This window comes from Arachis stenosperma, chromosome 9 (genome assembly GCF_014773155.1).
Source record: "Arachis stenosperma cultivar V10309 chromosome 9, arast.V10309.gnm1.PFL2, whole genome shotgun sequence".
Classification (NCBI taxonomy): Eukaryota; Viridiplantae; Streptophyta; class Magnoliopsida; order Fabales; family Fabaceae; genus Arachis; species Arachis stenosperma.
This window is the reverse complement of record NC_080385.1, coordinates 163,858,588-164,002,766: the sequence shown is the minus strand read 5'-3', so window position 1 is coordinate 164,002,766 and position 144,179 is coordinate 163,858,588. Positions and strand designations below refer to the sequence as shown.

Here is a 144,179-nt window from a genome sequence, read left to right as displayed (position 1 = left end):
TATATATATATATATATATATAATATATATAAAATATAAATAAGATTGCAATCACAGTATTAGAAAAAAAAAATATTAACCTTTAAAGTGATATATATCCTATACTGTGAAAGGTTATATATACAGTGCCGTTTTGCGTTGCCTTTTTTTTTTATTATTATTAAATATATATACGTATATTGATGCACATACAAAAGGGGAACAATTAGCGTGCAACAATTCGGATGCAACGTAAACAACGCATATATATTGATCTAATAAATAAAATCGAATATTTTCGATGATTAAATTATGGATGGCTCTGATACCACTTGTTGGAATAAATTAATTTCAATAATCCAGATCATCCATATTGAATCACCAAAAATATTATAGTGCGGAAGCGTATCTAAATTCATAAATATGAATCATACGATCGGAAGAGTTTGGATCTTGTGGTTCTTTCGATCTTCCTCAACCAAAGCCTTCTGTATTTCTAGGAGGCTGTACTGCAACTCTTTTGATGGGGGATGATCTGGATTATTGAAATTAATTTATTCCAACACGTCCTACTAGCTCATTTTATTCTAAAGTCGTTCAAAATGAACTCAAATCACTCGAAAGGGTTACTCTGTTCTTACCTTGTTTTTATTTTAAATTTTGAACACCATAAAAAAATAATTAAACATCCCATTATCAAACTACTTCTTTTAAAAGTTTAAGTTAATAGGAAACCATAACATAAATCATTATACCTTTAAATTTTCGTTCCCTCAAATAAGAATTCAAAAAGATCAAATTCTGAATTTTTTTTATTATAGATGTTCTAATATCATATTATAAAATCATTTCTCTTAAAAATTTAAATTAATATATAAAAAAGACAATATAAATAGTTATATCTCTCCTATACACATAATTCAATTCAACTCATATGGTTATCAACTATTTATTATTGGTTATTCCAATGAAAATTCCTAATAAATCTTTTTCAATAATAATATATATCTTGTAAAAGAAAATTAAAAAGACATAAAGTTAACAACTATTGTCAATTCATATATATGACATGTGATACAACAGATTATTGCAATTCGATAACACAATATTTGTTTTTTTAGGGTATATATCTTTCTTTCAAATTAACTAATACTTTTTTAAAGCGTTTAATATTTTCAAATATTTTTTGTGTATTTAAATATTTTTTTTCGATAATATTTTTTTTTTTGTGTATTTAAATATTTTTTTCATACTTCCAATAGTAAAAATTTATTTTTGTAATGAAATTCGAACCCTTCACCCGTGGGCTTAACCTATGTGTGGAATGTGGATTGAGTTGGGTCGAATTAAAAAAGAAAACTAATTTTGTTCTTTCTAAGTCTCATAATTCAATTTATATCCGATTTAACGAGCTTTCAGTACACAAGTCCTAAGTTTAGTGGTAATAATCTTCGAGATTTGGCTTACGACAGTAGTAAATAATAACTTTTAGTGTTATGTGTGTGTGAGTGTATAGTATAAACCAATATTATAATGTTATAATGTTTAAGATTAGGGATGATCTAACTCATCTTCTAAAATTGAAAAAAAAAAAAAAAGAAAACAGCTTCCATAATTTACGTCTTACCTACCTATGAGAGAGGAGTCTCAACCATTGAGGTTGCTGTGATAAATTTATGCTTTGGAACTAAGGGTACCAATAAAACTTCTCGTCTTTTTTATCGTTTCGAGTTTTCTGTGTATTATAAATTTTATCTTTTTGTTTCACATAAATTCACTGTAGAAATATTATTTACACATCAAAATAAGTCACAAAAATTAGTTATTATATATTTATATAATATATATAATTTAATTTATTTTGAATATATATTTTATTTTAATAATTAATTTTAATAACTAATTTTAGTATACACTAAACATAATTAAAATCATTGAACCTTTTGTCAAATTCTATCATTTTTTTTTTCAAAATTCAAAAACTAAATAAATTAATTATCCCTTCATAATTTAATATATATTTAACTAAATTATTTAATATAATAAACACTTACATTTTATAACTAATTATTATTTTTATATAAAAACGTGTGTTGAATTAACACACATGGAAATTGAACGAAGGGTAATACTATTGATGAGGGACAGGAAATTGGAAGAAAGTGCACATTGTAGGTAGCAAACAAAACCAGGAACCCTAGCTATAGTTTTTTTTTTTTTTTTGTCCACAGTATCTTTCAACCTAACAAGTTAAAGATTAATCCGTATAAATCTGAACTCTATTTAAGGGTCTGTCGTTAGTCAATAGACTGCTGCATGTACAAGGCGTGATTTGAATTCCAACACTTACTTAAACAGACGAGTGAGTTAACTACTCGACCAAGTCAAGTTGCTTAGCAACCCTAGGTATAGTTAATAGCCTTATAGAGCATATAGTAGAGAAGTTTAAGGCGAAACTTATATATGGTATGGTCCCATGACCCAATTATAATAATTACCCACGAACGTTAGTGGAGAAAACTCACGTTGCATATTTTATTGTCTCCCCTATAATTCACATAACCTAGCTCTACAAACTTATTATACGTCACTCCTTATGAACCATTCCCCTCCATAAATTCCCACTCCCACAAACCCCAACACAAAGAAAAAGAAAGAAACTCATACACACAATAACCCTAGCTAGCTACCTATCTATCTATGGCTGAAGGATGTGGTGGAAACTCAGTTGCAACCACTTCTCCTGCTTCCTTCAATTGGTGGTACCTCCATGCAAATCATGCTACTAATACTAACGCATATAATAATAATAATAATAATTCTTCATCATGTTCTTGTGACGAGGATATATCTGTTTCAACATCTTTCACTAATGCCTCCAACCATTCAACCCTCACTGTTGATTCTTCCCGAAGGCTTCTTCATCCTTCCTCCAACAACAACCACTTCTTGCCCGAACATGCTGACGATAATCATCTTTGGAATCATGTTCTATCGTGAGTACTACTATACCTACCTTCAAATTTCTATGATTTTTATACAGATATAGTTTCTAAACCACTTTGTTTATTGTTATTCAAGTGTTTATATATGTATATATAGAGAGAGAATTAGAGAAAAGGGGATAATAACTTTTATTTAGGTGGAATAATATAGGGTGCTATAAGGTTTTATTTATATATACAGGAGCCTATTAAATAGGGTTAAGGTACTATTTTTTTTTCTGTCTTCTATAGATTTTGCTAATCCAATCCACAAATTAGTCAATGCTTTCATACTATATGAAACTAAGATTTTTTCTAATTTCATTCAAACCAACAAAACCCTTAATATTTATTTTGTTTTATTGTATATTTGAATCCAAAAAAATCAAAATTGGATTTTGATATGCACCCACATAGATTAAATATATTAAGGTTAATTTGGTGTTTTTTTTTTAAACAATTTATAGAGCTGTTGGATCAAACGGGGAGTTACACAACAATGAAGAAATGGGAGAAATGAAGTTTCTGGATGCACTATCATCTAAGAACATGACAAGCTCTATGTTTGAAGAACCGGCATGTGACTACTTGAAGAAACTTGACACCACTACTAGTTGGGAATATAGTGGTGGATCAACTTCTTCATCATTCAACAACAGTTTTGAGAAGCACTTGAATAATAATAATAATAATAATAATAATAATAATAATAATGGGTTCAGTGATGATGCATTGATTGAGAATAATGAAAGGTTGACTAAGTTATCTAATCTTGTTAGCACTTGGTCTATTGCCCCACCTGACCCTGAAGTTAGTAGTAGCCACTTTGATCATCCACCAACAAATAATAATAATCATCATCATCATCATGACCTTAATTGTAATTTCAAGCAACAAGTTTTTATTGGAGATTCCACATCATACCCTCCAATCAGTAGCTATGATCATCCCACAAAGGTGAAGGAAGAATTTCATCATCATCATCAAACAAATAGTGGATTTCAAAATGGACTAATTAATGGTCTTTCTTCAGTGATGGGAGGAGGAGATAGTAGTGGTAATAAATTTTACCATGGTTTGCCAAACCTTTCTTCATGCACAAGAAACATCTCAGATGTTATTTCCTTTAATAGTAGGCTTGGGAGGCCAGTTCTTGGAATCCATGCACAAAAGCCTAATATCAAATACATCAATAATTTATCTGAATCAAAGAAGCACCAAGGTCTTCAAACAACTTCCCCGGTGAGATTATACTCTTTCCTTCCAATAATAATAATGCATGGTTGAATTAACAAAATTGGTATATTAATTGCTAGGTTAGTTAATTTTTTACAGTTAAACTCAAAATTTAGTAGTTAATTAAGAATCTTACATCTTATTTAAATCTGAAGACAAGTGTTCATATCAATTCTCATACTCCTTTAATTTCCTTACATTATCTTTATTAAAAAAATAAAAAAAAAAAGAAAAAGTTTACTAATTAAGTGTGTTTTCTAAAATATGCAGATAAATAGAAGTAATAATGGAAGAGTAGAGGGGACAACAGCTCGTGAAGTAAAGAAGAAAAGATCTGAAGAATCTTCAGAAGCAATCTTGAAGAAGCCTAAGCAAGATACATCCACAGCTTCTTCTACAAAGGTATACATAACAATATATATAATGAAAAACTACCATAGGTATATGTTAAAATCACCTCTTAAAATTAACGAATAAATTACCATTTGTATCTATAAAGGATACAAGACAAATATATCTATATAAGAATAAAACGACAATTGTACTTACAGAAAATAGTTTTTGTGTGCTAAGAATACCTTAACGGACCAATCGTGTAACCAACGTCCGAGTACTCTTAACACACGAAAATTTTATTTTTATATGGGTACATCTATCATCTGTATCTTTTACAAATATAAATAATAATTTATTCTAAAATTAACTATTAATAGATAATACACATCAAAATATATATATTAAAAATAAATTGAACTGCATATATATTTGTACAAAAATACATAATAGTTGATTTTAGTTTTTAATAATGTGAATTATATTAATTAAATTAAAGAAAATGAAGAAAAAGAAACTTGTTTATTTAAAATTAATAAGAAGCTTCTATTCATTTTTATTTTGTTTAAAAGGTGCAAGCACCCAAAGTCAAGCTGGGGGACAAGATCACAGCCCTTCAACAAATTGTGTCTCCATTTGGAAAGGTTGTTGTTACTACGGATTGCACTAATTTCTTCCTTTTTATTTCTTTATTTGTTCACTTTTTTTTTCCTTCTCAACTTTGTATATATTTAAATAAATAATTAACAGTGCTTTCTACTTTTCTCACTACCTACTACTTCATAGTGATCCAATTTTCTTTCTTGAATTTCAGACAGACACAGCTTCGGTGCTGTTTGAAGCAATTGGGTACATAAAGTTTCTTCAAGAACAAGTCCAGGTACGTATCACTTTCAAAAAAGTTTCCTTCATTATTGAATCATTATGCTAATGCAACTAAATATAATTATATAATAATACACCAATTATTGTTGCTTTCTTTTAATTTCCTTTTTCTTCTTCTTCTTTTTTCTCCCCATTCTTTTAATGTTACACTGAAGAAGAACACATTTTCCCTCTATCCCATGAACAACATGCACAATTATAGCAACGTACACTTTTATTTGTACCATAAACACCAAAAATTAATTTTTTTTTGAAACAAAAGGCTCAATATAGGAAGATGGAACATTTCAAAAGTTCTGAATTATAATACAAACACTAAAAAAAATCGTAATTATCTCCGACATTGTCGTCAACAATTAGACGGAACAAAGTCAATCCACTCTTTTAGCTCCTAATCGACTTGGTAATAGCCACTCGTTACGTTCGTCTTTTCTTATAGGAACTCATGTCCAACTCTCAAATTGTTGCTTAATAATTTCTGGAATAGGCTAAAGTTTATTATAGGCATATAACTAAGCACACCACACCTGTCACGTGAACTGACAACCAATAAATTATTCCAAAAATAAGAATTATTACAAACTTTTTTTTCTTTTGGGGGGTAAGAAATTACAAAGTTATTTATGAAAACACATTATGTAAAGAATAAGAGTGAAAGATATACTTAATTAATCTTCTTGTGAACCAATATATATATGACGCAAACAATTATCTTGTACTATGAAAAATAATCATAATTAAGAGCTATGTTGCTTTAATTTATTCCCTTAACATATATTGGGATAGTTTACATTCACAATAATAATTATTCTTGCATGTGCTTGCTGCAGCTACTAAGCAACCCTTACTTGAAGTCTAATTCCCACAAGGTAATTAAGAAACTTCTCTTATGTATTCTCTCTTTTCTCAAATAATAATGTCCACTTTTAAATTTTTATTTGAATTAAGAAAGTGATTAAAATGTATTAGAGTTATAAAAATAAAAAATATGTTTTAAAATTGTCTTTAATAAAAATAATTATTCTCTTTAATTATTATACTTTTTTTACTAATTTATTCTCTCTATTATTATTTCTAGAGCATGACTGAACAAAAAAAAGTAATTTGACATTGATTTATTAAGTGAATACTTATTTTTTTGAAAAATAAAAATTTTAAAATTAAACAACTTATTTGAAAATGGGAGGAACAATATTTTTTCACATCTATCAAATTTTCACTCTTCATTGTTAAATTAATGGCATTATTGTTGATTTTTCTCTTGGTGTTACTTAATAATATAGGATCCATGGGGAAGCTTGGATAGAAAAGATCACCATAAAGAGGATGCAAAATTAGACCTTAGGACTAGAGGACTTTGTTTAGTTCCAACTTCATGTACTCCTCTTATTTACAGAGAGAACAGTGGACCAGATTATTGGACACCAGCATACAGAGGATGTTTGTATAGGTGAAAATTGAAATGTCATTATGCATGGCTAATATAAATGTTAATATAGTACTTTTGTTTGGTTTGCTCTTGGGAAACATTTTACAAAGGTCTGTTAAATAAAACATATGTACCCATGGTGATATTCTAATATAAATAACTTTTTGTTTTAATGTAATTCATATATATATATATATAGGTTTTGTGCTACAATACTTTTGATATATCTTTTATTAAGTATATAAATACTGCAAATAGTTTCATTATTTTTTTTTAATAATAAAAACATGAAAATAATGAAAATAGTAGTTAAATATGATTCTAGACAAAATCAAATTTGGTACTTTAAAGAATTAAAATTTATGACTATTGTTCATACTCTAACCCAATAAATAAAGTCAGATCCAATAAATATAAAAGGTTCAATCTAAAAATGTGATCTCCATCGTATATCCGACTTCTTTGAAGAGGTCGGACGCTACAAAACGAGCTCAACTCAACTTGCTCAAGCAAGTAACTGCCTCCGCGAATCTATCCAATTATTTTTATTTTTTCTGAAAGATATAGATTTCAACAATTCCCAAGATAAAGGAACAGTTATCCACCAACAAATGTGGAACTACTCCAACAAAAGTGGTTAACGACTCAACCATAAATATACTGACATTCCTAAGGTATATTCACGTTCTAATCTACTAAAAACCTGTCTAAAGTCCTTGCTAACTTAAGTATTGCAATCTCTTGCAGGTACCACCCCCCACCTTCTCACGAAGAACTCGGACGACGGTAATTCAGCACAAGAGTAAGTCGGACGTTGCTTTATAAGGAGTCGGGACTTCACGTCCAGGCCCACATCAACTTTCAGGTAACCCTCTGGCAAGGCAAGTACCTTATATATAGTAGGGATTGACTACTTTATTAAATGGATCAAGGCGGAACCGCTGGCAACTATCACTACCCAAAAAAGTCGAAAGTTCCTTTACAAAAAAATTATCATAAGGTTTGGAGTTTCCCACTTCATCACCATAGATAATGGAACTCGGTTTACTGACTCAACCTTTAGTGGAACACTCTCAGGCCAATGGACAAGTTGAGGCGGCCAACAAAGTCATATTAGTCGGGTTGAAGCGCTGATTGCAAGAAGCAAAGGAAAAATGGGCAGACGACCTTCCCCAAGTCTTATGGGCATATCGGACAACTCCTCATTCCACAACAGGGGAGTTTCCTTTCCGACTTGTCTACGAAACGGAAGACATGATCCCTATAGAAATTGCTGAATAATCACCTCGAGTCATATTCTACAATGAAGAGACCAATACTCGAGCATAAAAGGAGGAGTTCGACTTCCTCCCAAAAATCCGAGAACGAGCTCAGATTAGAAAGGAAGCACTAAAACAAATGATGGCCCTAAGATATAATCAAAAGAAGTTTCACCACAAACAACTTCATATTGATCCGAAATAACATCGAAGTTCAGAAGGCAGGCGAAGGGAAGCTAGCAGCAAATTAAAAAGAACCCTACAAGATTGTTGAAGTCTTAGAAAAATGTTACTACAAGGTGTCCGACCTGCAAGGACGGGAGCTCTTGAGGTCTTGGCACATGTCTAACCTAAAGAAGTACTACAGTTAGGAAGTAAGCCTTGTTTCCTGGTGTACTATTTTTTCCAACCTTAAAAGTTTTTTCCTAAAAAAATAATTTCTCCTGAAGAGAATTTTAACGAGGCACCAAGGCAAATGCTAAGGGTACTCAAGCCCTAATTAAAGTAGGTTTATGTAAAGAAATTGCTAATTTATCAATAAAATTCCTGTTTTCATTCAAATGTTCCCTATTAAAACGCATTAATTGAAACTCGACAAACTGCAAAAATCATTGTCCAACCTAAAATGGTTAGCAAGATGAAACAACGAGGTACAAATTAATGTAAGAAGTTATATAAACAATTAGTGAAAACCAACCTCAATTATAAGGTGGAATAAAAAATGAAGTGTAGTAGCAAAGTTTGATTACACAAAGTCAGAACTTGAAAAGGAAATCCATACAAATGAACTCACTACTTAATATCAATAAAGAAACAGCATCGAAAAAGTTGCTAAAGTACACTACCAAACCAAGAAACTGCCCAAAAACTAATCCTAGCTTCCAAAAAAGGCCTCGCTTCATTATTCAAGGAGCACAAAGGCTCTTTAAAGTTCCAAAGTGATTTGAATACAACTTCAAAAAAATCGTTAAAACTATAACTATTATAAAATAAAGTGTTCAAAAAAGCTACTAGCTATTACAAAAATAAATGGTTTAAAGACCTACAAGTCGAGCCATCAAGGAATAGCCAAAAGGAAGCCCTAAAAAACTACTAAGTAGTGCCAAGCAATGGGTTAAGGTCTTCTCCAATATCAGCGTCTTTACCCTATACATGAGGTGTTGGAGGATGGACCAAGATCGGCACAGCAGGAATAGCCCTAGGAGACGAAGGAGGAAGATCCACATTAACGACCTCAGGCTGGACCTCGGGAAATTGAAAAGCTTGACCACCTTGTGGTCCCGAAGACTTCGGGTCGGAAAACGGCTCCTCTTCCTCGTCTTTAGGGGCCGGTACGATCTTCCTATCAATAACAATATTGTCCTGACTAAATAGGGAGAGATCGACCCTAAGGACAAGGACTTGAACTTGAGAATTGAGGTTGTTGAACATCTCATCCATCCCCTAGACCATGTACTCTTCAAGGGTGGCATACCTCTCCTTAGCTTTTTCCAACTCTTCCTGAAAGTCAAGCTTTTTTCCATAAACCCATCTGCCCTCATTTTCACCCCCTTTGCCATAGTTGCGACAGCCTCCGCCGTATTTACCTGGGCCCAAGCTTTTTTTAGGTCGGACCTCAATCCAGTCTTCTCCTCCTCCAACTCGTTTTTCAATTCCTTTAGCCTCTCCATCTCGGCTCGAACAGTATCAAGAGAGCTTTGAGTGACACTAAGGAGAGTCTTTCTCAACTCCTTCGTCAAGAATGTGCATATTCGCGCAACCCGAATACCATTTTGTGCCATAAGCTGAAGATGATTCTGGATAGCCACATCATCCATACTGATGCGACTGTAAAGAAGAATATTTATCTCACTCCATGCAAGCCCGTCAAAACCCTTGTAATAAATACTCCCTTTTTCAACAGTATTTTTGTCTCTTTGGGGGAGGCTCGGAAGATAAGGGAGAAAGAGAAACAACAGAACTCTTTGGAGGAAGGTCGAGAGAGATTAGCCGACTTGTTGAAGTGGAAATGATTTTCTTTTGAGATGAAGAGTCTGAATCCGACTTTTTCGGAGAAGGACGGGAAGAAGCACTCTCGGCCTCTTCATCCTAAAGTCCACGAGCCATGACAGTCTTTTGAGTTTGGCGTAGTTGTTTAGTCGGGTAGTCTTGGGAGCCATGATCTTTGCAAAACAAGAATAAAAGGAACATTAGTCAAACAAATTACAACTAAGGAGTCATAAAAGCTAAGGGTCGAAAAATTACCTAGCTCGGACCGAAGCTGACTGGGGTCCCCTAAGAATTTTTTAGTGTCTAAGTGAGGAGTCCGGACCCAGCACTCTTCTAACACGTCCACAAAATATTTTTCAATCTCATCTAATGCATCTACGTTGTATTTAGCTATCACGGGTTTTTTCTCCTAGTACAACGGAAAAGAAGGTTCATCATTTTCATCTAAATAGAAAGGCCGAGCACTCTCTACAGCTCGGATTTTAAAGAAATAGTTCTTAAAGTCGTGGAATGATTCATCAAAAATGAAAAAAAATCTTCCTGCCTTGAACAATACGAAAGAAAAACCAAAAAGATTTTCTTTTCGATAATCCGAATTTGGTCAACAAAAAAAAAATGAAAAAAGACCTTAGTAAAAGGTCGGACATCAAACTCTCTACATAGAAGCAAATATATATATATATATATATATATATATATATATATATATATATATAATTACAATTACAATAAATATTGGAAGCAATGCAAGTTGAGCATAAATCGGCAAAAGCCATGGTTGGTGATGCACTCAGTCTAAGAGGTACCACTATTCGGTCATGCTTTATATAAGGGATAAGTATTGTTTTGGTCCCTCATGTTGAGGGTCAGAATCGAACCCGTCCCTGATCTAATTTTCGATTTAGAATCGTCCTTAATGTTTTTTTTTCCGTATTAAAATCGTCCTTTTTATTTTTTTTGGACAAAAATACCCTCCCCTTTCCCCTTTTTCCTCCCCCACCCCTTCCCCTCCCCCCACCACCAACCCCACCCCCCCGGTCTCCCCTCCCCCCTCCCCATCCCCTGCCCACCACCCACCCCCCCCCCCCCCCGGTCTCCTTCCCACCACTAACCCACCCCTGCCCCGTCTCCCCTTCCCCCCCCCCCTCCCCCTCCACCACCACCAACCCACCCCCGGTCCCCTCCCCCTCCCACCACCACCAACCCCACCTCCTCCCGTCTTCCCTTTCCATGCATGTTCTATTTTTTTTAATTTTATAATTTTTATTAAAGTAAGGGTAGTTTAGGAATAAAATTAAAAATTTTATTAAAAAAGACGATTTTAATACGAAAAAAAACGTTAAGAACGATTCTAAATCGAAAATTAGATCAGGGATATGTTCGATTCTGACCCTCAACATGAGGGATCAAAACAATACTTAGCCCTTTATATAATGAGAACTTGGAAGTTAATTGGAACACATCCCCCACCTCTTAATGTTAATATTAATGGCGTTGACCAAAAGTAATTTTACACAAATCTTTAATTTCCTTCCCAGAAATTATGTTCAACTTGTTTCAATTGGGAGGTGGAGAGAGGTATATGGGACGTAATGAGGATTCGACAAATTAAATTCGAATTATTTTTTAAAAAAATTGCTAAGATTAATTAAAATCGGATCAAATTATTTTAAAGTAAACAAGTTAATAAAGTAGAAAAATGAGAATCTAATCACTCTTAAATTAAAATTATGAGCCGCACACATAATAAAAATTATTAATCTAATAGTAATAAATTAAAAATTTTCATTTTAAAAAATCTTTTCCGATTTAAAAAAAAGTAGCGGATCAGAATTCAGAAAAGATGTCGCAGTCATGCTTATAGACTTATAGTTATACATACCATAATTAATATTAATATTGTCTAATAATACCAAATATTTAAATCAATATAAATAACATAATATTATGCATTAGTCTAAAATCTTATGCATTTTAAACATAAAACATTAACTTATAGTCTTATAATAACTAATAACACAAAATATTAAAGTTTACAATACTTAAATTCCACATAATAAGAATAGCCATCATCTGTCACTAATAACACAAAATATTAATTGTGTATGATAATCAGGCCACCGGACCGATTTCGGGTGACCCGAGACATGGCCCGAACCCGACCCGAAATAATGACCGGGTCTATTTTTGAGACCCTTATCCGACCCTATACCTGATCACACCAAATTAGCTCCTAAAGTGTTTGGGGCCGGGTCGGGCCATGCACACCCCTATGGGTAAGGGTCTCAAAAATAGATCCAGTCATTATTTCGGGTCGGGTTTGGACCATGGCTCGGGTCACCCGAACTCGGCCTGGTGGCCCGGTCATCATATACAATTAATATTTTGTATTATTAGTGATGGATGATGGCTATTCTTATGTGGAATTTAATTATTGTAAACCTTAATATTTTGTTATTAGTTATTATAAGACTATAAGTTAATGTTTTATGTTTAAAATGCATAAGATTTTAGACTAATTAATGCATAATATTGTGTTATTTGTATTGATTTAAATATTTGGTGTTATTAGACAATATTAGTATTGATTTATAGTTATGCTTTAATTGTAGAGAAGAGTTGGTTCTTGTTATATTTTTCTAAGTGAATTTTACCATGTCAAATAATGGTTGGAGTCTTGGAAATTTGGATATTTTCACATGCTACCTTATAAGAAGGTATCAAGGTAATGTAATGTTAACGGTTCGGTTTTCACCCGATTTTTACTCGGTATAATCGTGACCCGAAAGTGTATATGTTTCATTGGGTCCAGGGTCAGATTCGGGCCTAATAAATAGGCCCGCTATATATTTCGGGACGGATCTGGGTCACATCAAATTCGATTTCACCCGGTCCATGCACACCCATACTTATCCGGCCATAAATTCGATAAAAACACACCAAAATAGCCCCTAAAGTGTTTAGGACTGAATTGGGTCTTTAGGTTGGGTCGAACCATGCACACCCCTACTAATAAAAATTCGTGCATCAAAAAAAGGATATGTGTATATATATAGATATTAATATGAATGTATATAGAAAAAATAAATTATAAAATATGAATAAATTAATATTTTAAAAACGTCCCAAGAACACTTGGACCATTTTAATATTTTTTCAAAAAAATAAATAGTAACTTTAAAAGGAAGAGAGCTTATTAACTTTTTCTTTCATTCTTTTGGGAAAAGCTTTTTTTTTTGGTCAGGTATCCAGGCCAAAAACTGGCCCAGACCCAAAAAAGAAAACCAAACCCCAACCCAACCCTCAATTCAAACAATCAATTCCCTCTTCATGCTAAGCTGAGACCAAATGTCCAACAACAACGCTCTTCAATGCGGCAGAAAAAAAGCTTTTTTGTTTATTCTATTATTTTTGGTTAACATATGGGCTAGAGGCCCAAACGACAGAAAAACTAAGCTAACAAAGGAACATTCTAGGGATTAAGGGACGAGAGTATTGGTTATTACTGAAGCCCAACCCAACTCATAATACCCATGTGAGTATCGTCCATATTCCGATATTGGTATTGGAGTCATAATAGTGGGCTTTACAAACCAGTTTAGTTCTTTTGTCAATGACCAAACAACCCCTTACTCATACAAAGTATTTATTTGTGAAAAATAATATTCATTCAACTTTTTTTTTTTTTTGGATAAGATGAGTTGGACAATTTCTGATTTTAAACATTACAATATCATACTACACACTCCCCACATTACAACACTTTTATTGCCAATGAAAAAATGAGAATTAGGCTTTGGGTGCACTACTTGAAGGGACCAACAAAATTTCCCTCCAAACCAATATTGGAGTTATTGGGGGAAGTCACAAATATTGGAGTTAGCAAAGGCAACATACATTTTCTTGTTGTATGCTCTACCATATCCGGTACTTATATTCAATTTGAAGTAACATAACTGAAACAAGTTCTTCTTCAGATTGAGTAATTATTCCTAATTTCTCCATGAAAACTTATTAATAATGTCCCACTTTTTTGTATGCCCCGGCCCACCTGTCCGTATAAAATCTGATTTCCAACATAATGTAAAAGAATACCTTAGAATTAAAGCAATGGAAAAACACATATATACCCGCCATTTGAATATCAGAAATTGAGACAATGCCAAATTCCCTGAAGGCTTTAATTATTATTGTTTTTGTTGTTGTTTATATATATGTAATTTCTCTTCCTCTGGGGTACTTATCCTCCCAAAATGTGTCTCAATTTTAAGCTTCTATCCAAAAGGAGGCCACACATGTCTAGGGGTCCACTTGTATATGGTGATGACCCCCCAACTTCATGTGTCCTTCCAATGTCAATTCACATGTTTGCATCATGTGTATGTTCCTTCTTTTCGTTGCAATCCCTATTGGACATACATATGCCATGTACTTAAATTATTTCTCTTCATTTTCTTCAATTATATATATACACCTTCAAATCAAAATGTATTTTCATTGTTTAATCAATATTATTATGATTTAGAAAAAATCTACAGAGCCAATTATAATATAAGCCAACTAAGCAAATTTTTTTTTTGTTTCTGATTTTGAAATTTGAAAAATTAAGGTAGTGGATTTTTCTTTTTTAACATACTTATTATTTTTTAATTAGTTGGCTGGAGTTGATTTTACTCTTAGTTAGTTCTCTAGAACTGTATTTATTTATTGAGATATGAACACTAATTATTAGACTCGATAATATTCGTTTATTATTTATTTGTTGAGACACAAATTTAAATAGATATGGTAGTATACAGATACATACAAAATACATGTATTTAGAATTTCTCTTTAAAACTGAGACACAGAGACATAATGCATATGACTCAAAATTTAATATTTTTATCTTTAGTTCTTTTTAAAATTACCAATGCATAAGACACAGAGAGTAAAATTAACATTTAATTTATATATATGTGTCTTGTACATTATTACTAAATACATTACAAAATTTATGTATTTTTATGTATTTGTGTATGTGTATGAAAGACACTGACCAAACCAAATGTAACGGACTTATTATTATTATTATTATTATTATTATTATTATTATAAGAATTTTTTGTTGGTTTATTGTCCTGTTTCTAATCTCCTGTATATATGATTCTTATATATGTTTTGAATTCATCAATAGTAGTGTAATATAATATTCACTTATTAATAATTATATGAATTCATTTATAAACTCATAGTCTCCATTTGTATGTTTCATCTTCTTCGTTCTATCTAGTGTTGTGATCAGAGCACGCTTTTATAAAATTATGTGCTCATATAAATATATAGGTTCTTTCCTTGCGTTGTAAACACGTCATCATGGCATCTTCAACATTATTTTTCACCTTGAAAGTTAGTTCTTCTAACGGTCTAATTCCATAAGCTTGATGAGGAGAGTCTTGCAATGTTTGGGACGGGCAAGCCTCTTGTGCTACCCTTTAACATGGTATTTCGGCATTATGCTTGTAATCGCTAAATAAGTAATAATGTATTTGTAGATATTTATTTTTAAAAATTGAATCGGTTATTGAATAATCAACATAGTTATAAATTTGAAAATTTAAAGGTTCATTTGAAGTTTAACTGGAATGGAATTGAATTAGATACAATAAAATAATATATTTATGTATAATATATATTAAAAAAGGGATAATCTTTTTGGTTTTATTATTTTAACATAGTTAATTGGTAAAAAACTACACAGATTCAATTCTTGGACCGGTTTGTTATTAACTGATTTTTTACTTGATCCAAATAAGTGTTGTGACAGATTTTTAGTTAATTTGGTTAAATTAATTGATTTGATTCGATTCTAAGAATACTAAAATTTAGTACATTATTTTACAAATTTTGAAGATATATTTTATATTCTAATATATATCTTCAAAATTTGTAGGGTCATAACTAGTGTGAAAACTCAAGGTGATGTGATAGAAAAATTTTTTATTGGTATAGAATTATACAAGGGATTATCTTTAAGTCCATACCTTTTCACATTAGTCTTGAAAGTACTCATAGAGCACATCCAAAAGCCTGTGCCATGATGCATGCTTTTTGCCGATGATATCGTCTTTATGAGAGAGTCAAAGAAAGACCTAAATAAGAAGTTGGACTTATAGTTTGTGCATAAACCGTAGCAAGACGGAATATATGAAATGTAAGTTCAGTCTGAAAAGGAAAAACCCTAATATAGAGGTGAAGATTGGAGAAAACATCCTACAAGAAGTTAAAAGTTTTAAGTATCTTGGGTGCATCATATAGGATAATGGAGAGATTGAACATGATGTAAATCATAGGATCCAAGCAGGTTGGTCAAAATGGCGGAGTGCATCTGGTTTTATATGCGACAAAAAAATGTCTTTAAAACTTAAAGGTAAATTATATCGCACCACTATAAGACCGGCTGTGCTTTATGGTACGGAGTGTTGGACGGCCAAAGGAGAACACGAACATAAGTTGAGTGTGACAGAGATAAAGATGTTGAGATGGGTGAGTGGTCATACGCGATTGGATAAAATAAGGAACGAAGATATAAGGGAGAGAATTGGAGTAGCACCCATTGTGGAAAAGATGGTTGAATCACGTCTCAAGTGGTTTGAACATGTGAGAAGAAGACCAATAAAATACCCAGTCAGGAGGGTAGATGAGATGGAAGATGGATAAAGGGCGAAAAGCAGAGGAAGACCTAAAAAGACCATCCATAAAGTGGTCAAACGAGATCTACATGTAAACGATCTCTCTGTAGACATGATATATGATAGAGAACAATAACATCGTTTGATTCAGGTAACCAACCCTATCTAATGGGACAAAGCTTTGTTGTTATTGTATTTTATATTTTAATATATGTTATAAATGGGTGACTATTTTTTTTGGTGTATTGTTAAAAAATACACTCATTTAATATTATCAATTTTAAAAAAACCTCACTTCCTTCACGAGTTTCCGTTTCTGCTTCTAGCTAGCTCTATATATACTCTTATAGTCGATTTCCCAGCTCGGAATGTCATCCACTAATGGAAGCAAGTTTATGTTGTGACACTTTTCCCTTCACACATGGTTATTAGTAAATAAGATCTGAATTTTCAAAAAGATTGAGACTCGAGAATTTTTGGACATTCGAATAACGAGTAAAAGAAGAATCTACAAATTTTGATGAGGATTTCTTGAAAGGGTAAAAACAATAATTTATAAAGTGCTATATACATAAATTGGACTAACAAATAGGGTTAACCACCAAAAATATTCTTGAATTATTTAAATGTTAATAAAAATACACTTAAATTTTACTGTCAATAAAAATACTTTTAAATAATTTAAAAACACAATAAAAATATCTAATAATAAATGTATTTTTTTTAAAATATTTTAAAGATTGAATTTTGATGTAATTTTTTGTGAGCATAATTATAAAAATAAGATATTTTTATACTTAAAATTTGGTGATTTTTCGTTAAATATATATATATTTTTATGATTTTTTTGTTAACAACCAATAATATTTTTAAAAAATCACAAAATAATATATATTTAACAAAAAATCACCAAATTTTAAAAAATAATAATATCTCATTTTTCTAATCATGTTTGCAAAAAATCGCATCAAAATTCAATCTTTAATGTATTTTTTCAGAAATACATATTTAATTTTATTTTTTTACAAGATTATCTAACATTAAATATGTATTTCTCAAAAAATATATTAGAGATTGAATTTTGATACATTTTTTTGCAAGCATGATTAAAAAATAAAATATTATTATCCTTAAAATTTGTGATTTTTCGTTAAATATATTTTTTTGTAATTTTTTTCTTAACAACTAATAATACTTTTAAAAAATCACAAAAAATATATACTTAGAAAAAAAGTACTAAAATTTAAGAATAATAATATCTCATTTTTTTAAAATATATATTTAGTTATTTATTGTTGAACATTTTTGTCGCATTTTTAAATTATTTAAAGGTATTTTTGTCAATAATAAAATTCAAATGCATTTTTATCCGTGGTTGAATAATTTGGAGACGGTTCTAATAGTTAACCCAACAAAATATATACAAATAAGATCTTAATAAAATAATTTTTTTTTCAGGTATGTTATTCCTATCCAATAATAGTTGTATAAACTAATAACATCGCGCTGCCCTATAATATAATCTTAAAGAATTGTCACATCATGGTGGATAACTACCTACTACTCTAGTAGGCCATAATATGACCAATTAATTCCCTAAAATTGATAATAATGTAAGACTTAGGGCCATGACTACATTGAGATGGATCAATATTATTCCTTTTTATTTGAATGTGAATATTTATATATATATATATGTATGCATACATATGGCATGGTTTTGGGTGTTGTTTACTTGTGATTTGTTTGTGTATGTCAGCGTGGTTGCAGAGATTGATGGTTTTTGCAGAACGTGGTTGTGGCTGTGCATATTGGTGGGCTAGTTATGGCAAATTAAAGGGCCGGGGTTCCCTTTGAAATTTTATGGCGTCTTGTTTTGCTCCTAGATGTTAGCAACCTTGTATGCGTGGTTGTGAAACTATTTAAGATTGTAACTATAGTTTGTTTTGTTTGCTATATATGTATCTAGCTAGGGCTACTAGAGACAGGGGCAGAATAGAAACTGAATAAAAATTAATTAATAAGTAAGGCAATTAAGGAGGTGAAATTGGAGTAGTAAGAAGAAATGAAATGAAAAGAAAAGGGGGGTGTGGGGGAGGGAAATGACGAAAGAGGGGTTGTCTTGTTGTGAGGAATAAGATACGAAATAAGAGAAGGAGAGATAAGGAGAGTGTGAGTGTGAGGGGGCTAAGGGGGTCGGTGTGGCCCCAAACAAACCCATCATATTCTGCTAAGAACGACACACACATACACTAACACACTAGTCCCCCCTCTGCAACTATGCTCCCACATATAACACTGACATTAGTTACCCCTACCCTCCATTTTTATTTAATTAACCAACAAATTAAAGCTTATCATCAAACATATACGTAATAATAAATTTTATGCCATTTTTTATTGTTTTATGAAAAAAAAATTATTTTAGGATAATATGTTATCATAAAACCTATTTACCAAAAAATTTAAGTTACAAAAGGAAAGATATATAAATAGTTAGTTGAATCCCGTTAGGAAGTCAACGAAATAAGTATACAATGTGTACAATAAGTTGATTCTTTGGTTCAATAAGAAAAATAACCATCTGCTATCATACAAGTTCAAACATCCAGGATAAAATACTAATAATTTATTAAACATAATACATCTATACTATCCAGAATAATTATCCGAATACCACGGATAATAAACATATGATATTTAAAACTGTTTACACAAATACACCTTTACTATTCTAAAATAAGTATATGTGAATAGCTTTAAATAAACATCTGATACTTTAATTTTAGTTTAAAATTAACCCCATTATATACATTGTACAGAACATATATTAACTCCCTATACTTCCTCTAATTATATATCTAATATATGTTTTTACATAAAAATATTTTTATATTTATTTATGTATTTTTTTTATCAACTTAATATTTTTAAAAATAATAATTTTATAATATGACATAAGAAATTTTACGATTAAAAAATTTAGAATTCAATCCTTATTAATCTAATTAAAAGAAAAATTAGCATGAAAATAATCAATACAAAGCTCTTGTATGAAAAAAATATATTAGAAATATAGTGATTTATATCTCTTCTCTTACTAAATTAAGTTTTTTAATGTATAAAAAACATATTATTGATAATAATAATTAATTAGGTAGCTAATACGTAGATATAGCTATGGGTGGACAGTAGGCATGTCAAGTGGTATTATAATTTATCTTGGTGACGCCAAATGATTGTGGAATAAAAAAGAGGGAAAAGTATCCAAAATAATAATAAAAAAAAAAATTGTATGGCATAAGAAAACAATAGGGAGAAGATAAAGTAGGTATACTGAGCTGAATTGTTTTCTTCTCTTCGTCTCCTCTTTGCTGCTGTCTCTTGAGATACTCCTTCTCTTACTCTTTCATCTCTCAATCCTTTTTTCCATCAGACACCACCAAAATCAAATCATCAGGTCCTTCTTCTCTTTCACCTTTTCTTATCTGCTGCTTCTCTTTTCTTTCTTTTTTAATAAAAATAATCATGTTTTCCATCAAGAGACATACAGCTGAAGGAAACAGCATACATGCAATTGAATTTTCCTCTCTCTTTCATCAGCTGATGATGAATTGAATTAATTAATTAATTGCTGCAGATTTATTTGCATTAAAGCAGTTATTACTATGGCTGCTGCTTCATCAACACCATTCTTGGGAGTCAGAGAAGAAAGTCAAAGCCAGATTACACATCAATCCTCCATAGCTGCCTCCTCAGCTTCTACTCCTCCCACTGTTCCTCAGAAGAAAAGAAGGAATCAGCCTGGAACACCAAGCAAGTCCCTTATATATTAATTCCAATTCCTATTATATAAATTATTATATTATTATATATTTTATATATACACACACTTAAAGTCAACATAATATATATACACACATATATGAATACTCTCACACACTATAAAGAATGAAGTTTCTTCTTTTTTGGTTTATTTCTTCTCATAAACCAGCACCACCAAACCCTAAATCTCGATTTATAATAACTTATTTAGGGCAATCTCTCTCTCTCTCTCTCTCTGATTGATGGTAGTTCTTAATAAGCTAAGACCTTGTGGTTAATTAATTTATATATAATATTCTTTGACGACGATAATTTCTATTTTATTAATAATATTAAAATACGTGTGCGTAGTTGTCTAAAACAAGAATAATAATAATAAAAAAGAAAGTGATTAGTAATTAACGAGAAGCATAGAAATTTCTAATAATTGTTAATACAGATCCAGATGCAGAAGTGATAGCACTATCACCAAAGACACTAATGGCAACAAACAGGTTCATATGCGAGGTATGCAACAAAGGGTTCCAAAGGGAGCAAAACCTACAGCTACACAGAAGAGGACACAACCTACCATGGAAGCTGAAGCAGAAGACGAACAAAGAGCCAAAGAGAAAGGTTTATCTGTGCCCCGAACCCACGTGTGTCCACCACGACCCTTCCAGGGCCTTGGGAGACCTCACTGGGATCAAGAAGCATTACTCTCGCAAGCATGGCGAGAAGAAGTGGAAGTGTGACAAGTGTTCTAAGAAATATGCTGTTCAATCCGATTGGAAGGCTCATTCTAAAACTTGTGGAACCAGAGAGTATAGATGCGATTGTGGCACTCTCTTCTCTAGGTATTCTGCATATCTATATCATTCCATCCTATCTAAACCTAAATGATTCTTATATAATTAACTACAAATCAATTTTTTCAATAATTTAAACTGATATAAATAAGTTCATAAATAGTTATTGTTAGAAATAAGAGACTAAATCGAAGAAAAGATTTGTGTATTATTGAGTGTGTTCAAGTTGTCTAAAATTATATAATATAAAAGAGTATTTATAGGTGCTAAGAGAATCGAAATAATAAAAACATAATCTCCTATAATAAATATTTAGATATATTAAATAATATTAATTGATTCTTTATTACCTTTTATTAAGTCAGAATTTCTTTATTTTTAATTGTAAATTTTTTAATACTGTATCATGAGATTGTTTTTTCAATTTAAACTGATAAAAAAATACAATGAATGATTATTTCTCTAACAAATTCTATTTATTCTTTTTTAGTTACAGTCAACTACCACTATTCATCATCGTGCATGATATAATTACAACTCCTACATCATTTATTACCATTTTGCACTACTAATAAATTCCTAGAATAAAAGATTAAGTTAATTTAAAGATGTAAGAAAAGTTGGATGTGAAGAAAGAGATTTTGCTCTCTTTCTGGGTCAGTTAGTTTTGTGTGAGTGTGGGTGTTAGTGGAGGTGGTATGGCAGGCAGAGAGACTGCTGACACGTGAGTAGATACACTGTTAAAAATTGGGTACAAGAAATAGAGATGTGTTTTTTTTGGAAGAAAAAACAAAGAATGCTAATAGGTAATTACTTCAACTATGGTCCTAGTCTTAACTAGGGAACAGTGCCACCACCTCTCATATCCTTATTCCCCCCATTCACGTGTAGTTAAGTAAAAACATTGTAAGGGACACAGTGATACTCATTTTGTTCTCACATGAGTTGGAGATGCTGGGTTTTGTTCTCTTTCGTCTTGGCTACTTGCATGTACTATGCTTCAAATATCAAATATATTGTGTAGTTCAATGTAATAATTAATAATATCCAGGTACTTTCTTGCAATGGGTCCAATGTGCTTATATTAATTGTCATCACTGCCCAACTCTTTATCAAAAAAAAAAAAAAAATGTTTCTGTACTTCTAAGATGTACAAACCTATTTTATTAATGTCTACTTTAAAATTCTTAATTAAATTTATAGAAAAATAAGTATTTTTTAAACACAGTTAAATATGTTTAAGAAATATGCAAGAATTAATTATTATTGCCTTTAGAAAAAAGAATAATAGAGAGTGATTTAGTAAAACAAAGATTCTCTATAAGCATTAATTGTTGGATCTATAATAGATATATTCTCAAAGGATTTTCCCGAGAATTTAGCAATTCTCTCATGGTACGTTTGTGTTGTAATGAATTCTTGTAGTAGAAAATAGACAAGTCTTGAGGTAGTTTGCATTTATTGAGGCTGGCCCCATATTGGATGCATGATTAATTGACTTTCATCAAAGTTGCAAATAATTCTCTCTTTCATTGATCAAAGAGAGAACTCAAAGTGGTAGTTCGATTTGGAGTTCTTGGTTTGTATCACGTTTTGGCATAATCCCGGGGCCCTCTCCTTCTGTTTCAGTTTTCTACTAATTTCAATTTTGTAGATCATTTCACCCAAATACTGTATATTCCAATTTTATCATCATTACTACCTCTTTTTCTTTCTTTCCTTTTTTACTTCATTTTTTTAACATAGAATTTTCCTTTGGAATTCATCGTTTATATATATTTGGTTGCATGATTAGCATGTTATCGTGTTCATCAGAAAAATAAAGCAATGTCCTTCTTTAATTTGAGAATATTTGGTGTTGATATGGTTGCAAAGTGGTTGACTTTTAGAAATGATTAATAAATAACCATTAATACGATTTTGATTATTATGATCACTTGAGATCTGTTATCTGTGTGTTACAAAAATAAATTATTTATTTATATTTTCTATCAAAATTTTTATATTAAAAATCTAAAATTTAAAATTCTTATTATAAAAAAATTTATGCACAATCATGTAAACCTCAGAAAAAAAAAGAAAAATTCCTATTGTGAATGGGATGTTAAAGATGTAATTATTTTTATCGATTTGAATTTTGGTACAGTAGGTGTCTTTCATAACAATTTTTGAAGACATTGATAAATGGTAATCTTGTAAAACTCCCATAAGTTTTTCCTTACTTTTTATCTCGAGTCTAAATTCAATATAATCTTATTTATTTAACCATTCCATCATTGACAGTTACAACAACCTAGCTAGGTCTTGATTGATAGTCGGATAAATTCAGTGTAGCATGTATAATGAGTCTAATTCATTCCATTAGTAAAATGAACCTTAGTCATGAGTGAAAATAATATAAATATAATGAAATTGTGAATTAAATTCCTGCTTCTTTTTGAATCTTTCTTTATTTCCTCTTGAGTAATTCTTCTTCTATCCGAAGCTTCTCTTGCAAAATCGCCAGTGTTAAGTTCTATGACTTAGTAGTTAGTAGTGACCTAATAATAATTTGTTGTATCATGTTGATTAAGGTGTATGTTATCGTTGCTAATAATATTATTTGATTATTATTTCAGACGTGACAGTTTCATCACTCATAGGGCCTTCTGTGATGCCCTAGCTCAAGAAAGTGCAAGGCACCCTAATGGCACCATGAACCCTTTGGGAGGGACACATTTGTATGCCACAAACACAAACCACATGACCTTAGGCCTCTCCCAATTAGGCACCCAAATCTCCCAATTCCAGAATCACCAAAGTGGCGCCACTCACGGCAGCGGCGGCGGCGGCGGCATCCTCCGTCTCGGAAGCGCCGGGGCAGCCAAATTCGAGCACTTAATCCCGCCTTTAAGCCATCAGTCTTCATCATTTGGACACTCACCCCAATCATCACTCACTAATCCCTCACATTTCTTCATTAATGACCCAAATCAAGCATTTGAAGACAACAACCAAACTCATCAACAAGGTTCATTATTCTCAAGCAAGCAATTACATGGTCTAATGCAACTTCCTGATCTTCAAGGAAACACCACCAACACCAACTCTAATAATTCTTCCAATCTTTTCAACCTTAGCTTCTTCCCAAACAACAACAATAGCAGTGGAACCATCATCCCTGACCAATTCAATAGTAACCAACAAGGAACAACAACATCAACACTCTACGGTGACCAAGTTGGTTCAGGTTTGTCTTCACTCTTTGGAAATTCATCTTCATTGCAACATGAGAACGTGTCCCCTCATATGTCAGCCACTGCATTGCTTCAGAAAGCTGCACAAATGGGTCCAACTACCACCACCAACAATAATAATGGTTCTTCTATCCTTAGGGGAATGTGTAGTAGTTCCTCAAACAAATCCGAAAGGGAACTTGTTGTCTCTGATCATGTTGCATTTGGAAGTGATCAAAGAAGATCAAGCATGGAAAATGATCATCACCACCAGCAACACCTTCATGGGTTGATGAACTCCATTGCCAGTAATGTAGGAAACACTACTACTAGTTCCATATTTGACAATGTGCATCAAGGGAATGATGATAACAACAACAACCTCAGTCATCATCATCATCATCATCATCAGTTTCATCAGAGCTTAGAGGATTCTAGTAACACCAATAAGCTTCCTCAGAATCATCTTGGGGTCAGTTTTGGAGGGTCTGATAAGTTGACATTGGATTTTCTTGGAGTTGGAGGAATGGTAAGAAACATCAACACTGGTGCAACAACACACGCATTTTCACAAACACATAGAGAGCAACAACAAGGAATGATGAGTACCTTGAGTTCTTTGGATTCGGACCTGAAATCAGCACAATCAGCCACACCAAGCCACCGTTTTTGAAGTTAGTTCTTCATCTCTGCAATGATCAAGGAAAATAATTAAATTAAATTAAAAACAGACAATGTTAGTTGTTTTACGTATGAACTTGTTCAAAAACAATTGTTCTTTATTATTATTTTTTTCTCTTTCTCTAATTGGCACATTATGACATTAGGGTTTCAATTCCAAAAACCGCAATCCTTGTAGTAGTATCTTTCTTGAACAAACCTCGTTCACATATTATTATTATTATTATTATTATTATTATTATTATTATTATCTACTCTCTTTGGTTTCTCACGGTATCGCCTATCTCGACAGAACAAGAACTAATTTATCACGGTACTGAACTTCTTTTAAGGGTTTGCTGCTGGCCAATGGATTGCTGCATGCACAAGACAGAATTCGAATCCTCGATCCTCTTCGACAGTGACAGAAAACTAATACCAATAAATTTTACTATTTCATTGGATTTCATAAACCCTGATAAGTAAATAAAACAAATTTTTAAAAAGACAGTAAAAAAAAAAAAAGCATTGCATGTGGTAATTGGTAAAGCCAGGTTGTGTTGGATGCTCTTTCTTTCTCTCTCTCACACACACATACACAGAGAATGAACGTGATATGTTATTGTTATCGATGGAGCTGGCTGCTTAATTAGTTTTTTTTTTTTGAATTTGTTTTTTGAGAATATCTTCACATGTTTGCTACATTCCAATGGATAAGACGAAACCAAATTTCCGTTCAGTTTCATCATTAATAATTTCTAATTGTAAATCATCACAATTAAATATATTATACTATTACTGACCAAACCTTAGCTTACAACTCCTCACAAATTAATAATGCTAAGAATTTTTGTACTCGCTACCTACTACCTTGCTTTTAGGAAAAGCATTATTCAAACAGTAGTATTAAAGTGACACGACGAAGTTTTTTTTTTCATAATTATTGTATGTATAAAATAATTTATTATAATTAAACAAAAAATGTAATATATTATATCATCAACGTACCACGAGATGCATGCAATTATGCATATAGTATTTGAGAAAATTTTGAGAGTTAATATTTCACCGTTAATATTATATAGTTAACATTTACTATTAAAAAAAGAAGTAGGTCAGTTGCAGTTAATTTCATATGAAGTTGATAGTCAAGAGTCGTTAAATAATTTGACGAGTCTGATTAAATTATCATCTAATAATTTTTAACTATCAACTTCATTTCATTAACTATACCTGAGTTTTCACCTAAAAAAGAATATTCAAAATTTTTAAAAACTGAACGTTTGAAACTAAATTAAAAAAAATTAAAATTTAAAGTTAACAAAAAGCTCAATTTTAATAGGTTTCGTATGGAGTTTGCTTAATTATCTATTGTGATGTTAATTAAAATTGATTGTCATAGTATTAATTCTCTAACATTACTCATACCATTTTATGATATAATAGCTATATAGATGTATTATTTGTATTCATTATTATTTTGTAGATTAATAAGATATATAATACGAATATATATCTAATTTAGGATAAAAATGAAAGTCCTATATATCATGTGATAAATTTTACTGTTCTTTATAATTCCAAAATTAAATAAAAAAAGAGTATTGGTCAATTCAAAATATACAAGCTAATAAAATGTGTATATAAAACCTCAATCCTCATCACACAAATCTTATATTATTAAATTCCAAAACCTCTGACAATTTTGGTCACTAACTCCACGTCTCCACGACCAATAATAATAATAATAATAATAATAATAATAATATGCAGAATTTCAGGTGGTTTTTCACTTTTCAAATATTCTTCAAGCGTGGTGTATATATATGTATATGTGCACGTTGAGTTGACTATATAGACATAGATAGGATTGCATGATAACAAAATAATAACATGCAAGACTAATAGATATAGTGGGTGGTTAGGGTTTAGGGTGTCACGTAGTTATGATTTGATTTAATTTGGGTGTAATTGAATTTGGATATGGAGTTAATAATTATATTAATGAGTGATGACCACACATAGAGTGGTCAGAGAACTCACTCTCTCTGCACTCTGCAATGTTCGTTATTGCAATTATTAGCAAACTTTCTGTGACACTTTTGTCGCAATTCATGTCACTTACCTTCCTATTCATATGGGAATCAAAAGTCCGTGACCTAAGAGAAAAAGAAAAATTCAAATCCACCACCAAAATATCATTTTCGCCTTTAGCTACTTCAATTTCCATTATTCCTTTTTCCATTTTAATTTCTCCCTTCTTAATTAGGAAAACAAGCTAGGTTCTTTGGTTTATTCGTTGTTGTTAGAGATATAATTATTTATATTATCTCTTTTTATTTATTTAAATTTTTTAAATGTGTGATTTTTTGACAACAATAACACATATTTATTGTTTATTTATTAGTAATATACAAATTTTAAAAAAATACACTAATACACAACTATACACAATTTAATATCTTGCTAGAAAATTATATATATATATATATATATATATTAGGCAGGAGATAGATTTTTATTATAACTTTGTTTGTTTAAAATTTTTAAAATTTTACTTTTTACTCTTATCACTTTAATCACTAGCAACTTTTTTTTTCTATTAGAGATAAAATTAGTTTTTAATGACAAATGTGTTTATGTCTTTTTATTATATATATATTCATTTGTGTGCATGTATGTTTTTGTGTCTGAGCTTTCATTGTTCTAAAACAGTAAAGAGAAACACAGCCTGAAATCATTAATAAAATCATATATTCACGTAATTTTTTTATGTTAAATAATGAGTCAGTATGTTAATACTAGTCACATGAATTGTGAAATAATATCAATTTTTTTCTTTTTTTTTTTAATTTCTCTTTTAAAATTTGACTCTATTAAAATCTAAGACTAGCTAGGTCATAAAACTAATACTAAATCTGAGAATAAAACCGGACTAAAAAATTAGGGTTAGCTATATCATTCTCCAAATTCGTTTCTAAAAAATATTATTAATTAAATTATATTAGTCCCTAAAAAATTAATTCATAATTTTTAAAAGTTCAATTTGATTAATAAAAATTTTTAAAGATAAATTTAAAAAATAAATCATCTTTTAAAATTAATTTGATTATTAACCCAAAAAACTAATTAAAAGCTTTTAGTCTATTATTTGTTTCAATCTTTTGGAGTTACCCAATGGATTGTTTCATGCATAAGACGAAATTTGAACCCTCAATACTTGCTTAAACACACTACAAAAAAGGCTATATTATAGGAATTTGTTAGCGGAGGTTTTAAAAAAATCCTGTAAATTTGAATTTGAAAACAAAACATTTTTTTATTTTATTAATAAATTTATTAACGAGAGTTTTAATTTTAAATATTAGGGTTTTTAAAAACCCCCTTAAATTAAAAACAATTTGGCCACACAATTTTTGCAAGCGCAAAAATCTCTTCTTCCCGCGAAACCCAATTTTTCCTTCTCCCACCCTTTTTTGCTCCCACTCTCCTAACATTGTAACTGCTTTGTTCTTTGAATTTCTTCATTGATTGCTGTTGTCCGTCATTCTGCCTCGCGTTAGTGTTGCTGCTGCTGTTAGCGGGCGCGTGTTGAAGCTGCTGTTCCTGTGAAGCATTCGGGTTCAGGTTTGGGTTCCTCTTGCTGCTGCTGTTCACGTCATTGCTGCTGCTGTTCGCGTTCAGAGTGGCAGCTGTGCTTTTATACAAAAAGGTAACAATTTGGTAGCATATACAGATAGGAATTGTTAGGGTTCATATACTCATTTTTGAATTGCATGTATGATAAATAAAAGAGGGATTTGTTGCCATGGTTATACAGAACTTTGTTTATTTAGGTTAATGTGTCCTCCATTTAAATGAGTTGCTGCTTGAGTCCCTCTTCAATGTTGATTCTTGATTCTATACTGCTTCTGTGTTCTGTTTTTACTTTTTTTTAAACTTCATATTAAATTGATAGAAGGAAAACAGAAATAAAAAATTTGAATACAGAAGGAACAAAAAAATCATCAGTAAACAAGAAAAGTGAATTCACCAAAAAAAAAAAGAATTTGTAATGTGCGTCAACTACAATATCTTCGATGTACAGTATATGTCTGTTCTTAGAGCTTATAGTGCTTTCAATGTTCTTTAAATGTATTTGTTGCCAATACGGGGTGCTTTTTTATTAGATCGGAGTACACATGTCCAGCACTTGTTGTATATGATACAAGTGATTTTCAGTAATAACTCATCACTTTTAGATGGAGATCACAAATAATCATGTGGGGATAAGGTTATGTTTGAAAAATTGAGAGATTTCATATCATATTTATATTCTCATACAACTTAGTCACTTGCAAATGTTTATCAAATGTTATTTTACGCAGGAATTTTATATTACCAATTGCTTAAACTTTTCCCATGATTTAGTGGTTGCTAATATATCAGTACTTGTTTTGGATGAATCCTATATGGGACACAGCCTTTAAATACTTTTTTTCTGTTCTTCACTTTCACAATGATCCCTCTCTCCATTTCTGCATTTTTTTTCAATCTCTTTCTCAATACAAACAAAGATATTGAGAAGATAAAAGCATAAAATAGTTTAGTTAATTTAATTTGGTTATCTAGCTATAGCTGTTGTCATTTCTTGCTGAATGACTTATTGTGGCTTAACAATTTGGATCAGAGTTGGTTATTCCTTCTCATATAAAACATAAAATATATTCACTACTTTTCTTATCCAACTCACTGTCTTCTCATCATTTCTCAATAATGGTAAAATTTTACTAAATATATATCTAGAATAATAACTTAATTGTGAAAAAGAGGAAGAATGACTCCCATAAAACGTGTTTGGTGAATGCTTCATCTCTTTCTCTCAATTTTTGTTGATACGTATGCTTGCTCATATAACTTCTAGAAGCTTTCTTTCCAATTCAAATCTGTTGCACTATTCCTTTCTTTCCTGTCTGCAGCTGCCGTTTTGACAGTTGTTAAACCACACATTTTATTTCATTTTATTGGTGTCACCATGTTATGTTCTTTTGTGAGAAATCTTAGATTACATTTATTATTTTTTAGTTTGTATTTTAGTTATTAATTTAATTTTTTTAATTTAATAATTTAACAATATACTCATACTTTTAAATATTAATCACTAATTAATAACAAAGAACAATAAATTTTGATGAATTTGTAATATTCTTTTCTTTTTATTTCTCATATATCAAGATTATATACTCAATTTGACTCCGAAGTCCATGTTACCATGATAAAACGTTATCTATATCTATCTATTATTATACTACTAGCTAGGTTTCAAAAAGAAGACAATGTCTTAGGATTCTTAATTAAATTCTTGGCTGAGTACTATATATGGTATATTAATAGTTTTGTGGCTGAGTACTATATATGATATATTAATAGTTTTGATTCCTACTAGAGTACTTTTACTACATAGGCTTATTTAATAGAAAATTGGAGGACTATGAACTAGTAATACATCAAAAGAAAAGACAAAAAAATGTAGCGTAAGCCTTCAATTGATATTTGGCTATAGGCCTTGATGAGATCAATAATTTTTTAGAACTCTGTGAGTGGAGATTGAAAATAATAACTTAGTAATTTGTTAGATGTTATAGATTTTTTTGAATTTGATATTTAGCTTGTTGAAAGGTGAAATGGTATTTAGATACACCAAGCTCATTTGAAACAAAAAAAATACTTCATGCTTCATTAACTTGGACTTTTCTCATTTTTCAATTAAAATCTGCTGAGAAAATTTGAAGCATATCTAATGTGAAAAATTTAAAGTTTTCAATTTTTTATAAATAACTTTTTTTTCTATTTTTCTCTCCTATACCTAGCATGATGTTCTAGGAGAGCTGGATTTTTTCATAACCTATTAGGTACAATTCAATATTGCAAATTTCATATGTGGGAATTGATTAAGGAAAATTATGTGCTAAATTTATAGATAAAATGAGAAAATCTAGATGATTAAATTGTGAATATAAAAGACAGAAATACTCAGTTTTAACTTATTTTGATAACTTCATGTAATGAAACTCTTCTTGAAAGCTCCATAGAATACCCTGCCATCTATATATACGAGTCAGTGTCATAATCACTCACAGTTATTATTATTAGTGGTATGAATCATATTATCATGTACTACTAATTAATAACAAATCATTAGTTACATGCTTAAGATGCATTCTTTTTTATTTGATTAATACGCATATTGTAACATAATAATAACGACCCTTGAGTTTTTATTTATCATGGAATGCATAAGTTGTAATGTTTGTTTCGCTGTGTCAGTTTTGTATTCAAATTGAGTTCATCCTGTCTTAATTGAAGTTAAAATAAAGGGAAACATTTTTGTTTTTGATAATTGAGTTTTTTTTGTTGCATGTTGTTATTCAAAATAAAAGTTTTCATTTGCTGATGCTTATACTAAACTATTTTAATCTTTTTTTTATTTGAAAATTGTTCTTGTAGTATCTGAATAGTTTATTTTTAAAATTTTAATTTAGTTCAAAAATTAATTTAGTTTAAATTTTTAAAACTTACATAGGAAATATCTGTCACTAATTTAGTTTATTAATCTTCTATTATTTCTCATAAATTATTTTTTATATGCAAATAAAGGCACAGATGGAACTATTAAGACTAGAAGGCTAAAAGTTAAAGAAATGGATAATTTAACTAGAGATGAGCAAGTTGTAGTAAACTTTGAAGATCAACAAGCTATTGGGGAAAGCCAAGGTTTACTTGCTGGATATTTAGGGACATTAGCAGTTGATTGTAAGTTATTTCCAATCAACTTCTCAAAGTGGTCAGGACCTCTAGGTATACCTCGATCTAGGTTTGAAGAGTGTTTTAGTAACTTGCTGAAGGTATGTATTATGAATATTTATTTTTATCAAATGCCTATTAAAGTTATACATTAATAATGACATCTTGTTATTTATGTATAATTCTTTTTGATAGCCAAAATTTCATTTCAAAATTTCTGAGGGCATTGCAAAGCGATATTGCAAATTGAGCCTTGCAAAAAAGTGGTCACAACATAGAATTAAGTTGTGGAATGAGTTCTATGATCCATGTATGAGTAGACAAGCAATCATTGATAATGTCCCAGTTGGCATCGACAGAGATCAATGGACATCCTTCATTCAATATCGGTTTCTACCTTCTACAATGGTAACATGCTTTCTTTTTTAAAATTAATATTAATATGTGATCAATTCTTTAATTTTTATTTTTCTTTTTTAATAGGAGATGTGTAAGAGAAACAAAGAAGTTCGCAAGAAGCAAACAATTCCCCATACTGGTGGCTCAAAACCCATCTCAAGGAAAAGACATGAAATAGTATGAACTATAATTCATTTTTTTTTTTTGCTTTTACTAAATTATGTTATGTTTCTTAACTTTTTTTTTATATTTTTTTACATAGTTTTTACAAACTGGGCGAAAAATTAGCCGTGGAGAAATGTATATAGCAACTCATAAGAAGAAAGATGGGTCCTTTGTGACTGATGAAGCAAGGAATATAGCGGTTAATTGAATTTATTAGTCTAATTTAGTAAAAAATGTAACTTCAGAGTCCGACAAGTTTTAATGGTATTTTATTATATTTTTGTTGTTTAAATTTCAATTGTAGGAACAAATTGAACTACTTATGACTCAAAATGAGAAAGATGAATCTGGACCATCCACAAATGATGCTATTGGCAAAGTCTTTGGGGAGGAACATTCTGGTAGGGTGCGATGCTTGGGAATGGGAGCTACACCTACTAATACTTTCAGAGGTGCCAATCATCCTGGCCAGTTTGCTAATTCTTCAATTTCAATGTCTTCTACCAATTACTCCCAAGCTGATTTTAAACGTTTAGAGTCTAAATTTGATGGGACATTGACTACACTAAAGGCTTATTTCCTTTCTAAAGAAGGAAGAATTCCTGCTGAACTTATTAGTATATTTGACCACGGAGCTCAGGTAAATCATACTTCTCTTGTGGCATTTATATTGCACTAATCATGTTGAAAATTATGATGAATCATAACTGTTACATTAATCTAATGTTCTAGCATTGTTAGTCTCGTATATTCTAACCTCACACCTCTACTCTTTTTAATTTTTTTTTCAAATTTTTGACATTTGAAAAGGTTAATTCTTTTTTTACACTTTGATTTTTTTTTTCTTTTAAGTTGTTGTTATAGTGCTATAAATGTTGGTAATTTTTAGGTTGACAATTTTGTTTTAATTTATTTTAGGCTAATGATGTTGAGAATGAAATTATTACACCAGCAACAGGAAGAGCATCATCATCAGGTGGAAGCAATGAAAATTGTGAAGACATTGTTTAGTGTTATTTGAAAGACTAAGTAGTTGTGAATTCTTTTTTTTTTTTTAGGATATTATGTTAGATTTTATTTACTAAACAAACTTATTCAAATAGTGAACTTATTAGTGGTAGTTGTGAATTTATTGAATTTTAACATTTTTAATTTTTAGGAATTGATATATGAAGACAATGTTAATTAAGATATTATGCATTTTATTATAATATAAAAATGTTATTATTCATTACAATGAGTTATGAATTACATTTATATTTTATATGAATTTATTAGTATTAAAATTTTCCATATTTATTAATATCTTATAAAATAAAAAACTATATATATGCATAATAAAAATATTATGGTAGTTTTATTTGTGTAGTGAAAACCAACGTAATATACTGAAAACCCCCACAATTTACGGAGGGCAAAAAACTCCCGCAATTTGAATTTGACATAGCGTCGGTTTTTTAAAAACCCTGTAATTAAACCGCAGGACACCTAACTCCGTCAGTTTTTGAAACCGCCGTTACACAACTTGTGGGGGTTAAAAACCCCCGCAAAACCCAAAAAAAAACCCCGCAAATTAGCACCTTTTTTGTAGTGACAAACGAGTGAGCTGACAACTCGATTATCCCAAATTGGTTTACGTATTCATTCATTTAGTTAAGAAAATGGTGAAGATTTGGATAAGTCCTCTTTCCACACGTGAACTAACAAGATCAAACACACTACGTTTACATGGGTTTGCGATTTTGTCCATTTTGGAAATTAAATTAAAAATAAAAAACAATCCGACAAAGGTTGGAAAGAAAATATTTTTCACATGCATGAGAGAGTATTCATTTTCCCCCTTGCAAATCTAAAAATTGCCACTAGGAAAGTCGATAAACTAGTTAGTTCGCAAAATGTGGAGTTCAATTAGAAAGTAAATTTTTTTATTTAATATCAGTTAATTTTTTGTTTATTATTTTAAATTGTAAATCTAACTCTTAAATTGTTTATAAAATAAGAATTTAAAAATTAATTTTTATATGCTTATACTTAAATATGTTTGACAAGACATTATAAATATCGAGTTAACGTTAAATTTAACACATCTCTATAATTTGTTTTAGACTCAGAATCATATTGTTTGTTACAAAAATTAGATATGAGTAGTTTTTACTTTTTTGGTTTAATTAATCTGTCTGTATTTATAGTTTTATCGAATTTTTAGTTAAGTCTTTATATTTTTGTTTTTTTTAATGAAATCTCTGTAACATGTCGGATTTTATAATTAAATTTTTACCGTAATAAAATTATTGAAATTAACAGAATATTTTATTAAACAAAATGAATATACCTAATATTTGATTGATTATTCTGTATAATTTAATAGAATATTCGATTAATTTCAATATTTTTATTACGGTAAAAATTTAGTTAATTACAAAATTTAATATGATATAAAAATTTAATTTAAAAAAAATATAAAGACTTAATTAAAAATTGAATAAAATTATAAAAATTAACAAAGTAGTTTAATTACTACGCGTTTTGGTGAACTTAATAACCATTTCTGAATGATAGAATCTAACTTGAACAACAAAGTTTTCTGTACTTGTTTGGTAATGCCACATGACATGAGCCAGAGGCATGCAGAGTGCATCTTATCTTTTTTTTTTTTTAAGTAAATGCTTTCATTCAAATATTATTGTGCGGTGTTAATTAGTTGTCAAATTTAATTTAAAACAGATCATCAAACTCTTCAATTTGATTTTCTATTTTGGATGTTGTCACTGTTTTTCCAAAGGAATAAAAACTTTAAATTTCCACACATAATAGTTATGTAAATAACGAAGTTAAAAGCACATAGTAAAATCATATAGTATTAAAAAGGATCGACAAAAGTTACCGTCACCTTTATTATAATTATTGAAAAGAAAAAAAAATATAATAATGTTAACCTTTTTTTTTTATAAGAGGCTATTTATTCAGTTAGTAAAACAAATGAAAAAAAAAAGTATATTCATTGTTATTTTATTTTAATGACCGTGAATGAAATGAGAGGAGCAAAAGAAACAAACTTTTTTACTAAATCTATGATGTGCAAGCTTCCAAAATAAGACTTTGGGTGGACTAATGTTAAGTGTAAACATCCAAGGAAAGTGAACCATGTATGACAAGTTGGGCCAAAGTAATTATTAAGAAGCCATTTTTATTTTTATTTTTTTTCTTTTTCTTTTCTGAATGTGCCGTGCTTTTTCGTTCTCATGCGAGAAAAATAGCACAATTATTAAAATAATGCAAAATTTCTAAAAAAAATAAAATATAGCCAGAAAATGTAGCCACGAATATACTTGCCAGAGTGGAGAAATAGGAGATATGAATTACCTTATATGTGACAAATCCAATTTAATTTAGATGCAGTAAAAATTTATATACAATTATTTTCGTATGAAATTGATAATTAAAAATTATTAAATTATTTAATAATTTTTAAATATTAATTTCACATAAAAATAATCGTGAAATTTCACTTATGCGGTAAATCTAGCTACAGAAACCTAAGATACATATCATATATTAACCTCATAATTCAACAATCTTGTAATCATGTTCATCTCCCCTAAATCCCGCAAATACTCATTTAGGTACATCCCATCCTAATTAAATGAGAAATAAAACTCAAAATAATTTTTGACAATTTTTTTAAAAGACAATAAAATTTTTAACAGAAAAAAAATTTAATCTGATTTTTGACAATTATTTCGAAAGGACAACAAAATTTTTGTACCAAAAAAAATTAATTTTTTTTTTGCACAAAAATTAATCAATTCTAATAAAAATATCAAAAATCGAATTTGATATTTTTTTTTGAGGTCTTATTGTCCTTTCAAAATAATTGTCGAAATCGAATGGAATATTCACTCTTAAATGAAATATGCATTCCAGTTTGCTCACATATTCACATCATCACATGTATACATTAGATAATGTATGTATTTATTATCAGGGGAGAAAATAAATTAACCAGAATTATTTTCATTGTTATCTCTTAAAATTTAACATGAGAGCAATTTATTTTTTTTTTCTTAAAAGATAATCGTTAGTTGTTGCTTGACTTGAAGTTACATCAAATTAGTTTTTTTTTTAATTATTTTAACATATACAGTATGTCAGTGTATATATAATAGATTCACTTTTTATATTAAATGTATTTTTAAGAAACTGCAAATAAAAACATCCTCTTATTAATCACTATATAATTTTAAATTAGTGATAAATAATAGTGTTTCCTAAGTCTCCAATTTTGTTTTACTAATAAAAACCAAACATCCTTTAATTTTCATGATTCAACAACAATCATGTACTCTTCTAGTTAGGGGTGTACATGGTACGGCCCAGTTCGAAGATTCGATCCGGCTCTGAACACTTTAGAGCTTAATTTGGTGTGATTTCATCGGGTCTAAGATCGGGTAAGGGTCTCAAAAATAGACCCGGTCATTATTTCGGATCAGGTTCGGGCCATGACTCGAGTCATCCGAAGTCGGTCCGGTGGCCCGGTTATCATACACAATTAATATTTTGTGTTATTAGTGATGGATGATGGCTATTCTTATGTGAAATTTAAGTATTGTAAACCTTAATATTTTGTGTTATTAGTTATTATAAGACTATAAGTTAATGTTTTATATTTAAAATGCATAAGATTTTATACTAATGCATAATGTTGTGTTATTTGTATTGATTTAAATATTTGGTGTTATTATACAATATTAGTATTGATTATGATTATGCTTTAACTTTAGAGAAGAGTCGGTTCTTGTTTTTCTAAGTGAATTTTACCATGTCAAATAATAGTTGGAGTCTTGAAAATTTGGATATTTTCACATGTTAGCTTATAAGAAAGTATCAAGATAATGTAATGTTAATGGCCCAATTTTCACCCAATTTTTACCCGGTATAATCGTGGTCCAAAAGTGTATAGGTTTCATCGGGTTTACGAGAATTCGGATCTAATAAATTAGCCTGTTATATATTTCAAATCGAATCTGAATTACATCAAACCCAATTTTACCTGTCTCATGCACACTTCTATTTCCAGTACACACACAATTATAAATCCGGCCCCCTCTTCCTATAATCTAATTTCTTCCTCTCTTTTTTGGGTCAATAAATCATTGATTACTAATCAAGACTGTCAATAAAGCTAATTAAGAGAATGAATGGCAGCAACACAATTTCCAGTGAAGATTAGGAATGGCAATTTGAGCCAATCCCATCTGTCTCACCCACAATATAGTAGGTTTTTCAACCGCTAATTTGAGTTTAGGGTGTGTGTACGAATAATATCTAATGATAATTGTTTAGGTATAGAGCGAATATAGGTATTGGTTGACGTGTCCAATACTTATCTTATACCCGTTCCAAACATTCAGAGAAATAAAGGTTTGAGATAAATTATTAGATTTAATAAAATTAGTTTGATAAATTTATACTTTTTTAAAATTTTTAGAATTTGTAATGTTATGCCTTCAGTTATATTTAAAATTTATATAATCTTTTTAGTGTTTTGTATTTTTTAAATTATAAATTATATTTTATATTATAAAAAGATAAAATGTATCATATTTTAGACAGAACAAGAGGATATAGATTTGTTATTTGTAAGATGTCCGAAAGAATAAATATAGGACAGTAAATAAAATACTTGCGAATGATAGAACAGATAATAAGACAAATAATTAATATTTAAAGATGAGTGTGAATATTAAAATAACAGTCACATCTTATTCTATTGTCATCTCTAATTTAAAAAGATGACAAATTATATTTAGATAATTTTGTTATATAAAAATTATACTAAACTAATTGTGTGAATTCATAAATAAATTTGTCAATATTCTAAAATTTATAAATAAAAATAATAATTTATTATTTTTTTAAAGACATTTCCTCCTTTAAAATGTGAAAATTCATAAGGATCCACACAAACTAAAGATGGACATGATATATTGATATGTTTAGTGACAATTTCCTCCAAGCAGAAGAAAAAAATAGACAAGCCTTTTCTTTTTCAGCTAGCCATTAGATTTATATAAGAAACAAATCCAAATATTTTTTTTTTGTCGTGAATCCAAAGATTAAAAATCACCATTTTATGGGTACCGACCTTTTTTCCCAAAGGATCCAATATTTTGTTTTTTTGTGTGTCGATAAAGGACCAAACTATAATTTCCTTTCTTGGGCTTCAGCCTATAGGCCTATATGTCTCTTACATCATGGGCTTAATTCAATTTGGGCTTGGTCCTTTTCTTTCGCAACATATAAGAATATACAAGTCAATTTATACTCTAATTTAACCAAGTTAGATTTGTCTAGTAATTAACTCGCTAGTCCTTCTAAACAAGTATTGGAAATTCAAATCTTACCTTGTATATACAGCAATCAATTGATGCTAATTTTTATTTTTAAGTTTTTTTCCTTTGGTTTTAGATGTAAAAAACAAATAGTAAATGTGTGGGCTTATAATTATGGTGGATGCTACGGTAAAGTTGCCAATTTCAACTTTTTGTAAAGACATTTTCCATCTTGTGGTTGTTATTGATTTAAAAGTGTATCATTAAAAGTGTTGCTTAAAGAGAAAGTGTTACCCTTAATCGTTAACTTGGCTCTGATACCAATTTTTGTAATTTTTGTAAAAAATTGATACAAAATTTCTATTAACTCTTCGAATAAGTTTATAATTTGTATAGATTCAATAATTTGCAACTTCATAATCTAGAGTATTTAATAATTTCTCTTGTATTTGTTAAATGATTATCTATTACTAGTTCACAATTTCTTTTATTTTTACACTTTCTCTTGTTTATCTTTATTTATTTTAGAATTTCTGCAAACTCTATCATTGATTCATCACTATTTTCCAGAGATTCTATTAATTTTTCTAGCTCTTTCTTCAACTTCCTTTTTTAACTTGTTATAGATTATTTTTAGAGTTTTAAATGTTCTTTGATTTATTTCAGAAAACTACAAATAATTCAAACGATTTTCTCTTTCAAAAAGCTATTGTTTCTTATCTTGATAAGTTACATATATTTCTTCCTTATTTATTGTCATAATTTAGTATTTAGAATTTCATTTAATTTTTTGACCTTTTTTGTTAATTTTTTTATTTCAGAGTTTTCTTCTTTAATTTTTAATTTAGATAAACTTAAAGGACTATTGATTTTAGATTCTCTTATTTGAAAATTTGATGAAACCAATCTTTTTGATGGTTCTTTTAATAATAGAACTGGGTTTTCAATAGCTTTATATTTTGGTATTTCTGTTTTTACAATTTTCTGAAATAATTTATCAACATAAATTCTTTCTCTATTTTTAAATATTATACTATGATGACTATTCGTTAAAGCATAATTTATTGCATATGTAATTGAAAATGGTTCATCATCTTGTTCCATTAAACTTTTTCTATGAAATTTATAAGCTAAACTTATAGATCTACCAAGATTTTCGGTTGATAGAGGTATGGCATATCCAAGATGGGCATCAAATTTAACATTTCTATTTGCCAAATTCCCATGAACAATTCCAATTATTTGATCTATTGGGTCATCAGTAATTCTTTTATTACAGATTGCTAAACTTATTGGTGAATTAATTCCTTTCATATATGTAGATTTACTTAAAACTTGTATAGTACTAATATGAATCCATCCAATTTTAGATCTCTTCTATTGATCCTTAATTTTTTCAATCTGTTTACTTAATTCTTCATCATTTACAGAGGCTATTTCAAGTTCTCCATTAGCATATTTTATTTTTACAGGGGCTTCAAGTTGAATTTTTCCATAGTATATTATATTTTTTCTATTAAAAACTTCTTTTAAAAGATTTTGTTTATTAAAATTTTCATTTGATTTGAGATTTAGTTCTGTCTTTAGAATAGCCTGTTTTTCATTATCTAATAAAACAGTTAATCTATAATAATCAAATTCTTCCGTTAATTCTAAGCTTTCTAAATAATTCATAATTAAGAGATTAGGATAAAGGCGTACCTTTCTGGAGAAAAACTTCCTTTATTTAGTATATTTTACATAAGATGTTTTTATCTCCAGAGGGGAGATTATAGATATTAACTCCAGAGGAGAGTTTAAAACTATTTTTTCCTAAGAGAATTCTTTTGTCAGACTACAGAATCGCCTCGGCAGCTTCCTCTTTGCTCTCCTAGCATGAGTACTCTTAACCTTCTGCTTTCTGTTTTCTGATGCTTCTTCAATTGCCTAAGCACTCTATTTATAATAGTTGGGTCTGATGGACAATTCTCATCCTTACCCTTCTTATGACGTCATTGCTTACGTCACTGTTTTATTATCTTGCACCAGCTACATTGTTGGTGCTCTATGACCTAAGCGCTTACGTCATTTATACAATAATGTTGAGGGATGCTTCAGATGCACTGTCCTCTTCTTTTATCATGTGGGTGGATGTACTGTCATCTTCTTTTATCATGTGGGTGGATTCCATTTTATTATTGCTTTCTTCAGATATTTTTGAGGCACATAGCTGGCACTTGTGGTCTTCTCTGTCTTTTATCAAATAGCAGAGATTCCTTTTTATCCCTTCATCAGGGAGTTTTTCTAAGAGTCCGGATAGATTATAGAATGCAGATTCAAATTCCACCAAGAGTCTCATCTCTCTTTCTTCAATTTTATTTCTTTTATTGGACACAAGCAGAGTATTTCTGCTTTTATAATTAATTCTTGTATGAGATTCCCTCGTTATTTTTTGAGTTCTTTCAAAAATCCTTGCTAATGTGCTGGCTAGTCTTCCTTCATGACTGTAGATTGCTAAATCTTGAATTTGATCAATTGGTTGAAAGTTTTCTGGAAAGACGGATATAAATATTACTTGGTGTGCTGGAACTAAGCACTCTTCTTCTTCATTAAAAATAGGTTGACTATTTGTAAATTTTAGGGATATATCCCTTGGATTTACATTGTCAATCATATTTTTAAATCTCTTTACTGCATCAACGAATCCTGCAGGAAACTCACTAATAATTTTTAGATCATTAAAAATTAAAATTGTATCAATTAATCCATACTGAAAAAATTGATAAATGTCAGATGGGGAAGCCTCTAGAAAAATAACCAGCTTTATTAGCTGTTCTTTGGCAATAGGATAGTATCCCAAACTTGCCCTTTTTTCTTCAGTCCAATTTAGGACTATATTAAGGGTTTCTTTGAGATTTGATCTACAGACCCTTTTCTTTTCTTTGATTTTAGCTCTTATAGGAATGTTTCTCATTATTCCTATTCTCTGGGCTTGAATCGGAGCTTTATCTGCTCTTTTTAGGGTTTGTTCTGGATGAAGAGCTTCATATTCCCTGAAGGATTCTTTTGCCTCTTCTAGTGTTGAAAATCCTTCTTTATGAACTATCTTTGATTGATGTGTAAATGGTGCTGCTTTTTCCCAGGCATCATATACTCCTTTCATGGGGCCATTATAAATCACATAATATTTATTGTCTTGTGTGGATTTTTTAATAATTTCAGTAATTGTTTTATTTTCTGAAATTTTTTCTTCACCTGGTTTGTCCACCATGCTTAGCTGGCTGAACTCTGATGGTTTTGCTTGTTGTGTTGATTCCATTGCTTGAATGGCTTTCTTGAGGGATTGGATCTGTGCCCTTATTTGCAGACAATGCTTGCATTCTTCGAATTCTTGCTGATATTTTTGAATTTCTTGATTTAATGCGTTGTAGACGAACTCCATTCTCTTGTCAATGTATCTGCAATAATATTTTTGTCACCCTTAATATATTCAATTTTTATTGGATAGTGTAACAAAAATAATTGCAGTCTTACCAATCGCCCATGATTATAATCAACTTTTAAATTGTATCGAATGAAACCTGTTAGGTAACTTGAGTCTATCCTTAATGTAAATTCTTTGGGTAATAAATCAATTTTCCATTTTTTAAGAGATTTAGTTGCTGCTAGAGTTTCCTTTTCATGAGTTGTATATCTCTGTTCTGTTGGAGTAAAAGTCCTTGAAATATACCTGCAAAGTAATTCCTTTGGGGAATATTTAGAATCTAGTGATTCTTTTTCTTATTCTAAACTTTTTATAGCTTTCTTAGCTTTTAGACATCCTGACCAGGTTATGTCTGAAGCATCTGTTTCTACTATTAAGTAGTCATTTTCTACTGGAATATAGAGTTCTGGAAGTTTTTCACATAATTTTTTGATCCTTTGAATTTGCATACTATCTTTTTCTTCCCATTTCCATTCTTTTTTAGTACTTATTTTTGGAAATAAGTTTTTTGTGTATTCTGTTATATTCTTTAAAAATTCTTGATCAGAAATATAATTTATACACCCTAAAAATCTTTGTAATTATTTTCTATCCTCTATTTTATTAGGAAATAAATTTACCTTTTCTAAAATATTTGGTTGAAGTTTTAGCTTTCTCTGAGTGGATAAAATTAACCCAAGAAACTCTATTTCTTGTCTTGCAATTTTTGCTTTCTTTTTGCTTTCTTTTTGCTTTCTTTTAGATTTTCTTCCATAAATCTTTGATAGATACCTGAGGCTTGTTTTAATCCGAATGGTAAAACATTCCATTCATAGAGCAACACACTTGTTGATTCTTTTGTTGGGCAAGTAAAAGCAGTTAATTTCTTTGTTTCTTCATCTAAACGAAGTTGCCAATATCCTGATTTTGCATCAAGAGATGAAAACCAAGTTGCTCCCTTGATTTTTTCTAAAATAGAATATTTTCTAGGAAGTTTATGAGCATCACCAACAGTTGCTTCATTCATTTTCTTATAATTTATTACCATTTTTCATTTTTCTCTTTTAATTTCATTATTGTTCTCGACGTAAAAGGCTGGAGCCGCATGAGCACTTTTACTTAATCTTATAATTCCTTTCTCTAAAAGATCTTTGCATTCTAATGAGAACTCTTCTCTATCTCTTGCGGAATAAGAAATTTTATTTGGAACATTTATTTCTTTTATAGGATCTTTTAATTTAATGCTTATTAATTCCTTATTTGTATTTTTAACATCTAAAGGATTTTCAACGCAAACTTCATCCAAAAGTTCTTCTATCTTTATTTCAAGATTATTTTTTTGGATATTTATCTGAAAATATAAATTCAAATAGCATATTTCTAATATAGAAAATATTTTAAATTTTAAAATCTTATCTATAGTAGTAGTTGGTATCTTTATACATTTTGATTTTTGATTTATTGAAGAATCGTGTGGAGCTTTTAAAACTATATATGTTAATTCTTGAATGAAAGGATGATATAGTTTTAAGAAGTTATTTCCTATGATGAAATCCATCCCAGAATCTATCATATATATGGATGGAACAATAAACCTATAATTTTGAATAAATATTTCAACCATTTCTGCTTTTTGGTCAATTTTATGTATTGATTTGTCAGCTATTCTAACTCTTAATGGTTTCTTTAATTTTTTTTCAATCAAGTTTTATATTTGTATTAGCAAAGCATTGTGTTGCTCCAGTATCTATGAAAGCATTTATAAACTTTTCTGTTATTTTTATAGTAATAAATGTGGCATTATTGCTCAGTCTCTGAGTCTGTTTCTGAGACATATTTAAAAATATAGTTTAAGTTATCATATGATTCTTCTAATGGTTCCATAAAACAAGACTTAGCAATTTCTAATTGTTTGGTAAGGTCTTTTTTATCTTTCTTTTTTGGACATTCATTTGCATAGTGTCCTTTTTCTTGGCAATACCAACACTTGCAGTTTTCTTTTTTATTTGGGCAGTAGTTATTTTTTTGTTTTTTATTATTATTTCTTTTTTTAAAATACCTCTTTTTTCTCCAGTTTGGATAGTATTTTATTTTTCTAAAAATTGATATTTTCTTTTTCTTTGAAAATTTTTATTAAGACCATATTTTTTAGGTATTTCTTCATTATCCTGACAGCAAATTCTAATTATGTTTTCAAATCTTTTTTGAGTTGCTTCTTGCATACAACGTTCTTTTATTTCCTCTCTTATTGCAGAAGTTGCTCCGCCAAAATTATTTTCAATTGTTCCTCTATTTATTTCTCTTATAAATCTTCCCATTATAAATTCATTAGCAGGGTATGGAGGTTTTGTTATATACATACTAAGATAATGGTTTTTATCTTCTTCTTTTAGTTTATAATAATGTATTCTGTATTCACATATGTAAGATTCCACATTGCATAAATCATATATTTGAATATTAGCTAGATGGTTTTTTGCTTCTTGATATTCTTTGTTATAGACTTCTTGTCTATGATCTATAATATTTTTTCCAAAAAATTCTTTATACAGAATCATCATTATATGTAATATCTTATCGTAAACTGTTGTTTTTGTCGCTAATTCTTCTATTATTTGGTTTTCTATTGATGTCATATAATCTCTTACAGTTCCTTTAGTATGAAACCCTATATAATTCCAGATATCTCCTCCAGATAATTCACTAAGTTTTGGATTAGTAAAGGCTTCTAATAAGAAGGAATTCAACCAATTCTCGAAAAAAAAATTTCATTCTTTTTACAGTCTAAATCAAGCATTCTTTTCCCTTCAGTTTTCTGGATTTTAGGAACGTATTTTGATTGTATTTTTGTATACTTTGAATTTTTATTTATAAATCCTTTTTTAAAAGCATAATTTTCAAAACATGTTTCCCATTTAAATTGAGATTGATTATCCTTAGATGTTCCATCTTCATTTTTTACTTGTATTGGAACTGCTGATTTTTCATCACTTGAATAATCTAGGATGTATTCTTCATTTTCTATATTTTCAGAATTTATTAATTCTTCTTCTATTTGAAATTCTTGTTCCATAATATTATTTTCTTGAGCCATTTTTAATTGTTTAAAAAGCATTGTAACTTCTTCTAATTTTTCATCAATGTTCATAATTTTAATGGTGGTTTTACTTTTAGTTTTGTTATGTTGTCTATATTTTGAATTTTTTCTTCTTTGGGATTTTCTTTCTGAAAATATTTATTTAATATTTGTTTAATTTCGTTTATTTTAGGTTGCTCTTTTTTCTTATTTCTTTGAAATTTTATGGATACTAATATTTCTTCAAGCATATCTACTATAGAATTTAATTGTGGGTTGAAAGTATGATAGAGATGTGGGGAGTCATTTCCATAGTAGCAGTTTTTAGAAATTCCATGTAAAATATAAGTTTTCTCAGGTTTTTGAAGTCCTTCAATAAAATTTATAGTAAAATAAAGATTTTGGAAAAAATTATTTTGTATTGATTTTAAGAATTCAGTGTCATTACAATTAATATTAGTTAAAATCATTAGTTTTTGATCTATTAATTTTGATAATTTAATTATTTTTTCTCTTAAATTTTTTAATTTACTTTTTTTCATTAAGTGATACTTTTCTTGTAAAGGACTACAATTTGAAGTGTTATATAGTTAAAAGTGTGATTTTAAGATATGTGATTTAAATTTTGCCACGTAAACATCTTTAAAAAAAGTTATTTTTAACAACTTTATGTGAGTGGTGCCCGTATAATTATTATGATTTTATACTCTAGCTACACCCTTGTTGCAGACACAAGGATTATGATTGGGCAAATGCACATGCTAAGCCAAGTAAACCATACCCAATGTATAAAAAATTAATTGATTGACCCAATAATTATTTACTCAATATAGTTCATTGTTATCTCTAGCAATGTATGTTTGAAAAAGACTTGTGTCTGCACGGCACCGGATCGAATATATGAACAAAGAATCGTCGAAGCGAGAATCAATGAGGTCTTTCTAAATTAAAGTAAGCCAATCGTGATTTTAAAATATTTCTTGAATTCACATTTTTTCAATCTAGTTTTGGTAGATCTAATTCTTTTTTTTTTTGGGTGACTTTTGGTAGATCTAATTCATCTATAATTTACTGATACTCGAGATTTCAATACAAGTTGCTGCACATATTCTTTTTTGTTTCACAAGTTGATGTATATTTAGAGTAGCCAATTTCAGGAATATAATATAATTTACCATTGAAAATTTCATCTTCTATTGTCGGCAGTCTGTACGATATTCCTGCTACCTAATAACAACTTAAACGTTGACTTTTGTTTAATTTATTTTTAAAATAAAATAAAAACACATTATAACATAAAACAAGCTCAAAAAAATCTAATCTATTATAAAAATACGTATTTAAAAAATTTAAAATATAAATAAAAATACATGAATAATTGTATTTAATATATCTTTTGAGTTTTTTATTTTTATTTTTACGTGAATTTTATATAAATATTTTTTTATTTGTCTTATAATAACATTATTACAAGAATTAAATTCTAAATCTTTTAGTTATAAAAAAATTGAATATTGTATTATAAAATTATTCATCTAAAAAACTTAATTTAATAAATAGAGACATATAAATAGTTATTCTTATGACTTTTAATTTATACGACTAGAACTCATCAAACAACCAACAATGTTTATGAAAAAAGTTAAAAACACCCTCATCTGATAATAAGACATAAGTCGAGGGTTTGGGATTTTTTTTTAACATCTTTTCCCCAAGGGTTATTAGTTATGCACTTATTTGATGAGTTCTATTTTTACAAATATCATTCTGAAAAAAAAAAAAATCTAGAACAATGCAAAAGAATTGTTCACAATATTCAATATGATACGCGGCTTTTGCTGAATTTGGAATATAAACACAGTTCTCTTCCTATTCCTGTGATCAAACGGACTAATCAACTAAATCAAGGTTCATGCATATTGCAATATAATTATTTTTCATTTCTTTCTTAAGGATCGAAGACGAAAATGGTGTCATATCCAACTTAGCAATTAATTAATTTTATGCATATGTTATTTTAAGTTCAAAATTTTATATTCAACTCCATCTCTTTTTTTTTGTTTTTCAAAGAATACCTCTAAATTAAAAACAATAATTTTCAACTTTATAGTTATCTTTGCTTAAAAGACTTTTTTTTTTTGAAAAGCAAAAATTGAGGGAAAGAGTGAATCATAGATTAGTCATCACCTACTCCAGTATATTATAGGCAAAATATTGACTGTGCCACGTGAAAGATTTCTCTACATGCACAAGCGTCTGTTATCTATAATATATTATATATTAACGTAAAGTATATTTTTTATTTTTATAATTTGTTAAAATTTTTAAAATATTTTTAAATTTTATTTTATTTTAATTTCGTACTAAAATTTTTTTAATTTACATTAAATATATTTTTAGTCATAATTTTTTAATTTTATAATTAATTCAGTAATAATTTTATAAAAATAATTTTTAATATAAATAATTAAATAAAACATAATTATTATATATTATTATAGAATTATAAAATTTTTGAGACAAAATAAAAAGATTAAGATAAAATTAAAATAAAATAAAATTTAAAATATTTTTAAAAGTTTTTAATAAATTTTAAAGATAAAAAATATATTTTAGCCTGTATATTATAAACTTAAAACTACTATAAGAGTATAAACTAAAATGTGATTATATATTTATATTACAGTTCAACACTGACGACAGGTCCTTTGAGCTGGCTCCGAAAGCTCAACCCTTCTTTAATTAATTAATTATTCTAAGAGATGCTTTCCCACTTCAAATTATAAACTAATCAAACCGTTTATATATTTCTTTTATTAATTAAAAATTTTTACAAAAAAAAATTTATAATATAATATTAAAGTTTTTATGATAAAAAATTTTAAAGTTCGATATTTGTTATTGTAAAATAAATAAAAATATTTATATAAAAAAATTTACATAAATAAAAACAAAAAATTTTTGTATAAAAAAATATATTAAAAATATAAATATTTATATATATTTATTTATCAGTTTAAATTCGTGAAAAAAAAAATATTACGAGACAATGCATTTCCCATATCATTTCTTCGTTTTTCAATTGAACCAATGATATTCATATGAAATTAACACGAACTTAACTGATCCGTTCGTTCATATTCAACGAAAATTCCATAAATATGATAAGGATAATCTAATAAGGAATTGCTTTTATTTTTCCTTTTTAACTTATATCAAAACATTGGTAAAAAAATGTACAACCATCCGGTCATTATTTTTAGGTGAAAATTCATGTGCAGTCGATTTTACGTAAAGTTGATAATTAAGAGTTGTCAAATAATTTGACTGATGTGACTAAATTTTCATCTAACAACTCTCAACTATCAACTTCACGTAAAATCGACTGCACATAAATTTTCACCTTATTTTTATGGATTCAGTACAATCATCATCTCATCAAATAGAAATCATATAAATAGCTATAAGTATTAACTAATTAACTAAATAAATATTTTTATGTTGACAGAATGGCAGTAAATATGAAAAATAATCCTATGTCAGCTTAAAACAGTGTATTAAAAAATAAAAAATAAAAAAGATTTTGTAGCGAAATCAAAATATAACATAAGGAATGTGCTTAGGCCTTAGGGAGATATTTTAGGAAAGAAGGTGAGATTTGAATGTGAAATATATCGAATCTAGACATATAAGACATCACTATAGATCGAATTGTAGACTTTTTTTTGTGATGATTGCCTTTAAATCGTGACGGTGAATTATAAAAAACTATACTTATAATTAATCAATTATTTATGTACGTCTATATATATATATATATATATATATATATTGAATTATAAAATTATACTTATATATATTATGAAACGAAAATCATTATTCTTAATTAATGTTAGATAAAAGGATAGAAATTCTTGTTTCAAAATATTACTTATTAGATATATATAGGAGCTGTTTATATAAATAGCTTCTATATATGTCTAATATTATTGATCGATAAACCAAAAACGTATAGATCATCAAAAAAGAAAAAAAACCGTAAAAATAGAGAAATTTATATAGATAGATAAAATTATTTTTATATAAAAAGTTAAAATTCAAGTGATATAAAATTAACATATTATATATTTTCTATTTTAAAATTACATGCATCATTTTTAAAAATTAAATTTAAATAAGAAATGAATTTACAATTAAATATTATAAACAGGATAAATATTTTAAATGTTAAAAAATGTAAATCAGACAAATATTATGAAGCAGATTGATTGATGAAGTAATAAAAATAAAAATTATTGGAGATATATTTATTAAAAAATTGTTAATTGCACATAAGTAGAGAAAAGAAAGATTAGGATCATGGAGGCGACAACGTGCCCAAGTTGATGTATTGCTCCGGGTTTTCAGTCAACATTCAAATGGTTGTTAGTATTATTTTTGGGTCAAAATCAAGGCATAAAACAAAATAAAATAATGATGTATAATCACTTATTATAATAGATCTAGACATAGGTACAATAATTTAATAATGTGTTAGATGTAGTTTATCTAACAATTTAATTGTTTGGAATAAATAATTTTATAATATAAAATTAGAATTTTTTATTACCAAAGGTAATAACACATTTTTTAATTTTTAGTATTTAATTTAATAGAAATTTTGATATATATCATATAAATGTGAGTGTAAATAATATTATATTGATAATATATTAATTTTTTATTTAAATTATAATACTAAACAATAATTCTTATTAAAAAAATTAGAAATTTTTTGTAGATCATTATATAATGCGATGGCAATTTAAATCCACGACGTGTATAATAATATTTAGGGATAAGTACTATTTTAATTTTAAAAATTTAGAATAAAAAATAGTCTTTAATTTTTTTTTTCAATACTAAAGTCAATAATATATGAGATAGTAAAGAGTTTTTGTGTGTGTTTACTTGTCACTTGTGTAAAGAGTTTTTTTGTGTGAGAAAGAGGGGGGAGGGAGGGGAACACTAAGTGGGATAGAACTAGGAATTTTCAAAAAATAGATCTTAGGATTTGAAATTGAGAAGAGTACCAACGATTAGAAAATATTTTTTTTTTTTTTTGTCAACAATCTGCCGAATGATATTTTAAAGAAGAAATTATTTCACTTATTCTATTGGATAGGACGAATCAATGACATCTATCTGACTCGAAAGATGAAAAATGAAATTGTGTACATATTTGCGTTTATACGATATATGACAAAAGGGGGAGCGATGAAGACCATAACTGAAATGCATCATGGCAAGCAAGATTTCCTTCGATAAAACTGAGCGTGAAAACAGTTTCTAATTGATTCCATATCGTTATCGAATTTGGTCTAAGATTTGAAAACAAGTAAATGCATTATTCGTTAACGAAGAAGGAAAAAAATTCATTTTCAAATTTTTATCATTGGCTAAGTTTTAAATCTCAACCAAGTATCAAGCGACATATTCAGTAGTCGATTCTCCAACTTTTCCAGCAAATTTTGTGATTATCTTTGGATTTTTTATCCCTCTTGGCACTTTAGTCATTTTAACAACTTGGGGGAATGCAGACACAAAGTGGGATCGATTCATAAAACCAACATTCAGATCGACTTGATTAAGAACTTTTTTCACAATTTTGGTGACTTGATAACGTTCACCACCATGATTAGGACGTAATCTGGCTAGAAATTCATCAGCATTTTGGACCATGGGGAACTATATGAGAATTTTCTCTATTAAAAACATTGTTTTCATTTTGAAATATATTTTCCAATCCTTTATTATTTTTCCTGGCATTATGTCTTTCACCTTCCTCATAATCTACAATTCGAGCAATACGTTCGACTTGTCTACCAAAACGTTCGAATTTCGATTAGTGATCAACCATCATCGGATTTAGAATTGTGGTCATTTGTTGAGTCAATAAATTGACTAATTCATGATGACTTTCCTCTACTTGTTGTCGATATACTGTCACTGAATTAGCAACATTCGAAGTAGAGCCCACAATATAGTCACCAGAATACTCGGAATGTTGTTGTGTGTTTTGAGAATTATTCTCTCCATTTATACTTTCAAATCGAATAGGAGGAACAAAACAACTCACTGGTGGGGTATAACTAGGAGGAAGACTATAAGGAGGCCAACCGGTGATTAATAGAGGCTGGAAGGTAGCAAAGTGCCACGTAGACGAGTATTACGTCCAACATTTTCAGTTTGAATAGTTGTAACTGCTATGCTTTCACTCGCAATTGCACCTTTCGAACGTGAAGTCACGTCCACTTGTTGCACAATTACTGGTTTAATTTGACATTTTATCAGCCATGTGAATGATTTTTCCACTTTGGAATCGCATACACCAAACGACATGAAAAGAGTAATTTGACACACTTCAATTTGTAGAAATTGTCCCATCGGGCGTGCCAATTTGTTTTGTCGATTTTTAGCAAATCGATGGTGATTTGATATCTAGTAGTCTGAGAGCGAAACCTACTCCTCTTTGCAGGTACCAATTTTCTAAAAGTATATCAAAGTGTCTTCGATTAGACGGATATTGGGATAAAAAATAAATTGAAATTTGTAAATAGATAGAAGAAACGAAGAAATAGAGTTTTGAAGAAAGAAAATATGCTGAAATTGAAAAGTGATGCGTTGAAATTAAAAGAAAGCAATAAATTGCCTTCGACTGAGTCAAATGGCTTTGGCATAAAAATTAAAAGTGCAGAAATGTAAATTAAACATTGAAAGTAAAGAATACTTAAACTTGCTTGAAAAATAAAATTTATAAGAAGATAAATTGAAAGAGTAAAATCATGAAAGGAACCCTACAGAAAAATAACTCGATCGTAGACTCAAGAATTCTCTAAGAATGTGAGTGTGCTTGAGTGTTTTCTGAGTTAAAGTTTCAACCCTTATTCTCTAAAACTTCATAGTATTTATAATCTACTTTTAGTAACTGACAATTAATTACAATTAATTACAAAATCACAGCCTTGAATGCATACTCCTTGGTAACCATTCCCGCCTTTTGACTATAAACGTTACCCATGATTTTCTCGCATGATGAAAGCCTTTAACTTCTCCACTACCATAACTGCTCGATCCACTTATTCGAATATCTTATTCGATTACTTGTCTCGAATATCTTGTTTGATTAGGCCTATTCGATTTAATAAAGTAAATGTAATCGAATCCGCGTCGATTACCTCCAACCCATGCTTGCATGTGTATCTTTTCGAAAACTGCCTATGTCTTTGACCTCTTTATTACTTCGAACCAATTTACCTTTATCGAAAATATTCTTCAATCAACAGCCATGGTTTTTGGATATATAATCCAAGTGGAGAGTGGGGTTACGGGAACAGCCGTCTGATGGAAAACCACTTTCACGTTCGGTTCAGAGAGCATGCAGACTGATTCTCTTTTCTTACGTGAATTAGATACTACTTCTTTCTTTAGAAAAAGTTTTTTCTTCTCTGATTCAACTCAAGCACGAACCGCTACCTCTTCTTCTCCGACTTAAAAGAAAGGAGAGGGAATGAGAACGGAAACACCCAGTGCTGACCACACTGAGAGACACGAAAGCGCAGGTTGTTTTGCCAATGATGGATTTCGCGCCATTCCATCGAAAACTTATAAGAAGGGAATGAAGGAAAAACCTTCTTCCATAGAAGAGGCTAATCGAGATCCGTAGAGGCATAAGGCGCTACGCCGACTGGCTTCATTCAAGTTTGTGCTGGCTGTTAAGCTCCACTATCTCAACCTTCATTACCATCCTCGTTGGATAGCTTTCGTATGGGGATTGTTCGTTGATCCATCCCCACGGTTGGTTCATTTCACTGGTATGCCCCATTTCTCATGGTCGGGCTCTATGCAAGGCTGAGTGGATGAATAAATACCAGGAACGAAGTGCTCGACTGAAAAGAAGGGAAGATTGCTTGTGAAAGGTTCGGAGACTCCCTTACCCCACTTTTTCCACCCTCTGACTCTAGCCCAAGCGTTGCTTACTTGTTAAAGTAAGGAAAAAGAGCTAAAATGAGAAGCTTTCTGAAGAGTGAGACTCAGTTTCGCGACAAGAGTACAACTTCTTTCCTGCTTCCCGGCTGGCCTATCTTTTCTTTCTTTTTGCCAGGAGGTTCAGCCTGCACCATATCCTTATTATCCCTTCCTTCTTCGCTGATCATTTCAGAGTAAAGAAAATCATACAATTGAAAGATGAGAGAGAGCTAAAAAGGAGGAGTCCAGAAAGTCTATTAGAATCCCTCGGGAACAAATCAGACTTCACAATCACTTAGGCGCTTATAGGCTTAGCAAGGACAAAGCAACTAAAGCCTTAGGGAAAGAAAAGAGATCTGTTATTGTCTCGATGTGATACAGCCTTTTCCATTTTAGTTGGGAAAGAACGGCGAAGTCCATCCGAACCGTCCAATGAAGAATAAGAGGAGAGCAAGCCCTCCTCGGCAGGGAAGGAAAGCCTTCCAGTGAAAGCAATAAACAATAAAAAAACCGGTGCCAATTTTTATATTATATTCGGAGACAATGCCATATAAGACAACTCAGGTAAGCAATTCTAAAGGCCGATGTGAGATATGGACACCTTGAGGACAACTGCCCTGAGAAGAAAGGCGAGTTGCCGCCGGAGACTGCCCAACCTCAAGCTGCCGGGAATATCGCACTCTATTAGGACAATTGATAAGGGATCTTACGAAAAGGGCTATCAAACGGCCACCAACTGGGTTTAAAAACCCAGTCGATGCCACCCCCTTTCTTATTATTAGTAAGATAGGTTGCCCCTTTCCCCTCTCTCTAAGAAGAAGGTAAGCATCCCTCACTGCCGATCGCTTTCAGTCCCTCTCCATGGGTAAATCGGGGTAGACCAGCACTGTTAAAAGTTGTCACAATGTTTTTTAGCCACGTATCTGTTTGTACCACGTGTCGCAGCAGTATTCGTTCACGTGTCATCTATTATGTCACCATTATAAATACACCAAATTAGTCCCTCATTTTGTATGAAGTGACTCATCTTAGTCCCTGAAATTGAATGTCATGCATCAAACTAGTCTCTTCACTAGTTTTTTCTCCTTTTTTTTTCTATAAATTCAAAAATTTCAATATCTTTGAATCCATTAATTTCAATTCTATTTTTTCACATGTTATTTAAATATAAGTGCTTTTATAAAATAATTTTTTTCTTGCGGGCATCCCTAACCGCCGTTTTGGAGTTGACGTGAAGACGTTTCAAGCACTCCCACTACAATCTTCGATCTCTTTCGTCTAGACTAAAGAGGTCAGAGATAGTAGTGAGAGTGCTTGAAGTGCCTTCAGTCTAGTCTATTTACACACAACGGAAACGTGTATTTTATAAAAATCCAAAAAAATGTGTATTTTAATTTTTGATTTCTTGTTAAAAATACATGTTTTTTGATGAAAAATGTGTTTACTCAATCATATAATTTTTTTTATAATAACATATTTATATATTACAAAATTTATTAATCTAAAATTATCATAGAAAAAACATTATATAATTAAAACTAAAATTTTTAAATTTTTTATAAAAACACTTGTATTTAAACGATACGTAAAAAAGTAGAATTGAAATCAGTGCATCTAAGATATTGAAAAATTTAAAATTTTAAAAAAATGAGAAAAAACTGATGAAGGAACTAGTTTGGTGCATGGCATTCAATTTCAAAGAGTAAAATGAGTCATTTAATGCAAAGTGAATGACTAATTTGATGCATCTACAATGATGACATAATGGATGACACGTAGAAGAATACTGTTGCGACACGTGGCACAAACAGACACGTGGCCAAATAGCATTGTGACATGTGGCACAACCATCTATATCAGCATGCCACGTGTCACTATTCAACACATCATCATAACATTACATACGGCCAAATCATGAAGTGACACGTGTCACTAACAACCCACGTCATCAAGCCATGTCATTATGTCGTTAATAAAAAATGGGTTAGGGACTAACATGGTGCATTTTTGTCAATCTTAAAAACATAATTGGTGCAATTAAAATCTCAGAGACGATTTTTATGTGATGCCAATCTCAGAGACCATTTTAATATTTAACTCGTTAAATTATTCTCTATAAAAATACATTATTACTTCTAAGTACTTCTTCATTAATACTATCATCTAAAATTAAAAAAAAATTATAAATAATAATAATAATCAAACAAAATTTAAAGCGGCCATTATTTACCAACAACAAAAATTAGTTAACAATTTAGAAAAAACACAAACACCCAATAATTAAAAGGACAAGAATAAAAAGAAGAATGACCACACTGTATTATATATTCTTCGTATCTAAAAACAGTACCATAAAAAATTTCATCTAAGCTAAATGGCTTATCCAAAACAAAAAAAAAAAGGCCTTTAAATTAGAGGAGAATTTGTACCACAAGGATTAACACAATGAACAATTAAATAAACAAACCACCAAGAACAATTAAAATTAAAGTTATACAGTAATAACACCAACAATTAAATCACAATAATACAATAAAAAAATTATATAACAGCAACAAATTTTTTTAAAGATTAACAAAGATCATCAAGATTTCATACTTTTAGCACAAATTTTTTTTAGCTAAAATTAACAAAATTTTCAAAACCAAAATTAATAGTACAAACTCAAAATCAAATAACTTGATTCTTTATCAAGAAACAGAATTAATTAACCAAAAACAAATAAAAATGAGCATAAGTCAGTATCAAATTATCATCAAGCAGTAAACCAATAACATAATTAATTAACTAAGAACAAACATGAACAAGCCAATAACAATATTATAGACGTACATCAACCAATCATCTCATAATACAGTCAACATAGATATAATGATAGAGAAATATTAACAACAACAAAGTTCGAATTAAGAATATTATAATCAAATCAATCAACTAATAGAACCAGAGCACATTAGAATCAATATTCAAAATTAGCCACAATTCTAAACTACAATAATGACTAGCTAATGATAACAATAATTGAAAAAAAAGGTGAAAAATAAAAAATTGACTAACCAATTAAAACAATAATTAGTTAATTACAATTAAAAAAAAAAACTTCTAGAGAGAGAGCAGAGTAGCAGACAAAGTATAGAGGGGGACAAAGAGTAAGACGAAAAGGCTGACGCAGCTAAAGGGCTTGAGTGCGGTAGAATAGAACCGTCACGGCGGGATAGTGGCTATGCGATGGAGGAATTAGGCGAAACTTATTGCAATGGCGATGATAGATTCGAAGTTCAAACGGTGGCGAAAATGACCGTAGTACAAAAGGTAGCTTCTAGCAGTTACGACGGCGACAATAACAAGACGGTAGCTTAACGGAAGTGAGGGAGGAGCTCGAAATGAGAGGTAGAAGTGAAAGGAAAGAGAAAGAAAAGTGTGAGTAAGTGAGAGAGAAAGACAAATAGCTAAGATTTTTTGAACAAACAGCATAATTTAAAGCTAAAATTTAAAAACCAATTAAGTATCGATTCGGTTGATTAACTAATTTTTGATCGATTTGATAGTCCAATTACAATTTTTTAATTCAACAGTTATAATTTTTGACCAATGTATCTTTTTATTTGTTTTCGATTTGACTGGTGTGACCAATCGATTCGAACCAATTGTTAGACCCTTAATTCATACCATAAACCAACATATTATTTGCTTGAGATCTATTAATTTTTACGAATTCTGATATTAGAGAGACGAAAATATCAATAATATAGATTGATTAAATGTATTTTTTTGAGATTGTTTATGTATATATGCATCTTTTGTATTAACTATAATATTGTATTTTATTTATCTCCTTCAACACATATATTTCTATGTAGAGGAGATCCCCGGGGTGGGGGAGGTGACACTTGATAAGGAAATTATATATGTTATTTGCTAGTTTGATAGGAGACAGAGAGACTAGAAAAATCGACTCAGCAGTCTCCTGTTCACGACGCACAATATATCCAGCAATTTCCGGACTGCAGTGTTTAATTTTAATATTATTGGAATTAATAAAAACAATTATGAATCATATTATTGTCCTTTTCTTTAGTGAATAAATAAAAATAAAAGGTGGTGTTTGCACGCATTTCTAGCTAGCTATCTATAGCTACCGAATTCTAAATCAATAATTAACCTTGGAAAACACTTACGGGTTGCATTGCATTATTGCTCTAGAAGTAAAAACAATTAAAAGTTAATATTACCAAGTTGATTATTAGCAATGAAGTACGGATATTTGGTTGAGTTGCTGTATTTACGTATCGGATATATTTTAGACATGACATTTATTGATACTCGTCTGATACGTGTGTCTATCGTGTTCAATTCTATTTTAATAAAAGATAAAATTTTTTTGAACACGTCTGAACACACCTAAATATTATTACGTGTCAGTGTGTCCAGTCTTATTCTTACCATATATTTTAAAAATAAATTTAGATATAATATATTATTAATTGCTAAAATAAAAAATATTTTAAATACTTTATATAATTAAAATAAAATATTAAAAATAATTTAAAAATTTAATTTATATTTTAATATCAATAAAATATTAAAATATAATTATAATTTATTTAAAAAATACTTTATATTTTATATGTATGCGTGTTCCTATATCATATAAGATTTTAAAATTTGCGTATCAACGTGTCCCATATCGTATCGTGTCCGGTGTGTGTGAGTGTCATTTATCATAGATTATTAGTTATAGCGAAAATGGTAGAGAAAGAAGGCTATAAAATGAGGGAGGGAGTAGCATTGTAAGAGCATAACCCAGAAGGAAAAGAAAAAATGGGGTCTCTTGTAGTGTCTTCTCTTACTCTAGCAATAGCCATAATCCTTTTCACTTTGCCATGTGAAATCTCAGCTAATAAATACTCATATCCCTCACCACCACCACCCAAACATGCACCTTACCACTACCCATCTCCACCACCACCACACTCACCACCGCCTCCTTACCATTACTCATCTCCACCACCACCAGTTCACAAACCCTACCCTCACCCCCACCCAGTTTACCACTCTCCTCCACCACCACCAGTTCACAAGCCCTACCCTCACCCTTACCCAGTGCACCACTCTCCACCACCACACAAGAAGCACTACAAGTACCCGTCTCCGCCACCACCGGTGCACAAGTATCCTCACCACCACCCTCATCACCCGGTGTACCACTCTCCACCACCACCAGTCCACCACTACGTTCCCCACCCAGTTTACCACTCTCCTCCGCCACCACACAAGAAGCCTTACAAGTACCCGTCTCCTCCTCCTCCAGTTCATTCTCCACCTCCACCACACTACTACTACAAATCTCCCCCTCCACCTCACCACTACTAGATACAGTGCTCATTAAATGGTAATAATAAAGTTTTTCATGCACCACCTAAATTTAGATGAAAATTCAGATGAAGTCTTACATGAAGTTGATATCTAAGAGTCGTTAGATAAAAATTTAATCAAATCAGTTAAATCATCTAATGATTTTCAGATATCAACTTCACATAAAATTAACTGCACCTGTGTTTTCATTCTAAATTTATTATAAAGTTTTTTATTTTTCATGATTAACATTTAGTCAACCTGTCATCAATAACTATATATATTTTTTTGTAAAAATTTAAATGAAGTTGATTTCACATAAAGTTAATACTTGAAAATTAGACGTAAAATCAATTTCACCTGAGTCACCATATTTTTTTTATTTTTCTCTTTTGACAAAAGAAAGAAAATATACTTAATTAGTTGGTTTTCTTATATTGACTACAAAATTTCTCGGTACATCAACGACTATATTATCGTACGTGGTTACGATAACTATTTAATTTTTAGCAATTTTTGAAAGATATTATTAAATAATATTTTTTATTATTTAAGAATATTTTTAATTTAAAAAAATAAAAAATATCGTTAAAATATAAAAAAAATAATTTTAATTTTAATAATATTTTATAATATTATTAAAATTAAATAGTCAATATAATCGTTACTATAATTTTAAACACCATAAACTCTATATATATATAGAAACATGTTATTTTAACAACCAAAGATAGTACTATGACTACTATCATGATCGAACATGCACTCAAAAATCCACATCTTTGTATATTTTTTTTTTGCAGGATCTAATAATATGCGGAAAGAGTGTGAAAGAAAGAAGGAGGTGAAAGTAGGTGGCGGAGCACTTTTCCAATGCATAGAGAAGAATAAGAGAGAAACTATTACTTTTGCATTGTCTCATAATTTCGTTAAAGTGTTATTTGACTATTATATTTTGTTGAGAAGCGCGTTTTAAATTTTAATTTATTGTGATCTACTTGTTTGTATTAGACAGTTGTAAGGCACTGCACCCCTCAATACTTCGGTTTCTAATAACTATTCCCTCTTTCGTGGCGGGAATAAGTTTCGTCACTTATATTGTATTCCATCTGTAAGGTTTTCGTATTTAAATAATCATAAATTTTTTTATAGTAACGCAAGTGTGATGGATAAAATCTCGATGTTATTAACATAATAACATTATCGTTATCACGCGTTTCAATACCCTAGACTGCATGTAAAAAAGCTGTAGACAAATAGTATTACAGCACATAACTCGAAGTTGATTAAAAAAGTTATATATAGTAGTCCAAAGTTATCGATATCGATATCTATATATACAACACTGCAAGTTGATTATTTATTAATTAAATTAAATTAAATCAGTGTTATCAGACCTGTGCTCGTTCACCAAAATTATAATGAGAGCACCAGCATATAAGTACGTTCCCAGAATAAAGTTTTCAAATTTTCTTTTAGGCATATTGGGTAGCAGTTGCGAAATTTCATAGGAAGAGATATATTGAATAAAAAGTAAAAACAAAATATAATTCAAGAGTTATTTTTTAAGTTATTATTTAAATTTAATTTTATATAAATTAAAAATTAAAAATATACTTTTAAGATTTTAATATTTTAATATGTATTCGAAAATACTGTATAAAATTAAAATGATCAATAATCGTATTTGAAGTAAATTTTGAAATAATTAATTTTTAACTTAATATTATTCAGTAAGTTATTTAATTAATAAGTTGCTCAATAATTTTAAATATTACTCATTATTGAATTTAAAATAAGAGAACTAAAAGTAATTAGGTCTCTGTACAATTAAGTCAATTATTATCAAGAGAAACCTAATTTAAAAAAAAATTAGTACAGAAATTCAATTAAAAAAATATAAAAACCTAATAAAAATTTTGCGAAACTATTCAGATAGTAATTAAACCTTTTTTATTTTGTTAAAGATAGATAATTTTTTTTTTATTCATCGAATAAAATTGACCCAAAATCACCTTAAGACAGTGGAAGAATAGGAGATTCCATCGAACCAAATTATAAACAACCAAAAAGAAAAAAAAAAAAAGAAACTTTAGAGAATTTGCATTTCCATTCCCAAGACGAATTTGCATCCATCTCAGCCTTCAACAAATTTAAGAATCTGAAATATTTACTTCTATAGACCTTAAACATTAGAGAATTTGTCCTTGACAATAATTTCCATTCCTATTTACCCAATATTGCTAAGTTAAAAACTTTTAGATCTTTAAACTTGAACCTCCCTGATTCATAGGTCTACAAATTAAACAATACTCCATTTCGCTCAATGTAATTTTCTTTCTGATCCTTATTGTCCCTATCAAAACTACATAATCATTTTATAAATTACATCAAGTAAAGTTTTTGATAATGTAAAGTAGCTAAGAGTGGAGATAGGGATAGCTGATGCTGATGTCTTAATAAGAATTTTTCTGCCACTAACCGATAATAAGGACCTTTCTCTATTGCTGTAATTTCTTAGTCATCTTATCTTTTAATTACATAATTAAAAGTAACTTTTTAATATTTATAAACTACAGAAGAGAGACCTAAATATTTGTCTTGATTGTCCTCATGTGAAATTTGTAATAATAAGATTGCTAATTGATTTTTCATTCCTTTGGAAGTATTATCGTTGAAAAACATAGATGATTTGTCTAAATTGACCACTTATCTACTAATTTGACAATAAATATTAAGAGTATTAAGTAAGTTCAGACAGTCCTCTCGCGAAATTCTACTAAACAGTATATAGTCATCTGCAAAGAATAGATGATTAATCTTAGGACATTTTTGGTTTAATTTCAAACCTTCAATTTCATATTTTTGTTCTTCTTTGTGGAGCAGATGAGATAACTCTTCTGCGCAGAAAAAAAATGTTTCTTTATCGAAATTCTCTACCTGATTTGAAGAAACTATGAGGTTGACCTTCTACAGTAATATAGTACAAAACAGTCGTCACACTCTCTTTCAACCAATCCATTCACCTTTTATAAAAATTCATACTCTTCATTATCGTTCAAACAAAACTTTACTCTACTCTATCACATATCTTACTCATGTCCAGTTTAAGAGTTATCTCATAATTATCATATTTCTTATTCTTTAAATGATGTATAAACTCAATAATTGTATTATAATAAGAATTTAAGCACAAATTTATATATATAATTGCAACTAATTAACATTTTTTTTAATAACTTTTAGTTAAAAATGCTCAACTCACTTTTTTTCTAAGATATAATATATTCATTCCTTATGAAAGAGTTTAATACATTAAGTGACTTCACCTCACTTATTCATTAGCTTTTTGTAAATAGTATTATTTATTCAAGAATAAAGTATTATTTTTATTTTTAAGATTTAAGGTAAGTTTTAAAGTTGTCCATAATTTTTAAATTGTTTTATTTAAGTCCCTAATATTTTAAAATTGACTCAATGTTGTCCTGCCGTTAGAAATCTATTAACAGAATTGACATTGGAGTAAAATTGAAATGATTTTAAAATGTTATGAATTTAAATAGGACGAAAACGTTAGGGACAAAAATGATACATAGAAATAAATTTTAATTTTATCCTTTAATAATATCAATCTTTTACGGTACATAATTATTCAATTATTTTTTTATCATAACTAAATAAATTCTATTTAATCACATTACTTTCATCCAAAATAAATTTATTTTTTTTATAATTTTATTCTTAAAACTTTTTATTCATCGTGAAATATTTGTAAAATGACTAGAATCGCATTACTTTATTTTATATGTGTTATTTTTCCTCAAAAATTTATGTACTAGTCATTGTACAAACATTTTATGATGAATAAAAATCTTTAAATGTAAAATTATAAAAAAATAAATTTATTTAGAATAAAAGTAATGTGATAAAGTGTAATTACTTAAATGTGATTAAAAAATAATTGAATAATTATGTACCGTAAAAAATTGATATTATTAAAAGATAAAATTAAAATTTATTTCTATATATGTATCGTTTTTGTTCCCAACGTTTTCGTCCTATTTAAGTCTCTAACATTTTAAAATCATCTCAACAATTTTATTCTGCCGTCAGTTCTGTTAACAAATCCTTAATGACAGGATAATATTAAGTCAATTTTCAAACATTAGGACTTAAATAGAATGATTTAAACATTAAACACAATTTTAAAACTTACTTCAAACGTTAAAAAAATATAGAGCAGTGAATGTGATTAGATAATAGTATTAACTCTTTCTTTTTCATTTGAAAATAAATAAATAAGTAAATAAAAAACCCTCAAATTAAACTTGTTATTCTCTTAATCTCTTAATGGGGGAGAATAACGGAATTTTGGCTCCCGAAGTCAATATGCTTTTTGCTACAATACTTATACATACCGAGCTTTAATTTGAGCACCGTTTGGTGCCACATTTCCCTTCATGCACTTGCTGTTTTTTTACCGATATACCCCTACTCACATTATTATTGTTCATCCACCACCAAGAAAAGAACCCATCATTCTATGTCTCTGAAACTCCACATTGAGGTGTGCTCCGATCACACCGAAACAAAAAGACTGTGAATTAATGGAAGCGTGCATTCCATGCACCATTATTCATGCACCATCAGCATGCAGGTGCAGTGTTGTGCATCTTAAGGGACACATCTTTGCCACTTTCTAAAATTAAATGGTATTTTTAAAACAAAATAATTTTTCATTTAATCCTTAAAATTTTTAGCATCAAAATATAGTTTGGCATTTACAAATAACTTAATTGGTCTTTGAATTTACAAATCGTGAATTTAGCTATTTCATTCCTAATTCAATTGCCATTTACTGATACATATGGATGGTTCTGTTTGCGCGACATAACTAAAATTTTAATATAAAAGTTTAATATAATCAAACAGATGTTTTAAATTAATTAATTGAGTTCATTTTAATTTATTAATTTTATATTATTTATGGATTTTACATTATTTTTTTAAAATTCTTTTACATGAAATAGTATAATTCTTTAAATTCTCTTAAGAAACTCATATTCAAATAAATTTTCATCATAGTTAATAAAAATTACTTTTAATTTACACACGGTTAATTTATATTAAAACTAACTAAAACATTGAAATTAATTTAATATCAATAAAAGATAAAATTCTTTTGATAAAACTAACAAAACATTAATTACAAGTCAATTTTGTTAAAAACATATTATTAATGTCCCTCCCATTTCATCTTTTTCTTTCTTCTGTAAATTTTTCTACCTTCATCTATTATTACTATCACCACCAGAAAAAAAGTAAAGAGAAAAGAAAAAGAAAAAAAAGTGAGGAACATTAATGATTTTTTTAACAAAAATAATATATAATTAATATTTTGTAAGTGCTATCAAATAAATTTTATTTTTTATAGAGATTAAGTTATAATTAGTTTTGTAAGCACTCATAATTTTTAATGATAAAAGCATGTTAATTTATTAATGCATGAACATTTTTAATTGTTTTTAATTATTTTTTTGAATAAAATTAATAATTTTTTTATTTTTAAGATTCTCATACTACTTTTAATTAATTTATTGAAGTTGCTTTGAACTTCGGTTTATTTAAAAAAGTGTTAAAAACTTAAAAGAAAAAGGTTAAAAATTAAAGAAAAGAACAAAGAATAAGGAAGAACAAGTAATCAAAGTCTAAGAAAGCACAAGTGAACATGCAACACGCCAAGCAAAAAATAAGTCCAGAGATCTTGACTTTTTCATATTCTAACAAGAATAATTTAAGTTATAGAAGTCTAAATAAAACGGTTCTAATGACATTAGAAAGTTAATATCTAGAGTTTTCTAACAATATATAATAGTTTATAATAGATATTCAATTTAGACCGCAAACGACCCTTATTTTTTAGCTCAAAAAATAGCGCAAAAATCAAACATTCTACACGGTCATATCTAGTGTGCAACACGCTAGACCCTCCAGGGGCTATCAAATTTGGGTATTCCACACGTCCATACCTGACATGGAACACACCAGAACCTCCCAGGAACATTTGGATTTGGCGTTTCGCACACCAAGACTGGCACTCTACGCGCTAGAGGAAAAGACCTCTCAGGGGCATTTGAGAGTTGGCGTTTCGTACGCCAAGGCTGGTGCTCCATACGCCAACAATGAAAACGTATAGGGCTCCTTTTATTGGCGTTTTACACGCCAGGTATAGAAAGCACTCCATTTTAAAACTCCTTCTACACAACCTCCAAAATTTCTGTTAACAACATGTTAATTTGGTACATTAATTTACTGTAATTTAAGTTTTTTGGTCAAGTTTCATGTAATCGAGACCTATTAAATTTTTCAAAAGCTTGACTGCTATTTCTAGAACTCTAAAATTTTTAAATTGAATTTGTTATTGTCGTTCGTGAAAATGTTGGGAAGCGAGTCAAACTTATAGGAGGTTTAATAGATCTCAGTCACATAAAATTTAGGTAAAAAATTCAAATTTTGACAAATTAACGTGTAAAACTAACACGTTATTCTTAAAAATTAGTTTAATAATTAATGCAAATTATTATTATAAGTTTTAGAGTTTAAATTAAGTCAATTACAATTTTGGAAATAAATTTAAATCCAACCTCAAATTTTATAGACTAAATTAAGTATTAACTCATGAAAGAACATTTAATAATTTAACATCCTAGCAAAAATTTTGTTAATCTTTATAGAACTAATATCACTGCCGACGTCTCAATTTTCGTAAAAATTTTATAAAAAAAATATTAAAAGCTCATTATAATTTATTAAATATTAATATCTAACTAGTAATCAAAATCAATAAATTTTGATAACCAGTTAACTTTTTTCATTTCATAAATCTCCATTTTAGCTCATTGTCGCAAATACCCTTTTCTAAATTTTTTTCCCCATTTTAATGGAACTAATTTTTAATTTTTCCACTTTTCGTAAAGCAGCAGCAAGAAGTGTGCAAGACAGGGTTCCTAACACTTTATGAGTTTATGACATGATGGAACATGTACGTACCAGGAGAAAATTCATATCTAGGGGAAATACTTATATTTATTATACATTTTTATAATATATTTAAAGTATATTTAAAGAATATTCTAGCTTTAGGTGTATATTTATTTTTGTCAATGAATTATAACTTAAATGGCATAATCTCCTAATACTCAATTAAGAGGTTACGAATTCGAGTCTCTGGTAAAAAAAAAAAGGTATATATTTATTTTCTATTTAACATGTTTTAGAATTTATTTTACTTATCTATAATATAAAATTATAAATATATATTATTATTTCAACTCTTTCGTTTTATTTGGAAAATAAATAATATTTTATATAATATTTTTTGTCAAATACATAAATTAAATATTCAATTTTATTAACATTTTAACAGAAATTAAAAATGTTTAATTATTGTAACATTTTCAAGTTATATTATTCTTAATTACAAAATAATCACGTCAACCACATGTGAATGTTACAATTTGAGAGTTCTTTTTTCTGCATTATTGCTTCCTTAATTTATAAACAATTTCTTGATTTAACAACTTAGACATGCATGTGACAAGATAGTTTCTCAGAAGTATCAAATATATTTAATTGTAAGAGAAAGATATAGAAAGTTGAGATGTTATTATTGGCAGCGTCTAAGGTCGGTTTGAAAACTTTAGAATTAATTTTTTTTTTAATTTTTGATTTATAAAAAGTAATAGTATTAATATTTGGTATAATTTTTAAAGTTAAATTACAATTTTTTAAGAAATTATTTAAAAGTATATAAAAAAAATAAAAAATAATTTTTTTCATAATACTTCTATTTTTCATCACATTTCTATAAAATAAGTATTTTTAAATTTAAAAATTTAAATACAAAATAATTTATTTATAAATTATTTTTAATAGAGTCATTTATTATTTAAATTATTTTATCAAAAAAAATTTAATTAAGTTAATTATCTAAATTAAGCCTAAATCTAAGCGACTTTGAGATATCCTGGGGTAATAATACTTCTGCATTATTTCTATGATATTATTTTATGTTATTTTCCTAAGGCTTTAAATCAATTGAGCTAGTGAAGGTATTAATTCAAACAAGTGTTAACTATTATCATATAAAACTATTTAACAAACTCACGGTATGATAAATCATCACTTGTCTAAACAACATAGGATTCAGAAATTTGATATTATTTAAAAGATATGCCAATATATATATAGCAGAATTTTTATTGAACTACATATATAATAATATTCCTATCCATATTCGTTATATTTACTTTTATAATACCATGGTTGTTTTTTTTTTTTTTTCGAAAATCAACACACAACAACATTTTTGAGTTATTGCAACATATAATATAAATAACCTTTAAAAAGTGTTGTCTAAAATAGTAAAAAGTAACATTTAAGATTTGTTGCAAAGAAATAAAATTATTGCAATTCTTTATTAAACAACATACTACAAACATTCTCTTTGATCAATTTAAGATACATGTGAAAAAGCGTTGCTTTATAAATTAAATAGGCAACACTTATAGTATTTACCTATTATACTTTCTAAGAGTTGCCTTTAAATGTTTAATGAACTTCCCATTGTAAGTGTTGTCTAAAGTTATTTCATTAAATTTTTATTTTATTTATTTTTTAAAATTACTCTTCTCCTCCTAAACTCAACCAAAATTAAGAAAAGAAGCACAAAACACATCAAGCAATAATTGATTCATCACATTCCTGGCTACCATTACTTAGAAACAAAACTCAAGTCTCGAACCATACCATTTCAAAATCAAAATCCTAACCCTAACTCAATTTTCCCCTTTAACGAAATTGACACGCGTTCTGCATTCCTCTCTGCTCGTCGTCGTCGTGTTCATCACTACTTAAGCTCGCGCCGTGTTCTACTCTGCTCGCATTGCGTTCTGCTATAGTCTGATCTGATGTGTTCTTCTACCCTCGCCGTTCTGAGATTTCTGCTCTTCTCCGCCATTTTGAAATCTCTTCTCCAATCCACCGTTCTGAAACCTATGCTTTGCTCCGCCGTGGTGCCGTGCTCTGTCCATCTCAGGCGAGTCGACAACTCTCTGTCGTTCACCTCTTCCTCTCAAGCCTCTCGCCTCTCGCCTCGGTCCTCAGGCATCTCTTCCTTGAAGGCTTGCATAAATTTCTCAAGCATGACAAAAATTTCTTCCAGATTTTACATAATTAATTTGGTTGAATTGTTGAAATAACAAAACTATTCAGAGACTTGTTTTCTACTTCTTTTTCTTATTTGACTTCTTCAGTGCTCCATGGTCCATACTTCAATCCCGCGGAATCAAGCCATTTTCTCCACTTCTTAATTTGAAGCCTTGAAAAAAGCAATAATACCTCATAATTGGTTCGAGACTTATGCATGTCACCAATTTCCAATTATGTGGCTTGAAATGGTCCTGTAATGACAGGAAACTTGCTTCTGGAGGTAATGATAATCAGGTATGCTTCTATTAACACTAGTGTAGATTAAAAAACAAAACATGATTGAATGTAATGATTTATTATTATATGAGCAGCTATTAGTATGGAATCAGCACTCTCAGCAACCGACATTGAGATTCATGGAGCACACAACTGCCGTGAAGGCTATAGCATGGTTGCCTCATCAGAGCGGTCTCCTTGCGTCTGACGGTTCCACCGCCGATATGTGTATCCATTTCTGGAACACTACAAATGGCCATCAGTTGAACTTTGTTGACACTGGAAGCCAGGTTTCTTTCCTAAGCTGTCTATTGAGACATGAATGAATAATGTACAATGGTTCTATAATAATAACAATAACAATGTTTGATTAGGTTTGCAACCTTGCTTGGAGTAAAAATGTGAATGAGATAGTAAGCACTCATGGAATTAGATCATGGTGTGAAAATATCCATCACTAGCAAGGGTAATATTTTACTCGATTTATGATGGCAATGGAGAATTTCAAGTAATAAAAATATTGAATTTGATTATTAGGTTGCAACTCTAACTGGTCACAACATGAGAGTGCTTTACCTTGCAATATCTCCTGATGGTCAAACAATAGTCACTGGTGCAGGGGATGATGAGACATTGTGCTTCTGGAATATCTTCCCATCCATGAAAACACCTGTAAGCACTTATGCAGTGTCAAATTTATATTTGGCTTAAACGTACTTATTGGCAAGAAAAATTCCAAGGAAGACCAATTAAACTGTAAAGGAGATTGGAATCCAAACAATGCCATAAGCCTCATGAAGACTATAGTCGATTTGAAAAATCTGTGTCTTGTTACATTGGGTTATCTAACTCAATTATGAGATTTCACATTTGTAGGATCTGCTAAAGGTATATAAAGAGACCAGAAATGGAATGTTAGGACTTGATTACTCCACTAAGTTCTCACCATGGCTTGCATTTGGAAGCTTGCCTCCTCGTTTAATTGTTAACAAATTTGCTTTCATTATTCAATATATTGGTATAAAAAATTATTTGCTTGTAACCATTAAAGATGCTGTTTGATATTTAAGTTAGCTTGAACTTGGTAATGATTAAGAAAGTGCAGTTGTGAATGCAATTGTGCCACTTTTAAAATATGAATAAGTATATAGCTGAAATCTTGCTTATTTATATAATTATTTGTTTTGACATTTCAAATTATTGCTTTGTTGAATAGCTGAAGAGTCAGGAGAATTATTCTTACATGGTGGTTATATCTACTAGTTCTTCTCCTTCCTATACAAGGGTTTAGATCAGTATTTCTTTTAGGGGTTTTATGAAAAACAGGTTTTACTTTTATGCTTTTTGTTCATCTAATTTTTTCACTTATTTTTCTATGCATATTTAGAAGTGGTCTAAATTATTAGAGTTAATTAGTGGGTTGAAAAACATGTCTCAGTTTATATAAGAACTCTTTTCATAAATATATTTAACAAAAATGTAGTGCCACTGCCACCTAAAAAGGGTTTTGTCACTCATCCTTACAAGAGCTCAAGGTAACTAATAATAATAAATAGCATCCTTGTAATTATTTTTAATATGTAATTAATCTTGCTTTATTTGTGTTATTTTGTGCATGCAGTGATTCAAAGAAATTTATTAGAAGTTTAATTTATATATGAAAGTTAGTTAATCAAGTAGTATTGGCTGCAAATTCAAGGAAATTAAAGCACTAACTAGTTGAATTGCTGATACACATGGCAGAGAAGTATGACAAAAAAGCAAGAGGTATTGGGATATCTTCTACAAGTACCAAAAGGACAAGGTATATGGTTGTTTGTTTATTATGTTTTATTTAGTTGATACTAGGTAAAATATTATTTTTTAATTAAAATTAGTTATAAGTATTTTTGCCATTTGTTTTATTGTTTTCGGAATTATAAGCATTTCAGAGCTCAAGGGTACCTAATTTGCACCACCATTGGTTTCATTGTTTTCGGAATTATAAGCATTTCCATTCATGTCCATTCTTGTCATGGCTTGCAAGTGAGCCTTTTATTAAAATTTAATTAGGGAATTATATTATGCGATTCCACATGGACATTTTTATAGCATATAGTATCTGCAAAGCCTATGTGTGCAAAAATTTTAATTTCTAAGCTAGATGAGGTGATATATACTCCATTATTTCTTTCATCCATTTTGTTCCTGTAAGCATTGTCCTATTAACAATTTCCAAAGAAAAAAAGTGAGCTACAAGAAGATTTTTGTCTACTTAAAATTTTCTGTTTCAAACAAAGTACACACAATAAATAATAAAAGTATTAGCATTACTATTATATTATCAAATCTATCCCTAGTCTTAGCTGCTTCCTTTCTCTTGCTTGTGTCTTCAAAACTTCCAGCAGCAGCACACAAACAACGCCAATCCCATCTTTAGCCTTGTTGAAATCCATGATGAGTTGATGAGAATTGACTAAGGTAGGGTTCTTATTAGAAGATTAGGAATTTGGGAAAAAAAAGTAAAAAGTGTTATCACTATAAGGGTGGCATGCTAATTTCTACTTTTGAAAATTTTGTTTAAAAACAAATCATGATGGCCTTCACTAGATTCTTGTAGAAACTATTTTTGTGTGTCATTATCTCAATTGCTATATCTCTTTGTCTCCATCTTTATGATCTCTCTTTACACAATCCAAGTACTTTCCATAAGATAAGAATTTGAGTTACTTGAAAATTTGATGAGAATTTGATAAGAATTTGTATATCTAGTGTTATTCTTTTAATTTGATGCCTTGGATTTATAGGTTAGTTCGTAGGAGGCTATTGAAACAAATAACCTTGCTTTGGATATTACTGATATTTCCATAAAAGAAAAATCTTCAAGTTCTCCCACTACTACTTGTAATCAAGATGGTGGTTTCTTGTGGAAGGATGGTTTTGCAAATAATTTGGACTCTATAAAGGAGGATAAGGTTGGTTCTTTGTCTTTCACCGTAATCAGTGCGACTTCATGTCAGCCGAATGAATTGAATAAGAAATCAATTATGAGTGATGGGATGAATTTGATTCAGAGGTCTCCAGAACTGAAGAGTCCTATTGCAAAGTCGGCAGTTCGGACCAAACTTCCTTTTGAAAAAGGATATAGTCAAATGAATTGGCTTAAGCTTACTCGGACACATCCTGACCTTGCAGGTTCTCTTACTTAATCTATTGCCTTAATTTTTTATTTAAAAAAATAACTCTACTTATTTGTAGTTTTGAATGATAAGAATACATGAAGCTTATGGTTGATTATTGTAGCTGAATTTAAAATAAGTTGCACAACAATTGCTACAATTTTTTTATTAGTGTAGCTATTGGCTTAATTCTTTGAGCGAGAGACACAGCGAGTACAACATAGATTGTTCAACACAAAATTTACCTATGCTTTCGATCATTGATCATTGTTTATTGGTAAAGGAATAGCATGCTGCTTCCTAAACAATAACTCTTCTTTTGTTTTTCCAGTCATCTATATATAGAAGAGAATCATATAGAAGAAAATTTAGGAAGCACAGCAAATCGAAAGGACACCATCATTTGACCCAGTAGAAAAAGTAGGAGATTAAGAAAGCTTTTGAATTATTTTGTTGTGTATTAAGAAAAATGCTGCTTATTTTTTGTTGTGTATTATTTTGTTGAGAATTATTGATAAATATATATTTAAAATACTAATCTAACCTTTTAATATATATTTTAATTAGAACTTTATTATTAGTTATTTTGTCTCTTTTATAATTTTTTTCTATTGTGCACAAATTTAATTTATTAATTAAAATAATTACACATGTATGAACAAAAAAATTTATTGTAAATTTTATTATTTTTTGTATTTTTATTACAAAAGTAACTTTTATTTTTGCCAAAAAGGCAACCCTTCTATTAGTTGCATATTTGAATATTAGACAACACTTGTATGGTTGCATATCCAAAAGAAAAGGCAACACTTGTATAGGTTGCATATCCAAAAGAAAAGACAACACTTTAAAGGATTGCATATTCAAAACTAATAGGTAACACTTTAAAAGATTGCAAATTCCAACTTATAAGCAACACGTAAAAGAGTTGCATTTTATTGCAAATAGGCAACACTTTTTAGTAGTGACCAAAATACAAGAGAAAAGACAACACTGCAAAAGTGTTGTCTCAAACACACTTTTGAAGTGTTGTTGTTTTTTAACCAAAGGCAATACTTGGTAAGTGTTACTCTCAAAAGCGTTGCTTTTGAAACAAAAAAGTGTTGCCTTGATCTAAGGCAACGGCTGCATATGCAACGCCGCTCAAAAATGTTGTCTTAAGTCAAAAAATGTTGCCATAAATTAAAAGCAACCTTTTGTCAGCCTTTAGGCAACACTTTTTAAATGTTGCCTCAACATAAAAATGTTGTAGTGACATTTTTAGATTAATTTTTTTCGGGATAGATCTTCTTATTTTCTTTAATTATTTTGTAAAGTATGACTTTTTTGTCATTTAATTTAACATCTGTAAAAAATAGTGATACAAGTGAAATATTTTAGACCTATAAATAAGTATCATCTCTTAGGTCCATAAATAAGAGTCATTAGTCATATATGAAAAGAGATATCACAATATATACATTGTACAATACTTTGCAATAAAGGATTCTAAAATCAAAGAGTTTTAGTTTTTTTTTTTCTTTTTTGTTTATAAGGCTGCAATTTTTCTTCTCTTCTGTAGTATATTCTGTCACCGCTTCTATTAATTTTTTTTAGCCTGAACCATCTTCACATAGTATCAGAGAGCTAGTGTTGTTGTTGTTACTCTTCAATTCCTTCTTGTTCGCTGTGAAATTCATTAGTGGCTTCATTAAATTGTGCTGGATTATTGAAATTTTTTTTATTTTGAGATATTTATGATTTGATTCTAACGTATTATATGTTTATGTTATTTTTTTTATATTTTATTGATTATTTGTGAATTTTTAATCATAAATTATTAAAAATTATTAAATTTAAATATCTAAAATGGTATATTAAATTTTTTTATAATTTTATCATATATTTAATTAAATTCCAATTGAATTTCTAAATTATTGAACTAGTCACTCTACCATTTCATTGACCAGTTCTTACCACCTCTTGATTTTTATATGTTAAAAAAAATATAAAAAGAGTTATATGAAAAATATATCAACATCATTTTTCTTCCATAAAAAGCTTTGCGTCCAGCGTGGTCCAAAAAGGTTAATGACAAATTAACAATGACCAATAATGTAATCCAATATCCAATATAAATGTGATAAATGAATAACTAAATGTATTTTTGTTTTATTCTTTATATTATTTAAAATTATAAAATTAAAGTTAGTTAAATTTTAAAATTTGATTAATTTTAATGGATGAATTTTATCTGTTATTTAAAAAAAATGATTTTTGAATTTTTTTTATAAAATTAAATAAAAATATATTTTTTATTAAATTATAAGAATATTTTATTAAAGATATTGATATAATAATTTTTTTAAAAAATTAAATACTAATGTGAATAATATAATCTATGTGTCATTTTATTATTTGTCTATATTTTTATCGTACCGGTACGTATGAATTTATTATTGTACCAAAGTAAATACCTAATTTAAATTAGATATAAATATATAATTAAATGATTATATATAATATAATATACAAAATAATAAATATATATTAAAAATTAATTATTTTATATGTATACCAAAATTAATTATTAATTTACTATTCGTATAAAATATACATGTATGAGAATATATAAAATAATATATATTTATATAACAAATTTATAGAAACTGATTTAATAATAAATTTTTTTATGTCGATAAGAGTATGTACTTCTATAAATAAGATACTTGTACAAAAATAATCTGCCAAATTAACATTCCTATCTTATAATTATTGTCCTGTTTGTAATATATTAACATAAATACTAATTTATTTTTAAATAAGTCTTCACTTTTAAAACTTTCACTTGAATTAAAAATAGTTAGAATATAATGTGTTAGAGTGACAAAATTAAAAATGTATTATTATGGTACTTTATGAATAAATCCTGGGCCTTTATTACACATATAGTACATGATTAACCATATGGTTTATTAGATAATTTTTATACATTAACAACGAGTAAAATACTAGAATACTAAAATCATATAATCATATAGTAACATGTTGATTGTCATTTATAAAAGAGTTCGCTACGGACTATATGAGTTATAGAATGAATATCACTTATATTTTATGTCATAAAATTAAAGGATTGAACTCTTGACCTTTTAGATCTAAAATTTTAATATCATATCATGATATCATTCATTTAGAGACTTACACTAATGAAAAAAGATAACACTAATGGTTATATCTCTAAGAGTCTCGCTAGGGAGACAATGAATTATTTGTACAATATGTAAGGCTATTGAGTTACAAAATGAACATCCCTCTTCATACTATCTAGAATAACCATCTTTGGGGTTCAGTAAGGATCGAACTCTTGACCTTTCGAATCTAGCGTTTTAATACCATGTCATGATACCAACTCATCCCAAAAACTTCAGCTAATAGGAAAAGGTAATACCAATGATTATATCTCTAATACTCCATAAACTTCCATTGTTCACATTGTACAAATATTTCATTGGCTCCTCATACTTTTTCTATCTTTAATACTCTCTAAACTTCCATTGTGTGCATTGTACAGATATTCCATTAACTTCCCATACTTTCTCTTTACAAAATAAGAATATTAATTATGAGATGGAATATATAACATGGTTACGTTCTAAGAAAGTGATGACAAGCTTGCTAGCTAGCTAGCTAGATGTGTTATGAAAAAAAGTAATAAACAAAGTTGGTTGTTGGTGGTGGAAAGAAGCTATAAAAAGAGGGTGAATTAGCTGTATATGAGCATACCCAAGATCCATTTTGAAGAGAGCATAGGGAGGAAAAATGGGGTCCCTAGGAGCCTCCTGTCTCACTATTTCATTGGCAATAATCCTTTTGAGTTTGCCAACTGAAATCTCAGCCAACAAATACTCATACTCCTCCCCTCCACCACCCAAGAAGCCATACCACTACCCTTCTCCACCACCACCAGTTCACTCGCCGCCGCCACCACCTTATCACTATCCATCTCCACCACCACCACCAAAGAAGCCCTACAAGTATCCATCTCCACCGCCACCAGTCCACTCACCACCTCCTCCAAAGGCACCATACCACTATCCTTCTCCACCTCCACCGCCAAAAAAGCCATATAAGTACCCATCTCCACCACCACCGGTTCACAAATATCCTCATCCACACCCACACCCTCACCCTCACCCAATCTACCACTCTCCTCCACCACCAGTTCACAAGCCCCACCCTTACCCCCACCCAGTCCACCACTCTCCACCACCACACAAGAAGCACTACAAGTACCCGTCTCCGCCACCACCGGTACACAAGTACCCACACCACCACCCTCATCACCCGGTGTACCACTCTCCACCACCACCAGTCCACCACTACGTTCCTCCGCCACCACACAAGAAGCCTTATAAGTACCCGTCTCCTCCTCCTCCAGTTCATTCTCCACCTCCACCACACTACTACTATAAATCACCTCCTCCACCTTATCATTACTAGATAATATATACTACTACTTTGCATGCATCCATCAACCCTGCACATGGTAACTAATCAATCTTAATTCATATATATAGTGCCTATAAAATTTTAGTTATACTTAAAATTGAAGTTAAAATTATTATCATATTTTTTTATTATTTGGTAATATTTTTTAATTTTAAAAATATAAAATAAAAATATTTTTAAATAATAAAAATATAAACTTAATTTTAATTATATTTTTTAAATATGGTTAAATTTTCATAGTCCATCTTAACCACCAAATCATAAATCTATATTATACAGTAATATTAGGAAAACAAAAAAAATAATTAAAATTTATTTTATTTAGTCTTCATTATTAATTATTAATTATTGTTGTTAAATAAGATAAGTTTTTAGTTATTTTTGATTAATTCAAATATTTTCGTATTCCTAATTAGAAAGTAAAAACCAAAATTCATGTGATGTTATATATTATGAAACATGTTTTTTTTTTGTATTAATACTTTGTTGTGTAAGTAATCAATGTAAAATCAAGTTTTTATTTAATCTTTTTAGATTTACTTTCATTAGAGATAAAATATGGGACTACTACAAATCAATTAATGTAATGCGAATGTTTGTAGGATCTATACGCGCAAAGTGTGGAAAAACAAAGAATAAGGTCATATGAAGGGGACCGAGAATACAAGAATCTTCTGTCGACGTAGATCTCGTCATAAGTGCTTGATTATTGTTTATTGCATTTCTTAGTTATTCTCATGTGTTATTAATTAGTATAATAATGTTGTATTAGACATACATCTGAGCTGTACTTAGGCACTGCCCCCTCTACGTATTGGCAGTTGCTTTGCATGTATTGATGTAATTTTTAATGTGTCTGTTTGCGGATGCAGAATAATAAGCAGTATATTAAAAAGATAATTATTATTTCCTCCCTTGTGGTAGTATAATTAAATCTAAAACTCTGTCTAATCTCTTAGTCTCTTACTAATTATGATGACCCTAGCGTAGTTTATATACACTATCAATAGTTAACTGTTAATATTTAAAGTGAAAGTTGAAAATATATTATTAGATTATTAAAATAAAAAAATTAAATTGATGACTAAAATTGTATTGATAACAAATAATAAATTTTGATTTTTTTAAATATTTTTTTATAATTAATTAACTTTTGGGGAGAATTAGTTTTAAAGACTATTAAGTTAAATTTCTAAAAAGTTATATAATTAAATATTATATCATAGATTATTGATAATTTATGTAATTATGATCAGTGTTTTTTTTTTCAAAAAAATATTAACAATCATCTTATCAAAAATAAAAATTTCCAGTAGAAAATATTAATTTTATATTTTAATAGCATTGCTAATTAAAAGTAATTTTATATTAGAGTTTTTTTTTGCATAAAACTGTTTTTTTATCTTTTATTATTATAAAAAATACACACAAAATAATACACATATATATATATATATATATATATAATTAGTAATTTTTTATGTATTTAAAATATATTAGTGATTAAGATATGTAACCTATATTTATATTAATAAATTTACTTAATAATTTTAATATCCTGCGAAAATAAATAAATTTTAAAATAATACTGAACTCTGGGCCCACATATAATCACTCCAAACTCAATAGTGGGATTTGAATCTAGGTTTGTGGTATGCAATTGCTACCTGTTAAATGTTTTTGAAAGCTATTTGCTAAACCACTAATCCACTATACTAATTTGTTTATACAACACTATTTACATATTATTTTAAGATATATTGAAGTTTTGACGTTTTCGACAAGTTCCCCCTTTCCTCCGCCTTTGCCGTTAAGAGATAATAATATAGAAGGATGTCGATATAAAAAGGTGGTAGAATTTATTACTTTTCGTTAATAGTTAGTTATTAATATTTAAAAATATGAGTTAAAAATATATTATTAAATTATTATATTAAAAAATTAAATTAATAATTAAAAATATTAATAAAAAATAATAAATTTGACTGATTTTTAAATATTTTTTTAATATATATGGTGAGATTTTTAATTTTAGTTTTATATGAATTAGTCTTATAATGATATTTTAGTTTTTTTAAATAAATTTTTAAAAGTAGTTTTGTTCTTACAAAAATTAATTACAAGAGTATTTTAGTCATAATAAAATAATTTTACTCAAAAAAATATTTTAATTTTTAGATCAATCTTAAAAAGTTATTTTAGTCTTTTAAAAATTAGAAATCAGATTATTTTATTTTATTAATATTAAATAATAGAACTTTAAATTTATAATACAATCAAATACTTAATTAATCTTATAAGGGTAAATCGTCAGTCTTTTTAAAATTAATACTTAAAGAGTATTTTAATACTTTAAAATATGAACTACAAGAATATTTTTATCCTTATAAAATTAATATTAAAAGGTGATTTAGTCTCTTAAAATGAACTCTACAAAAATTTTATTCGTTTTATGATCAAATTTTAAACTTAAATATTTTAGTTTTTTTTTAAATTAATTCTAGAAAAAAAATTAGCTATAAAAAGAGCATTTTAATCATTCAAAACGAACTAAAATGTATTTTATCCTTTTTTAATCAAATTTACATTTTTAATTTCTTATACAATCAAACAACAATATGAATTAATTCTATAATAGGATTTTTTAAAATTAATCTTAAAATGTTATTATGTTCTTTTGAAAATTGATTATAAGAATATTTTAATTTTAGTTGTTTTAAAAGTTTAAATTTGCCATTTTTAATACAATTAATCAGCATTTATTCTAAAAGGTTATTTTAGTCTTTTGAGATTAATCTTAAAAAGTTATTTTGATGTTTTAAAAATTAGCTATAGAATATTTTGGTCTTTTTGATATTAAGTTAAATTGCAAATTACTAATACCATCAAACAATCTCAACTAATCCTATAAGAATGTTTTACTTTTAAAATTATTATTTGAAGGATATTTTAGTCTTTTTAAAATTAATATTAAAAATATTTTAATTTTTTTAAATGAACACTGTGGATATTTTTTCCCTTTTAAAATCAAATTCAAAATTTTATTATAATTTGATTAATAACTTTAAACATAAACGGGCATTTTAGCTTTTTTTTTTTTAATATTCATCCTAATAAATACTGTTTTCTTTAGATTATTAAAAAAGTCTTTGATCCTTTTGAAAATTAATTATAAAAAGATTATAGTCTTTATAATTAATTTATAGAATATATTAATATTAGAAAACATATAATCTATTTTTAGAAAATAAAAATAAAAATATTTGTTAACATAAATTCACGTGTCAATTTTGTAATAAAATATATGTTTATTATACTGATTTTTTTTTTTCAATGTACCGAAGCAAACGCATATATTTCTTGTTATATTACTTTTTAATATGATAATATAATGGATCGCTAGCTAGTAGTGTGACAACAGAATTTTTTTCTATGGTTAATATAATTCTTGACCTCAATGAAAAGAAAGTTCAAACATATGCTGTTTAACACCTAAAAATAAATAATTAATTAATTTAATAAACAACAAAATAACAAATATTCTCATTACTTAATGCAAATAAAAAATTGATTGGATGATATGTCAAAGATAAAATTTATTTTTTTTGTCTACGATATTTTTCAATCTGACAAGTTAAGAACTAATTTGCGGATCTGAACTTCATTTAAGGGATTTAAAGGTTTGCCACTAGCCAACCAATGATTTGCTGTATGCACAAGACAAAATTCGAACCCTTAACATTTACTTAAGTAAATGAGTGAACTGACTACTCGATCACCCCAAGTTAGTTAAATATAAAATTTATTTGATAATATAGTCGATGCATGCTAAATTGATGTTTCCATTAAACCTAATTTTTATAAATCCAATTGCCAGTAACCAATATTCCTCCTAGCATCTTTTTCCATATCTTGAAGTTGCCCATATCACATGATTTGTAGTTGCTCTAGTGGGCTTGGATCATCATTATTATTGTAAGACACACCCAACTCAACTCAACACTGCATTATTTAGCTAGTCTCATTGTGAAACAGGAAGAAAGAACCATTTGAATAACAAAGTCACCAACAATGGCATGCAATTTTTTATCAATATTAGAACCACGTGTTGCATTGCATGTAGCTTTTATCCTGTTATGTTGCCACCTTTGCTTGTACTCAGCCACCTCACCCAACCCCCTTTGCTATACTCATCAAGTTATCAGCTTCTATTGTTTAAATTTAAAGGTTAATTTTGTCTGTGAACAATGTTATCAGTAAATATTATTTTTCTAAATTAATATTTAATTAATAATAATTTATATTTATTAAAATTTATACATACAAATTAATATAATTTATAATTATATTTTTTAAATATATATAAATTAATAAAATTTATTTATTAAAAATGATTTAATATTATTGATCAAATAATAACCAAAATGACTAAAAATTACTCTCCTGAGAGCTTCTCTCTTGTTATTATAACAACCCATGAAACGCATACATAACAAACAAACAAACAAAACAAGGACACTAAACATATCTGAAAAGCAGTGACACCATGTTCACAAAGCTACAATGGCCTTTACTTACATGCTTCCTCTGCTGTACTTTGATGGTGGTTCTCTCATCATCGGCAATGACTGTTGAGGAAATAGCAAGAAAACTGGAGCAAAAGGACAACTACCTTCTCTCAACAGAGAACAAATTCAAAGCCTTCATGGAGAACTACAGCAAGAACTACACCACCAGAGAGGAGTATCTCCGTCGCCTTGGAATCTTTGCCGACAACATCGTCACGGCCTTAAGACACCAAGTGCTTGATCCCTCAGCCGCTCATGGTGTCACACAGTTCTCAGATCTCACACAAATGGAATTCTTGAGGCTGTACACTCACGGTTTGGTGTCTCAGAACGAAAATAAATTTACTGCCGATAGGATGGCGCCACCCTTGAAGGTGGAAGGGTTACCGGAAACTTTTGATTGGAGGGAGAAAGGAGCGGTTACTGAAGTTAAGACTCAGGTGTGTAGTCTAAGGTGAAGTGAAAACTCAGATGAATTTGTTTTTATGCGAAATTAATAGCTGAAAATTGCTAGATAATTTGACATGAATGATTAAAATCATTAAATTGTCGATTAATAGTTTTCAATTATCAATTTTATATCATGAATCACTAGAGTTGTGAGTTTTTGCCGTATTCTAAAATTCGGAAAGGGAAAGGAAAAGTCTAGCATGTAACCAACAAAAGAAAAGTGAAGAATTCCATGTCGTTAGATGAAATCTCGTACCATTAAAAACATTATTGATGGCTGATAAATATGCTTTACATGAATATTTGCTACTTTTCTAAAATATTGTTGATCAATTTTAATATTTTTGCATGGTTAATGATAAGTATTTGTACATAATTAATACAGGGTATGTGTGGAGCTTGTTGGGCTTTCAGCACTACAGGAACTCTTGAAGGAGCTCATTTTATTGCAACGGGCAAGCTTCTTAATCTTAGTGAACAACAGCTCATAGACTGTGACAATAAAGTAAACATTTATTTTTCAATGTGTAATAATATGGTTTTTGTTGTTAGTTAAATCCTTGTTTTAGTCATAAAATTTCATAACTCTAATTATATATTATGTTACGAAAATGTTTGGTTAATCTACTTGGTGTATTATATTAATGTAATATGTGCAATTTTTTTTGTATGTTTATTTCTAATTTATTCTTCTTTCATTTTTATTAAGTGTGACATAACAGATAAGACAGCATGCGACAATGGTTGTCAGGGTGGTCTTATGACAAATGCCTATAACTATTTGATGGAAGCTGGCGGTGTGGAAGAGGAAGCAACATATCCCTACACTCAAAACAGAGGTGAATGTAAATTTGACAAAAACAAAATAGTAGTTAGAGTATCAAATTTCACCAATATCCCTGCGGATGATGACCAAATTGCTGCATATTTAGTCAAACAAGGCCCTCTTGCTAGTAAGTCTCCTTAATTCAACATTTTTATTATGTTGACATGTATGCATCAATATTAGCACTAGAAGATTATTAGCATTAATGTTGTTTATGATGAAGTATTGTTAATGTGTGCAGTTGGAGTGAATGCAGTTTACATGCAAACCTACATAGGAGGTGTGTCATGCCCTTTTATATGTGGAAAGAAGCCCAACCATGGAGGGTTACTAGTTGGCTATGGTACAAAAGGCTTCTCCATCCTTAGACTTGGGAACAAACCATACTGGATAATCAAGAATTCATGGGGGAAGCGTTGGGGAGAACATGGGTATTTCAAGATTTGCAGAGGATATAACATGTGTGGAGTGAACACGTTGGTTTCTACTGCAATGGTGTCCCATTAGATACAACACACGCTAATGATGCACTATGCTATAATGTGTGTGATATATAAGTTTGAATGCTTAATATACTAATGATAGCCAAGTCCAAAACATGGATTAGGTCCAATCCTTTCTATAGATATAGTATATACTAGTAGGATCGGATACTATATATGTTACTATTTTGTACCAATTACCAAAAGATTATTTCACCTAAAAGATCTTTGGTACAATATATTAGCTTTGTAATTTAGGTAGTTTGCATGTCTTGTAGTCTGCTTGAATTTCGTTGGTTTGGGTCTTGTTTATCTACTAGAAATAAGATTTCCATATAAATGATAGTAAGTGTCACCACGATGTATGATGTATATGATGTATCACGTATTTGTATCTTATATATAATTTTGAAGAGTTACTAGTATGGTATATATGCCTTTTTAAGTTAAAAGCTAAGGCCGATTGAAAAAAAAAAAAATCGAGATATTGTACATAATGTAATGTGAAAGGGAAAGAATATAGAATAAAAAAAATTAATAAGAGAAAAATAGGAAAAAATTAATTTGATCAAAGAAAAATAAGGAGGAGATAATTTCATAGAAGGAAGAATTTGAAAGAAAAAATTATCAATTACTAATTTTTTACCAGATTGATTACACTCCTACACCATCTATATTTATAGTAATTCATACTAATAAAATATAATTATCCTAATTGAAAATTAGAGTTTAATTTATTACATTACTTTTTTTTAACAACCACTTTACCTTTAAGGTTATGAAACAAATATATAAATTTAAATTATAATTAATAAAAATAACAATTAATTTTAAAATAATATTTTTATCTTATTTTTATTCTATTATTTAAATAAAATAAACACCAAATAAGGGTGTTTAAGATTCAGTCCGGCCCAAAATTCATCACTCAAGGTATATTTTGTCGGGTTCGAATTTATTATTTTGGGAATACTCACATAATGACATCTTTATATGAAGATAATAGGAAGTTGATTCTTTCCAATAAAAAAAAAATTGGATGATATCAACTGTAATCTCTCATTCTTTATTATTCTCTCTTTCATATTTAATTTTACTCTTACTTATAAAGTTAATAGTGAGAGATCAAACTTTATTTTTTTAAGTGTTAAAAAAACTGAAGATGATCTATCTCCAATAATGTGAACCCTTAGATGATTAATCAAACATATTTAGTCAAACATATTAACTCATCTAATTTCACAATGCTATTTTTATGTGAAAATGTCATCATAGAAGTATCCACCGTGTTATTTTTACTCGGTATTATTTTCGGGTTATGCTTCGAGTCATTCGGTCTTATTCGAAATTATTGTTTATAGTAAAAAAATATATTTTAGAGTAAAATTAATAATGTTATATTTTTCTTTTATACTTCAATTAATATTTTTTATGTTATCGTATATAGCATTTTTTGCTTTAAAATAATTTATTCTAATATAAATATGAGAAAATATTTGTTAAATTTAGTTTTTAAAAGTAAGTTTTATTATTTTAGTATATAAAATTTATAAATTTGTCTATAATAATTTTACATTGGGTCGATCAAGTGATTTTTTAGGACAAAATTTGGGTCTAACTAAATTCGATCTGATTCGACCCATGAATATTCCTATCATCAAAATTTGATTATTTAAAAAAAATAGCTTGACCATTTGTACAAAATAATATTCTTTAAGAATTGATCCAAATTTTGACCCACAATGTTAAGATTTAATTCAAAAATGCTATTTGCGTACTAAAATCAATCACAATATATTTATGTATAAATAAATGCGTAGTTCAATTTATTTTTAATGTATATTATATCCTGATGACTAATTTTGGAAATCGTTGCCGACGCTGAGGACCCTATCTGGAGAGTTAGAAATAGAAGAAGTCTAATCCAAGAGGGACCATTATGCTTGTATTAATACAACTAATATAGTTGAATTTAATTTGAATTAGATGCACAAAATGAAAACCCAACCCAACGCTGCCTCTCAACATCGCCACTATAATCTTAAAGATGCATCACCCAGTGCAATATACATGTGTAACCATATGTCATTCCTTCAAGGCACATGTTGGCCGTCACTTCTTCTGGCCATATCCGCTTCTAAAACTGCCACACCTTCCTACTTCTTTTACGGTTCAAGTCTTTTCTTTGTGATCCCAAAAAAATACGACCATAAGTGGTGGTGATTTGGCCACAATTGAAGAGACACGATGGAATCACTAAAAAAAAAAATAATTTTAGCAGCAAATTTTTAGTGAATAACACAATAGCTGCTATTGATTTTGTTTATGTTTTAGTAGTAATTATACATTTGTCATTATTGCTATATTTTATAATGACAATTATTACTATTGTCACTAAATTATTATTATCTTTTTATTTTTAATTTTAATTTCTTTCCATCAATAATGACAATTACTATTATTGTCGTTAAATTTTTTTATTCTGTTTCATTTTTATTATCTTCTTCAAGCAATTGTCAAACACAGTGAAAATGAAAAACTCTCCCACCCTAGATCAAGTAACGACCAAAAGAGAGAAACTCCACAGCGGCACAATTTCAAGCACTTCTTTCCATTGTCGACCACCGCCACAGATCTTGCTATCGCTAACAATCGTCCATCATTCAAACTGCATCTCCTGTTTAAGCGTTCAAGTAAGTCTTTAGCTACAACGCACTCATCAGTAGTGTGCTTGTGTTTCTGATGAAAAGCACAATACTTTATTTTGTTCACATTCTTGAGATCTTAGTAGGTTCCAACCTTTCAAAAATATTTGATTAGCTTTAAATTTAGTATTTTTTTAATGATTTCTTTCTTTTTGGTATTGAATTGAGTGTAAGAATCATAATGAGATGTTAATTGAAAAGGTTTCTTGTTATTTCGGTTTTTGTCATCATCCTTGTTGGTTTGACCTTTTTCTAACCTTTGAGCGTGGTGCAACTTCTCAAACTCCATTTGACCCTTGGCTTTCTCTCGAAACTCGGCCATGGTTCGAGGTTTGACCAAGGTGATAGTCTCTTTGAAATTTTGCTGGGCGAATGTTGCTTTTAATAGCATGTAAGTGTACCTCTAGATGAAGGTTTGGGATGCTCATTGTTACTTTGGTGAAGTGAGTAAGATATTCTCTTAATCTTTCATGCTGCCCTTACTTGATGGTGTTCAAATAATCGGAGTCAAGTAAATATATGAAAGATGCAACGAACTGATCTTCAAATAACTTGGCGAGCTCTTGGAAGCGTGAAATAGAATTTGTAGGTAAAGAGAAAAACCAATCAAGTACATGACCATCTAAAAAAGTAGGAAAACAACGACATAAGATAGGATCAGAAAAATCGTTTACTATCATCATGGAGCGAAATGTTTTGATGTGCTTTTTAGTCCCCGATGCCATCATAGAGAGTTAATGTCATCAGTAACGTAAAGTTCCCTGGCAATTTAAAATCCATGACCTTGGCTGTGAATAGTCTAACTGTGCTGTCCGAGTCATTGCCTTCATTATTTTGTTGATCTCTCTCTAGTTGTTGAGTATCAAATATATGCGTCTGATCAGAGTTTTCTTCCTCGTCATCTTGTCGTTTTTATTGTGATCATCGTTATGAGAAATCCGAGCATTAGTTAGCTTGGCTATTTGATTTGCTATTTGTTGGGTTTCTTTTACTATGTGTTGATTAGTTTGTTGTAACTCTGTCACCATCCGAAGAAGCTCGGAAGGTGTGGGAAGAGGTTGATCAGTCATAGGCAGACCTAGAAATTTTGGGACTTAAAGAAAAAAAACAGCTTTTATTTCTAGGTACCACGATGAATAACTGCAAGCTTTTCTGTCGAAATGAGTTATACTTCGACAATGATTAGAGAACAGAAGGTGAGTACCTGCAAAAAGTTAGTAAATAGATAATAAACTTTGCAAACTATAATATCATAAATAATCTTTTTAACCTTTCTTTTATATCTGAAATGAAGAATAACAATTATGTTTTCGAGTAATTTTACTTTAAGTAGAGAGTAATAATATATTTAAATATTTTGGTATTTATCTTGATAACTGTTATTATATAACCAATTTGTAATGTATATATCCGAATCATGATGTATAGTAGCTGAATTATAACGGTTATATCACAAACTTTATTCAATCTGACAATCACTTCCCATTGAAGAAAAATATTAGTATGTTAGATTAATATACTTTAGTCTTTGATTAATTATCTAATTGATTAAAATTTGCAAGTTATAAACTTCCCAATATTTGAGTATCACTTTCGTATTAAAAAAAAGAAAAGAAAAGTAAGGGTCAAGTCGTCAAGGAATGTTCCACGAAGAAAAAAAATAATGCAGGATACAGAATTTTTCTAGTTTGAGATTGGAATTAGGATGGCAGTAAAATTAGGTATATTTTTTTCTGTTATTTTATATTTTATTAAGTTTTTTAAATTAAGATATATGATAAATATTGATGCCATTATATTAAAAATTTTAATTTTTAAAATTCCAAATTTCAAACAATTATAAATTCCTATGATTTTGCTGATATTACTGTATGGTTTTAACTTTTAAGCGTTCCAATAATCCAATAACACAAGGTGTTATAACTTATAAGCACTCACAAGCTATTCAGATCTACCACCGACAACAAAAATGGCCGATTATTTTACCAACCCATGATTCCCATAGCAGACAAAGTTGACCCATGCTTAAATTCACACGTGAGTTTGTGTGAGATCCCATATACTTATACCCTAATCCAAAGCAACCACATTATCCAGCAAAAAGTTGAATTCACCAGCTTGATTCCCCCCAAATGGTGACCAACTCAAATAGCATGACTTGTTAAATTTCATGGTTAGCTTGACTTGTTTTTATCATGTGATTTTATTTCCTTTTATTTCTATTTTTCTTGGCATTTCCTTTTATTTTTTTATAAATTATTATATGAAATTGCATGCATGCTTACTAACTGAATAAAAAAAAAGGTTTAGGACCAGCAATTTTATTAAATTCTGGCCAGAACCAGCAAAAAAAAGTGAGTTATTCGATGAAATCTTACATCAATCTCACACCATTAAAATTATTATTGATAACTATTTGATGACTATAAATCACAAAAGTTATTGTCTTCCTAGCACTTATCTAAAAAAAATTGTAATGTTTCTCGCATATTAGTTGACATGCATATTACTCATGTATAAATAGTGACACATATCTAATTAATTTATATATCTTGCTAATTTTGTGTTCTAAAATTATATTTTAAGAAGATCATAAAAAGATTATTTAATTAAAAATTATTGAAAAGATTTTTTTTTTTTTACATTTCAATACATTAAATATATAAAAGTTTTAAGAAAAATTTATTATTATCCTCTTAAATTATATTTTTTATAATATAAAATAATGAAATCCCTTAACTTGCAGTATATCCACTTCAGAAGAAAAAGAAAAGGAAAGAAAAAGTGATATTTATTAGCAATACAAGTAGGAGAAGGAAACAAAATATGTGGTTCTTACAAGTCGGAAGTTGAATCTGTTGCTTCATTTGGACCACAAAAGGACCAAAAGGCCCTTGAGTTTACTTCGTAACCTTATCCAAGTTGCTCTATTGAAGTTTGGTTGGTGGCGGGTATTCTAGTCAAAGTAACATCACACAGTTGACAAGTTACACCCAATAACAACAATCATAAAAACCAAATCCAAATACCAAACTCTAAAATGATTCTAATTTATCCAACCAATTAAATTAAAATATTTTATCCTCACAATAAATAGTTTAAAAAATTATTTCAAACAAAATTTCAAAGGGAAATTAATAATACAGTATAAAAAATTATTCAAATTTCAAAAAAGGAAAGAAAAAAAGAAAAATCATATATTTTTTTATTTATAATATTTTTTGTTTTGGTTTGTTTCTAAGACAAAGTAGCGACTCGCCACAGACACACATGTCCAAAACCAAAACCCCAAGAAATTTCGAAAAGAAAATGACACCTTTTGTTAGTTCTTGAAGGTGAATGCTTGTTTTAATTCATACCCATTTTCCAAAATCGTAACTTTGAGTTCTCTGCTACGTTTGCTCCTTCGGTTGATCTCTTTTTTCAGCTATCTGCAGCTACCGTGAGCTAAAGCACGATAAGGGTATTGCTTAAATTCTTGTTAATTCTTTGTCTTTATTTATTTATTTTAATGTAGATATCAGAGAAAATTGCGAATTTTTTGGTTTGAACTTGGTAGTATTTTCTATTTGGGTTCAGATCTCAATTGGGTTTGTGATTTTGCACTTGTTTTGCTGGATGCATTGTTCAGTGATGAGGAAATATTAATGTGTTTTGTTTTTGTTTTGTCTCTTACTTGGAATTATTGGGATTCTCATTTGTGCTATGTTTTTATATTCTTAAGTTCATGCCCGTTAGTTTTTATTGTATTCTTGATGAAGCTGTGTTATCTTTGATTATAAGTTTGAAAACCAACACAATTATTGAACTGTGTAATACTGTAATGATGTGAATTTTGATTTATCAGCAGGAGATATTAGCCCAAACAAGGGTTTTTGATAGGTTTAAATTCTTTTCCCTTTATATATATAAACAATGTTGGGTAGTTAGTTCAAGTGAGTAAGATTTAATGAGTAATGTTTATGTGTTCATCTCAGTGAGTTTCTCTCAGATCTGGAAGAGAAGCAGGTTGAGAAATCCCATGCTTATCGTTTATATTTCTTGTATTGAAATATCGATCAATGGATGCGATTTCATTAATTCATTTATGGTCAACAGTTTTTCAGTTAGGAATAGTACTTTTTCTAGGATTTATATTAATAGGACATCTTCAATTGTTAGATCCAGATTGAGTTGAATGCTTTAGCAACAAGGATTTCTCATCGGGAACGCTTAATTCTAGTAGAAAATGAACTCTGTTTGGACAAGTATGTATAAGGTTTTTTACCTTTTTACATTTATCAGATGCAGTTTAGAAGATGCAAGAGGTAGCTTCAATATAATTCTCTTCTCTTATTGTAGAAGTTGGCATCCCTTTATTTGAACTAACTGGAAATGAATGACAATATGCATTTGTTATTGCCAAAAGTTTGAGCTTGCAAGGTCCCGAACTTGAACACATAGTAGGTACACGGTGAGGTCTTGTCCATGTTAACTTGTTAAAAACTTGTCATATACAGGTTGTGTCACCGATATATTCGATAATACTAAAGTTGAGATCATAATCTTTAGATAAATGATATCACATCTCTCATTTGCTGACATTTGAATGAATGTTGGTGAGAATAGTTGGTGAATTAATCGTTCATTTTACTTTACGATTGATGCTTTACTCCTAGTTTATTGTTGTGAACAAATACAAATTACATTTCTGTTTTTATGCAGAAGCAGTAAATGTGCGAAAGTATTTTCCAGATCCTCTGACATTCACAGGGCAATAACTGTAAGGAAACTTGGAGGTACTTATAGTCTTTACAAGGAAGCAGTTTTTAGTGTATTTATTGTATAATTATTGTGGGGAATGGTCGTTCCCTTCGGATGTGATGGAGGTCTGCATTGAAAGTTCCCATTCCAATGGGAAACAAATCTTGAAGCATTCTAAATCTGCAGATGAAGCAAAAAGATCCGGTGATAAGGCCAGCTTAAGTTCTCATTCCAATGGGAAGCAATCTTCCACTTTCATTAATCATGGTAAGTTTGTCATTGCAATTAGAACAATATTGAACTTAATTGGTTATTTTCCCTTTAGGTATTGGATTCAAGTGAGTCCCACGTCAGTTACGGCTGGATTAAGTGGGCTCGATTAGTGTAAGTCCCTCCGTGTTCCTCCCGAACATTATGTAAATCAGATAGAATATTGTTCAAATACCTAACTCATTGAGAAATAGTTAGAGGGAAGAAACAAGAAAAGAAATAGTAGTAGCCTTGTCATAATTTTCTGTTTTCTTTTTCCAATTTCAATTTTCTGAACCTTTCACCAATGATTTTATTTTTATGTTTATATTTAATTCCTCTAAATTTTTACTTAAAACCTACTGTTGATTGATATATTATGCAGCTGCAATTGCTTGGCATGAGAATAGAAGGAAGTGGATCGGTGATAAGTCTCAAAATCAACCAAGAATAGCTAAGGAACCTGTTATTAGGTATACCTTATAGCCCAATTCCTTTTTTCTTTTGTGTTTTAACAATTGGATCAACCATTCTTATCATAGATATGATCAAAAGCTTTTGAAGAGTTTCATATGCTAATGGTTTTTAGCTAACATATTACTTTGGTGTAGCTTATTGAGACAACTGTTGAGTTATTTTAAATATCTTCATTGCAGTTGGTCAACATCGTACGAAGAGCTGCTTTCCACTAACGAACCTTTTTCGGAGCCGATACCCTTACCGGTATGAATCTAGGCAAAGCATGAAAAATTGAAAATGTGTACCTATGCATTCATATGGATGTCAAAATGACTAGGGAAAAGTATACTAAATGTCCCCAACGTTTGCCCGGAGTTTCAATTTTGTTAAAATTTGACATTTATTTTTCCGAATTTGCTGATTTGCTTGTCATCCTCCGAATCGCTCTCTCGTCCTCCGGCCAACCATTGCCACCACCAATAACAACCACACAATGACACCAAGCTTCAGTAAATGAAAATATACTGAAGAAAGAGATGCTACAATCTTACTGTTTCGACGCTTAGTGGTAGAATTGAAACCATATATATGATTAGATAATAGCAAGTTGCAACCTATATATACAGAGGAATGATTCAATTGTCTCACTCATGCAGGAGATGGTAGATTTCTTGGTTGATGTTTGGCTTGATGAGGAAGGCTTCTTTGACTAGATTGTTGGCAACTTCTTAGATACATGAATGATTGGCAACTCAGAAAAAGAAACTGTGTAAAGCCTTTCTAACCTGTGTTCTCACTTCACTTACTGATCAATGATCATGATATGTTTTAGAGAGGGAAGGAGCTAGTTCTTGAGGATCCTTATAGTTTCACTCTTGAGGGTTGATGGGTTATTATTATTTTCCCCAATTGATCTAATACCAATTCCATTGTTTGATGATGGGAAATGAGTAAATATATATTCACATCATGTATCTATTCAGTTTATTTGTGTCTGATGAGCCATCAGCTAACATACAAAACATGTTCATGATGATATTAAATCCATTTTGTAATCAATACTTCTTAAACATGCTACCTTTTTCTTTTGCTTTTTATTTCTACATAAATATCTACTAATTATTATAAACTTTTGATAAAATAGAAAAGTAAAATAATGACATATATTGAAAAAGACATGCTAAAGTGCTCATTGAACCTGATCAAGCTCTAACCTAGAGTTTTATTGTACTTGTGAGTGATAATTTAAATTCTTAGATGAAGTACAAGGGAAGGAAGGTGATGAAGATAAAGCTTGCAAGACTCATACTATATTAGCTTAAACGTGCAAACTAATTATCATTAATTCATGATCAGTTTTAACTAACTTTTGCAGTTGCACGTTTCAAGTGTGTTGCATCCATTTTATGCTAAACTATTTAACCTCTCATAGTTTCACAAACTAGTACATCAATCTATTTTTTAGAAACTTAACTCTATTTACCTATCCACTATACCCAAAAAGAAAATAAAATTAGCATAAAAATATAAAATAAATGATCATATTCAGACTTCAGAGTTTAATTCTGATTTACTAATAATATCATGATTTTTTTTTTCAAATTTAAAGAAGGAACTTAATACGATTTTGTTAAGCAAACAAAATTCCTTCTCTCTTAAGCAACCCTCCATGATAGCTTAATTATACTATATATTCGTCATTCGATATTCTATTAGTAATGTTTTTCCTTTCAAAATTTATTAAATACAATATTTTAGTGAAAAGAATATAAATTTAAATTTTGATACACTATTAACTACCTTTAACATTAAGTGTATCCGGTGACTTAATATTGCATCAACAAAAATAACTAATAACTATCTTTAACATTATCCAAAAAACGAATATAAACGCATCAAAATTAATCGGTAAAGATTCTTTATGATTAATAGTACTTCAGAATAATTTGATGCATTACGGAGGGAATAATATTCAAGGACGTCAATGGCTGAATGTCAATGAAAATTTCACAGTGCATGAATGCATGATGATGATGATGGCATACATGCTTCTTAACTGTAACTAACAGTCCATCCTCTCTCTCTCTCTCTCTCTCTCTCTCTGGTTCACAAAACCTCACTCCCACGCAACGTAGCAATACTCTTCCTTTATAATCAGCTTCCCACAAACGCGATGTTTTCTCTCTCACGCATCTCTCTCTCTCTCTCTCTCTCTCTCTCTCTGAAAAATGGTAACCGTCACGCGCCCTCTCTTCCTCCTCGCAGTCGCTGCCGTTCTGCTGCTCCTCTCTCCCTCCGCCGCCAACATCGCCGACGATCTCCGCCTCGCTGGCGACTCCAACTTCCCCTCCATTCAGGCCAAGAAGCTCATCAGAGATCTCAACCTCTTCCCTCGTGAAGATGCCAACATCATTCAAAAAGAATCTCCTAACAGCGACAGAAGTGCGAAGATCGTCGAGAAGCCGTTGAGGTTCCCTAATTTTGTGTCAGGAGGGATCTCCGTCGACGATTTGGGCCACCGTGCTGGCTATTACCCCCTTCAGCATTCTTATGCAGCAAAGTAAACTTCGCTTTCCTCTTCAATTTTCAATATATCGTCTACGACGTAATTTTATTTCAATTTTTTTTTGGCGATTAAATTAGTTAATGTTATATTCGGTCAATTGGTTTTTCTTTCACTGTACCCTATGTTTTTTATGCTGACATATGATCCCTAGGGCCCAGTTTATTCGTTGTTATTTTGTGTTTGGCCTTATGTTATGTTTGGGGTTTAGACAATAAGAATTAACAATATAAAAAGGCATATTAACGTGTTCAGAATTTGAAACTTTCTCTTATTTGAATTAATTAAACAAATGAACATCGAAGTAACGGAAGTAGGAAAACTCTTAAATTGAAGATTTACTGCTTATGGAAATTCGTAATCTTCTCCATGTTTCTGTTAATGGAATACACTGGTAACAGGGTATAGAGAATAAATGTTGAAAACTAGTGATCACATATTGTATTCTTCTAATAATCCTCCTAATTGCTAAATAATAAAAATATTGAACGCTTTGTATTTTGTAAATGTGCTTAAGAATGTGTGACCATAGAAGATAAAATTAACGAAGAAAAGATATTTTCCTTGTTTAGAAGTTAGGAGGATGTTTTGTTTTAAGAGGATATAGCTAAAACAATATTTCTTACTATGTTTCTGCTAATTTATTTGACAATTTTGGATGAATGTCACAGGATGTTCTACTTTTTCTTCGAATCACGGAACAACAAGAAGGATCCTGTGGTGATTTGGTTGACTGGTGGACCTGGCTGCAGTAGTGAGCTGGCTCTGTTTTTTGAAAATGGTCCCTTCAAAATTGCTGACAACATGTCCCTTGAGTGGAATGAATATGGTTGGGACAAGGTATCACATGTTGTTTTGATGTTTGTTGTCTTTCAACTGCTATCTATGGTGTTCTGTGCATGTGATCACTAGCTTGAAAATCGAACCCTGACTAATTGCTTGCTTGATAACCTTGCAGGTATCAAACCTTTTGTATGTTGACCAGCCAACTGGGACTGGGTTTAGTTACAGCAGTGATAGTCGTGACATTCGTCATGATGAAGATGGCGTGAGCAATGACCTGTATGACTTTTTACAGGTACTTGTGGTTACTCTTAAGTATTAATTAATGCAAAGTTCCTTAAGCTGTTGTGGGGAATACATTTCATTAGTTCTAGGACGGTGGTAGTGTTTCTGAACTCCTTTTAGCGTCACATAGTTTCTGTTCTGAGAAAAAGAAAAATTTGCTAAGTTGCTGCCGAATTTGTATGACTTATGAATACCTGGCTTGTTCTGGCTTTGGTTCACCAATCATATTCTGAGCATGTTTACAATCTTTTCCTTGTAGGCCTTCTTTGCAGAACATCCAGAGTATGCAGAAAATAACTTTTATATCACGGGTGAATCATATGCTGGGCATTATATTCCAGCTTTTGCAGCTCGTGTCCATAAGGGAAACAAAGCTAAAGAAGGAACTCATATTAACCTGAAGGTTCGTAACATTAAATAATGAGCCATTATTACTATCAAACGGTAAGAAGAATCGCTTATCTTATTTGAAGTGGTTAAACAGGGATTTGCCATCGGCAATGGGCTTACTGATCCTGGAATTCAGTATAAAGCTTACACAGATTATGCACTGGACATGGGCTTAATTCGGCAGGCTGACTATGATCGTATAAATAAAGTGATGGTTCCAGCCTGCGAATTGGCAATAAAGCTTTGTGGTAATTTTACATGTGACATACTTCCATTCTCCTCTTTAACGGAGCATTGTTTCTTCTCATATTTATATGTTAAAGGTCAGGGTTTGCTTGGGTCTAATGGAATATAAATTGCTTTTAGACTTAATTTAAAATGAATAAACTACATTTGTTTTTATAATTAGCATGTGTTGGGGAAATACTTTCTGTGATCATGCTATGTAGTCCTATGAATCAATAAAATGTGCACAGCCACAGCCTATGTAAATTATATAATTTTGTCTCTTAAAAGTTTGCATTATTATAATTTATATACTGCAATCATTTAATCTTCAGATATAAATATTTGTGGTAGTACTTTATAACTATCTTAGCGAAATCATCTTACTTTGTTTATATTATAAATTGATATTCTATAATAAGAGCTTTGATTTTTCATTTAAGATTCAAAGACCAATTTCATTCCCTCAATCTCATTGTAAACCTATGGCTTGTTTAGTTGTTTCTACTACCTTTTTGCTTAATATTTGTTTTAATCCTTTCAGGAACTGATGGAAAAATCGCATGCACAGCCTCCTATTTTGTATGCAATACAATATTCAGTTCCATCTTGGCACGTGTTGGTGATATCAATGTGGGTAACACAGTTGCTTCCTGTTCAATATGGCTTAGATTTCAAAAGTATTTTATATTGTTTACTTGATAAACCTAAAATGTATTTTATATGGCCGTCTTGAACAAACTTTTTATAGTTATTTTCTATGTTGCTTCTGCAGTACTATGACATTAGAAAGAAGTGTGAGGGGAACCTTTGCTATGATTTTTCTCCCATGGAAAAGTTCCTGAACCTAAAAGCTGTCCGAGATGCACTTGGGGTTGGGGATATTGATTTTGTATCTTGCAGTACTACAGTTTATCAGGCTATGCTGGTGGATTGGATGAGGAATCTTGAAGTTGGAATTCCCACTCTTCTTGAGGATGGAATTGATTTGCTTGTTTATGCTGGAGAATATGATCTCATCTGCAACTGGCTCGGTGTGTGCCCATATGTAACCGCATTTTAAATCTGTCCTGAAGTGTAATATTTCATTTTTTAAGACATTTTTTCAATGTCTTGTACTGATTGGACTTCTCTCGGTCTTATGAATTCAATGAGCAGGTAATTCAAAGTGGGTTCATGCAATGGAATGGTCTGGCCAGAAAGAATTTGTAAACTCTCCCGAAGTTCCCTTCACCGTTGATGGCTCAGAAGCTGGAATATTGAAGAATCATGGAGCTTTAAGCTTCCTTAAGGTATGTCTCACTGAGATAGTTGTGTTGTGAAACTCTCAATAATTATCTAGGACAATCTCACATACTATATGAAATACATGCACAAATGCAAATGCTGATTCAATCAACTTTGATATTATGTGTAACAAAACAAACAGGTGCACGATGCGGGTCATATGGTTCCAATGGACCAACCAAAGGCTGCATTAGAAATGCTGAAGAGGTGGACTGAGGGAACCCTGTCTAAATCCGGAGATGATGCGCCAAAAATGGTTGCTGATATGTAATATCTTTTTCATTGCAATCAGTGTAGCAAAAGGGTAGATTAATGACCATCAACTATTTGTATATGCTGCTTTGGATGTTGAGCCTTTTCTCATGCCATAACTTTACAAGGAAAAAGCACCCATTTCTGTGTATAATCCTTAATTTTTTTTTGGTGTCTTCGAAAGAAACTAGAACATGGGAGCCAAAAGAAAATACAAAACAAGAATCAAATAGGCACTACTAAGTCCCTACGGAGAACGTCTCCTGATGTCAAGGCTCCAGCCACTCCACCAAATCAATCCTATCCCAAGTCCCCTTTTCAGCTAGCAGGTTAGCAACTAAATTTGCTTTCCTTCTTACCAGGCGAAAATGAACTTTCCAATTCAAAGCCAGCAATTCTTTAACTTTCAATACTAGATCATCATCAGTGTTAGTCGGCGGATCAGAATCAAATTGAAGTCTTAGATAAACCTCCATTGAGTCAGTTTCGATTATGACTGACTTGAACCCACACTCCCAAGTAAGAACCAAATCCCTCCAAAGAGCAAAAAGTTCGCACCTGAAAATTTTCCAATTAGGGAGACATCCTGAGCAACCTTTTCTCCAAGTTCCATTTTTATCCCGAAGAAGACAACCAAATCCTGCAAAATTGTGCTCATGGAAAATGTTAGCATCACAGTTTGTTTTGACCATATCTTTTGGAGGAGGGGACCAAACCACACTATCCTCAGGTTCATGAAGGAGGCGGTTTGAGCGGCTAAAATTTTCCAGCTCCTGAGCAAGTCTCCTGGCAGAGAAGGCAATCTTATGATCAGACCACTCCTCTTCGCGATTAAAAATTTGCTGATCTCTATGACGCGAAATCCACCATATACCAGCGAAGAAAGTGAAATCACCTTGCACCATCCGGCACCGAAAAATATCCAAAGGGTTCACTAAACCAGTCATAGATCTGCCAATGCCAAACAAGGACACACCCAGAATGGACCACACGTTTCGAGCTCGATAACACTCAAAAAGCAGTGAAAAGCCGACTCTTTCTGACCATTGCAGCGAGGGCAGAGATCCAACATCGTCATCCCGTGCCGAAATCGAAAAGATGTTGTGCCCAAGGCTTCCTAGATGCAGAGCCAAACAAGAACCTTCAACTTTTCTGGAATTTTTTAGCGCCACAACCAGTTCCAATTTATGTGGGTATCCCAATGATATCTCTTTTGTCCAGTATGTTTTGGTGGAGGATGAATACCACCACCATCCAGGGTTACCACCAGATGTGAGGAGTCAAACCAAGAATGAATATTTTAATATCCAGGGAAAGATGAGTGACCAACGTATCCAAATGTCAGACAAAATTAAAACAAATATCCTCTAACTTACTATGAATATATGAAATGTGGACATAAGGGAGAAGTTCTCCAATATAACCAAGAGGACTCCAGAAATCATGCCAAACAGATTGATGAAGGGAGCCTATGCACCAAGAAAAATCATCCTTCAAAAAATTAAGCGCTAAAGCGATACTACGCCAACAGTTAGAAGCATTTTTGGGAATCTTAAAATCCAAGCTATAACAACGCTTTAGGTATTTTTTTGAAAGGAGTTTGACCCATAATTTATCCTTACAGAAAAGAACTTGCCAGACCAACTTACCTAACAAAGTCAATTTCACATAGTGAGCATCCCTTAAACCAAGGCCACCAGCTTTCTTGGAAGCAATAAGAGTTTTTCATTTAACTAAAGGAAGTCCCTTACCATTGCTCTGACCTTTCCACAAGAATTGTCGAATTATAAAATTAATTTTCTTGCAAGCACAAAAAGGGAAGAGGGATATTTGCAGATAAATGGGAATAGAAGTAATAACAGATTTAATTAAATAAATTCCACCAGCTTTATTCAAAAGTCGACTTTTTCAACTAGCAAGTCTACTTCGAATAATTTCAATAACATCATATGCCCTTCTTATAGAGCCATGAGAATGATTAAAATCAACTTCAAGATACTTTTTCAAATTCTGAGTAAATTTAATGCTAGAGATGTCAGTAAACATGTGCTTGCGAACAGATGAGACATTCTTTGAATAGAAAACTTTTGTGGAGGTTAATTTTCATGCGGAAGCTTTGCAAAAAGTGTTGAGAACATCCATAATCAATTTAACTTTGGACTTTGTGGCCTTGCAAAAGAGGAAGAGGTCATCAGCAAACATAAGGTAAGAGATATTTTATTAATTTAATTTTTTTTAGTTTAATAATTTAATGATATATTTTATTTCATATTTTTAAAATTTGATAGCCATTTAGTATCTTTCATAAAATTTTGTCGATTTTGTAAAAATGATAAATATGCACAGTTCTATCATTTTTTTGAATTGGTGTGTATTTTGATAATTAAAATATATTTTGTATTAAGAACAGCTCAGGAAAAACTCAATCTGTTCCATGTAAACAATAAAATAAACAAAACAAGTGTAAAAAAAGAAACAAAATAAAATAAAATAATTCAAGAGAGAGATTTATGGCTAATTTGTTTTTATATGGATTGAAACGATGTGTTATGAAAAGGTTGGTATTTATTTTTGTTCGGAAACCACATAGATTGGTGAGTTAGATATTGGTGCAAAAATTTTTTGAAACATTTAAAAATACGAATTTTTGGGTTAGAATTGTATAATATAAAATGGATTATGTTATATGATTAATAAATATTATTTTTTTTATTAATAATAATTTATATTTATATTTATAAAAATTTTACATATAAAAAAATATATTTATATTTATATTTATTAGAGTTTACACATATGAATTAATATAATTTGTATTAATATTTTTTAAAATTTATATACATAAATTAATAAAATTTATTTATTAAAAATAATTTAATATTTATATTAATTAAATAATTTTAAAAAATATTAAAAATTATTTGCATAATAATTTCTCATATGAGTAAAGTATTATTTTTGTCCCCAACGTTTGGGGTAAATCTCAAAATTGTCCCTAACTTTCAATCGTCCTATTTACGTCCCTAAAGTTTTAAAATCGACTCAATGTTGTCCTACCGTTAGGGATCCGTTAATAAAATTAACGGCGGGACAAAATTGAGACGATTTTGAAACGTTAGAGACGTAAATAGGACTAAAACGTTGGGGACAAAAACGATACATAGAAATAAATTTTAGTTTTATTCTTCAATAATATCAATTTTTACTGTACATAGTATTCAATTATTTTTAATCATATTTACACTTAATCACCTTATTTTTATTCTAAATAAATTTATTTTTTTTAATTTTACACTTAAAGTAATGTATTTTTTTATAAATAAATAAATTTTACACTTTTATTCTAAATAAATAATGTAATGTGATTAGAATGAAAGTGTAAAACTATAAAAAATATAAGCAATGTGATTAAGTAATGAAAGTAAAATTACATTATTTATTTAGAATGAAAGTATAAAATTTATTTATTTATAAAAAAATTATAGTACTTTAAGCGTAAAATTATAAAAAAAATAAATTTATTTAGAATGAAAATAAGGTGATTAAGTGTAAATATGATTAAAAATAATTAATACTATGTACAGTAAAAAATTGATATTATTGAAGAATAAAATTAAAATTTATTTTTATGTATCGTTTTTGTCCTCAACGTTTTAGTCCTATTTACGTCCCTAACATTTAAAAATCGTCTCAATTTTGTCCCGCCGTTAATTTTATTAACGGATCCCTAACGGCAGGACAACATTGAATCAATTTAAAAACGTTAGGGACGTAAATAGGACGTTAGGGACAATTTTGAGATTTACCCCAAACGTTAGGGACAAAAACAATACTTTAATCTTTCTCATATAAAATTGTTGGGTCAAATCTCAGAAATCTAAGGTACGTTGGTGTATAACAATTAACACCCACTCTTGTAAGTGATAACGTGTGAGTATCAAACCCAACAATCCAACATTAGTTTGGATTGCAGCAATGATGGTATCTGCAATACCAACACCATTCTCTCCCAATTGCTTCTTGCGTTCTCATCATCATCATCATGTTTCTTATTCCTCCTTCTTCAACTTCAACTGCGTGGTGCTGCCTCCCTCCTCTAACCCCAACTATATACTCAGAGCATCTTCCTCTGAAGGTGAAATTTTTAGCTTCTTTTCACTTGAATTTTAGACTTTCAGTTTCTAAATAAATGACAGTGATCCTTCCTAGCCCCTTGGTGAGTAGTGTTGATGTTAAATGTGTGCCCCAAGTTCTAATTTTTGTTGGTGAATTATGGAGTTGGAGCTGTTGAGATTACTTATCAGTGAGAACTACAACTTTGCTTTTGAAGTCTGTAATCTAAAGTTCATATCTTTGAGGTGATTTTTGTCCCCCAATCATGAATAGCATTCTTCTAATTGAACCTAAAAAAGAAGAAGGAATATGTAGATGTCAAAAATCATATTTGCTTTTTATAAACATTGACAATTAGATGCAACAACCTTCAATTTGAACTTCAAAATCATATTTATATGGGGACTGGGGAGGATATATTTATCACAATTCTTCTTTTTATTTTTTCAGTTTACTCAATTTTTTTAAGCAGAGATAGGCCAAGAAAAACCATAGGTGAAACTATTAAAAGAGATTTGAATGTGAAAATAATTTATGATATATCAATATTGTATCCCTTGATTGATCGGTGTAATTGACTCCACCTTGTATGATAAGATTCATTTGTTGCTATCTTCATTTTTCCCTTTTCCCTCCATTGTTTTCAGAAGGAAGTTGGATACTTTAGATAGGTTTATTACCGCATTTCTTGAAATCTAGCACCCACATTTTATTTAACAAGTTTTCTTCGTCGTACAGGACTTCCTGTTGAGATTGTTGAAGACTCAAAATTCGTTCCTTTGAATGCTGAGGATCCTAGATATGGTCCACCTGTAAGTCATGGTTAGTCTTAACTTAGTTGAATAAGACGTTTTAACTTACTTGCATATGATAAATATATTTCAACATTAAGACTTGAAAAAAAAATGGCATACTCATGAAAATCAGAACTTGCTGATCATATCTTAAGTTTTGGATGGACTATATTTTGTCTTTTCCAGCTTGAGTAACTTCTTTTGGATACTTGGTATCAAAGCAATCAAACTCGAGAGTGCAGTTCAGGCAAAATCAAATTGTAAATCTAAACTTGTTAGCTCGATTTGGGGACCTAAACTGGTAAACCAAGAGTTTGATAACCTTGCCTGGGATCAGATCCTACTGCTAGAAATAGAAAACATCAGTGTTTTTGCTCTGAACTTCATATGGAGTTAAAAGTTTGTCGCATTTTGCAGGCATTGCTGTTGTTGGGCTTTGATGAAGATGAGGCTTTTAAGGTGATATCATCATAATCCTTGTAAAGAAATAACATATTAATCTGATACCATGTCTCAAAAAGATTTGTTTTCTTAAAGAATTTAGAATGCCTTATTTAACTTGATCGTTCATATCTCTTTGTATAAGTATGGTCATTCAGTGAACTTGAATTTATAAACCAAAATTTTGTCTGATTGTTGTTTATTCTTTTAGGGTAATCACCCGAATTTCGATAACAATAGCTTTCATTGATATTTATTCTACCACTGAAAATCTTGTATGTAAACAGTTAAATAACATCTCAAATGGGCTACTTTGCGATGGTATCTTTACAATTTGGTTGCACACCCTCAATATTCTTTGTAATTCTTTCAATATAGCTATGGCTTATTGTTTAAGATGATGTTGCACAGATTCAACAGCTTTTGAAAGATTTGGATGGTGAATTCCTGAAGGTAACATCCAATCTCGTCTTTGAAGTCCATATTTTATTGTAAAATCTAAATACCTGGTAATGGTAGAGGTAGGTAGGTTACTCAGTTGATCACTGTTTCCACCAAACTTATCTTGCATTCAGACTAATTGAAAAATATTCAAATAGTTAGTTTTTGAGCATTTCTATTTTGCTAGGTTAGTTAAATTTTTTATCATATGGTAGCTTAGTTTTTAACATATTATTACATTTCAGATAATCTATTGTACTGAAGACATGATTACTCGTTCACTTTGGGAGGCAATGCATACAACACAAAACAGTTTGGAAGGGGTTAAGGTAAACTTTTGGTACAGCTAATTAATTGCTATTTCTATTTACTAAAATTTTGTGGTAATTAATTGCTATTTCTCTTGTGATTTTGCCATTCCTTTCATACAAATCCATCATTGCTTTGTATGATCCCCAGATATGAATCATTGTGTAGATTGTCACTATTGTAAGATTTCTAGTGCCAAGTTTGCAGATGATTCTCACCTATTATAGAGAAATTATTGCCTCTGAGCATAAGAATCTAGAATTATGCAAGTTAATAGAGATTTGCTTATAAATTTGAATGATGTCCAAATATCTGCTGCATGTGTTTGGCATTTTGTTCTCTGCAGATTGCAAAGTCGCTTCCTCGGATATGCTTCTTATCCGGTTTAACTGGAGAGGAGATGATGATGTTTATTGATGCTTTCCCAGAAAGTGGTAAATAAAATATGACCACAAACTCAACCATGACATGATTGACATCAAATCTATGTGTGCTCAACAGATTTAGTACATGTTTTACGCAGGACTAAAATCAACTGCGTTTGCGGCTCTTGTTCCGAACAGTGCCAATAAACCACTGCAGGAGTTGATAGATGAAATTATGGGAGACCATGAGATGTTGGTAGGTGTTTGTTTCTTCTACCATTTCTTTATCATTCTTAATGTGCCTTATGGTTATGGAAGACCACACTATGCCATGCAGACTGGAGAACAACTGTGATGAGTAGAATCCACCAAATCCGAGGAAAAGCAATTTCATCTGATCGAGGCCAACTATTTTTCAACATATCATGGATAACGAAGTATGCATTGTAAATCCGAGTGTAATTAAAAAGTGTGTAATTAAAGCCTAATCTTTTGTGTATTAAATTGGTGTTTTGCCAACTTAAGAGTTCGTGCATATTTTCCAAATTTGTCAGTTAGATAAATTAAATTCATACAGAAGGAAAAAACCAAAAACGACAATGAAATGAATTGGATGTTATTCATTATATACGGTATCCTTGGGGATAATAAGTTTATTAAAAGTTTAATATTGTTGTGATAACATGATGATGTGGATGTTCATTCATCATATGGGTGGCTGATTTTTCCCATGAAAGAATGAAGTTCCCAAGCCAAATTGAAGTTAAATGACAACAATAACATATTCTTCTCTTTCGTACATAATCAATAACAATTTTCTTTCTCTTTATATTGTCTATATACAAAACTTGGCTCAATTTTTTTGTTACGGAACTAAGCAGCGTGATGTACATCGATATGGAACTAGAGCGTGTTAGACCAAAGGATGGGACAGCTTTATGTCACTGGCAGGGTAGAAATCGCATGGTCCGAGTTATTTGCTTTGGTAAAATATGTAAAGAACTCGGAGGGTCCGATTTTGCAATTGCTGGAATTTGAATTTCTCAACTTGCAAATCGGACCATGGGTATTGTATATATATGAATTTTTATATAAGGAATAAAATGAAGTCGGACCATGGGTATTGTAAGTATATAAATTTTATATAAAAAATAAAATGAAGTCGGACCATGGGTATTGTAAGTATATGAATTTTTATATAAAGAATAAAATGAATTCGCATGGTCCGATTTATGTACTCCAAATTTTTTTTAATTTTTTCAACATAAATCGGACGGTCAGATTTCTGTAATTCTTAAAAATCGGACGGTCCGATTTGTACTCCGTACATTAAATCATTTCACATTTAAAAAAAAAATAACACAATAGATCACAATTTAAAAAAACACCATTGTTAATCCAATATTAAAAATAAAAGAGTGTAATAACATTCTAAGTTCTCACAACAATAATAAAAATAATTAACTTTCTAATAATAATAATAATAATAATTTTAATTATAAAATATTAAAATAATTTTTAAAAAAATTACATATTGAGATAATGTATAATATGAAATTCAGGACGATCTACATCTCTACATTTTTTTTTCTTTTGCATTTTGAAGTTATTTTCACCATGCAAAGTAAGATCCGAAGGAGTAACGAAGAAGAAGAAGCAGCCGTGGCCCTTCTTTGGGGGAATGGAGTGAATGTGAAACCGGATATTGAGTATGGGTTAACATTGAAAAAAAAGTGCACCGTTGGAGGAGTCACCTGCGGGCGACGCGTAGACGGAGAGGCACTAATCGCACGGTCCGTTTTCCATACACAACTCGGACCGTCCGAGAAAGCACACCAAATACGCAGGGTCCGATTTCTATCTCTCCTGACACCACACACAAGTAAAACTCTTCCCTCCTCCATAACCGGGTCTAACTCAAATGTGTCCTCCATAAAGAAATTAAAAAGCGACAAAACTTTTCTTCTCTCTTTCATTCGTTACTAATATATATTAATATATATATAAATCATTTCTATTATATCGAAATATTAATTGTAGTGAATATTAATACTAGTGTTTCTTATTTATACTTTTTTATTTTATATTTATTATCTCTTCCTTAGTTATTTATTTCATAACACGTTATCAGCACAAAACTCTGATCAAATTTTAGGAATACTCAGGTAATAAATTTTCATTATGTCGAAACTATCTCATCTTGAATTTAATGCTCTTGATATATCTGGAAACAAATATTTATCAATGGATATTGGAGATACCATTAACGCTGAAAATAATGCATCGCAGAAGGATAAAACCAAATTCATGATCTTCTTTCGTTGTCATCTTGACGAAGGATTGCAAAATGAATATCTCACATTAAAAGATCCTGCAGATCTGTGGAAAGACCTTGAAAAAAGGTATAATCATCAAAAGACGGTGATACTTTCTCAAACCCAATATGAATGGACGTACTTGCGTCTACAGGATTTTAAATCCATAAATGAATATAATTTAGCAATGTTTCGAATCACCTCACGAATGAAATTATGTGAGGAAAAGATAACTGATAATGACATGTTAGAGAAAACTTTCTCGACCTTCCATGCCTCGAATGTACTCCGGTAGCAGTAGTATCGAGAAAAATGATTTAAAAAATATTCTGAGCTAATTTCTTGCATTCTTGTTGTTGAACACAACAATGAGTTGCTCTTAAAAACTCATGCGCCCCTTATTTCTTAAAACAAATGCGGTAAATATTACCCCAAAAGAGGTAAATGACAAGGTTTTAGTAACAAAAAAAATTATGGAAAGAAGAAAAAAATTATGGAAAGAAAAAAAATTATGTTCATAAGAAAGGATCTCACCAGAAGTGGGATAAAGAAAGAAACAATGGGCAAAATAAATCAACAGAGGATAAATGTTTCCGTTGTGGTGGAAAGGTTCATTGGTCGCATACCTGTTGTACACCAAGCCACCTAGTCGATATTTATCAATCATCTTTGAAAAAGGACGACAAAAGAAAGGAGACGAATTTCGTTTCAAATGATGCTGTTGAAAAATCCACCGCTCATTATGATGTATCTGATTTCTTTGACAATCCTCAAGGTAATATTGGTCATTTGACCATTGATGGAATAGTGTAATATGTGGGATTGTTAAGTATTCATGTAAATAAATAATGTAAGAAACTTATTGTTAAGTTTTATTTTCTATGCATCTGAATTTTAAGTATCATGTATAATAAAATATTTATAAATTTCAAAATTACTAAATGTGCCAAGTTCTAAAATAATAATAATAAAATTTTTAGTATATGATACTATGTACAGTATTTCTTAGAAAAATCAAGAAAATAATTTTATGTGCATATACTTTTACTCATTTTATTATTATTATTTGTCTTTGAAAAAAATGGTAAGGACATATAGTGCAAGTTCGCATACTATTCTCAAAAATAATATATATTTTACCCATCTTTTACCGAAAGAAGAATATATTAATACTATTATTGGCTCAAGCAATGTGATAGAAGGTTCCGGAAGAGTTATAATTTTGTTTTTCGGAGGAACAAAATTCATAATAAATAATGCACTATTATCTACTAAGTCTCTAAGGAACTTATTGAGTTTTAAAGATATCCGTCGAAATTGATATCATATTAAAACAATGAAGGAGGGAAATCATGAGTACTTATGTATCACAACTCATGATTCAAATAAAAATATTATATTAAAAAGGTTAACCTCACTTTAATCTGGGTTATATTATATCAAAATTAGTGCAACTGAATCACATGCCATTGTAAACTAAAAATTTACTAGTCTAACTAAATTCATAACTTGGCATGATCGATTGGGTCATCCGAGAATAACCATAATGCAGAGAATTATTAAAAACTCCCATGGACATTTACTAAAGAACCAAAAGATTCTTAAATCTAGTAAATTTTGTTGTGCTGCATGTTCTCAAGGAAACCTAATTTTAAGGCCATCACCAGTAAACAGGGGCGGAGCTAGGTACAAGGAAAGGGGGGCAATGGCCCCCTAATTTTAATTTTTTACATGTAAATTTCAGTTTAGCCCCCCTTAAAATTTTATTTTAGTCTTATTTTATTGTGTAAATATTTTTTGTCCCCCTCTAATATTTCATCTAGCTCTGCCCTTGCCAGTAAAGATTGGATTTGAGTCCCCTAAATTCCTAGAAAGGATTCAAGGCGATATATGTGGACCTATTCATCCACCATGTAGATCTTTTAGATATTTTATGGTCATAATAAACGCATCTTCAAGATGATCACATGTGTGCTTGTTGTCTTCTCGCAACCTGACGCTTACGAGATTACTTGCTCAAATTCTTCGATTAAAAGCACAGTTTCCAGAAAATCTAATCAAAGCAATTCGTCTTGATAAGGCTGGTGAATTTACTTCCCAAACCTTTGATACTTATTATATGGCTAACAGAAAAAGCGTTTAACATCCAGTGGCTCATGTTCACACACAAAATAGGTTAGCAGAATCACTTATTAAACGCCTACAATTAATTGCTAGATCCTTACTTATGAGAACAAATCTCCTAACCTCAACTTGGGGGCATGCTATTTTACATGCCGCAACAATTATTCGTTTGAGGCCAACAAGTTACTATTAGTTCTCTCCTATACAATTAGCTTTTGGCCAACAGCCAAGTGTTTCCAATTTAAGAATATTTTTGGGTGTGTGATATATGTTTCCATTGTACCACCTTCTCGCACCAAAATGGGATCCCAAAGAAAATTGGGGATATATTTTGGATATGACTCTCCCTCTATAGTAAGGTATCTTGAGATACAAACTGTGGATGTATTTAAAGCCCAATTTACAGATTGTCATTTGGATGAATCAAAATTTTCAGCATTAAAGGGAGAGAATAAGCTTCCTGAAAAAGGAACTTAATTGGAATGCATCATCCTTGATGCATTTAGATCCTCGATCAGGGCAATGTGAACTAGAAGTTCAAAAGATTATATATTTGCAAAGAATAGCGAATGAATTGTCTGATGCATTTTCTGATACAAAGAGGATAACCAAATTTTATATACCAGCAAAAAATGTCCCAATTCGAATTGATGTCTCAGTTGGACAAGTGGCCACTGAAACAAATTCATGCCAAAAGCGTTGTAGACATGTCTGTTCCAAAGACAAAAATCCTCGGAAAAGAAAAGAAATAAATATTATTCCTGTTGAAAAAGATATAGTAAAGACACCTGCAGTTATCCGAAATTCTAAAATAGTTTTAACGCCAAAAGACGTTCAGGTACCTGAAAATTCGAAAAATAATGAGAACTCGATAAATTATGTCTTTACAGAAAAAGAATGGGAGCGAAATAAGACAATTGTCAATGAAATATTTGCATATAACGTAGTATTAAATATCATGTATGAAAGTAAGGATCTTGAAGCAAGAGCATTTGAAGAATGTCGACAAAGAAATGATTGGCCAAAATGGGAAGAAGCTATGAATGTTGAGTTAACTAACTTACAAAACGTGAAGTCTTTGGACCTGTAGTCCGTACACCAGAAGATATAAAACCTGTTGCATACAAATGGGTATTTGTGAGAAAACTAAATGAGAAAAATGAAGTTGTACGCTACAAAGCTCGACTTGTGGCACAAGATTTTTCACAAAGGCCCGATATAGATTATGAAAAAACATATTTCCCTGTAGTTGATGCAATAACATTGCGTCATTTGGTCAATTTATCTGCATACAATTAACTACATATGCATTTAACGAATGTGGTGACAGTCTACTTATACAGATTATTAGATCGTGATATCTATATGAAAGTTCTTGAAGGACTAAAGATATCTAAACCATCTAATGAATATTTGCATGGATTATACTCAATCAAATTGTAAAGATCTTTATATGGTTTAAAGCAATCTGGACGAATGTGGTATAATCGTCTTAGTGAGTATCTAGTCAAAAACGAATTCAAGAATGATGATATTTGTCCATGTGTTTTCATAAAGAAATTTGTATCTAGATTTATTATAATTGCTGTGTACATTGATGATTTAAATATCATTGGAACCCCTGAAAAGAATCCAACAACTATAAAAGTTCTAAAAGAAGAGTTTGAGAAGAAAGATCTTGGAAATACTAAATTTTGTCTCGGCCTGAAGATCGAGCATACAAAAAATGGGATCTTCATTCATTAAACAACATACATAGAAAAGATCTTGAAAATATTTTATATGGATAAGCACATCCATTAAGTACCCTAATAATCGTAAGGTCTTTGGATGTGGAAAATGATCAATTCCATTCTAAAGAAGAAAATGAAGATATTATTGGTCTTGAAGTACCATATCTTAGTGCCATTGGAGCGCTAATGTATCTTGCTAATAATACACGACCTAACTTTGCGGTAAATTTACTAGCAAGGTATACTTCCTCTCCAATCAGAAGACATTAGAATGGAATCAAACAAATTTTTCGATATCTTCATGAAAAGGTTGATATGGGATTGTTTTATCCCTATGGATCCAAGTCACAACTAGTTGGCTATACAGATGTAGGATATTTGTCTGATCCACACAAAGGAAGATCTCAAACAAGATACATGTTCACATATAGTGGTACAGCTATATCATAGAGGTTCACAAAATAAACGATTGCGGCAATATCCTCTAATCATGCTGAAATACTAGCGATACATGAAGTTAGTCGCGAGTGTTTTTGGCTCAGGAGTCTGATCCAATATATTTTGTCATCATGTGGACTGATTGATAAGAAAATAGCTCCAGCTATTCTGTTTGAAGATAATACAGCATGCATTGCTCAACATAAAGGTGGATACATCAAAGGTGATAGAACAAAGCATATTTCTCCCAAATTCTTCTTCACTCATGATCTTCAAAATCAAGGGACAATTGATGTCCAACAGATCCGGTCAAGCGATAATTTTGTAGATTTATTTACAAAGTCACTCCAAAATCCTCTTTTAAAACATTGGTACATCAGGTTGAGATGTGCCGATTTCGAGATATTAAATAATGTCAACAAGAGAAGGAGACTGTACTCTTTTTTCCGTTGTCAGATATTTTTCCATTGTATTTTTCTTGACAAGGTTTTTAATTAGGGATGTTCATAGATCGGATCCGATCCGTATATCTGCGGTATTTATTCGAATCTGATCCGAAAATTGCGGACATGAATCCGACCCGCAAAGCTATCGGATCGGATCGGATCCGCACACTTATATGATCGGATTGCGGATTTTATTTAGGTATCCGCATATCCGATCTGCATATCCGCAAATCTGCATAAATAAATAAATAAGTAAATATTTTTCTTATGTTTTATTTCAACTAATAATTATCATATATATTGTATTATTTTAATTTTATTATTTAAGAAAAGTATGTTTAATATTATTGAGAATAAACATATTTAAAAGAGTAGAAAAAAGGAATTTTATTAATATTTTTTTAATAAAAATAAGCTTTTAAAAAGATTTTTGTGTTTTGCGGATATATCCGATCCGATCCGATGATTTTAGTGTGAATCAGATCGAGATTTTGGCCATATTCAATCCGCGTTCACCCCTATTTTTAATGAGGCAGTCTCCATCACAAATGATATTGTACTCTTCTTCCTTCACTAAAGTTTTTTCCTATTAAATTTTTCTATAGTAAGGTTTTAACGAAGTATAATCCTAAATGATCATCTAAGGAGGAATGTTGTGATAAACATAATGATGTGGATACCCATTCATCATATGGACAAATAATTTTCCTTATGAAAGAATAAAACTCCCAAGCCAAATTGAATTTAAATGAAATTTGAAAAAGTCAATATTTTACCTCTATAAATAGTAAGGTCTCAAAAAATTGATGTACAACAATAACATACTCTCCTCTTTCCTGTAAACTACGAATGGTAAAGAGAAAACAAAAATAAATAACTAAATAAGATAATAAAAATCCAAGATGCGAAGGACATCCGTAGAATGCCTAAATTCAATTCCAAAATTAAAAATGAATCATCACTCAAATTTTAGTAGCAGAGTAAATAACAAAGCAAAACTCAATAGCACTACCAAAATGATAATAATTGCATTAAATTGACGATCTACATTAAAAAGAATACAGCTTCACTACAATTTACATTAGATTGCGACTATTCCTATGATGCTCTGAAACGTCATAAATTCCATAGTATGAAGGAGATACTAGCTCTTTTTTTTTTTTTTGTTAAAAGGAGATAATAGCTCTATCGACTATTATTATACATACTAATGTATACCAACCCGGTGCTGAGAGCACTATATATGATTGCACTTGCATGCCACCAAATCGGTGGCAATAATGTATTCAAAATCTGGCAATGGCAAGAAACTCTCTTAACCAAATCTCTCGTTACAGTGGTTCAAGGGATCCACTTTTCAGTCTTTCCATCCGGGCTTGAAGCCCAGACAAAGCTTTCTCATCCATAGGAAGCACACCACCTTGCATAGCATTCCCGGGACCAACATGCTCTGATGGATGAGGAATCTGACTAGGGGGAACTCCATTATTCATGTCATTCATGGCCTTCATCCGCTCTCTGATTTCGTCCAATGTTCCACTCGCTACTGCAGTATAATAAAAAGTAACTTCTCTCAGTCAACATTATGTAAAATTTAAAAGCTAAGTGCAAAATAAGCAGATGAACAATGACATACCTCCTGTCGTATATCTTTCATTTCTTTGATCACCTGATATGTAGTCAGAACCTAAAGCTCTAGAAGTAATGGCATTAACTCGGTTCCCCTCATTGTATGATGGGGGTAAATTAAAATTTGTTGGTTCAGGTTTCACATTTAATTTAGCATCACCCAGTGGATTGGTGTTGACAGGGGAAAGAGGTGCAAAATCCGGTGAAGAAATATTTAATGACGATGGCGGGGGAGTTGCCATTGGCAAACTTGAAGGTGTTCTTCCAGCTGCAGCATTCTTTTCCATCTGCATAAAATCAATCACCCATGGTAATGTACTCATCTTTTTACAATCTTGTACGTAGAACGCACCACATTAGTTCAATTATTAAGCACATCTAAAAATACATGTAATTCTCAACCTGAGCAAGACCATCTCTGATGTAGGTGCGGAATGCCTCACTAGCATTTGAAAGCTGAGCAAATATATCAACCTAACATAAAAGAATAAAGCAAAGTGGGAAAATAATAAAACAAGATGAAGATGGTTATACATTTTCTTAATGAAAAAAAAAAAAAAAAAAAAAAAAAAAACATCTGATCTGAAATCAACACAACATACTGGATTCTTACCTTTGGGTACAATTGGGTAATCCTATATAATTCATATAGACCAATTGTGCAAGTTTGCTTCTCCCCAATCTTCTTAAATATCGCACCCAACTCTTGCTGAAGTTGCATTAAAGTTGGATATCAGGCAATGATAACAATAACTACAAACTGACAACAAAATTGAGACAAAAATGATAAGAGTGTGATATAAAGCATTGTACCTTCAATTGGGCATCAGCGGCATGTGTGCCAGATGCTGAATTATTTGTTGCAGAATCACCCCAATGAGTTTGTCCACCAGGTCCAGATGCAGTCAACATTCTTGCAGCAGCCAGTGTCTAAGATCAAAGTGCAAAATATATTAATAGTTCTGTCCCAATAAAATCAATTAGAGAAAGTATAAGCAACCAACTTTAGTTAGCCAACATTATCTAATATTAGGTTTAGGTTTATAATTTGGGATCCAGGATTTTTTATTTAGAGTATAGAATTTAAGATTAAATAAAAAAATTAGCTGAAAAAAGTTGGTTTCCTCGCACTTAGGGGTGTTCAAAACCGATCCAATCCAAACAAAACCGATAGACTGAACCGAAAAAAAAAAAAGGTTTTGCAGTTTTTGCTGCGGTTCAGTTCAGTTTTTGGTTCTGCTAGGAAAAACCCTAACCAAACCGGTGTTCAATGAAAACGCTAAATTAACCAAACCCCTCCCCCCTCTCCCAAATGACCTAACCCCCTCTTCAATCACACTCTTCACAGCGCCGAAAACACTCCCACTCCCAGCACCAAATCTCCTCTCACTCTCAGCCTCTCATAGCGACGAAACTCCTCCCTCTTCTCCACCACCGACGCCGCCCCACAGCATCCTGACTTGCAACCCCTCCCCCATCCTCGAAGCGCTTCTTTCCGTCCTCCTCCACGGTGCCACGCACCAGCAGCTGCAGTTGTCCTCCACGCACAGCAACAGCACGCACCAACGCTGTCGTCCTCCACGCACAGAAGGACCTCCCTGCACTCAGCCACTCTGTCTACATCATCAACTCCTCAAGAATGGACCCTCCGTGTCAAGTTGGTTCTATTTCTGATTGTTGTTGATTATTGTTCTTCTATTTCTTCACTGATGGCTTCTGCTTCTGCTATTTTTTATTTTGAAATTGTTAGTGATGATTTAGGGTTCTTTTACTGTTTTTGCTTCTGCTATTTTTGTGAAATTGTTAGTATTAGGGTTATTTTTACTGCTTGTGCTTCTGAAATTGTTGATGATTTAGGGTTTTCTTAATTCTGTTTTGATGATTTTGTATTTCAAATTCTATTTTATGATTCTTGTTATGATTCTAATTTTTTTTAAAATAATGCAAAAATTGAGGCACCGGCCTGTAACCCTAATTTGAGGATTGAGAATCAAGAACAATGCTGTCTTGCTAGAGAACATCAAAATGTGGCTCGTTTGCTGGAAAAATTAACGGAAACAACTTTTTTCTTTTTGTTGTGTTGAACTTTTCATGCTTTTCCATTGTTGTATTATAATTTCTTTTGTTGTTGAACTTCTTGTGTAAAGATTTTTGTTATTATGTTGTATGACTTTTATTTGACTCTGAAATTAAACTTGTTATTTTGTTGCATATTTTTTTTGTTGAAAATAACATGGGACAGGGTTTTAGTACATGGGAAATAACTAGAACATAATACCTTTTTTGAATTGAAAAACAAAAAAAACCAAACCAAACCAAAGAATTACTGAATTAATATAAAATTGGATCGGATGACTTTTTCTAAATAACCGAACCAAACTGCACCATGGACACCCCCCTACCTCGCATTATTCAATCAAATAATTTGCTTTAGTGAATACCTCAAGATTAAGTTCAATGTAGGCAAGGATGATGGGTTGTGGTTTTGAATCAATAGGAACCATTGAAAGATGTCCCTTTATTGATGTGCCTTTAAGCTTGACAAGCTCATGCAAAACAGTTTTCACCATTCGTAAGGGTTTGTCATCAGCACCAGCCCTGACAAAAGAAATATTTATAAAATAGAAATTAAGTGATGCTTGTTAGATAGAGTACCTATACCCAACAATAGTTATATACCTTCTCCTAATTTCCTCCATCCCCAAGTCTTGCAGATACAAATGGATGCTTTGAAGTATGCGATCAAGATCAACATCAAGAATGGTACTCTGAAGAACCTGCAGCACGGGAAAATAAGTGAAAAAATTGCTGACAAATATATCCAGATAGAAATGTCTATTTCAATTAAGCTGATTGAAGAGGAAAATTAAGTATAGGCTTCTACAATTATTGAAGTAAACTTGATTCAATGAAAAAGTACAGTCTAAAGGCAGAGTAATGCATCCAGAGGCTTAAACAGATAGCCAGATTTTAGCAATGTTATGAATGATTGCAAGCGGCTTTGGATTTTAATCTTGGCAGCTTATATTACCTTTGTAAGCTTGATGAGGCATTTCACAACCAGATCAGAAAATTTCTGATTTCTAGAGGCCAATGATTCGTTTGTTGCCAGTGAACGCCACCTTGATGGATCTAACGGACGTAAAAGATTTATTAGGACAACAAAGGATGAAGTCCGATCTGCATTATCCTGTATTAAGAATCATTAGTTAGAAAACCAATTATAAATATAAATTTTGTGAAGCTTTTGGCATACAATCTTGCATTTGCCATAGCATGTCCAAATTTTCTGTACAACAAGAAATAAAAAATAAAAAATTGCTAACCAAAATCTTAAGCATCAACACATTCAGTGCTTTCAACAACTGGCTTCCATCATCCATATGAGGAACCCTATCATCCAAAAGCCACAGAAGAAGCTCAGTAATAAGACTGTCAAGAGTGCTCTCCTTCACAGCATATGCCAAACGTTTATTCTGGAAAGTCTGGACAGAGCCAAGGACAGGATTAGTAAATAGCAACTATTGTAAGTTACAAAATATTACAAACTTTTGAAATAATAACAATAAAATTTACCTGCACCAGAGTGTTGAGCACATATTTACAAGATCTTGATGAAGCTCCTGTCAAACTGAAATCAAAAGTCCTTGCAACCTATTTAAAATTAAAGCATGACGAAATCAGCAATTGAAAATCATTCTAATTAGATAATGGGGATTGATTGTTAGGAATCTCTTGCCTTATTAGCGAGGCAGGCAACTAGTCTATCTGCATCTTTTACAAGTTCATCCATAGCACTGCCTTCAGGATCACTAGTGGCCTGAGTCAATTCATGACAAACAACTTTCATTCCTTCAACAGACTGCAGCACAAAAATATTTTTGAAATAAGAGCTTAAACTTCATTTTCCAATTTCATGAAGAGAAGCCAGGAAAATAAAAGTCAAAAGGCATATCTTATATGTCATACTTGTTTTTATTACTATGCTAATTCTAGGAAGGTTAACCGCATTTTAGAAAATGTAATAAGAAAAATGATTACTTGCTCAGGAGAACCAAAAGAAATAATATCAAGTGCTTCATTCCAATCTGTGGGGCCACTAGCAACGGCCATGGGGCGCGGCATTGATTGTCTCTCAACCTCCAGTTGACCGAAATTTTTCCTAACAAATCAAAAAGCAAGATGTCAGGGATACATAGGAGTATAGGAACTATGTATTAATTTAGGCCAAAAAATCCTCTATAGTTAAGGAGCAAAAGGAAAAGAAACTAGACAAAAATTTCAGCATACCTCAAAATTGGACCAGAAAGAGATCTAGCCACTTCACCACTCTGCTCAGCAACATCAGACCTGAAACCAAAGCAACACACATAGAAGCTTGAACATCTGAACATTTTAGCGAGAGATTGAGAACATTCTCGAAAGATTTATCACATTTTTCATTATTCATCCTTATATTTTTAACTTCTTTTTTAGATTTACAAAAGAAAGAACTCCAACCAGAAGCAAATAAATTAGGGGTCTAAATTTCAGCCGTAACTGCATAATGTGAATAATATTCAAAGACATAATAATAATACTACACACCCATTCTCCCTGACAGAGCGTCTTAAAATAGCCCTTGCTTCCCCTGGCTTTCCTTCCTTCTTTTTTTCCATCTCGCGAACCTGACAAATTACTCCCATCATCATCAGTACTTCAATAAATCTGAAAAGGAATAAAAAAGGTGCAACGTGTGCACTAACCTTCCACTTAAATTTCTCATCTAACATGCTTTTTTGAGCATCTGTTAGCTTTCCAACAAATCTCCATATGTCCTCACCTGCACAGAATGATCATAGAAGAGAAACAACTCAGAAAGGCCAAGAGATATAAACAAGACAAAAGCCAAATAAAATGTCACATCAATATCCCCCAACTTCAAGTGAAAAAGTAAAACAATAACTTCCTCCATGCAGTGCCTTCAACCAATAAATTACATTTTAATGAGAGCTCATAATTGGCAAATTTTCCAGACAATAATTCAGTACAATCACCAAGCAAAATTATTTTATAATCACAATAGATCTTCAGGGTATAGCATACCAAGAATCTTATATCCAGTGGCTAGTGTATTCAATGCGGCTTTCCTTGTTTCATTATCTCGCTCTGCTGTCAAACTTGCAACAATTTGCAGTGACTTTAGTTGCCCACTAATCTGCACATATGATGTCACAAATAAACATCCGTGGAAAAATACTCGAAATAAATTCACTTAAAAGAACCTCACTACATCACCTCTGAACCATGATGTTCGAGGATAAATCCAACAAGATCAGCACATTCAATTCGAGTTCTGTTGTTCTTAGAGCGTAAACCCTCCAATATATAAGGGAAACATTTAGATGCAGAATATACAAGAACAAATTGTTTTGTCAGCTCCCGCATTTTTTCTCGAACCTTCTCGATGTTATGCCCTAACTGCAACATTTGAAGGGAGAAAATATATGATATTTTGCCTCTTTCCACGTGAATTAAATTATTCATTTTTTGACATCACCGAGGATAGTGAAGTATTTATACATACTATTGTACTCGAGCCAAAACTAAACTAAATCAACTGAGTTCAAATTAAACCAAAAAGATTTATTAGAAAAACATCCACAGCTGATGAAATTATCATAGTTGTTAAGTATACCTTCTCTACTAGGCAAGGAAGAAATATCGCTACTTCAGACTCTGTCAAAGAATATCCCTCATCCTTCAAGGTGTCAAGCAGTTCAGGAAGGAATTCTAGCACCTAAGCAATTAAATTGTATAGTTATGATCAAAGGACCAACATAACATACTATTATTTCCGGGGGGAAAAAGTGAACACTAAGTTTAACCTTCAATAGACAGGTCGTGTTGGATTTGCAGAACTGCAAAACAAACCACCTCAAAAGTATATCTAGAACTTCTATAATTTCCTTTGCAACGGAAGGAAGTGCCTGAGAAGATCAATTGGAGTTTATATAGTTAATAGCACATCAAATACCCTGAAAGCACGCGCACAAATTAAAAAAGAAGCAAAAAAGGGAAGACCTTTTGTAGCATTTCTAGTCCATCAACTTGCTTCTTAAAATCTGCACTTAAGAGTCTCCTAGATAAATCCTCTCTGAAGTACCTAATCATATCACTCTGCATGACAAGAATGTTGGACAGAAATTTATTACAATTCAAAAATCACAGAAAACATAAGCATGGTCATTGGTTAAAAATGGACTCACCTCTAGATCTTGAATCTGCTCAATGCGTGGGTCCTCGAACTTAAACTTTCGAATCACCATTCGTTCTCTATCTTCCTGCATGTAAGGCAACACAGTTGACAGTTCATCCATCAACTCTTTTTGAAGAATTAAAGTAGATTATGGTATACAGAGCTTAGCAGTACCTTATTTGAATCCTTAACATTTAATAAAGCTTGAGACTGAAGCGCTATATCTTGGACAGAGATAGGCTCAGACCTAGCACCCTTTGTTGCAACAGCCCGCTATCAAGATGATGAATCAAGTAGTTAGAAAGCCAAACAAATCTTAAAAGCAATCAACCAACACAAACTCAAACATACCGAAGATGCAGCTTTATTTCCGTGTTTTGGAACACCATTAGCAGTTGATTTCCCAGCCTTTTGAACACCTTTTGATGCGCCCACTGAAACTGCCTTAGCAGACTCAAATGATTCTAACCACAAATATTGCATGGGAAAGAAAATAAACATAAGAATACTCGTGTTAATCATTAACCCTGAGCAACAAAGTAGATTAAGAATGAGCTATGATACAAAACCCTACCTTGAAGGCCTCCATATGGTTTCAACTTCTCAAGAACCAAAGCTAGAGCTGGTCCATGAATGTCCTTAACTATTTTTTCAATCTAGAAAAAAAAAAAATTTAAGATGATTCACATGAATTTCATAAGGGAGTTAACCAAATTCTTCTTATACACACCGTTTCGTGCCCACTAACTCTCACTATCTCATTAATGCATGCCTCGGCTGCCTTGCGAACATCTGATGATTTATCCTACATATAATCCATCAAACATTTGATGTAAACAATATTAGCCACACATACTGATGTGATAAATGAATGTGGGGGGGGGGCAGAAAAAGCAAAAAACTGAGTGACCAAAACTTACTGTCATTGCAGCAGAGGCTGGCTTCAGAAGTTGTGCAGCTTCAGCAAAACTGCTTTGCACAGAAAGTTGCCTAGATAACCAATCAAAAAGGTCTTTACGCCCTTCCGCACCAAGTTTAGAATCCGTCAAAGCAATTGTAATATAAGGAACCTACAATAGTAGCATACTCAGAGGATAGACACAAGACAGAAGAATCGCTTAACAAAAGATTGAGACAGACCATTTTATCAAGATTAACAGCAGCAAGCCACAAATCCAAAGTATTCAGTGCACATTCTCTCATGTGCTTCTTGTTGTCACCAAGGGATTTCAATATATCAGCCAGAATACCCTGAAACGAACAATAAAGCACAACTTGAGATGACAACACAAGATTATTAACAAGATAGAAAATACAAAAGCAGAAAACGATCCAATCACCTTGCTTGCCTTCTCTACAGCTGGTCCCATCGCAGATGCAACATTACCAATTGTTGTCAAGGTTGCCATGACTATATTTTTGTTGCTATCAATGAGTCGCCCCCTAAGAGCACCAAACAACTCACCTGATAATACGATAATCAACAAATATAATGAAGTTCACCAAAAATAAAAAAAGAAGGATTAGAGAGGAAGAGGGTGAGGAAAAGACACACATAGCAACAGTTTCAAAATTATAATACAAATGCTACTAAAGTACCAGTTCCAGTTGCCTGAATGCGCTTATTAGCCTCTTCCAGTATTTTATTTACAGCTTCAACTGACTCCATACGAACCTAAAAGGAAATCGCAGAAGAACGTCATGAAACATCATAATAACATCATTCATTTCAGTTATAATAAATAGTTAAAGCAAGCCAGCAACATCAAATTATTTGAAAGATATTGTCAACCAAACCTTCCAATCAGGACTTTCCAAGCTCTTCAGGAGAGTCGGAGTAATCTTTCCACTAATGTCTTCACGAGGCAAGCTATCCAACCCACCAGCAGCAACTAAGGAAGACGAGTCTGATGTTTTGACTGATTTCTTGGGAGCTGCAGATGCTCCCTGAAGCAAACAAATGAAAAAAATAAAAAAAAAAATTGGACCTTTGGAAAATTAAGAAACAAAAAAGATTTAACAGAAAATACATCATGAACAGCATACCTCATATGGATTCTTCTCATACTCAGTATCAAGAGCACTGAGCAATGCAGGCTTAACATCAGTAAGGAACCCTTTAATATCTGCACAGGGAAAACCTTAGAACCTTTTAACAAATAAATAACGAGGGAAGGACATTCAAAAGTTAATGTAATAACCTGGACCAACAAATCTATGCAGAACACCCAAAAGCTTAGTTGAAGCATTTCTAGTGGCAGCTGCACTTGACTGCAGCCCAGTTTCTTTCAGAAAATCAATTAACTCCTGCAAAACAGGATTGCATCAGAACATACAAACTAGAACCAAGACTCAAAGAGTATCCGTAAGACAATAATACAATAAAATACTAGCATATTTAAACAAAAGCATGTAAATTCAGAAAAAACACCTTAAGCTTTATATGTGATACACCAAAATCATCAACAGCTGAAACCATCCACAAAAGTCCCTCACTAAGAACTTTAGGATTCTTATGCTCCTTCATGATCTTGTAGAGCTACATGACAAAAACAGTTATTTTAGCAGATCATATGTTAAGGTATTAAAAAAAGCAAAAGCAAATAAGGTATATAGTTCAAACTAAGCTTGATATGAATAAATAGTACATAAGAGAAAAACATTTAAAATCTAAACAAAATCAATAACAGATACAAGATTTTTAGAACTTTGTTGCGTTAAGCCACTTTACTTTCTTATTATATAACCTATGAAGCATGAGTACTACTACATGGCATGGACATAATACAATGATGTTACAAAGATACAGCAATATTTAAAAACTCGAAGAAGTAATACAGCTAAGTATAATATATAAAATTGACTCCAAAAGAAAAGCACCTATAAAACTTTAATAAAATACTTATTTCAGTCTTCATCTTCTCTTCTGCCAAGTTACTAAATAATTTTAGAAGCCATACATCGTCTTCACCGTGCCTAAGACAACATCCAACACCGTAGTGCAATGGATCTCAGGGACGGCAAATCAGGCCTGGAGGTGACCTTATTGATGTTGGTCAAAACATGGGAGTTGACCTTTGCAAGAGGCTTCTCAAGCTAAAAGAGTGAGAATGAATTAACTGACTGATAAATATGAAATAGGCACTGGATTTTTTAAGTTAAGATGTGAAAGCACAATATTGGGCACAGGATTTAGAGTATGCAAATGATAAGAGTTTCAGAATTGGAGAGAAAGTTAAGAAAGTGAGCGAGGAGAGGACGGAGAAGAGAGACTCAGTTCACTATATATATATATAGTTACGGCACAGGAGCAGAGGTAAGTTAGTTGCAGTCCCTAACTGATCTATAGTTATGCACCATCAAACTCATTCCAGCATTTGGTTGACAAATAATGAAAGAACATATCTTCCTGTAGTAATGTATTAAAAATTTGTTTGTTAGTGGATAACATTTGAATGCCTATTTTTTTCTTTTTCCGCTTTTGGTCTGGCCTTTTAAAACAGTTAATACAAGATTGCGGTGGGGGATGGGGAGTAGAGGGGCTATGGTGTGGGGGTGCACAAGAGGATTGGTTTGGTAGGAATGGAGAGAGGACGAGAGGACCAACTTTGGTACTTGATATGTAAAACATGGGATTAGGGGAGGACACTACAAGTTAATCAACAAGAGGGGTCTCAGGTGTAATTAGGGCAAACCTTGAGTGGAGTCGGTGAACTTTGGCACAACTTTTATGAAGTCAAATGCATTTAATGATTCCATCTCATGAATCTTTAGAGTTAGGGACAGAAAATCATCAAACATGGGAACCAGAAATCACTCATAAAACATGTTCAAAAAGATAGTCCACAAAACTAGACAGGCAGACAGAAAAGATAGAATCATAAATTCCAAATCAACCATGCCCATCCTTGCTCAGAATTTTTAGGATAGACAAGTACTGAACACCCTTGTGGCCACTGGTTAAAAGGTATGCTCATAACTAGCCATGATGCTTACTCTTTCAAATACGAATCCTGGACCAACTGCTTCACAAAAAGTAGTTAGGCACTTCATAGCATGTGCACGTGTCTTAATATCTGCTACTCGCTCACTTAGCCCTATCAAGATGAATGTCAAACATGAGTAAAGAAAGCCACACAAAAAGATCTTGTTACAACAGAACTAGCTATTCTAAGCATAACCTGAATCAAACCATAATACTGACCTGAGAGGCATAGTACTACACACTTCTTTGGAAATTTAGTTGCAGTTGAAGCTATATGAGTGATAACTTCAATAACCTGCTGCTGAACCTGCTCAAGGAGAATACAGAGATTAACAGGCATACTACACCATATTTTTAATTTTCAACTATCAATAAATTGACAAAAATAAATCATGTTATTTAAGAAAATACAACTAACCTGAACATTTTTCTCACCCCATCCAGGCAAAGCACAGAGTAAGCGAATCAAAATTTCGACCGATTGCTCAAGATCCTGTAACCCTTCTACTTGCTCTTTCAGTGAAGAAATAGCTGTAAAAATCTTACTTCAGAAACCTAATCAAGTATGCTAAAATAACAATATAGATAAATCAGTGGGGCCTAGAAATTTGACTCCTTGTGTTTCTAGTATGGGTCACAAACTATATTAACCCAAATTACCTAACAGAGCAGAAAGCGTTAAAAAATTTCATTTATGAGAAACAATTTCTAAAATGAATCCATCAAAATAAAAACTAGAAAATCTCCCCAAAAAACATGATTCGGAAATTAACATAGATTCAAACAAGATTATATCCAAAGCTCACAAACGATAAATGAGCAATGAAAAATGCAGTTGAAAGCTCACAACTTCCCACTCCCCCAATAAAAAAGAGCCAGAACATAGACTGCAGGTTAATAACATGAAAAAGTCTTGAGGAAAGTTCCTTTCAGCTACTGCATTTGCACAATCCTCAAAAAACAAAGGAAATGTTTTTTCCCAGAATTGTTTGTACAATTCTCATAAAACTGATAACAATCACAAACCTTCAAGACGTTCTTTCCAAACAGCACTTTTTAACTGAGTGATGGTATCTGACTGTACAAGAGAACCTACTCGGGTTTCAATCTCTTCAAGACTCATCTCAGCAGGCTGCATAATTTTTACAAAGATGGCTTAAACTATCATCAGCAATCCTGTTACAAACTATGATGGCAAACTCAAATCAAAAGGATGGAAACAAACTGAACAATTTACCTCAACATCTTCAGGTGGTTCAATTGATTTTGAAACCTTCGGTTGTGCAACACCATCTGCCTTTTTGTTTGTACCAGACTTTGCAGCTCCTCCTTTCTTGGGGGCAGGCTGGGATGCAAAAAAATGTTCAATATATCACTCGGATGCAGAGAAACTAACCACATAATATTAGTTTCGAGCAAGATGTTGTGAACTTACAGCTACCTGAACAGGTCTTTTTCCACTAAGCATGCTTGCTGCTGACCTTTTAACAAATGCACCTTCAGAGATCTGGATGCAAATCAGGTAAAGGAAATAAATTTCCCATCTCAGAATTTTCTGAACTTTTGGCTTCTACTTCATACTTAAAAGATACTAGTTTTCTGACTTTACAAGTTTTCAAATTCCTTCACTGACCGTAATATCACTTATTCACATAAGATTAGTCATGACAGACTAAAATCATTGTTCTGTAAGATTACAGATTTTGGATGCAAAAACAACAAACAAATAAAGATTTCGAAGATGAGAATTCCCAATCCACTTATTAAAAATAAATGAACTCTCAAACTATATATTTAACAACCTTCCTCATACCAAAAGGAAGTCGATATCCATTCAATCCCAAAATACAACCCAATACAGAATGATAAAACGCAAAAGCCAGTCACCTAAGTGAAGATTAAGAGTGTATTTGGTTTGGTAGTGAGTGACAGAAAGGACAGAGAAAAACAGAGATTCCATAGTTTCAAAGGCGGGAAAGGGTGGATGGAATAGAATGAAAGAAAATGAAATGGATTCCATCCAATCCAACAATTTGGGCCAATGGGATGAAATCCTCATTTGTTTGTCATAATTCCCTTCATAGTTCATTCTTTCCCTTCCTACTATAATTTCCACCATTTATATGTGCCTTGGGCACTCAACCCCACCATATCTTTAAATATTCAAACAATGGAGTGGAACCTCTACTCCACTTCACTTACCCTATTCCATTATTTCCATACCATTTCATTAATCATTGGTTATATGTAAGGAAAGTGAACCCACCTCTGCAGATGACGCACTTCCTCGTGTACCGTGCACAGGTGCTGGAAGATCATACCAAATGTCAACCAAAAGAAAAATACAAAATAGCGTAACAAAATCAGAATACCATTTCAACATATTGGCTTGGGAAGTAAATCAGTCAAACTAAAACCAAACTTACAAACCTGTGGCAGAACCACCAGGCACAGCATCTTCAGACCCTGAAATCATCTCTGAAAGTTTCTTTCTCCTAACATCATCAAGTTTCTCCAGTGACCTCTCCAGAGGTCTCATCCCAACCGACTAAAGAATATAAATATCATGAGGTTCTAACATTCTTAAAAAAAAAAGCCGCAAGCAGATTTGAAGGTAACAAGTTTACCTTCGCTATTGCTGCCAATGCTGAAAATGCTGCATCCCTCACTTCAGGAGTACCATCATTTAGGCTCTGCAAGATCCAGATTTGAGTATTTCCAAACAGAATGGATAAAGGGCAGTACATAAACATTTTATAATAAGTGTTTTTTTTACAGATGGTTGGAATAAACTCCCATAGATGCAAATATATGTGGTCCTAGCTCAAGGAAAACACGATATCAAACTATTTTACCAATACTCAGTATAAATCATGACAATGAAAGGTGCTACACCATATTCAGACAACATAGAAGTAATTAAGTATACATCACATTTGAATTGAAGACAATACTTTTCAAGGTAAAAGAATATTAAATGGTTCATATAAAACTGACCTCCATACATATAGGCACATAATCCTTATGCACCTTAGTAATTATACTTTTGTTACTGGTTTCAATACAAAATGTAACCCAGGTCAAGGTCAATGATCGCACGAGGGGGACTTTGTTTTTCGTAGCTGTTTTAACATCTGCAGCAGGATAAATATAGTATAGTCAAAAAAAGCATATGTACTGCACTAAGAGAGAAAAATGATACAACTAATTAGGCGTTAACCTACGAAAAGACAATACCCTGAAACACCAATAAAAATCCATGCGAGTATCATACAGTTCATTAAATTAACAATACAATATAACAAGAGTAACAAAACGTTTTCCAACAAGATTGCTCAAGAAACAAGAAGTACAAGGGAAAAGATCAAATGTTTTGTTAAATAGTAACATACAATATATACAATATTCATGTCAAAAGATTTTTTATAGCAGAAACACTTAATATTCATAGAACAAATAGAATAGTCATAGAAATCCAATCCTAAGTTAAAGCTAATTTAAAGAATATGGAGGGTAACCTGCCTTCAACAATATCAACAAGGCTTATGCATCCAGCTTTGTGCATCGCTTGAAGAGTCTGAGTTAATGCTTCAGTCATAGTGGGCTTTTTCTCCTTTAATTTTTCCTACTCAAGAAGGAATTGCATTAAGTAAGCATTACTCTGAAGTTCAGTAAATGATCTACTGAAAACACACTTCACTATTTAATTTTTAAAACATTTTTATTTCTTTGAAAGCTAGAATCATAATGCTACTATTACCACAAGGAATTCAAACGCACAAGACAATTAGCTCTCGAAACCAAAATCAAATAATAAATTGCTACTGAAAACATACAAACTTTGAACGCATGGAGGCATGCATGAAAATTCACAAATAATATATAATATGCAATAGAAGAACCAATGAAAACATATAAAACCTGCGGAAAAAGTGCATTCAGTTGTTACCCATCCATATATTATGTGCACTGGTACTTACAAGTAAAACAGGCAACACAAAACGAGAACTCGCAGAAAAATGGGTTCTTAATCCACGAGCAAGATTGCCAAGAGCCTGAACGGCTTCAACTGCAACAGCAATATTCACATCTGTGATAAGCTGCAAGCAAAAGCTACTAGTTTAACCTTAGTCGGAAAAATAAACATATTAAAAAATGTCAATGAAGTTCACAATTACAGAAGATCCAACATAAATGCCAAAACAGAACAAAATGAATCACTACAAATTATGAAGCAACCTTATTATAAAGATAAAGGCCAAAACAGAACAAAATGTATCACTACAAATTATGAAGCAACCTTATTATAAAGATATATTATGATCTAATGTGTGTAGCACAAACATGTTAGTAGGTGCATTTGGGAAAGCTTAAAGATTAAAGTTATTTTAACAATCCAAATATATTTATATAATTGCTTTTTATATAATCAATTATGCAAGAATTAATTTCTGTTTTCATGGTTCAGCTGAAAAATTATTTTAAAAGTAATCTATTTTGTTTGAATTGTATGAAAAATGTTGCTATTATATTGTAAAATTAAAAATTAATAAAAAGAATTTCTGCTCATAATCATAAGTAAAAAAACTGCCAATTTCTGCTTATAACCATAAGATTCAAAAACGTTCATACGTTTCATAAGCTATTTTTCAGCTTAAAATTACCAGCTTTTGGTTATAACCACATCTTTTCTTTGAGGGGAAATATGTTTTCAGAAGTATAGAAACGTGATTTTTTTTTTAAAAAAAAAAGTGGTGAAAAGTAGCAACAAATATCATGAATATTTAGAAATCAGTTGACCAACATTGCATGCAGAAACAAGACGAGACAAACCCTAGAGTAGGTAAACAACTAAATATAAGTAAATCAAATGAAAAAAGCCTGAGCCATTGGACTTCCACTAAATGCAACCCTATCCTAACCATGTTTATTTTAGAGCTAGCAATTAACCATGTTTATTTTAGAGCTAGCAATACTAACAAATGAGACCTCAGGGTAGTTTCCAACAAGAAATCCCATATCAGCATCACCTGATAATCAGCATGATATATATCCTAACTAGGAAACAAACACACTATTAGATTTGAAATAGAGCTAGAAAAAGTGTCAAAGCATGACAAGTAGATGGCCAAGCTGTTTCATTTGCATGACACAAATCATACAAAATACCTTCTTTAAGGTCCGACAAACTTCCGAAAAATCACCGGGAGAAATCTTTTTAGTTGATGCAAGCTTTGTTAGCTCAGCCACAGCATCCTTCCGTTCAGACCACTTGGTAGCTTTCTAGTGATTAATAATACAGAAAGGAAATGAAAGAAGGGTTCAAAGCCATCCAACAATAAATTAAAGGTGTATTAAAATAGTAATAAATACAATCTGAGAGATGGGCAAGGAAACTGACCACTCCTTCCCAGAATCCTAACTTTTCCAAAGGAGTCAATATGTCAACAGGATCAACAAGGTCATATTCATCTGTCTCTTGAGGAGCTGCTAATCGAAGTGATTGATGAGTTAGGGATGGTAGCACCACCAAGGAAAGGCAAGTCATGTTCTCAGAAAAATAGAGTGAACTCTACTAGCTCCAAAATCAACTACATACCATCATTCCCAGATTCTTCAGTAGGGCCAGGACCAACAACATCAGCTACAGTTTCTGGTTCAGGCTCCTTGTCTTGCTCAGATCTAAAACATGGTGGGCAATTATTAAGATGATGTCAACCCCACAAATTGAATTTTATTCACATTAGTCGTTAAAGCACTAGTTACATTCACTGTTGGTTTAACACAAATTTAAATTTACAAAACACTACACCACATAAACAGTGTTCCATGACACCTTTCATATGGATTTGTTGAGTGTCTTAAATACAGCATTGACTAATTATTGTAAGCTGTATTTTAGTATATAAAATGTTGTAGCTACAGGCTGTTTAGTTGCTTTGGGTATACAAAGCTTGCTTGACCAATGCCATCTTCTCATCGAAAATCCCTTTGACTGCGTTTGTATGACTACGTTTTTTACAAACACAGGACACTGAGACACAAAATCATATTTGGTAGATGAGACATGGACAGAGACATTGTGTCCTAAAACACTGAATAAGTCTACTTTGTGCCCTTCAGTCCTGTCAGGAAGGACATAAAGACACTGGCGGAGACACAACTTGTTTTTTTCTTTTATTGTCCCTATTAATTTTTAAAAATTACATTTTTTTTTACCATTCTATTCTTTTTTTAATTTTGTGTGAAGAAAAAAAATGAAGGTAAACTGGATTTTTATTATTTATTCTATCTTATATTCAGTTTATCACCAAACAAAACACAAAAACACTATATCCTGTCCTCAGTGTCCTATCTTGTCCTGTTCTCAAAACAAAACGCAGCCTATGTGGCTAAACAAGACTTCAAGCATAGAAAAAACAAAAAAACGGAACTTAAATGAAAACAGCTACCACCAAGAATTATAACTATTTCGATTGAGAGAAATGAAGATATTTAAAACAGCAAGTCTTGAGATGTCGTTTCAATTAGTTTGCTGATGGGCATCAGCTTGCATAGCGTGTAATATTTATGTATTATTGGAAGACTTTCAGCATCTTTGAACATGTTGTATTCTGTTGAACTTATTAGTCCTCATTAGTCATCCTCCAGCAGAATCCACCAAGTTACAACAAAACCTCATTTTGTGCCGTCACATTTTTACTATTTTTCCTATATGAAGATCTTGAGCAAGAATAACTACCCTTTTGGTCACGTGTTTTATTGGCCTAAACCCTACTAATAGTCATGTTCATGTCGTCTGGATTCTGAAGTTAGTTTTTACAGTAACAATGTGGAAACCAAATACAGTTTCTACTCACATATACATTCCTGCTAAGACTCTTCCACCTCTTAGTTTTAGTTAGTCTTAAATTCTTTTTAAACTTTTTTTCCCTGTCGCAGATTATTAAAATTTTACTTTGAAAAGATTTTCAGAAAATACACTTCACAAGAAGCATAAAGTGCCTACCAATTTCTGGTAAGAACATAACAATATTTTCAATGTTTCCTTTTAGCATTTAGATGTCTTTTCAGGAGTCTAAACACAACAGAAAATGAACAAATATCTGGAACAAACACAGAGCAGATATACGTTTTAAAAATCAAAAACATAAATCAGTGAAAAGAAAAGGAATGCAATAATCAATATAATTCAAAATTTGTTAGAGGGAGGGAGGGAGGGAGGGGGGAGTTGTGTATTGCATCACATTGGAGTAACAGACACATGCCCCAGTGAGCACTTAATGCACCCTAACATTGCAATGATACTCAGGAAGGACGAATTCAAAACAAGAAAATCTACCTTATTTTGCGGGATGGCTTTGCTGTTCCCATAACATTTATAAGCTCAGCTTCCAGTTCTTTTTTCTTTAGAAAAGAGTCAATTGGAATTAGAATTTGCATATATAAGATAAAGAGAGGGGGGATTAAGAACTACAATAATAAATATTGGCGTACCATTGTATCTCTCATTTTCTCAAACAAAATTGATTTTACAGGATCTTTACCAATCCATCGACAAAGCTCAAGAGTCAACCCTTTAGAGGATGCACGAACATTTTGATCGGAATGATCAAAGAGTTCAGGAAGCATCTTCAAAATTCTTTTAGGCGGCACAATCTTCGATCCAAACTCACTGGCAGTATGAAAAAATGATAATTCTGTGTAATAAATTAATTAAACTATTGTAGATTTCGCAATGGAGAGAACAAAACCTTAAGGCTTGAAACATAACATCTATTGCAGGAACCACAGCTTTAGCAACTTTGTTTTTTATCGCCTTCTCCATTGCATCCTAAAATTATCAAAAGGCAAAAGTCTAGATAGTTGAGAAAAAAAAACAGGAAAGGAGAAGACTAGTAGTTTGAAATCTATTTATGTGTAACTCCCAGAAGGAATTAAACATTCAAAATTCAATATGTAAAACATACTATGAACCATGAAACACAGAAAGTTTATTAATAAAGCTTTTAAAAAAAAACAAAAAAAAAACTCTCAATCAAACCTCAGAAGCACACAAAGAAATAAGAATAAAAATAAAATAGAATCTGACGTTTTGTTAAGTAAATGCACATCAAGATCATGAGTAGTAATAATAAGAACAGAATAGCAATATATATTACTGATGTTCATGTGGGGTTTCCATTTTGTTACTAAGAAAAGCTTCTCCTAATTGTGCGCCTTTACAAATCTAATAAAATTATTGTTCTTCTACGCAAAAATAAATTCCTGATGGGGAAAAATGCATGGCCTCAATACTCATTTTAAGGACTAGTATTAGTTGACACGTCTGTATATAAAAAACCTCAAGTTGTATCATTACGCATTACAAATAAATTAAAGTTTTATGAAAAACTAATACTATGATGAATATGCACTTGGGTTTTACTAAAAGACTAAAACCCATTCTTTTTTGTGTTCTTCTTCAGAGGTAAAATAGGATGAATATGCACTTGGGTTTGCACAGGAGCAATAAGTACACTCACTAGCACCCCCTGAGAAGAATCTCCATTCTCCAGTACCTAAATCCCAGCATAAACCCATTTCGCCCAAAGTATGCAAACAGATGAAACTAAGACGTGACTAAACTAGATCTGGCACGAGTAGAGCACACAAGAAAGGAGGACATACGCTACAATTTGGCATTTTATAACAGCAATAAGCTTTATTATCTGTGTGCATTGTAAATATACATCAAACAAACACTAAAAACCTATTGACTGAGACAAACTGTGCAACGACTAACCACCTGGCAGCAAGTCAGACACAGTGACACAGAATACCAAGCGAACTACAAAAGACACCTCATTCAGAGGCAACCAAAACAATCACGGGAAAGAAGAAATACCAGAAAAGCATCGACAGCCTCCAATTCCACCCAGAGCATAAACACTGCCTGAGCCTTTTCCACAGTCTTCGGTCTTCCAGTGAGACATTTGGCTACAATGGCATCACAAACTTCCTTCCCGAACCTATTCTTCCCAATTTCAAATTCAAATTCACGTTGAAAATCAAACAGAACCATGCAGGTAACTGTGGAGCGAAATCAGAAACATAGAAACAAAACAACACATAAATCTATTAGGAAACTCACCTGCCGGCATCAGCATCAGCAGCTCGCAAGTAAGCAATCAGGGCATCGAGAGCCTTCTCCTGCACTGGCGCATTCGAATCCGCCACAGTCTTCCTAAAAAACGGACCTGCCACCAAAAAATAAATAAATAAATAAATTCAAATTTGAAAAACCAACCGCATCAAGATCCGAAAAACAAAATGCAGCACAAGCACGAGCATCCGAAAACGGAAACACATCCAGATCCGCAAAATTCGAGATCGGAACGTCGTGGAAAAAACCTAGCAGGCGGAGATTACTAACCGAATTCACGGATGCGAGGGTCCTTTGGATCGGTGATGGAGTCGCATAGCGCGGCCAAATCGATGTTTGCCTCGTTGCGAACCTTCCAGTTCTTGTGGAATAGTCGATCCTCCCATGGCAGTTTCTTTGCCTCCTTCAGAAGCTTCTCTTCCTCCGACATTGCTCGCTCGCTCCGCTACCCAACCCTATCTATTCGATCTCCGCCGAAAGAAAAGAAGAGAAAGAAGAAGCAACCAAATTGTAGATAGCGAGAGAAAGAGAGTATTCTGTGAGTTGCGCTTTTTTGTTTGTGTTGGTTGCGTTGTGTGTTGTGTGTGTAGATAGAGAGATAGTAGCGCCGGCGAGTGGAGAGAGAGAAAGGAGAGAGAGGGGGAAATGAAAGAGAAAACAGAGAAAGAGCGTGGAAATGATTTTTTATCTTTCGCTTCAAAAACACAACTGCGAAAATTTTTTCTTTTCTTTTTTTTTTTTGGTTTTGGATTTAGTTTTACGGGTTTTGTTTTTCGGTGTTCGGCGCTAGGGAGTTGGGACAGAGGTGGTATTTTGGGGTTTACGTTAATGTTGACACTTAACACCCACGCGGTTCTGCCAAGCGAGTGGGTATAACGCGTCCAATAATATGGATCCGCGTGGCATGTTTAATTTTTTCAAATTTAGGTCACTGTTTGGAAAATTTGAAATTTGCTCTCTCACCTGGCAAAAACAATCTTGAGGACCGGTTATCTATAGAGTCGAAAATAGTCAAAATACAGATTTGTTCAAGTCTTATAGAAATAACGGTATTGTTCATTTGTTTGTGATTAGCAATGGCAACACTATTCGAATTTGTATTTATCTATTTTGTTTTATCTGTTCGAAATGGATAATTATCAGCTTTGGATTGATGTGAGTTTTGAGTGAAGTAAGTTTTTGGATGAGGCGGGATAATGTCGAATTTAAATAATATTCGTTTTTATCAGTTTCAATATATATATAATTTTAATATATAATATTTATAATATATATAAAATAATTAGTAAAATAATTGTATCATATTTAAGTTTGAGTTAAATTTTAAAGTGGTCTCCTGAATTTATAATCAAGTTTTAAATTCATTCCTAAATTTAAAATTGTCCTAAATTTGTCTCTGAACTTAACAACAGTCCTTTCTAAGGTATTTTTCAATAACAGGTTGATGACGTGGTTAGACGAAAATCACACTAAATTTGTAAACGACGTCATTTCCTTTATGGCCTCCAAATACAACTGAAACGACTTCGTTTTAAGTATTGAGAAGAGTTTAATGCGCATAATCCTAGTAGTTCTATGCATTGGTGTTATTGTGCTCACTTCTTCCTCCCAATTCACATAGCTTATGTATCATAAACCTAATAACTCTAAGTACCCTAATCGAATTTGATAACACATATTCACCTCTATCAATACCACCATCGAATTTAACATACTTTCCATCAACTCTTTGGTAAGTATACAACACATCTCTAACCAAAACCTCTTCGAAAAACTCATTCTCTTCCCAAACCAAATTGACAAAATCTATAAATGCAAGATTTCGCCTATTCTCGAGATTCTTTGAAACCAATAGAACTCCGTTAAACCAATTTCTTTTTGTTGTTATCCCCCAAAAGTTTAACAGAAGAAGAATTCTTACTCTTGCTGAAATCGTCATCGTCGAAGAAAGACGAATTGGGCAAAAGATTAGAAAGCAATACTAAAATTCGCATCTTTACAATCCTTGGAGATGATCTTGACAAGGCAGATGTCCACTTGTTGATGTTGTCGGGACAGTTTTGGAGAAGAACTTGGCGAAGAAGTTGGAAAAAGAGAGAGCTAGAAAGGAACCTCCACGAGAGGCGAGGCGGCGCTTGACTGAATCGATGGCAGCGACGTCAGTGGCAACGAAGTGGGTGAGGCGACTGCAGAGGATGCATTTGGCATGGCGGAGGGAGTTGATGGTAGAGCCATTATCGTTGAGGATGAGAGGAGGCATATTACGAGTTTCCGCACTAGATCTGAAACCTTAAGTTGTTTTGGGGCGCTAAAAATAAACGACGACGTTTATAAGTTCGCCTGGTTTCTAGTGTAGCTTCCGTCCAACCACGTCATCAATCCGTCGCCAAAAAATACCTCAGGGACGACTGTTGTTTAGTTTAGGGACATATTTAGAACAATTTTAAGTTGAAAGACAAGTTCGAGACTCGATTAAAAGTTCATGGACCAAGTTGAGATTTAAGTATTTAACTTATTTAAGTTTTTATTTTAATTTATATTATTTATGTCATGATGGTTAAATAAATTTTTAAAATTTAATTTTATTTGTTGGATTCTAATAATTATGGGAGTAGGACGGATACTTGTAAGGGCGGGTTAGAGTTTAACGTTTTACTACTTGTGAATAGGAGATGGGCGAATTCTATGCAGATTATTGTAAAATGGAACGAAATCGAATAGGACAAAAATTTACCTTTACCCATTCTATTACCACCCCTAGTCACACTTTATGGCGGGACATATATCTTGATTCTAAATGTCAATTCAGTTTATTTTGATCTAATTTTAAAGTTAATAAAATAAAATTAAATTAAATTGATCTACTGTAAAATTAATATTTAAAATTTATAAGTTTTCTCCTCAAATAGATTGGCTCAAGATCAATACCAATTAGGCAGTTAAGCATAATCCAAGTCTAATCAGGTGTGGGGGTCTTGTCAGAAACAATGATAAGAGATGAATAATAGACTTCTCAAGAAATCTGAGTATATGTTCAGCCTTCCTTGCTAAACTCTGGGACTTTTTTATGAGTCTGAAAATAGCGTCCACACTATAGGCTAGAAAAGTTTGAATAGTAAAAAGAATTAAGGCTACTTTTGTTTATAAGAACAGAATAAGACACTAAAAATAAAACATAAAAAATAAAGATACAAAATTTTATATTTTTGTATTTTATTTGATAATAAACTAGAATAAATTATAAAAATATAATTTATTCTCATTTTTTTCATTAAAAAATTTGAGACGAAAAATATAATAATAAAAATATAATTATAAAAAATTATCAAAAATAAAAAAAAATAAAAAATAAATTATTTTTTGTTAGTATTTTTATGTTTTTTTTGTTAAAATAGACACAAAATACACTAATTTAATATTTTTAAATATATTATCTTTATCTACATCTCTTCTATTAAATATAATTTTATATCTTTATATTTTTATTTTAGTATTTTATCTCTATAAACAAACCGAGCCTAAGAATCCTAAGAGAAAAGTAAGTTCAGGGTCAGTGTTATATATCACAGAATCAAAGACCACTTGCATGAAGATCACACGTGTAGAAAAAAAAAAATTAGATGTGCAGATTGGATGGTCAATTATATAACAAAGACATACTCTGCAAATCTAGAACTTCCCCTTCGAAGAATCAATTTTGCTCTTTTTAGTGATGTAATTGGGACATCTTGACTCAGGATGGTTAATCTTGTAAAATTTGTCTTTCTTCTGGGCTTTGGCTCCTTTTATCAACCAACAAAAATTCGTAAACTTTATATATTAAATTAATAAAATTTTATTTTTAAAAATTAAATTTAACAAATGTTATATTATATTTATATTAAAATAAAATAATATTATATAATATAAAATATTAATTAAAATATATAAATATAATATTTTATTATTAACTTCATTCAAAAATATTTTTTCGATAATAAAAAATAATTTTGACCGACCACAAGTCACCCAAAGCATAATCTGAACTTAATCTAAAAAATAACGTCAGATAAAAACGATAAATTCAAATCTAATAAAATATGCACCAAATACGAGTCAGATCTTAAACATTCATATCTTTATATATATAGCTAAGTAAAATTAATGATAGATCCAAAAAAATTTAAAAATAGAGACAAATATTATACCTGTATCATAATAAAAAATTATTATTATAAAATATAACCAGCTTTTAAATTATTTGAATAACACATCTATTAAAAATTAATAATCTAAAAGAATAAAATATTATTTAAAAAATATTTTTTTATTTTATATTTTATATATAAAAAATATAGAATAATTTTTATTATCATTACAGTCAAGTTTTTCATTTTAAAACAAAGACCTTTTAAAATGAGAAAATAAGATTTTAATTCCTATTAACTTTATAATTTTCATAATGTGAGTTTGTTATATTAATTAGAATCTCATTTTTTTTTTACTAATCTATTCTCTTTAGATAAACATAATCTCTCTTTTTTTCTATATAAATAGGTGATATCTAGTGAAAAAGATATCTTTATATAAAAAATGAGAGGATTTAATTATAATTATTAGATTTAAATAAATGATTAATATTAGACTATAATGTTTAGAAAGAAAATGTGTGTAATTAATGCGTTTAAAATTTAAAAAATTGAATCATTAATATTCTTAAAAGTAGGAAGAGAATAATTAATTTTTAAATATATTTATAGTTTTTAATTATAATTCAATATATGAAGAGTTACTTTAGTTACAAAATAAATATTATAATAAGTAGTTTATTTTTTTATTTTTTAACTAAAAATGAAGAGTTATTTTGGTTATAAACTTACATCCGTTATCTTTCAAACAAAATTTACAAATATATGTTTTTCAAAAAAAAAAAAAATTAGTCCTAAAATTACATCCCACCATGAAGTATATCTATCTTAATTTTGTGACTGCACTGACAATGCTTATTTGTTATGATATATCTGTATTAATTTATTGATGCGTCACTTTTTTAATGTATTTGCAATAATTTTTTTGTTTACAAATGTTGCATATATAAATAAATGTATTGATATATTTTTGGTTGATTTTGTATCTTCGAAGTTTGTACTTGTTCTTCATATTATCTATCTTGTTCTTGTAGTGCTGTTATGTAGGATATTTCGTTAATTATTTGACTTTAACCTCACAGTGGGACTATAATAAAGATAAATAAAAATTTTTTAAATTCAAATAGGACACTTTAAATCTTAAGGACCAAAACAGGATTACACCCAAAAATAAGAGACTAATTTAATACTTTACCCTTCTATATAAAACACAACTAGTGCATGTATTCGTGTGATGCACAAAAATATTAATTTTTTATTTATATTTAACGTTTATTTGATGAAAAATATTATTTGATATATATAAGCTCATTTTTTTAATTTATGCAAACACTAAATAAAATTATAAAATAAAAAATTCACAAAATAATTAAACTAATTAAAGAAAAAGGTTTAATATGTAATAAATTAATGTCTTAATTTTTATGAGAAAATGTGCGTATATATTTTGTTGTAAACATCCAAAATTTTGAGAGCAAATCACTTAAATAAATGAATTGGAAACTAAATTTACATGAATCTCCTAAAGTGAGAAGAGTTATATAGGTAGCTACTTTAATATAAATCGAATTCATTTGCATCGGCTTAGCATGCATATGCAAATCAAATTGAATACCTTCGATTTAGGATTTTCCTAATAAATCGAATTAATAAAATTTGATTTAGGCATGATGCTAGTAAATCGACCTTACTAGGTTCGATTTACCTAGTATGATGATGCACTCAAGTAAATCGAATGAAGTGAATTCGATTTAAGCATGAAAATACTCTAAGGTAAATCGACTCTACTTAATTCGATTTACCTTTAACAAACAACATTATTAAATCGAATTAATTTAATTCGATTTAAAGTAGACCCTCAACCTCTATAAATACGAACAAGATGTTGAATCCACATAAGAGTGACTGAAAATGGCTACGAAAGATAGTTTTCTAGTTCTTATGCACTACAAAGACATGATTAAGAAAAAAATGCAATCGGGAATTAAGTTTACTGATATAGATTCGTTGAGTGTCTTTATCAGGCCTTCTATAAGTCTGGTTGATGTTCATGATACCGTACTACATGAATTGAGTCTGCATGGAATGAAACAGACCGAGAAGTTATATTGTTGAATTTCGATTTCTGTTGTTCAGATAGGGTGATGTATGACTCGTTTGTAATAGGCAGTGATGAGAATTTACAAGTTTTATTTCTGTCATTGCCAGTTTTCGGAGGTGAGAATCTCTGAACTGTTGGCAAAGCTTGTGGATGAAGTTTCTAGCTCAGGAGGATCGAACCGGAATCATTAATCAGTACTTATGGCAGCAGCCTCCAATTCAACCTCTGTTGTTGCGTCATCATCTTTACCTGTAATTTTTTCTGCATGATATATGGTGGCAACTCCATCTTTTGCAGCTAATCACACCGCGACGAGATTGTAGAAAAGGTGCTAACGTGAATACTCCTATTATGATTCCGATTTCTAGGGTGGTTGGAGAACCAGATGCGGTGGAAGATGTCCTAAGGGATGACGATGATGTAGAGTCCGCAACGATTGCTGATGATAGCGATGATGATATACGGAGTAATATTCCTATCAGTCTTGATGGAGCATCGAGCTTGGAAACTCAGCAGTATCTCCTGCACTTTTTGACTCTAGACTTGGATGCGATGAGACGAGAGGGGTTACTAGATGTACAATCCAGTTTTGGCGTGAGAGATTCACAGGACACCGTAGGTCTAGCTAAGTTTCAAGTCGGTTAGCAGTTTCAACATAAATAAAAAGTTGTCTTATGTGTGAATACTTATAGCATCTGTCGTGGAGTTGAGTATAAAGTGATGAAATAAGACCATGACAAATACTACGACAAGTGAAAGGAGTTCGGAAATAGTTGCAAATGGTTGATTTGGATCACACTATGGCAACGAAAGGGTATCTGAGAGGTCAGACGGTATAACGAACCTCATACATGTTTGGCTACCTCGATCTCCAGTGATCACAAGAAATTGGGCTATCATGCGATATCTGCTTACATTCTTTCTATGATCATAATGTATCGGACTTCTCATCAAAGAGATGCGAGGATAATAGCATCATGATGTACACCCTCGCGTACCTCCTAACTGTCTCATCGTCTATGTCGTGGGGAAGGTGACTGAACGTTTCCTACATTCAAGTGTACTTCACCGTAAACTTGTGATCCAGTCCGCCGGAAGTAACACACTCAACAACTCCTGGAACCAATCTCATGCAGGTTGTCCGCCCTCAATGAATCTCTGAAAATTCGTTAGGCATCCGCTGACGTGGTGTCCGTTGATAGGAATCCCTAAATGGTATGCAACATCCTGAAACGTAATCGTGCACTCTTCGAATGGCATATGAAAAGTGTGAATCTCGGGTCGTCACCGCTTTACAAATGCACTGACCAATGGCTTATCCAACCTAAATTTGTGGTCGTTGAGCATCGCGATGTGGGCTAAATCGGCCATGTGCAGGTATGGTATGATCTTGTCATCCAGGAACATACCATGCTACCTCCTCATGCTGGTGATACATCGATGTGGTTGCACCACAATGAAAAAATTTCTTTTAAAATCATCACAAGTTACATTAATTAAATTATTAATTTAATAAAATTAAACTTCATTAAATAATTTGATAAATTAAACTAGGTTAATTTTAAATAAATTAAACTAAATTAAATTATTAAAAATTTTAACCAACCCAAACTAATTAAATTTTGAACGGCTTAGATTTTTAACTAAATTACTAGGCCTTTAACCTAAAGCTTAGGAATTACATTAAATCTAAAAAATTAAACTAATTTACATCCTTGCCTTATTTCTACTGCTTATTTAACCAAACATTATAAACCTACCTAAACTCCTCAAAAACTACTAATTTACTTAGTCACTGCTCTAACTAAGCATTGCTAATCAATAAACAATTAATGTAACTATCATTTGTAATTTAATCACAATAATGCATATAACAAATGTCTAAACCACTTAATATCACACACTATTATTGATATTTAATTTCGGTAACTAACCTCTTCGTAAATCGAACCAGCAATATGAACGATGCCATCTAACCGATAGATACAGTCGGAATCGTCTTTCATTTTCATAGTTTCAATCTTAGCATTTTTTTGGCACAAATATTCTCTGAATTTAGTTTTTTGGTGGTTGGAATATAATTCGAATTAAATGGATTCGAATTTCTTATATAGGCATAGAAGGACTAAATCGAAACCAATGAATTCGATTTACCACTAGCTTTCGTTCGAGGTAAACCGAATCTACTCCATTCGATTTACTAGTTAGTGATGAATTCGAATCTATTGAATTCAAATTACTAGGGACGAAAATCATAGTTATAATTCGAAGCCAGTGGTTTTAATTTTGCAATGGATGGAGCTAAAATGATAGTAAATCGAACTTACTCCATTCGATTTATATCAATTCATAATAGTTCGAATTTGATTAATTCGATTTACTACTACAGTGTCTAAATTGGCCTTAATAAATTCGATTTACATAAAAGTGTATCTCAGAGCATGCATGCACGTAACGTTATTCACTTTAGGGGATTCATGTAATTTTGTGATCCAATTCATTTGTTGTGATTTGCCCAAATTTTGATTTATATATATAACATTGATCATTGTACATTTATTAATTTATATACTATATCTTTGATCCTATATCAAATATCGTTTAAACATTATTTATATTAAAATTTTTATCCAACTACAAAAGAAAATAAAAAAAAATACAATTAACAATAAAAAGATACCACACTACAAGAAAATGGAACATTTATAACAAAAACTTTGTAACAAATTTAAAATTGTTACAAAAAATTATTTTTTTAACAAAAATTAGTAATTGTTACATAATAGGAAAAAATATATTATCACAAAAAATATTATGATAGGAAAAAATATATTGTTACAAAAAATATTTTGAAAATCAAAATTTGTTATCACTTTTGTAACGACTTTTGGTTTTTTATATCAGAAAAATTTGTTACAAAATATTACCTTAAATTATAATAGTTCAATTTTTTGTTACAAAAACTTTTTGTAATGAGACATACTGTAACGGCCCATTTTTTTGTTATAAAATCCTTTTGTTTCAAAATTTTTATTTTTTGTAATATTTTTTTGTACAAATATTACTTTTTCTTATAATGCCAATTAATTAAATACATATATATATAGGTAAATTTTATCAAACTCTCTTTCAAATAAAAGGATAAGTTATCTCATATGACATGTCTAATAACTATTAAATAAAATGAATTATGTCATTATAATTAACATTAACTCTTAATTTAAGTTGAATTTTAACAACTAATTAAACTAATTAAATATAATAATTTTTTTGTGAATTATAAGAGTTACAAAAGAGACCTTATTTTGTAATTTTTCTTAAAACCACCCGTATATTAATTAGATCTAACAATACCAAAAGAAAAAAACTAAAAAAACAAATGAAAAGAAAAATCAAAAGGCCAAATCATAAATTTAAAATAAAAAAATACATGAGGTATTAATTGAGTAAGGGTGAACTCCATAGTTGTTAATGAATTTGATATAAGAATTGTGTGATTTTATAGGTATGAAGTTTAAGTGATTTTATTCTAATTAATTAGTTTAATTTGGTTGTCAAAACTCAAGTTAAGTTAAGAGTTAATATTAATTATTTTGATGAGATAAATAATTTCATTCAATAACTATTAGATTTATTATAGAGAATAATTTATCCTTTATTTGAGAAAAAATTAAGTAAAATTTACCATATATATTTGTATTATTATACATTCTTTTCTTATTAATATTAAAAAATCTTTTACTTTGTAAAAAAAGTTATGATTGAATCATAGTAATCTTTATAAATCATTATTAAACGTATGAACTTGTACATCACTTGATTGTGTCTTATAAAAAAATTAGACTAAAAATATATAATAAAATAAATAATTTTGATTATGCATGATTTGTGAATAATTTAATTAATATATAATATTTTTTTAAATAATAATGTATTCATACAAATATTAATATAATAAGAATAATAATAACTATGAAAAATATTATGATTATGTAAAGTATTATTAATTATAATTATGAATTCAGTTAATAGTAATAATGAGGGCAAATCACTATATTAAGTCAAGGAGAGCAAAAAATTACACAAATCCGTCAAACCAAAAATTATTTCATGAATCAACTGATACACATTTCTATATAGTTCGAATTAAGTTGTTTCGAACTTGATTTACATGTAATTCGAATCAACTTGATTCGAATTATACACAAACGCACACACCCACTAATTCGAATCAACTTGATTCGAATTACACACATACAATAATTCGAATCAGGTTGATTCGAATTACACCCTGATTTATTAAAAAAATTAATAATTTATTAAAAAATTTATTAAAAAAATAATAATTTAAAATTAAAAAAATATATTTTATTTCATACATTAAAAAAAGCTAACAAAATATTTAATTACGAGATTTTTTTAAAATATTAATGAGCTATCAATTCGAATTCCATACAATACTCTTTTGTCCATTTTTAATAGTTCATGAATATTTTTTAATAAAATTTTTTAAATTATATGGTGAGATATTACATAATTCGAATTACGCATGGAGAAGTTCAATCACTCTGATTCGAATTATATGGTGAGCAATTCGAATTATATACAATATTCTTCTGCTCATTCTTGATAGCTCATGAATATTTTTTAATAAATTTATTTTAATTATACCACAAAAAAATATTTTATTCTATGCAAAATAATTTAAAAATGGCTTAAAAGATGTTAGGAGTATTATAAACATTTGTAATGACTTAGGACATTAAAGAAATACTCTACATAAATTAAAAAAAATATATTTTTATCATGTATTTACCTAAATCACTAGAATATTATAAACTTTATAGTACTCATAACATCTTTTAAGCCATTTTTTAAAAATTATTTTGTATAGAATAAAATATATTTTTTAATTATTTTGGATGGAATAAAATATTTTTTTAATTTCTAAATTATTATTGACTATGTAGAGTATTTTATTTAAAATTTGTGTACATGCATGTATTTACCTAAGTCATTAGAACATTACAAATTTTTATAGTACTTCTAATATTTTTAAAGCCAATTTTTAAATTATTTTACATAGAATAAAATATTTTTTTGTGGTATAGTTAAAATAAATTTATTAAAAAATATTCATGAGCTATCAAGAATGGGCAGAAGAGTATTGTATAGAATTTGAATTGCTCGCCATATAATTCGAATCAGAGCGATTCGAACTTCCTCATGTGTAATTTGAATAATGTAATATCTCACCATATAATTTAAAAAAATTTATTAAAAATATTCATGAACAGTTAAAAATGGACAAAAGAGTATTGTATGGAATTCGAATTGATAGCTCATTAATATTTAAAAAATCTCGTAATTAAATATTTTGTTAGCTTTTTTTAATATATGAAATAAAATATATTTTTTAATTTTAAATTATTATTTTTTTAATAAATTTTTTAATAAATTATTAATTTTTTTAATAAATCAGAGTGTAATTCGAATCAACCTGATTCGAATTATTGTATGTGTGTAATTCGAATCAAGTTGATTCGAATTAGTGGGTGTGTGCGTTTGTGTATAATTCGAATCAAGTTGATTCGAATTACATGTAAATCAAGTTCGAAACAACTTAATTCGAACTATATAAAAATGTGTATCGGTTGATTCATGAAATAATTTTTGGTTTGGCGGATTTGTGTAATTTTTTACTCTCCTTGGCTTAATATAGTGATTTGCCCTAATAATGATAGGTTTGATGTGCTATAAAATAAAAAAATAAAATTTTAATTAATATTAAATTAATAATTAAAATTATTGATAATTAATATAATTTTATATTTATTATAGCCATTAATTATAGCTATTAACTTAATATATTTTATACTTATGGTTATTTTCTTTTATATATAAATATATATTCGTGGACAACTAAAATTTTAACTTATTGGCTATTTTCTTATATGGTAATAGAATTTTTAGTGCAACTGTTTTACAGAATTATTTTTGTGTATTAATAATTAAAAATAATACACCAATGATTTATTATTTGTTTAGAATAATTTTACATAATGAATTAAAATATTTGTCATATGTTAAATTATTCTATATATTTATTTTATTATGTCAACAAAAAATTTTAGTACAACTAATAATATTTTTTAGGATTTAGTTTTTGTTAGATTAATAATTTAAAAATACAATTTATTATTATCAATATTTTTTAACTTAACTATTGGATTTTTTCTTAGTTATACTAGGAGCCAATAAAAATAAATTTATAAATCAAAAAAATTTTATATTAACAAAATTTAAAAATAATATATCCAAAAATAATAGCCATAATATATAAATTGAGGTAACAATTTAAAATTCTCTAAAACCAATATAATCAAATGCTAATATTAGAACTAAACTATTTAAATAATATATTAGTTATTCTAGACCTTAGACACAAATAGATTATAGTCACTCTCGAAACGACAACCAACTAAATAATGTCATACATTAAACATTTAGAATTAGTCCAAATTCAGACAATTCTCCTAATAAATAAACTTCATCATCCACTTTTTATGTAATGCAACAAGATATATAATAGTCACGCTAAGAAACTAAATTGACCTTCATTCCTATCAATGGCATTGCATTGATGTGCTAGGAGGGTGGTAGTTTCTAAAAAAATTACAATATATTATAAAAATATTTTGATTATGAAAAATTTAAAAGAACATTTAAACACAGTACTAATATTTGAAATTGCATATTCAAGGCTGGCATAATTTTTTAAAAATTGAACTTAAATGGAAGAAATTCAGTCTCATTATATGCTACACTTCAAAGATTATCCGGTAGACGTAAAAAGTATGGAGGGATGAAATTAATTTATTCGCTAATTATTCACTAATTACACTGGGTTTACATTCTACCCCATAACAGAAATTTTCTCCCTCGAAAATTCTAGTTACTAAAGAAAGTAGAAGGAAGCACTCTACGAATAGCTCACCCTCGAAACTGTCAATCTTCGTTAGGTCCATTACCGTCTTTTTCACTGTTCCCTTCCCAGTTCGCATGTGCCATCCTTTCAGCAGTATCTCACATAACGGTAGCCATCTTCTCCAGAGCAGCCATAAGAATCAACCGGGATAGCCTCGCTCACGTTCACGAGATGCCATTTAGGTCTTGTCCACACCGAACAATTGATATTAAGGTGATCAATCTTAATATATA

General features: G+C 30.5%; 10 protein-coding genes across 14 annotated transcripts; 8 read left to right on the top strand and 2 right to left on the bottom strand.

Annotated features, from left to right (window-relative positions):
• The first annotated feature begins 2,599 nt into the window (after window positions 1-2,599).
• LOC130950721 (transcription factor bHLH111) lies at window positions 2,600-7,032 on the top strand. Its single transcript, XM_057879281.1, has 7 exons — window positions 2,600-2,975; window positions 3,431-4,205; window positions 4,470-4,601; window positions 5,105-5,176; window positions 5,347-5,412; window positions 6,248-6,286; window positions 6,701-7,032. Exons 1-7 carry the CDS (start codon window positions 2,680-2,682, stop codon window positions 6,869-6,871), a joined length of 1,551 nt encoding a protein of 516 aa, XP_057735264.1. The 5' UTR covers window positions 2,600-2,679; the 3' UTR covers window positions 6,872-7,032.
• A 12,983-nt stretch (window positions 7,033-20,015) lies between these two features.
• On the top strand, window positions 20,016-25,497 carry LOC130950704 (protein indeterminate-domain 4, chloroplastic-like). 2 transcript variants are annotated; one of them, XM_057879264.1, is made up of 4 exons: window positions 20,016-20,225; window positions 20,406-20,581; window positions 21,030-21,426; window positions 23,997-25,497. In XM_057879264.1, the coding sequence occupies exons 2-4, from the start codon at window positions 20,434-20,436 to the stop codon at window positions 25,264-25,266; spliced, it is 1,815 nt and encodes a 604-aa protein (XP_057735247.1). In that variant the 5' UTR covers window positions 20,016-20,225; window positions 20,406-20,433; the 3' UTR covers window positions 25,267-25,497. The 2 variants fall into 2 exon arrangements, with proteins under 2 accessions (XP_057735247.1, XP_057735248.1); XM_057879265.1 differs by having other exon boundaries at window positions 20,072-20,225; window positions 20,426-20,581.
• Window positions 25,498-28,689: 3,192 nt separating this feature from the next.
• On the top strand, window positions 28,690-33,705 carry LOC130947681 (uncharacterized). Its single transcript, XM_057876383.1, has 6 exons — window positions 28,690-28,965; window positions 31,890-32,137; window positions 32,232-32,444; window positions 32,520-32,612; window positions 32,905-33,240; window positions 33,519-33,705. The coding sequence occupies exons 2-6, from the start codon at window positions 31,934-31,936 to the stop codon at window positions 33,609-33,611; spliced, it is 939 nt and encodes a 312-aa protein (XP_057732366.1). The 5' UTR covers window positions 28,690-28,965; window positions 31,890-31,933; the 3' UTR covers window positions 33,612-33,705.
• Window positions 33,706-58,259: 24,554 nt separating this feature from the next.
• Window positions 58,260-59,967, top strand: LOC130951150 (extensin-3-like). Its single transcript, XM_057879777.1, has 2 exons — window positions 58,260-58,849; window positions 59,616-59,967. The coding sequence occupies exon 1, from the start codon at window positions 58,279-58,281 to the stop codon at window positions 58,828-58,830; it is 552 nt and encodes a 183-aa protein (XP_057735760.1). The 5' UTR covers window positions 58,260-58,278; the 3' UTR covers window positions 58,831-58,849; window positions 59,616-59,967.
• A 15,260-nt stretch (window positions 59,968-75,227) lies between these two features.
• LOC130951177 (extensin-3-like) lies at window positions 75,228-76,847 on the top strand. The gene is made up of 2 exons (XM_057879810.1): window positions 75,228-75,984; window positions 76,550-76,847. The coding sequence occupies exon 1, from the start codon at window positions 75,258-75,260 to the stop codon at window positions 75,936-75,938; it is 681 nt and encodes a 226-aa protein (XP_057735793.1). The 5' UTR covers window positions 75,228-75,257; the 3' UTR covers window positions 75,939-75,984; window positions 76,550-76,847.
• A 3,724-nt stretch (window positions 76,848-80,571) lies between these two features.
• On the top strand, window positions 80,572-91,502 carry LOC130950409 (probable cysteine protease RD19D). Its single transcript, XM_057878896.1, has 10 exons — window positions 80,572-80,955; window positions 81,351-81,470; window positions 81,675-81,918; window positions 82,033-82,271; window positions 89,152-89,225; window positions 89,683-89,756; window positions 89,908-89,988; window positions 90,356-90,443; window positions 90,627-90,693; window positions 91,086-91,502. Exons 1-10 carry the CDS (start codon window positions 80,572-80,574, stop codon window positions 91,140-91,142), a joined length of 1,428 nt encoding a protein of 475 aa, XP_057734879.1. The 3' UTR covers window positions 91,143-91,502.
• A 909-nt stretch (window positions 91,503-92,411) lies between these two features.
• LOC130950866 (serine carboxypeptidase-like) lies at window positions 92,412-96,368 on the top strand. The gene is made up of 9 exons (XM_057879463.1): window positions 92,412-92,989; window positions 93,664-93,832; window positions 93,951-94,070; window positions 94,320-94,463; window positions 94,545-94,698; window positions 95,220-95,308; window positions 95,451-95,709; window positions 95,834-95,967; window positions 96,105-96,368. The coding sequence occupies exons 1-9, from the start codon at window positions 92,658-92,660 to the stop codon at window positions 96,231-96,233; spliced, it is 1,530 nt and encodes a 509-aa protein (XP_057735446.1). The 5' UTR covers window positions 92,412-92,657; the 3' UTR covers window positions 96,234-96,368.
• A 96-nt stretch (window positions 96,369-96,464) lies between these two features.
• LOC130950867 (uncharacterized) lies at window positions 96,465-97,900 on the bottom strand. Its single transcript, XM_057879464.1, has 3 exons — window positions 97,864-97,900; window positions 97,591-97,683; window positions 96,465-97,424 (listed from the first exon to the last, which is right to left on the bottom strand). The coding sequence occupies exon 3, from the start codon at window positions 97,159-97,161 to the stop codon at window positions 96,484-96,486; it is 678 nt and encodes a 225-aa protein (XP_057735447.1). The 5' UTR covers window positions 97,162-97,424; window positions 97,591-97,683; window positions 97,864-97,900; the 3' UTR covers window positions 96,465-96,483.
• A 2,189-nt stretch (window positions 97,901-100,089) lies between these two features.
• On the top strand, window positions 100,090-103,312 carry LOC130950956 (uncharacterized). Its single transcript, XM_057879564.1, has 8 exons — window positions 100,090-100,349; window positions 101,066-101,139; window positions 101,539-101,580; window positions 101,974-102,015; window positions 102,249-102,332; window positions 102,659-102,746; window positions 102,836-102,933; window positions 103,015-103,312. Exons 1-8 carry the CDS (start codon window positions 100,190-100,192, stop codon window positions 103,030-103,032), a joined length of 606 nt encoding a protein of 201 aa, XP_057735547.1. The 5' UTR covers window positions 100,090-100,189; the 3' UTR covers window positions 103,033-103,312.
• A 7,344-nt stretch (window positions 103,313-110,656) lies between these two features.
• Window positions 110,657-131,448, bottom strand: LOC130951974 (protein MOR1). Of its 4 annotated transcripts, none has more exons than XM_057880735.1 (54): window positions 131,001-131,448; window positions 130,719-130,824; window positions 130,473-130,596; window positions 129,340-129,419; window positions 129,083-129,260; window positions 128,928-128,992; window positions 127,185-127,267; window positions 126,987-127,075; window positions 126,755-126,868; window positions 125,566-125,685; window positions 125,108-125,210; window positions 124,583-124,719; window positions 124,213-124,278; window positions 124,016-124,133; window positions 123,852-123,892; window positions 123,021-123,092; window positions 122,823-122,930; window positions 122,612-122,717; window positions 122,004-122,116; window positions 121,805-121,892; window positions 121,597-121,697; window positions 120,032-120,139; window positions 119,802-119,907; window positions 119,647-119,726; window positions 119,398-119,547; window positions 119,200-119,275; window positions 118,941-119,065; window positions 118,741-118,851; window positions 118,521-118,670; window positions 118,331-118,405; window positions 118,175-118,256; window positions 117,952-118,064; window positions 117,775-117,873; window positions 117,611-117,685; window positions 117,426-117,521; window positions 117,230-117,331; window positions 117,040-117,141; window positions 116,640-116,822; window positions 116,448-116,559; window positions 116,108-116,184; window positions 115,950-116,029; window positions 115,653-115,712; window positions 115,404-115,524; window positions 115,102-115,224; window positions 114,939-115,016; window positions 114,689-114,847; window positions 114,394-114,552; window positions 114,042-114,139; window positions 113,804-113,960; window positions 112,176-112,292; window positions 111,976-112,071; window positions 111,765-111,836; window positions 111,370-111,649; window positions 110,657-111,279 (listed from the first exon to the last, which is right to left on the bottom strand). In XM_057880735.1, exons 1-54 carry the CDS (start codon window positions 131,158-131,160, stop codon window positions 111,065-111,067), a joined length of 6,009 nt encoding a protein of 2,002 aa, XP_057736718.1. In that variant the 5' UTR covers window positions 131,161-131,448; the 3' UTR covers window positions 110,657-111,064. The 4 variants fall into 4 exon arrangements, with proteins under 4 accessions (XP_057736718.1, XP_057736721.1, XP_057736720.1 ...); XM_057880738.1 differs by having other exon boundaries at window positions 115,102-115,182; XM_057880737.1 differs by having other exon boundaries at window positions 123,027-123,092.
• Between the last annotated feature and the right edge of the window lie 12,731 nt (window positions 131,449-144,179).

What these genes read in the sequence shown, in the direction of transcription:
- LOC130950956 (XM_057879564.1), top strand. Translation starts at nt 100,190, where the DNA reads ATGATGGTATCTGCAATACCAACACCATTCTCTCCCAATTGCTTCTTG. An exon ending in CAGAGCATCTTCCTCTGAAG is followed by an intron (nt 100,350 to 101,065) that starts GTGAAATTTTTA and finishes TTCGTCGTACAG; the next exon opens with GACTTCCTGTTGAGATTGTT. An exon ending in ACAGTTTGGAAGGGGTTAAG is followed by an intron (nt 102,333 to 102,658) that starts GTAAACTTTTGG and finishes TGTTCTCTGCAG; the next exon opens with ATTGCAAAGTCGCTTCCTCG.
- LOC130950867 (XM_057879464.1), bottom strand. Translation starts at nt 97,161, where the DNA reads ATGACTGGTTTAGTGAACCCTTTGGATATTTTTCGGTGCCGGATGGTG.
- LOC130947681 (XM_057876383.1), top strand. Translation starts at nt 31,934, where the DNA reads ATGGATAATTTAACTAGAGATGAGCAAGTTGTAGTAAACTTTGAAGAT. An exon ending in GTTTTAGTAACTTGCTGAAG is followed by an intron (nt 32,138 to 32,231) that starts GTATGTATTATG and finishes TCTTTTTGATAG; the next exon opens with CCAAAATTTCATTTCAAAAT. An exon ending in CAAGGAAAAGACATGAAATA is followed by an intron (nt 32,613 to 32,904) that starts GTATGAACTATA and finishes TTTCAATTGTAG; the next exon opens with GAACAAATTGAACTACTTAT.
- LOC130950866 (XM_057879463.1), top strand. Translation starts at nt 92,658, where the DNA reads ATGGTAACCGTCACGCGCCCTCTCTTCCTCCTCGCAGTCGCTGCCGTT. An exon ending in ATGAATATGGTTGGGACAAG is followed by an intron (nt 93,833 to 93,950) that starts GTATCACATGTT and finishes ATAACCTTGCAG; the next exon opens with GTATCAAACCTTTTGTATGT. An exon ending in GAACTCATATTAACCTGAAG is followed by an intron (nt 94,464 to 94,544) that starts GTTCGTAACATT and finishes GTGGTTAAACAG; the next exon opens with GGATTTGCCATCGGCAATGG.
- LOC130950704 (XM_057879264.1), top strand. Translation starts at nt 20,434, where the DNA reads ATGGCTGCTGCTTCATCAACACCATTCTTGGGAGTCAGAGAAGAAAGT. An exon ending in GAATCAGCCTGGAACACCAA is followed by an intron (nt 20,582 to 21,029) that starts GCAAGTCCCTTA and finishes TTGTTAATACAG; the next exon opens with ATCCAGATGCAGAAGTGATA. An exon ending in TGTGGCACTCTCTTCTCTAG is followed by an intron (nt 21,427 to 23,996) that starts GTATTCTGCATA and finishes TTATTATTTCAG; the next exon opens with ACGTGACAGTTTCATCACTC.
- LOC130951974 (XM_057880735.1), bottom strand. Translation starts at nt 131,160, where the DNA reads ATGTCGGAGGAAGAGAAGCTTCTGAAGGAGGCAAAGAAACTGCCATGG. An exon ending in TGAAGAATCTGGGAATGATG is followed by an intron (nt 127,076 to 127,184) that starts GTATGTAGTTGA and finishes CACTTCGATTAG; the next exon opens with CAGCTCCTCAAGAGACAGAT. An exon ending in GAAATAAAGCTGCATCTTCG is followed by an intron (nt 117,874 to 117,951) that starts GTATGTTTGAGT and finishes TCATCTTGATAG; the next exon opens with CGGGCTGTTGCAACAAAGGG.
- LOC130951150 (XM_057879777.1), top strand. Translation starts at nt 58,279, where the DNA reads ATGGGGTCTCTTGTAGTGTCTTCTCTTACTCTAGCAATAGCCATAATC.
- LOC130950409 (XM_057878896.1), top strand. Translation starts at nt 80,572, where the DNA reads ATGACTGTTGAGGAAATAGCAAGAAAACTGGAGCAAAAGGACAACTAC. An exon ending in TGTGTGGAGTGAACACGTTG is followed by an intron (nt 82,272 to 89,151) that starts GTTTCTACTGCA and finishes ATCCAGATTGAG; the next exon opens with TTGAATGCTTTAGCAACAAG. An exon ending in GCTAAGGAACCTGTTATTAG is followed by an intron (nt 90,444 to 90,626) that starts GTATACCTTATA and finishes TCTTCATTGCAG; the next exon opens with TTGGTCAACATCGTACGAAG.
- LOC130951177 (XM_057879810.1), top strand. Translation starts at nt 75,258, where the DNA reads ATGGGGTCCCTAGGAGCCTCCTGTCTCACTATTTCATTGGCAATAATC.
- LOC130950721 (XM_057879281.1), top strand. Translation starts at nt 2,680, where the DNA reads ATGGCTGAAGGATGTGGTGGAAACTCAGTTGCAACCACTTCTCCTGCT. An exon ending in CCACAGCTTCTTCTACAAAG is followed by an intron (nt 4,602 to 5,104) that starts GTATACATAACA and finishes TTTGTTTAAAAG; the next exon opens with GTGCAAGCACCCAAAGTCAA. An exon ending in TTCTTCAAGAACAAGTCCAG is followed by an intron (nt 5,413 to 6,247) that starts GTACGTATCACT and finishes TGCTTGCTGCAG; the next exon opens with CTACTAAGCAACCCTTACTT.